General features: G+C 36.7%; 5 protein-coding genes across 14 annotated transcripts in view; 1 reads left to right on the top strand and 4 right to left on the bottom strand.

Moving 5' to 3' along the window:
• LOC306882291 (cartilage acidic protein 1-like) overlaps positions 1-7,838 on the bottom strand; it is a gene marked incomplete at both ends in the record, with an annotated part of 18,994 nt that extends 11,156 nt beyond the window's left edge. The window contains 6 exons of the mRNA XM_079436824.1: positions 1-132; positions 246-380; positions 2,020-2,176; positions 6,590-6,726; positions 6,819-7,015; positions 7,639-7,838. The exon at positions 1-132 is cut by the window's left edge and continues 14 nt beyond it. Of these exons, the coding sequence (XP_079292950.1) occupies positions 1-132; positions 246-380; positions 2,020-2,176; positions 6,590-6,726; positions 6,819-7,015; positions 7,639-7,838 (958 nt within the window). The remainder of the gene's footprint in view (positions 133-245; positions 381-2,019; positions 2,177-6,589; positions 6,727-6,818; positions 7,016-7,638) is intronic.
• A 31,819-nt stretch (positions 7,839-39,657) lies between these two features.
• On the bottom strand, positions 39,658-68,964 carry LOC306882010 (lysyl oxidase homolog 4-like; the record flags this gene model as incomplete). The annotated part of the gene is made up of 14 exons (XM_079436433.1): positions 39,658-42,397; positions 42,488-42,599; positions 44,262-44,398; positions 45,011-45,126; positions 47,427-47,670; positions 47,755-47,917; positions 50,902-51,069; positions 52,418-52,572; positions 57,999-58,179; positions 59,313-59,526; positions 59,636-59,674; positions 65,815-66,029; positions 66,477-66,802; positions 68,670-68,964. 14 exons carry the CDS (start codon positions 68,962-68,964, stop codon positions 42,327-42,329), a joined length of 2,436 nt encoding a protein of 811 aa, XP_079292559.1. The 3' UTR covers positions 39,658-42,326.
• Positions 68,965-75,193: 6,229 nt separating this feature from the next.
• Positions 75,194-88,469, bottom strand: LOC306882335 (uncharacterized protein). 5 transcript variants are annotated; one of them, XM_079436885.1, is made up of 16 exons: positions 88,240-88,469; positions 85,027-85,100; positions 83,235-83,315; positions 82,988-83,044; positions 81,838-82,029; positions 81,618-81,743; positions 80,406-80,454; positions 79,892-79,982; positions 79,659-79,800; positions 79,451-79,555; positions 78,799-78,877; positions 78,288-78,321; positions 78,101-78,175; positions 77,904-78,006; positions 77,719-77,822; positions 75,194-77,568 (listed from the first exon to the last, which is right to left on the bottom strand). In XM_079436885.1, exons 1-16 carry the CDS (start codon positions 88,292-88,294, stop codon positions 77,442-77,444), a joined length of 1,494 nt encoding a protein of 497 aa, XP_079293011.1. In that variant the 5' UTR covers positions 88,295-88,469; the 3' UTR covers positions 75,194-77,441. The 5 variants fall into 5 exon arrangements, 4 of the variants coding, with proteins under 4 accessions (XP_079293011.1, XP_079293013.1, XP_079293010.1 ...); XM_079436887.1 differs by having other exon boundaries at positions 75,556-77,568; positions 77,687-77,822; positions 88,240-88,447; XM_079436884.1 differs by having other exon boundaries at positions 75,562-77,568; positions 77,719-78,006; positions 88,240-88,428.
• Positions 88,470-89,608: 1,139 nt separating this feature from the next.
• Positions 89,609-98,533, bottom strand: pyroxd2 (pyridine nucleotide-disulphide oxidoreductase domain 2). 6 transcript variants are annotated; one of them, XM_079436956.1, is made up of 17 exons: positions 98,306-98,493; positions 97,620-97,639; positions 97,425-97,518; positions 97,126-97,199; positions 96,051-96,123; positions 95,822-95,977; positions 95,487-95,640; positions 95,275-95,336; positions 94,340-94,437; positions 94,111-94,252; positions 93,875-94,009; positions 93,399-93,471; positions 91,966-92,122; positions 91,589-91,743; positions 90,690-90,796; positions 90,403-90,523; positions 89,609-90,254 (listed from the first exon to the last, which is right to left on the bottom strand). In XM_079436956.1, exons 3-17 carry the CDS (start codon positions 97,464-97,466, stop codon positions 90,184-90,186), a joined length of 1,620 nt encoding a protein of 539 aa, XP_079293082.1. In that variant the 5' UTR covers positions 97,467-97,518; positions 97,620-97,639; positions 98,306-98,493; the 3' UTR covers positions 89,609-90,183. The 6 variants fall into 6 exon arrangements, with proteins under 6 accessions (XP_079293082.1, XP_079293080.1, XP_079293084.1 ...); XM_079436957.1 differs by having other exon boundaries at positions 89,611-90,254; positions 90,690-90,748; XM_079436954.1 differs by lacking the exon at positions 96,051-96,123 and having other exon boundaries at positions 98,306-98,533.
• Positions 98,534-102,697: 4,164 nt separating this feature from the next.
• LOC306882699 (mitoferrin-2-like) lies at positions 102,698-112,294 on the top strand. Its single transcript, XM_079437530.1, has 4 exons — positions 102,698-103,216; positions 107,571-107,799; positions 109,008-109,064; positions 110,547-112,294. Exons 1-4 carry the CDS (start codon positions 102,851-102,853, stop codon positions 111,083-111,085), a joined length of 1,191 nt encoding a protein of 396 aa, XP_079293656.1. The 5' UTR covers positions 102,698-102,850; the 3' UTR covers positions 111,086-112,294.
• Positions 112,295-121,896: the final 9,602 nt, after the last annotated feature.

Here is a 121,896-nt window from a genome sequence, read left to right on the forward strand (position 1 = left end):
TGCGATTATTGCTGAGTTGTAGGAATAAACGATGTGGTCCATTCCAGTTTCCATAGACAATGTCAGTCTTCCCATCCCGATTAAAATCTGCTAACGCCACTCCACGGCCATGTTGCATCGGGTCATCAACTCCTGTGACAACAAATACAAATATTTCATTGCATGTTTGCAGCGAAAGGCTAACAAACTGACCTTTCCAAAAATAAAAATCTGCAGAAGAAAGAAAGGCACCAGCTCTCACTTACCCGCTTGTGCTGCCACATCTGTAAATGTACCGTCTCCGTTGTTGCGAAACAGGAAGTTAGGGCTGTACTCATTGTCACAGAAAATATCAGGAAGGGTCTGACTGAGGATGGGACCGACCACGACCCCCCGTCCCCCTGTAACACACACCAGAGATGGCCATCATCACCTAACGCACAGCAGAAATCATTAGTGGCTTTCCAGCTCATTTCCCCAGCAGCGGCTCTCTGCTGATTTTGCTGACACAGACTCTGACTGCCCATAATCACATTACAGGGAGTGTGAACCTGTGCATTTAACCAGCTTTACATCCACACATCTTACTCGTCAATCACTATTCTACAGCTCTGACCTCTAGTTGAATTACTGCAGCAAGTAATTCTTTATTTTGTATAGCGCTTTTCATGATGAACAATGTTTTTCTTAAAGCCCAGCAGGACCAGGCTTTTCTTCATGCTAAATATTTGAACAGAAATTTGGGAGAGGGATCAACTTTAATTTGTTGGATTAAATTATTATAACCTTTTGTACTGCTATAGGCAGATTAAAATAAAATAAAATAAAGTGTTTGTGTCATTTAAACGTGTGATACTATGTGAATAATGTAAAAGAAATATGAAATATGTGAATAAAATAATATAAAATAAATAAAAAATATTTTAATATATGCATTTATAATATAAATGAAATTAAACATACTGTAGTTGAAACCATTCCAGGTTTTGTGCCATTTATATATGCAATAATAGGTGAATAATGTAAATGAAATGTGAAATATGAAATATGTGAAGTAAATTTATGTATAACATAAATCAAATAAAACATATTGTTGACATCATTCCATGATTGTGTCATTTAAACGTGATAATATGTGAATAAAACATGTGAAATGTGAAAAATAAAATAAAATATGCATTGGTTAAAAAGAAACAAAAATATTGTGTTTAAAATCATTGCATGTGTTGTATCATTCAAACAATAAAAAAGTTCATTAAATAAAAACAAAATAAAATATTAAATAAAATAAAATGTAAATGAAATTGAACATGTTGTTGAAACCACTCGATGTTTTGTCATTTAAATGTGCGATAATATGTGAATAATGTGAATGAAATATTAAATATGTGAATAAAATAAAAAAGTAAATAAAAAATTATTTAAAAATTACATTAAATTTAATTAAATTTTATTAACATATTGTGGTTGAAGCCGTTCCATGTTTTGTGTCATTCAAATGTGAAGTCTGTCAAGACTTTGACAGAATCCTCCATAGTGAGGCGAGAACATCACGAAAGCTTAATTTTGTTGCTTTCCCTTCTGAGACTGTCCTGCTCGAACCCTTCTCAAGAGCGCTCTCCAAAACTGCTCCGAACGGTGGTCCAAAGCCCTGCTCTCCCTGTAGTGATTAATGGAATGGCTGCTTCATTGAGTAAGTCAAAGCTGAAATACGGCTCACTTGTCCTTGTGCCTTCACATGACTTTCAGTGCAGTAAACAGCTGAGTGGGCCAAAACCTTGATCTCTTTATTCAGCGCTGCCTTCCAGGGCCCTGTTCTCTCTATAACTGGCTGCTTTAGCTGATAAACACTGTCTATAACTCAGTGATTCAAAGCTGATATGAGCACTGAGATCTACTGTAAATCAGCCACAAGGCAAAAAACCTGGAACCTACAGCTCATGGCCGTTAAAGAGTCTTGGGTAATATATTCACTGACATCATCGCACACTTACACACTCCCGCTCACGCTCACGCATTCACAAATAAGTGGACACGCACCTGTGAACTTGTTGACTCCGGCCTGCTCAGCCACGTTTGACAGTGCAATGATTCCCTTGGAAGGGTCACTTGAGCTTTCATCCATTTCAATCAGAGCATGTGGACCTACTGTTCCGCTGGCATAATTGGCAATGTAGATGGAATAGCGGCCTATTCCCTAAAAAAAAAAAAAAGATAAAAACATTGAGTGTATAGTGATAACTAATAATGTTTCATCTCATAAACATTTTTTTAAAAATAACTTTTTTAAAAATTCTCACAATTCTAAATAAAGTAAACACAAAATATAAAAAATTTTCTATGCTTCTACACTTCACACATTTATTTAGTATAAAATAAAATTAAATAAAAAAAAACTAACAAACGAAATAAAATATAAAATAAATGAAATGTCTTTCCAATGCTAATTTCATTTATACTACAAAAAGTATTAATATAGTAATAATAAAGTAAGAATATTTTCATACTTTTTGCATAAATTCACAGCTTGTTTTGATTTTGTTCATAGGTGGCACTTTGTTTTATCATGATTTACAAACACTAATATTTCATCTCAAAAATGCTCTTCTTCACTGAGACTGCTGTCTCCTTAGTAAACGAGTACACTAACTTTATTAGGGGTCATAAAGTATAAAACTCAATTAGGTGCAAAATCGTTAATTGCAGCGGCGTGTAATTTGTGGAAAATCTAATATCTTGTAAATCATTTTCTCACAGTAAAGATTTGTAAAACATAGCAACAAAAAATAATATAACATAACATAAGAGAAAAAAGTTGAAACACTGATCCACATACAGTTTCATGCACATGCACACATACTCTCACACACCATACACATATTTCAACTGCCTCCCCTTGGATATTAATTTCACACCCCATTATCAGAAAGATTCCCTGTGGACATGAAGTCAGTGAAGTAGCCAAGCAAATGAACTTACGCACACAGTTTCAATAAAGACACCCATGATCCAACAGCATGGAAATGGTCAAATAAAGAAATCTATACATAAGTATATAAATATCAGCAGCTCGTGACCAGAATCCTAATGAGGCACAACAATGAAAATGTCAAACGCTCTCTGGTTTCTACATAACCGCCACTTCAGGTCAGAAAACACAGATTAAAGCATAATGGAGTTAAAACAGATGCTGCCACAGAATGTATTAGCAGCTTAGGTTTTAATGTCATGATGTTCATGTTTTTCATGCTCTGTTTATCAATAAAGAATTAGATTTACAGAAATGTTGCCAGTAACAAGGACCAGCAAAGTATGCAAAACTAATACTTTCAAAGCATATTTTGTACCAAGTCTAGTTTCCTGCAAAAATGTTTTCGGTTGAAAATTATGGATTTAAAGTTGGTGTAAAATGTACAGACCTGCCACCCAATGAACATAAAAATAAATAAATAATAATTATTATTATTATGCAAATATTACCACACAACAATATTAACAATATTTAGTAATTTGTGCACAAATAAATAAATAATGTTTTGTTGTTGTTGTAGTTGTTGATGTTGTTATCATCATCATTATCATCATCAAGCAAATGTTACCACCCAACATTATTAACAATATTTAGTTGTTAGTCAGTATTTAGTAATTTGTGCACAAAATAAATAAATAAATACCTATTCATATGGGTTAAATATTAAATATGGGACACCACTGTTTTAGCTCTTTTAAACCAATTTTATAAAGAGACAACTATTTTGTTGCAGACTAAACAGTAAAATTTGGTCTTTTATGTATTATTGGGAGGGAAAGCTGCAATAAGCACATGATGCAGGTAATCACTAACCCATGAAGATGGGTGAATGTGAGGATCAATCCATCTCTTACAGAAACAGGCCCATGTGTCTTCCTGTCCACTTTGAAGTGACAAATGACAATGCTTTGGTTTCAAGGAGAGAAAAACTACACAGTGCATTTTAATATTAATGTCTCTGAAGCTGAAGGGAATATACAATATAATACAGAGGTCATTTTACAACTGTGGCAGCTGCTGTCACTCATTTTTAAACTTAAAAAGTCAATGTACATAGTTCCCAAGAGAAAACGTATATGTTTTAAGACTGTTTAACTGTATTATTTAAAACAAATTTTGTATTAAATCATTTATGTAAAACAATTATTAGTCATTGGGGAAACTCCATTATTTGAGGTTCCCATTGAAAGCAAACGGCGAATAGTTCAGTTTGTTTCTTTATAGAAAGAGATTGAGAAATTTAACATCACTTCCTCGCCCATGGGTCCTCTGCAGTGAATGGGTGCCATCTGAATGACAAACAGCTGATGAAAAAAATCTAAATCATAGAAAAGTAATCCACACCACTCCAGTCCATCAGTTAACATCTTGTGAAGCAAAAAGCTGTGCATTTCTAAGAAACAAATCCATAAGGCATTAAAGTGTTAAACAATTGCTTCTGGTCAAAATACGGGTCTAAAATCCATAATAATGTTTTCTCCAGTGAAAAAGTCCTTCCACTGTTGTCTTCTCACATCAAAATCCACCAAAATACTTGTTCAGAACAGTTTTGGACTGGATTCAGACATGATGACTTTTTCACTGGAGAAAGTGAAATTTTGCATATTGTATTTTAGCAGGGAGCAATGGTTTGAAATTATAAATGTCTTAAATACAGAGGATTCATAGTGAGCAAGTGATGTAATGCTAAATTTCTTCAAACCTTTTCCAATGAAGAAATATACTCATCCACATTTTGCCCTGAGGGTGAGTAAATTTTTAGTAAATGTTCATTTTTGGGTGAACTTTTCGAATAAAGAGCATGGCACCCATTGGTAAATTATTAGTTTTTTTTTTTTTAAATCACAATTATTTAGTGTTGCCTTGACTGAATAAAGAATGAAGATACGGTAATAGAAATATAATACAATGAATGTAATTATATGAATAAATATTTAACCCAGATTTCTGGATCTTAATGTTATGACTGTAGTTAGGAATAAATTAAGCAAACTCAACAGTTCATTTCAACTTGTGAAAGTTTCTTTGTGTATCAACATAGAATCAAATGACAGGGCGATTTTTTTGGTTCCCAACTGAACTCTAAGAAGACCAAACACATTTTGTTTTGTTTCTCTCCAAACCTATTATAAGCCTGATCCTAAATCATTTAAATCATAAAATCATTGATGAAGGATTTTTAAGCTGCACCGTCTCACTATCACCAGCCCAGTCAAATGACTGCGGGTGCAAAAAATCCATTTCAATCCCTTGCAGCTCTTCCCCAGGATTACTGAGCATCCTTCACCGCTGACTGCTCCACACAACAGCATGCAGTCCAGAAGTAATTGCAGAAATATGCCGTTCAGCTCATTGTGTTTTGGACTAAATACAAATCATTGACATGTTTGGCCATTTATCATGCCGTCTGGGATTATAGTTACCAGTGAAGCACGGTCAGACGGTGGGAGCTCTGATAACCTACATGCAGCGAGACAAATGAAGGCGGCACTTCCCACCTATTACGTCTCCTTACAAAAAGAAACAAATGAGGCCTTGCATTTTCTAATTATCACAGCACATGATTCAATGTCAGAGACAAATATTACAGAACGCTGGAAATGAACAATCATATTGGTTGGCTGAGGGGGGCAGGACTCAACGGTAATGGCAGACAGCAAATGATGGCCGTAGAGGATTTTGAGTCTGTCAGGGTTAAACGATCAGACAGTAACGAGATGTAAACAGTCACTCAACACCCTCAAGAACTCACTTTCCCTCAGATTCCACATGCTGATGTTCTGCAATTCTGTTCATGATCAATACATACCTCAGGCTGCAACTTACCATTCATATTTTGCTCTAACAGTCTTCCCAAATGCTTTGAGCAAGAAATTTCCATGATTTTCAGTCATTCGTGATTACTGGATGAGCATTTCTAAACATAATTTTATACAGACTGCACTCAAGAAGAGCAATTTCTAGTCTGTGCAATATTTTAGAGCTGAGAATAACCCAAAACAAACATGTTCTATAAGAACGTTATGCTAACGTTCCCATTAAGTTACGAAAACACTATTTTTGAATGTTCAAAATGTCAATGTAAGTATTATGAAATGATTATGAAAAAAAAAAATTTCTTGGTTATATGAATGTTAAGGGAATCATTTCATAATTTTGCAAACATTATGGAACGTTACTTTTGAATGTGCTCTGAAACTTCTAAAATAGTAATATTGCAAAAAGTTACACAACTGTCCAACTAAAATGTTTTAAAAAGAAAACATTCCATGAATGACGTATAAAATTTTTGTGCTAATGTTTTAAGAAGATTATTAAAGACCAGATAACTTTGAACGAACGTTCTATTAACATTACTGGAAAAAATGTTTGTTCATAACTTTAAGAGCCAAAGTTCTGAGAATGTTTTGAGAACAACAGCTGTGGTTCCCCATCTAAAAATGAAGGGACAAATCTAAAAGCAAATGTAAATGAAAACATTAAAATGCAGAGGTAGAACTGGTTGGTTTAGTGAGGAAAACTGAGCCACTGAGCTTTCCCAAAAGCTTTCAATTGAAGCAAACTTAGTAGAGGTGTTACCTTTCTGTCCACACATGCGACTGACCGGCCAGCCACACGATTGGCAACGTCTCTATGTTCATTTATGTCATCGTTCAGGAGATCCTCAAATCGTCCATTACGAAACTTAAAGAGCTTGTCAGTGTACGTTGCTCTCCCTGCATGAAACGACATGAACAATTTACATGAAACTAACATCCATTTACTGTAGCATCTCCTTCAGAGCCTCGTTTATGAAACCGTTTCATACCTGAGAAGGCGTTATTAGTGTTAAGGACGTAAATCTCCTCTCTGCCATCACCATCTATGTCACATGCTGTCACTCCGATGGCATTGCCCTGTCGATCTCTGAGTGCATAATATGGAGAACTACGGTTGTCAACCGCAATGTTATCAAGCCTCTTCTTTAACTTGTCGTACTTCAACACCAGATTTGGGCCATTGTAGCTAAAGAGAAAAAAGCCAGAGTTATATATTAAATTATATATTTCAAACAAAAAGGGCCACAGGTTAAAAATATTTGTACATTATTTTTTATTTTTTTACACTATCTGTGTCCTGTCCTGTCGCTGTCATTCTATCGCACTGTGGCACTTCTGTCACTATAACAAATTCCTCATATGTGTAAACATACCTGGCAATAAAGCTTATTCTGATTCTGATTCTGAATAGCTCATCATATCCCATCTGCTTTTTTTAAGCATGGTTGTTAGATTTACGCTTTAAAAATGCTTAAAACAAGAAAAAACAAAGCCAGTTGGGCAGGAGAAATAAATTTAATTCAAGATATATTCATTTCACAAATGGTTTACAAATAAACCCAATTAATTGCTTTGACATTTCTGTTTCCCCTAGAAAATATCACTTTCAAGCCACAAACTGAGGTAATGTTTTTGGCCAGTGCAACTGTTCTGTGTCAACATCGCAAAAATGTAAGCTCAGCACAAAAGCGCCATATAACTTCTAGACACTGATAAAAGTATTTTCTCTAGAGAAACATAATGTCATAAATGCTTCACTTCATTATTCTGCTGAAACAGTTCATGTGATCTGAAGACTAGTATACTCACCCTGTCACAAACATCTCCAGATCTCCGTCTCCATCCACGTCAGTGACAGCCACACCGTAGTTGAGCTGTGTAGGGTTATTCTCATAGTCCGGCGGGAAAACATTCTGAGTTACTGAGGCAAACATGGGTTCAGTCCGCTGACCCCAGGACAGTCCCAGGACAGACACACCCACAGTGAGCAGTAATATCCACGCTGACATTGTCACCTGTGAAATTCATCAAGTTTTTAAAGCAAAAAAAAACATTCTTAGGATTGTAAACTATGACAAGATCATAGTCATGCTCACCTCCTGAACTGTGAAAAATGCTTTCAAGGAGGTTATGACTTACTGAAGTGAGATGAACTGTAAAACATCCAGAACTGAGCCACACAATCGAGATATTCCACTTTCATTGAGTTTTAGGAGACTGAATTGCTTTCTACAGTGTTAAGAGGCAATTCCCTTCCCAGCATTACACTCACAGCACAGAGACATAAATACAGAGACTGCAGACATGTGACAGGTCATTTGCATGTAATTTGATACGCATGCGCTGATTTGTGACTGCGTGTTTTGAGTTTGAGATCCATCAAGTTGATTCTATTCGAGCTGCATTCGGTGCAGCTGGAGCTGGAGGCTGTGGAGAAGCAGATCCACGACTTGGTGGAGAAGCAGGCCCAGCTGAGAGAGCAGAGAGCCGCACTGGAAACATCCCGGGCTGATGCTCACAAGTCCGGGGTAAGTATACAGCACGCTGCTAACACTCCCACCAACTCTACTCCGTGTGTTTCTCTGCACAGATCCTGTGCACCCAGGACGCGATCTTCCCAGATGTCCTTCACTCCGGCGCCGGGATGCCACGGACCCTGGGTGCACCAGCAGCGGAAGACACGAGCCAGGCCCTGGGCGACGACCTCTCCCCCTCCGCCACCTGCGATCTTCGAGATCTTCACCCGGAACTGCTTGGCTCCCATCCGCGAGACGGAACGCGACGCTGTGATCGTCGGAGACTCCATCATCCGGCACGTCCGTGCTACATTAGCTGAAGGTAAAGTGCACACTCACTGTTTCCCCGGTGCTCGTGTTCTCGATGTTTCTGCGCAGGTACCCGCGATCCTGAAGGGCGACGAGAGCATCGGTGCTGTCGTGCTGCAAAGGGGGGTTAACGACACCAAGCTGCGGCAGACGGAGACACTGAAGAGGGACTTCAGGAGCCTGATCGAGACGGTACGAAGCACATCGCCCACGGCGACGATCATCGTGTCAGGACCGCTTCCCACGTATCGACGAGGACACGAAAGGTTCAGTAGACTTTTTGCTTTAAATGAATGGTTATTGTCATGGTGTAAAGAACAGAAACTGCTCTTTGTTAATAATTGGAATCTTTTCTGGGAGCGTCCTAGGTTTTTCCGTGCTGATGGCCTGCACCCCAGCAGAGTCGGAGTGGAACTCCTGTCGGACAACATCTCCAGGACGCTACGCTCCATCTGACTAGTAAGCCAATTCTCAAATAACTGCTATGATGACTTTTGTTCTACCCACTTAAAAGATAGAAGTACTTGCGTTGTCCAATCTATACAGACTGTGTCTGTTCCCTGAATAGCGAGGTCAAAATATAAATTTAATGCAGGATCTAGAAAAAATCTGATCGTGATTAAACCAGAAAAACGCAAAATAAATGAACAAAAACTATTTTTAAAGCTTAGGCTCCTAAATATTAGATCACTCGCACCCAAAGCAGTTATTGTAAATGAAATGATCATAGATAATAATTTTGAAGTACTCTGCCTGACTTAAACCTGGCTTAAACCAAATGAATATTTTGGTCTAAATGAGTCTACTCCACCAAGCTACTGTTATAAACATGAGCCCCGTCAGACTGGTCGTGGTGGCGGTGTGGCAACAATATATAGTGATATTCTTCTCAATGTTATTCAAAAAACAGGATACAGGAAGTTTAACTCATTCGAAATACTTCTGCTTAATGTTACACTGTTAGATATGCAAAAGAAATCTCTCCTATCTCTTGCTCTGGATACTGTGTATAGACCGCCAGGGCTATATACAGATTTCCTAAAAGAATTTGCAGATTTCCTCTCAGATCTATTAGTTAATGTCTATTAGATCTATTAGTTAATCTATCTCAATTAATGTTGAGAAAGTGCTAATTGTCAGAGATTTTAACATTCACATTGATAATACAAATGATGCGTTAGGACTTGCGTTTACTGACCTAATAAACTCTTTTGGAGTCAAGCAAAACGTCACCGGGCCCACTCATTGTTTTAATCATACGCTAGATTTAATTATATCGCATGGAATTGATCTTACCGATATAGATATCGTACCTCAAAGTGATGATGTTACTGATCATTTCCTTGTATCGTGCATGCTGCGTATTACTGATATTAATTATATGGCTCCGCGTTATCGTCCGGGCAGAACTATTGTTCCAGCCACCAAAGACAGATTCACAAATAACCTGCCTGATTTATCTCAACTGCTCTGTGTACCCAAAAATACACATGAACTAGACGAAATGACTAGCAACATGGGCACTATCTTCTCTAATACATTAGAAGCTGTTGCCCCCCTCAAATTGAAAGAGGTTAGAGAAAAACGTACTGCGCCATGGTACAACAGTTATACCCATTCTCTCAAGAAAGAAACTCGTAATCTTGAGCGCAAATGGAGAAAAACTAACTTGGAAGTTTTTAGAATTGCGTGGAAAAACAGTATGTCCAGCTATAGACAGGCTCTAAAAGATGCCAGGGCAGAGCATATCCTCAAAATCATAGGTAATAACCAAAATAATCCAAGGTTTTTATTTAGCACAGTGGCTAGATTAACAAATAAACAGACGCCACCCGATCTAAATATTCCCTCACAGTTTAATAGTAATGACTTTATGAATTTCTTTACAGATAAAATAGATAACATCGGAAATACAATATCAAATGTAGATTCTACTGCGTCTAGTATTTCAGCTTCATTCATCGCACCCAAAGAAAAACTGCAGTGCTTTACAGCTATAGGACAGGAAGAGCTAAATAAATTTATCAGTGCATCTAAACCAACAACATGTTTATTAGATCCTGTACCCACTAAACTACTGAAAGAGTTGTTACCTGTAGCAGAAGAACCGCTTCTCAATATTATTAACTCATCATTATCTTTAGGTTTTAGGTACCAAGAGCTGATAAAATGTAAAAACTGTAACTTGAATGCAATGTAAGTCGCTTTGGATAAAAGCGTCTGCTAAATGCATAAATGTAAATGAAAATGTAAATGTAGGTCACATCCCAAAACCATTCAAGCTGGCGGTTATTAAGCCTCTTATTAAGAAACCACAACTAGATTCTAATGAACTGGCAAATTACAGACCCATTTCAAATCTTCCGTTTATGTCTAAATTTTTTGAAAAAGTTGTGTCTGCTCAATTGTGCTCCTTCTTGCAAAAAAATTATCTCTATGAAGAATTTCAGTCAGGTTTTAGGCCTCACCATAGTACAGCAACTGCACTTGTTAAAATTACAAATTACTTGCTTCTTGCTTCAGACCAAGGCTGCATCTCATTTATTATTGATAAATGAGTATTACTTAATCTTAGTGCTGCGTTCGGCACTATAGACCATGACATACTCATAGATCGATTACAAAACTATACTGGTATTCAAGGGCAGGCTTTAAGATGGTTTAGATCCTACCTGTCTGATCGCTACCACTTTGTTCATTTAAATGGGGAGTCATCTCAGTTATCACCAGTAAAGTATGGAGTACCACAAGGATCAGTCCTAGGTCCTCTGCTATTTTCAATATACATGTTGCCTCTTGGTAATATTATAAGAAAATACAGGATTAGTTTTCATTGTTATGCTGATGATAATCAACTATATATCTCAACAAGACCAGATGAAACTTCTAAACTATCTAAGCTAATAGATTGTGTAAAAAATGTAAAAGATTGGATGACCAATAATTTCCTCCTATTAAATTCAGATAAGACAGAGATATTACTTATTGGACCAAAAAACATTACACAGAATCTCTTGGATTACAATTTACAACTAGACGGATGCACTGTTACGTTCTCTAAAGTCAAAAATCTGGGTGTTATATTAGACAGCAACTTGTCCTATGAAAATCATATTTCCCATGTTACAAAAACAGCATTCTTCCATCTTAGAAACATTGCCAAGCTTCGAAACATGCTAGTTCATGCATTCGTGACCTCTAGACTGGACTATTGTAATGCACTGCTAGCTGGTTGTCCTGCATCTTCAATAAACAAGCTACAGAGTGGCTAGAGTTCTTACCAGGTCAAGAAAATATGATCATATTACCCCAATTTTACAGTCTCTGCACTGGCTACCTATTAAGTTCCGTATCATTTACAAAATATTATTACTTGCCTATAAGGCCCTAAATGGTTTAGCTCCTGCGTACCTAACTTGTCTTCTACCACGCTACAATCCAACCCGCTCCCTAAGGTCGCAAAACTCTGGACTTTTGGTAGTACCTAGGATAGCAAAGTCCACTAAAGGAGGTAGAGCTTTTTCACATTTGGCTCCCAAACTCTGGAATAGCCTTCCCGATAACGTTCGGGGTTCAGACACACTCTATCTGTTTAAATCTAGATTAAAGACACATCTCTTTAGCCAAGCATTCACATAATGCATCGTATAATCTTGTACTGCAGTTATATCTGATCAAATGTACATTATCATTATTCTTTAGCTTGGGTTGAAGAAATAATTTTTGCTTAGATGGAACAGCAGCTACGCTAATTATGTCTCTATTTGTTTCTCTCTTTCTGACACAGGATTAACATCCCGTGGTAACTAGGAATTACAGAAGCTTCAGTCTGGATCCAACCCTTAAATGATCTGAGATGACCGAACACCTGAGGAAAGATAATGCCAACCCCTCAGAGGACCTCAGAGGATGCCAATGCTCAGACAACATACAGAATTACCAAATTTTGCCATAAGTTAAATATATTAAGGTTCTGCAATATATAAACATATTGTGGAAACTCAATTTCCTGTAGAGCTGCTTTGCAACGATTTGTATCGTAAAAAGCGCTATACAAATAAACTTGAACAGGTCGGAATGGACCAAATTAAGATCTGACAGTAGGAGCCATTTCACTGCACATGAGACAGACATTTAAGACAGCAAAATCCATATGTGACAAAGAGTATGAGGACGTGATCTTTCTATCGATATATCTGTCTGTCCGTCAGAACAGTATATCCATTTTTAAGTATCTGTCTGTCTGTCTGTCTGTCTGTCTGTCTGTCTATCTATTTATCATTGAATCAAATTTGTTAAGAGAATGTAGAACTCACTTGCACATTTACAATCTATCCATTCAGCCACCCATCCATCTATATATCTGTCTGTCTGTCTATCTATCTACATGTGAACATAATAAATGCAGGCACAGCCATAGACAACAAGGCCTTAATACTAATTGTAAAAGGATAAGTCCACCCACAAGTAAAAATTCTGCCTTAATTTACAAACCCTCATATCTTTTTAGTGGAACACAAAAGTAGTTATTTACAGCAGAATTTCCAAGCTGATTTCCCAGCAAACAGGGAATGTTCTCAGAATGTTCTGGAAAGGTTCTCTCAAACTTAAGAGCAAACATTCGTCCAGTTGTTATTAGAATATTCATTCAAATAAATGGGGTCTTTTTAATAATGTTCTAAAAAACGTAGAACAAAAACATTCTACATCGTTTATGGAATGCTTTTTAAGATTTTAGATGGACATTTGTCTATGAAGGTTTAGAGAACAATCAAAAGCAACATTCCTATAATGTTTGTTTGCACAATAATACAATGAAACATTTTCCTTATTGTTGTCTTTAATGTTCACATAATCAAGAAAAAAACATAATTTTTTCCATTTTTAATATTAACGTTCCCATAACTTAATGGGAATATCCATACCGTGAAAGTGGTAAAGGACCAAGATTTTCAAGTTGATAAGCAGCTTAAATTTAAGTCTGTTTCGTGCACAGAAATATCCTATGTCAGAGGAATATTTGTATGGGCTACTTTTATAGGGCTTTTAGTCATTTTGGGAGCTTGATAGTCTGGGTCCCCATTCAACAGCTTGGACATTCTGCTAAAGATCTTCTTTGGTGTTCCACGTAGGAAAGTCAGGTTTGAAAGGACATGAGGGTGAGTAAATAATGACAATAATAAAAACATAAAAAGTACTGGTAATTATCTGCCAGGACATTTCAGTTAATTTACAGACATTTAATTTAACCCTAAAACACAACTAAATGCAGCGCGTAATTCAAATTATAGGCAAACTGTGAAAATTAAATACGGATAATTCCTTTATGTTAACAATACATTGGGCCCTATTTTTTGCAAAGGCCCATTCACACCAGGGAAAATAACTATAATGATAACAATATAGTTTTATCGTTCTGAGTGTAAAAGAACAGCAGAGTCCAACCAGAACTATAACAATAATGGCACAGAGGAACTATATCATTGGAATCACTTTCAAAAAAATGTATCCCAGCCGATGAACGATGAAACACTGACAGCCAATCAGAGTCTACATTTAAAGAGCTTGAGCATTTAAAGTGGCAGAAAACAAAATTGCAGTGCTTATAATAAACAGAACATTACTATGCCTTGGTGTAGACAGTAATATAGATATAGTTATAGTTATCTATATAGTTTTCTTTCTCAGTTTAGAATGTAGGGGAAAGCCAAAATTTGTATTCCAACAAAGCCATATGTGCAGTATGTTGCAAAGAGAGATGACATGCTGGTGAGAAACACAAAGTGGAGAGAGATGAGTGTATGTGTTTGCAGCAACAATTTCAGGAATATGCATGTCTCTGCTCTACTAATCAACCCATTGAACTCTAACATCAAAGCCATGTAATTAATTTAGATTAAGGTTGTCTTAATATATGCTCTGCTGTTTGAGATGAAAGTATAATCAAAGCACTCAAATAAGCATTGTATTCGTCATATTTCTGGACCAAAGGTTTGAGCACAATGATAATTTGAGTGTTGATGACAGAATGTACATAGCCAGACTGATTAAAGGCCTAAGCAGAGGTTGTCACTTTGTTCTATCCTGTCCTATATTACTAGCATTACCTCTTTCATATTAATAACTCAGTGCAAAACAGCCAGGGCAAAAACAGTAAAAGCAGAGTAAACATGTCATTTTATTGTAATTTATTTAGTGTTTATAGCTTTAACATTCCAAACGGCTGGATAAGGGCAGTGGAACACCAGTGCTCGGAGAGTACTGTATGTACTGTCATCTGTCATCATAATATGATGATGTAAAAGCTTCTGGGGGAAGTCGTGGCCTAATGGTTAGAGAGTCGGACTCGTAATCGAAAGGTTGCGAGTTCGAGCCCCCGGCCGGCAGGAATTGTAGGTGGGAGGAGGGAATGTCCAGCGCTCTCTCCACCCTCAATACCACGACTGAGGTGCCCTTGAGCAAGGCACCGAACCCCCAATTGCTCCCCGGGCGCTGCAGCATGGCTGCCCACTGCTCCGGGTGTGTGTTCACGGATGTGTGTGGATTTGTTCACTACTCACTGCTGTGTGTGTGCACTTGGATGGGTTAAACGCAGAGCACCAATTTCGAGTATGGGTCACCATACTTGACAATACGTCACGACTTTACTTTACTTTACTTTACTTTCTCGGATGAGGTGAGAGCTGGACGTGTTCCAAACTAAAAAGTCTTCACAGCTACAGGGTCATAAATCCACACACAGACAGGCAGAGGAACCACAAGAAGAGGTGAATCTGTCCTTGCAGCAGCTCTGCATCCCGAGGAGGCAGTTTGACTAGAAATGATGCGATCAGCTTCATCTCACTGCAGCTATCATCACAAAACACTTACTGCAGTTACAATAGAGATGTTAGATGATATGCATTATGATCTCATATGAACATTTCTCCCTGTTTCATACTATTAATTAAAAGTTTGTAATGTCATATATAGCTATAAAAAAATCATATATATTATATAAATTTACAATGTTTAATGCTAAACTGTAAATTTTGCCTGTGACCTTCACCTCGTAAGTAATATTTACTCTCATCTTGAGTGTGTACTCATGCATTTCTGGTCTCTGATCGGACTGCGACAAACACCAGCACAGTCAGTCCCTCAAGCATATCTCATCTTACAACAAGACACTGCTTTAAAGTAAAGAAAATATACAGCTTCTCGTCTTTAAAATTAAGATAAAATTTGGGTCTAAATGAAGGTGATGGAGGTTTCCTTAACTAATGAACTGAATACTGAAGTTGAAATGAACTGAAGTTTCAAAATATGGTTAACAAAAAATAATTAAATACATTTGAAAATATAGTATCAATAGTACTACAACTACTAATACTAATTGTTATTATTAATAATAATAATAATAATAATAGTGAAGATGATATTACTATTATTATTATTATTATCATCATCATCATTAAAGCACGCATGCAATTCATACTTGAAACTTGATACTGAAAACAAATGAAAAATATTATTGTGATGTGTCGTATTTGTCTTAAGTCTTAAAATCCGATGAGCAGAACAAGTAAACAAAGTAAATAAAGAAAAATATGAAAGAGCAAATGGACCTGAAGCCGAGCATTCTCTTATGATCTCCCGACTATTTATCAATACAGTTGTCTCGTCTCATCTGATCGGCTGAGAACATTTAATTAGATGTGCAGTGAAAGATCAGATCAAAGGAGCCGCTTTAACTTCAAAGACGCTGCGGCAAACATAAAAGCACCGGTACTTACATGAATAAAAGTCCAGCGCCTCTCATAAATGACTTCCCTCCTCATAGAATAAGAGATTCCCTGTGGACCTTGAGTATGTCTCTTAGTGATTTTACACAACTTCCCAAGAATTTGCTTTATGAAATCAGCTGTGTAAGAATCCATCCAATTACAAGCCCCTGCGGTGAATATTTAAAATAGACAGCCAATGCCTGCGTTGGAAGGCGGAGCTATGATTGACTGAATGATGCTTACCTGAGGGTTCCTACTTAATAATTCATAAGCACTGGTTTAACGCACAGTAGAGGAACTTATTTTCATGAATTTAAATAATTTTAATATTCAAAATATTTTCAATTTGAATAACTAATAGCGTACACATAAAGAAAAAGAATAACTTAAATAATCTGTTACTTTGATAAATAAGCTATCTTACATTATGTGCATTCGACCATGTTCTTTAAAAAGAGCTCTTTTTAATTAAAGTAATGATTGCCACTCTGGTCATATAACCATTTTATGAGAACATTTTATGGATCCATGCCATTTATAGTAAAGTGACGGCTCATCTACTGTCTTGGACCTTGGCACAAGTCCATCTTCCCAATCCTTTTTCCCCACTGGTTTAACACATTAACAACACCTCATACTGCAACACAGAAACATCAGGCTCACATTTAAACTTACACTCTCACAAACAAGCTAGAAATACATCAAATCACATCAAAAGGAATCAAATGTTCGTTGATCTTTTGAGATAAAAGGAGTTTATTATGAAAAACATACTGCACCCTAGATCTCAAAACTTCCTCCTTGGTCCAAAAAAGTTCATTGTGGACAGCTGAAAAACTCTCACTCTGAAAACACTGGATTTCTGATGTTAGAAACCTGAAATATTAAGATGTGACCGCCCACATTTACAGTATGTCCATCTTCTCTACAGTAATAAATCAATGCAAAGGGGACTTATTTCACACTGAAGTGGTGATATTTTGTCCCTCTTTATCCCAAATAAATAATGCATGAGCATGAAATATTGATTTATGTTGAAATTACTTTAATCTTACTTATACAGATGATGGAGAGCATACAAGGACAGCTAGGAAACACTGGTTTCCTACAGTGCTGCCCTGGACAATATCTTTTTTCTTTTTTTTTCAGAAACATCTGACCAATGCAGCGATTCACCAATCACAATCAAGTATTCCAGAGAACTGTGTACAAAAATTAAACCTTAACACCAAAAGAACCAGTGAAAAATAATGGAACATTTATCAAACTGTTCCAAGATGTGTATAGCGCACGCAGCTCTGAATATCCTTCTGATAGATCCCAATGTTAGGAAAAAGAGGTTGAAGCTTGTTTTCAACAAGACCCACAATTATTTCACTCTAATCTTAACAGTTTGTGTGGCACATTTCACAATAACAATTGATCGATCAAACACATACCTGGCTTTATACACAAGCTCCACTCACCACAAAAGTCTAAAGTAATAGAAATGGTTTACACAACATTAAACACTAACAAGTCTTGCCCTTTTTAATCTCAAAAACACCTAAAATGGCATTACACATGATGGGAATTAATTCCACTTTACAGTTTCAGTTAGTACCAACACAAATGGTTTAGTAAAATTATATTTAAAATTCAGTGAGATGTATAGGTAAAATTATATAAGTCAAATTCAATTGATTTTTATTTTAAATTTGTTTTAGTTTTTATTTTCATTTTCTTTTTTAGTTTAAACGTTATTAGATCCAAGAGCAATTGCTTAGTTTTTCTCAAGAGGATATAATAGTCTTAACACTAAGTGTCAGAGAGAGAACATGGCTATGAAAAACTAAATTATGACCTTAAAATTACATTTTAACATTATATGTGGATGATATTTAATTTGTCCATATGAAAACAGCATTACTAAGCACAGAAAGGACTGCTAACACTAAATTATTCTCAGGTTTAGTATCTTGTTCTCTGAACAAAGCGAAATACTTTTCAAATCATTAAACTTCAATTAAGGCTCCATATGTCCAGTCTTCCTTTGCATTTCATTCTTCGTTTGTTACACTTCAGCATATACATATTGACCAGCACAGCATCATTTGACACTACAGGCACTGCATACATGTGGAGACATATTCTATCTCCAAGAAGAACTTCTAAACCCCCACAAGAAATGATCCACAATGGCGCAGCGATCCTTGAACGAAGCCAATTACTTTTCTGAAGACACCTGATGTGATCCCATCGTCAATGAAATTCAAAGTTAGCATGCCATCACCACTGCCTCACGTGCCCCATTTGACCCAGCTTTTGCGAACCAAGCAGGGTTACTTTGTGGTGTAAAGTGTCCTTTACTACTGTTCTAATTGTCTAATGCTGGGTTTCTGCTCCATTATAATTTGCTATCTGTAGATTTCCATAAATTTGGGATTTGAGAAGAGAAAAGCACCTGCTTGGATCGAGAATTTGGTTTAGCCTTTAGCAAATCCATGCATCACCTTCCTCTGACAGCACAATACAATGTCCTTGGCAGAATCTCATGGGCTTTCAGTGTACCAAACAGCTGATGGATGCCATCATGTGTCTCCTGCTCTCCCCAAACGCACCATCATCATTGGCTCCCACAACGCATGACATTAGAGGCCTAATCTATACAGATCCTATTAAGAATCACTGACAAAATGAGTCCCGCTGGGCTGAAACCAGGAAATGTGACAAAACACTTTGAGTTAATTAGTGCACTGTAAGCTGCAACTAAACTCTCTGCTAAAAGCAATTAATATATTTGTTTTGTTTGGATGAGATGCTGCTGATATTCAAAAGGTGATTGCAGTGATTTATATACATATGCACATATTCACAAGCTGTCTCATATAAACTGATCAATCAATCAATATATGCCAAGGATATGTAAATAAAAAGTATATAGAAAAAAAAGTATATTGTAAACCAAGAAACAAAAAAAACAACAAAAAAAATATATTGAAATCTTTTTTTTTTTTTTTTTGTGCCGTATGAACTCACAGATTTTCTATATATCTCCAAAAGACTTGAAATATAGCACATGTCATATGAATACTTTAATGATACTTTTATGGTGCTTTTTGTCACTAAAGGGTGGCCAGGATAGTCTTTAAAATATTATCTATAACACAATGTTACAAGGAAGACAGAAAGTCATATGGGTTTGGAGTGGCATAAGGATGTGTAAATGATGAAAGGATTTTCATTTTATGGTGAACAATCCCTTTAAGTATTTGGCTCACCTTGCTTGCCCTTTAGTCTACTAGATGTAAACACACTGATTAGATTCTTATTTTATAGGATTTCAGCAAGTAAAGCACTCTAAACTGGACCCTCCTCTCATATGAGAAATGCCCTTTAATTGCCAAAGAGAAAAAAACTCCAAAAATGGGATTAGACTGATTTTTAATACTCATTCATGTCTATTGCACTAATATTTAATCTGCTTGTATGCTCATTTTTTCCCTCTCTCTGTCTAAACACCATCATTCACTGTTTTAATTTAAAGTATGAATATGTGATTTATTTTCCGATGGCATGGAGCATAAATCTACTTTGCTGTGTGATAACAGAGGTGATGTCCCCTATATTGATCAGGAGCTTAATAGTGTTTGTTCTTTATAGCTGATCTCAGGAAATAAGGGGAATATACAGTTTTGAATGAGCTCTCTCATGGTATCCAGCAGAGGGATGGAGCTACACTGAAACAACACACACTTCCCCCGTACATTATTTTAATATATGACAGCGCTGCAAAAGAATATTCTCAGAGAAGTGAACTTTAGTTCAAAGTAGCAAATGCTGAAGAGTATTTTTCATAAATAAAAGAAAATAAATTAAGAGACTCGAATCACTAAAGTTTCAGAATCTCAACGACGTCTCAACTGTGCTTAGATTTGCAAAAATATTAGTCTTCAATCATAAGTCAGTAAAATTTCCCAACAAATGCTTACAAAACCAAATGATATGTCTTTTTTGCTATTCTCTGTACTCTTAATGTATCCCAACAAATTACAGCTTTTTTCAGTTGCTAACATCCCTTTGTCCAATCTGTAGTCACATTTTCAAAACTCTAAACACAATTAATGCATCCATCTGTTGTGACCATACCATTAACACAATTTGTGTTATTTTCACACAATATTCAATCAATTAACACATTTCTAAAATGCTTAAATGTTCTTTTCACACAAGCTTACCCCATACCAAAATTCATGGATCTTTCTTATATTTTTTACAAATGCTTAAACAGAGCATGACAGAAATGTAGACCTAATGTTCAAAACTTTAAATATAGTGTAAAGCCTCTACTTCTGTAACAAAAGCAGATTAAAAGAGCTGCTAAGAGTTATTTTAATTACTAATAATTTTGAATTAGCTGATTCCAATCTTGATGAATAATTCCAAGTCTTTCTATACATGGCCATACACAATAAAAAGGCACCCCACTACACCCTGCCCACTCTCTCTTTGAACTGTTGCCTTCTGCTCAGTGAGAACCAACCACCAGAACAGCCAGGCACAAGAACAGTTTCTTAACGCAGGCTATATTCAGCCTGAACAATTGTAAAACATTCATAATAATACATTGTCCATCACAACTGATACATTTATACAGAAAAAATCTAAAATTGTTCATTTGTGAACTGCACACTTGTAAATAACATATCTGTACATCTGTACATTCAAAGTTGTTGTTGTTTTTTTTTTTTTTTTAATGACTGCCAGCAATTTCATTTTGCCAGTAAAGCCTTTACTGCTGCAATTCTGTCGCTTTTCTTTTACATTCCATAAAGTACTGATGATCCTTCACTATGCTGTATACATACTATCTCAAATGAATCCACTCACACACACAAAAATGAAGTTGCTGGCTGAATTATTATTATTATTATTATTACTGTTGTTGTCGTTGTTGTTATATTTTTTAATGGATCTCATATAGTATGTTCTATACAGGTCGAACTGAGACATGATAAGTAATGCAGTTTTTGTAATGCATCATGCCCATTCAAATTGACAAGCTTCATGTGCCAGTGGCTTTTTAATGCAACTGTCAAAAAAAAAAATATATAGTATTTTTGAAAATTAAGTTATATGGATAAAAGTAACTGGTCTAAAATGTGGCAGGAAAAAAACAACTTTTCACATGTGTAAATTTAGTCAGCTCAATCATGTTTTTCTTTCTTATTTTTATACAGTACAGTACAATTGCATTTTGATCTCTCGTTGTCAAGTTCAGTTGCAATGTTTCTGATTTAGTTTTTTAAAGGATTTGAACCAGTGTTGTTTTATATCAAACTTTTTGTTAATATTTTGAATTAGATTTTTATTTTAGTCAAAATATTAGTAATTGTGTTTTGTTTGTGCATTTTTATTGTTTTTAGAGTTTTTAAGTTTTAGTTTTTAGTTTAAGTTGATTTAGTTTTAGTAATTTTTAGTACTTCAACTTAAACTAAACAAAAATGAAAAATGTTGCACATGCAACTAGCTGAAACTTAATACATTTAAAATTTTATTTTATTTCAAGTTATTAAAATATTTTTTTCAGTTGCAGTTTTTGGCTTTACTTGACAACAAAAACCTTGATTTGAACCTATGTGTTCTTTCACCTCAAAGGTGACTAATAACAAGAACAGGTGCATGTCGGTCCTGCTCTCCTGGAGCTGTAAAATATCAGCCTTTTCTGCGTGTTCCGTTAGTTATCTCTAAATCTGAAAAAATAGTCTATGACAAATACTTTATTTCAGGGGGGATATCTGCTCCACTGAACACTGTATCTATCATGGAAGTGCTATGCCATCATGCGCTTGATGAATGGATGGAGAAAGTTTTCTGCCATTGGCCTACAAGCTTCCAAAGTTTCCTAATTATTTTTCTCTGTGTTTGTTGCATTCACTTTACTGCCTGAAATCCTGCTTGCTGAGCAAATAAAACACATGAGGCCATCATTCTGCTTCTGCTCTCCATGCAAGAGCTTCATGGCCTGAGGATCTGTCAAATCAATAAGAGAAATCAAAGAGTGATTCCCACAGTCATGGCACAGACAAGCTGGTGACAAATAGAAATATTCCAGATGTCTCAGCACATCAGAATCACAGATAAACCCTGTGCCAAATGCCCTAAAGGTGATGTGTCATTTCTGCTATTAATATTCCAGCTTAATGCAGAGACTATAAGACAACCATTTGTAGATTAATTAGCCCAAAAACTTTGTGGTCTGACACAATAATACAAAACAATTTTAATATATAATAATGACAATAATAATAATTTGGGATGGGACTATACGTTTGCTGACCAATTAAAGGTTTGTTATTTTTGTACTTTGGTGGCACACAATCTAAATATGAATGTTGGCTTTAGCACAAGCGTACACACTATAAAGATCCAGGAGTGACAACTGCATTTAAATATGGGATTCCCTAAACCCCTGAGTGTCAGCATCCTGAATTTCCCTCTGTGGAGGGAGTAATTCAGCCTGCGCAGATCTAGTATAGGGCGCAAATCCCCATCCTTCTTCGGGACTAGAAAGTGCCGGCTGAAGAAGCCGCGGTTTAGGCCTGAAGAGGGGACCTATACGACATTTCCGGCAGATCCCTCCAGGTATGGAGGAAGGCCGACAGAGGTAGCGGAGTGGAACATATCAAGGAGGATACCAACACGGGGTCCCCGCTCTTAATGTCCCCTTGAAGGGAGGAACATGTATCCGGCCAAAGCAGAGGAGAGCTCACAGCGTCCTTGTGCATGGAGGCATGACCCAATGAGGCCGTAAAGGCAAGGGCAGGAGATACGGACGCGCTGGGGAAAGTGCTGGGCGTCCCTTACCGCGTGTACAATGTCTGCAACCTGCAGCAATTCTGAGGGGAGAAAACCTGAAGTGTCTCTTACCTTCAACGGTTGCTGAAGAGGGGAAGTGGCCTGCGCTCCTCGAGACATCCCTAGCGGTGAGGATGGCGCAGTTGGTGGAGGAGAGCATCTCAGAGATGGATAGATACGTTTTAGCGGTCCGTCGCGATCCAATGAGGCGGGGGAAGCTCTCCTCTTCCTGATATGCATATTTCCATATCAGGAGCAACCCGAAGCAGCCGCCATGGGGGGCTTGTTCGGGTGTCCTAAATCTACCCACTTGCAGGAGCACTGGCCCTCAGCCGCCACCAAACCTGCCATACTGCTCCCAACCGCCCGCACTGTATGCTTAGTAGCATGAAGGGCCAAGTTGGTAGCCCTGCAAAGCTCCATCCCCCTCATCCATCTCCTTCAGTACCTCCGCTTGGTAGGCCAGAAGTATGGCCATCGTGTGGAGAGCCGCACCTGCCTTTCCTGCTCCCATGTAGGACTTACCAATCAAAGCAGAGGTGGTTCTACACGGCTTGGACGGAAGGAGAGGGCAGCACTTCCACGAGGGGGCGGAAGTCGGCGAGAGGTGTGCAGCAAGCATTTCCTCGATCGCTGGGACAGTGGCATACCCCTGCTCCACAGAACCAACGAGGTTGGTGAAGTAAGCGGCCGCTGCATTAGTGAGGCGGGAGGAGAAAGGTTGCTTCCAAGACCTGGAAATCTCGTGATGCTGGTCAGAGAAGAAAGGCAGCTTTCTCCTCGCCGGGCACGAACCAGAGCCACTGAGGAAACACTCGTCGAGCTTAGATGACTGGGACTCGCGAGGCTCGTCTGGCCAATCTAAGCTCAACTTCTCAGTGGAACGCACCAAAACATCCACGAGTTCAGTATATGCCGGAGAAGGCCGCGTCTCAGAGGCCCTCAGAGTCAGAGGCCGCAGTATATAAAATATCCTCCAACCCGAAGGAAACGGCTTCCCGTGCCTCCGGGCTGGGTGTAAGACAGCCGCGAGAAAACTGGACCGTAGAATTTGCGCGGTGAAGCCCAGGCAATGGAGGGAGAGAAAGTGAAAACTGCTCACTCTCCATAGCCTTGAGCTCCACATCTGAACTCCAGGCCGCGGCTTCGCAGAGGGAAAAGGCCTCCGGAGCGGCGCGACGGGGGGAGAGCGAGTCTATTGCGCAAGGTTTTAAGAGTAAAATTCTTGCAGTACTTGCAGTTAGAAATGCCAAAGATAGAGTCTCGTGCATGGGCCAGAACCACACATCTGACGCACTTACCTTGCATGGCGGTTGGCACCGACTAAAGTCCATTCCACTCACGGACTTAGGGGCGGTATCTCATGCCATCAGCCATTGATTTGGCGTGATTCTATAAGGGCTTCAGACAATCGTCACACCTGGGGTGTTCCCATTGCGTAAAGCTACGCAGCGTTGAGTGAACCTATGAAAGAGAACTTACTTTCGAAATTGCCATTTTTGACACCGTGGTAATCATAGCAATGTTCTGGCATCTCAGGCATTTCTTATCCACTGTTTTTGAACTAAAGTAACATTACAGTGACCATAAGAGTCATCAGACTCATTTTAACTAAACCATTGTTGATAGATCCATTGTGTTTTGTTTATATTTGGAAGGCTGCTTCACAGAGCACGCTTTTGAAGTGTTGCCATGTCCACTTATTATGTCTTTGGGCTTGGCTCATAAAGCAATCCAGTTTATGGAGTTAAGGCAGGTGCACATCATGATTTCTTGGTTTGTGTCTTATTTCCAAAACTAGACGTTTGGATTTAATGTAATTATGGGCTTGTTCTTATTTACTTTACTACTTTTTGTAGCATGATCTGGCAACACCAATGAGCCAATAGCCTACTTCTTGCACTGTGTATACAAAAGAAAGACACACAACTGTGATACACATTTAAATATGCAACTACAGTCATTGTTTCCATATGCACTGTGTAGAATTTTTGTACACTGAAAAGTTCCAAGAGTGACAGCCACATTTAAATATGGGAGTAAATCCACTAAATTATCGTTTTGTGTGTGTACGGAACAGAACCAAAGACTTTAGATATACCAAGTTGGTGCCCTGCACTCCTATTACTTACAAATGGAAGAAAGTGTAATGTGCAATTATAATATGGCGGAATAGTCCTAAAAAATAAGCTTTTTAATGCTATTTGAGCACAACAAACAACATCAATGAGACAGTTTTTGTCCGATTTCATTGGTGATTTCAAATATGAAATTTAATCTTAAGCTCGGCCAATAGCTTTGGAGAATTTGATGTTTCCCCGTTGAAAGAGATGGGAGCTGACATTGCATGACTGAAATAGCTGCCCGAGAGGCATTTCAAAGATGGCCGCAGAGTGAAATGACTTGCCTTAAAGGGACTTTGACAGAACTCACTCTCGATATTGCAGTGAAAAACACCTTTGTAATCATTGCAACATTTTCTCATCCCGCATGTTTGATATCTGCTATTTTTGACCTAAGTAATATTACAGCGATCAAAGACTCATTACGTATGGTGATTTTAAATAAACTATCGTCAACAGAACCGTCATGTTTGTTAGGTTGCTTCGCAGAATGTGCTCTTGATGTGTCGCCATGCCCACTCATTATATGTCCACTCATGTCCTCCTATTGAATGATGTTTTATTAACAAAGTTCGGGTGGAGCACGTTCAGATTAATTAACCTAATTAACACGAGAGGAGAACAATCAGTAATCAACCCAGTTAACAAGATAAGAGGCATGTATATATACAGCAGACTTACCTTTGTTCATTGGCAGTTTTCCAGCATCCCTCTGCCACCCCTTCTCCTCACTTACAACTACTCCTGTCCTAACCTGTAGGGGGGGTACTCTGGGTTCGGGCCAAAATTCAGAGTTTGGAGCCCTCCCCTCGGACAGCACGCCAAATACGCATAAACTTTATTCTATTTATTATATGCAAGTGTGATCTCGTGAAGCATCTTTGGGCTTGTAGTTTGGGCTCAGCTCATAAAGTGATCCATTTTACTTTAATAAAGTAGACAGGTGCATGTCGCAATATTTTGGCATGCGGCTTATTTTGAAGACAACACGTTTGGATTTAAGTTTATTATGGGCTTGTTCTTATTTGCTGGGTTTTGTATAGCAAGATCTGGCAAGTCTAATGAGTCAAGAAGTACCAGTTGTTCTCTGCGATTTCTTGCATTGCAATTTTGATAGGCGTTTAGGTACGTCATTAACAACTAATTGTTCAGGGGTGCGCTTTCCAAAAGCACCAACTAACTATGGTCATTAGTTTCAATTAACTCTATTGGTAATGATGGAACTTGCGACCATAGTTGTTTTGGGGAAACGCACGCAGGTTGGTTTCATGCATTGAGTAGAATTTTTGTAACGTGGTTGCCATTGCCTGAATTTTTTGGGAGTTAATTCAATTGTAGAATGCGGTGGTCAATCTTGTAAATTACTAAACAGTGTGTGTAGCCTACAGAATAGAAAAAGGTGACTAAAAGGTGAACTGCCAACCAAATTTAGCTGTGTAAGTGGCCTATGTAATGCATTAGAAGAGTGAAAAATTAGCCTAAATAACATGTTTTTCTTTTCATATAGTGCACGTTGGAAAACTCACTCACGTGCAGGAGCGTGGGGTGGGTGGGTCAGAACAGATAAATCAGTGCAATTACTGACGGCCACTCATACCGATGGACCCGCCTTCAGCTAACCCAAACATAACTTGTTGTGTTTGGACAAAGCTGGCTGTCAGCATGAGGTAAAGAACTTTCTAGCGTGTCATCTCTCTACTGATGCCTGTAAATTAATTTTCCATCGATTCGCAGAGGTCTCGGAGAGGAAACGGGGGGATGATGTCCATCTCCGGGGAAAGGGGAGTGTGATGCAGTAGCAGGCTAGATATCCGTACGGATACCAAGGGATGTGAAGTCTGGAGGAGGGAATCCATGACATTGATGAATCATTGCAATCTCTGTCTTTCACAGAAGATGAGTAGAAAAGCAAGAATGTCTACAAAGACTTTTGCCTACCTTTTTAGATCAGCACAAGTTTGCATTGCAGACTACTCTTGTGGGAGGACATACAATTAATATGTTATATGTTAAATGTTGTCTCTAGAATGCGTATTATTCCGACTAACAAGAAATCAACTGATTTTCCTTTTAGAAATCTGTTTTGCATGCAGAAAATGTTCTGTTGTTTCCCAGGATTAGAGTGAAAGTGATTATAGATTAGAGATACGGTCTTTATTGCATTCACAATACATATGAAAACTTCAACATTTGCAAACTTTAACTTCAACTTTTCTTTTGGACAATGAATCAAAAAATAAACAGAACTATTCCTTTATTACTCTTACACAGAGTATTGAAGGAATTTAAGAAATTTGCTGAAAACTTATTCTCCCTTAGGATATCCAAGATGTAGATGAGTTTGTTTCTTAATCTAAACTGATTTGAAGAAATTTAGCATTACATCACTTGCTCACGAATGGATCCACTGCAGTGAATGGGTGCTATTGGAATGAGAGTCCAAACATCTGACTAAAACATCACAATAATCCACAAGACTCCAGTCCATCAATTAACATCTTGTGAAGTGAAAAACTGCATGTTTGTAATAAACACATCTATTGCTAAGACGTTTTTAACTTCAAAACTTTGCTTCCTAGTAAAATATGTCCTCTATCAATAATATTGCATTCTAGAGTGTAAAAGTCTGAATCAGTAGATACATATGCACAGATCAAGCTCAGTTTACAAATGAAAACAGTCCAAAACAGTTCTAAACAAATATGTTGGTGGATTTTGATGTGAGGAAAACAGGGGATCGACTTTTTCCACTGGAGAAAGCATTATAATGAGTTATGAACTGGCATTTTGGCCAGAAGCAACTAGGTAAAGTTCAACTGATTATTAAATAAATACAAATTATTCCCCTGACAAAACAGGATTTGAAATAAGGCCAGAACTGCCACATGCTCATGATGATTTATTCTTGTCATTTTTACTCTATATTCTGGAGCCACATCATGCAATACTTTGTATGTAGTTAATAAAATGTTAAATTAAATGCATTTTAAAAATGTAAAAATGGAGTAAAAGCATTGCTCTGTAAATAGCATACACACAGTGTATTGAACAAAATTGTTGAAAATATTAATGCTTACTATTGACTCCATAAAAAAGGCATAAACAATCACAAAATAATTTAGCATGATTAAATTAATTACAGACTGTCTTTTTTGGAAATTACTATGTCCTTTTACTTAAATGACAGTTGCATGATTTCAAAATGCTCCAGAGTTTATATGCATCACTGCAAGCAAGAACATCTGAACTTTAGTAGAAACGAGTGTTCAGTTTAACAATTGTAAAATTCACATGTGGATTCCATAGAATAGAATAGAATAGAATAGAATAGAATAGAATAGAATAGAATAGAATATAATAGAATCAGCAACATCGTAAAAACCCCAAAAGCATCACCACTACATGTCAGCAGTGCCAGACAGAACATTGTTATGGCTCTGATAATTATGTTCCACTAAAATGTTTACAAGTATGCATGCTTTGACTAAGGATGCCTCCGGGTTCCACCTGCCTGCAGGGACTTATCAGCTTTAGATGTGGATTTTGCTTCGCTTTGCTCTACGTGAATATTCATGCACCGTAACAGCAGCAGTGTGGCCTGCTGGGGAAATTCACTTTTGTTTTTAATTTCAGGATTATTGATCTCGACTCGCTTTATTGCTGTATGACATCCATAATCAGAACAACAGACCGACAGCGGAGATTAATAAGACAGCAGGAGGAAGCAAGGGGAGCGAGGGAGGGGAACTCGAGTCCATCTCTCATAACCTCGCTTTAATTACACATTTCCCTGATCTTGATGGATTCCACTCCATCAGCCATAAATTTGCCTTTTCCCTGCATGATATCTGTTTGTTTAAGAACACATTAGAGTGTGGAGATTCACCACGGTTTAAATTAATCAGATGGCTGCTTGTTAATTATGGTTGATATCATTAATATAATTATTCCTGAAGTCACGGTTAAAATGGGGGAATCAGTGGAAGTCATTGTGCCATAGGCACAGCATCTACAATCTGCAAAAATACAGATATAAATTGATATATTAGTCCTTACATGTGATTTTGTTTCAATGATAAAATAATTATATTTTCTTTTCTTTCTCTAGTTTATATAGAAATATAAAACTTCTGAACAAAATGTATTTGGCTGACCATTTCCTGCAGCCTTTCTCTTTGCATACAGGCAATGTCCAATCCAAATTAATATGCAGAGACAACTAATTCATAGTAGAAAATGTCAGAGATCTAGCTGCTAGATTTAGATCTAGATTTAGCTTCTGGAGAGGAACTTGTTCAATCTGTTTTCCACTCTCTGCTCACAGAGGGTTTCTGCAGAGGGTTTCTGCTCACTGTTTAGTTAGTATGCAGTAAATACAGGCTGTAGGAAGCCATGTGTCACTTTACTCAGTGTTTGCATACAGTTAAGCTTATCAGTGCTTAAGATGAATTGAGACACCGGGCTATGCTGCTTAATCTTGGTCAGGAAGGCATGCATATCCTTGGAAGACATAGCATCATCCTCATCTTAAACATTTAGCTTTCAAGAGCAGGTTCCTAGTGTTCTTAAAGCAATGAGGATGACTGCCTGAGCAATGGCTATTTTTAGTCTGGTAAAGCCATTTTAGGAAAATGCATAATAAATGTTAAATTTTTAATTTTGCAAATGTTAACATTTGTTGAGGTATTTAAAAAAATCAACACCGTAATTAACGGAATCTGTATAAATGATAAATTCATATAACATATAAATATTTTTATATTATATTATGTATTGCCATTGGGTTTCTAGTGTCTTTAAAGCAATGATGATGACTGCCTGAGCAATGGCTATTTTTAATCTACTAAAGTAATTTTATTAAAATGCATTATTTGGGATAGCCTTTATATATTTGCAAATGTTATTAAAAAAATAATAGCCTACTGTATTTTACAGAATCTGTATAAATATTACATTTATATATAATTATTATATTATTTTACGGTATATTATATTATATTATTCTTGGGTAATTGTTCAGACACAAAATCATTTTTAAAGAGTCAATGCCATTTGAAATTTCTGGTAAATCTAGTGATTTGTGTGCAATATGCATCAGATGGTCAGTGAACAGATTGTGGATGGTCTGTGGACTGTGATGGTCTGAGACTATAATAATGATGGCCCAAATTTTATCAGGCCTGAATGACCTTTGATATTGTGAGTTACAATGATGTTTGTAATCAGTGTAGTTATTGTATGTGTGGGCAGGTGGGCACATTGCAAGTTAATTGAAAGGAAGAGGAAACAGCAGGAGTGAACTGAGGCTGGTGGGGGAAGTGACATGATCCCACCAATAAAATATTGATATAAGCCATTTGGTAAGGATGGAGGGTTTTAAAGCTGTATGGAACAGAGTTTTATTTTTGTGTGGGAGAGGTCAGTACAGCAGCAGGGCAGAACACAACTGGATCTCACAACTCCTCCAAAGAGCAGGGGAGGGGCTAAGAAAACCCCGCCCTCTCATGGTTTAAGTGACAGCGCCATCACTCTGAATCATAAAATCACAGCTGGAAATTACGAGGCAATAACAATAAATCATATATTTCAGATGTCTGGCGACTGTGTAAACAGTTGTTAAGAAACTTCCTGGATTAATTTCCTGGCTTCAGCTGGCATCCTTGTTTGTTGTTTCCTTATAAATTATTATCTTTGATTAACATTTAGGATGTATTAAGCCCATGTCAAGCAGCACTTAAAAGTTTTGCCCCATTAACATCACCACATAGAATTGCAAAAAGTATTTTTTTCTAGCATGTTTCTAAAAACACTTTTCTAAAAACCACCACAAAAATAAATAAATAAATAAATAAATATCATTATTAAAAAGATAATTGCTACTTTCTAATTCCTAATTCTTTTTTTCTTGCAATGTTCAGTTTATATCTCATAATTCAGACATTTTTTTCTCACAATTATAAGAAAAAATTCAGAATTGTGAAATATAAATGCAGAATTGCGAGACATAACTCACAATTGTAAAAAATTAATTTATGAATAAATAAATAAATAAATAAATAAAGATACAATTATGTTTTTTATTATTATTTTTACATTTCAATGCATAAATACAAAACATAATTCTGACATTTTTTCCTCAAAGTTGGTAGAAAAAAAGTCTGAATTAGAGATATAAACTTAATTGGTGAGAAATAATACTTTTAAATATAATTTATTGTGTGGTGTAAAAACAATTCTGACTTTTTTTTCTAAAACGGAGAGAAAAAAGTCTGAATTGTTAGATATAAACTCAAAATTGCAAGAAGAAAACGTCTCAGGTTACGTATGTAACCATGGTTCCCCGAAGTGAATGAGACGCTGCGTCAGATACGCTTTGGGAATGCCTTCAGCGTCACGGGCGGGTGACGTCACGACCAGGAAGCTATAAAGGCACGTGAGGTGGAGCCGGCTTCAGCTTCTAGGAATGAAGCAAGCGCTGGCAGGGATACCAGAGGAATGGCCTCGAGACGCAGCGTCTCGTTCCCTTCGGGGAACCATGGTTACATGCGTAACCTGAGACGTTCCCCTTCAGGAACTCGAGCTGCGTTAGATATGCTTTGGGAACGAGATACCCACGCTGCCAGACTGACAAGTCCCTGCCTAGTGTGACTAGGACGAGAGGACAGAAGAGCCCGGAGCGGCTCAAATGTCGAGGTCATAAAACCTTACAAAAGTGAGGGGCGTGGACCACCCAGCAGCGTTGCAGATGTCCTGCATAGACACACCTGCTAGGAAGGCCTCGGAGGCCGCCACACCTCGGGTTGAGTGAGCTCTGACTCCCATCGGAGCTCTGAATCCCACACCACACCCAGATAAGTGGTCCTCTGTAATGGAGAAAGCATACTTTTCTTGGTGTTTATTCTTAACCCCAGGTCTTTCATGTGGGCGAGAATGACATCTCGATGTCGAGCTGCCATCTGCTCTGATTGAGCTAGAATCAACCAATCGTCGATATAATTTAGTATGCGGATGCCCTGAAGCCGCAACTGGGCCATCCACACACTTTGTGAAAGTCCGAGGTGAGAGTGCTAGGCCAAAGGGAAGAACTCGATATTGGTAAGCTTCGCCCCCGAAAGCGAACCTCAGGAACTTCCTGTGACTGGGAAGGATGGAGACATGAAAGTACGTGTCCTTTAGATCTATCGTGACAAACCAGTCCTCGGACCTGATTTGAGACACGACATGTTTGATAGTGAGCATCTTGAACTTCAGTCACATGACTGAGCGGTTCAGTTGACGCAGATCTAGAATGGGACCCAACCCTCCATCCCTCTTTGGAACTATGAAGTACCGGCTGTAAAAGCCTGACTGAGCTTCGTGAGGAGGGACCACCTCGATGGCCTCCTTCCTCAGTAAAGTCTCGACTTCATGTTCCATCACCAGAGCCTGCTCGGGGCCGACCTGAGTCAGAATAACCCCGTTGAATCGCGGCGAACTGAATACGATAGCCTTTCTCTATCGTATGCAGGACCCAACGAGATACATTTGGCAGTAGTTCCCACGCTACCAAATAATCTACTAAGGGAATCAGTCTCTCGAGACTGACCTCTGGTGTAAGAGGAGCGGCTCTAACTGCTGCAGAGACCTCCGAAGAGGTGGCGAGTTTTTCAGCTCCGCTACGTCTCCGGGCGGAAAGAACTGAAAGTAATACTCGCTGGGGACGGCTGCGCCCTGGCACAGCGGCAGGGTTGGCAGACCGATCCCCTGAGGGCACTGAGGCGAGACGGGCACTGAGTAATGCGGTGGGCACCGCTCCACCCCAGTAGGGGTCGCCCTCAGAAGTCCTGGACCACTTGCATCAGGACTTCTTCTCCGAGGACCTTCTAACCTGAATGACGGCCCGCAGATCCGTCTTAGACTTGGAGGTACCCGGCGCAGAGCGCTGTCCACCTCGGCCTCCCTGCGGGGGCGCACGAGAGGCGACGCTCTGTTTTTGTGTGTCCCGATATGAGGAGCTGGCATGCGGAGGTTCGAGAGCGGCGAGGGAGGAACCGCTGGAACGCCGCTGCTTGTGTACGAGCCTCCTGGTACCTGTCGATGACTGCATTGACAGCGTCACCGAACAGGTCAGAAGGCGCAAGCGGGGCATCCATGAGGCAGACCCGATCCTTATCTTTCATATCTGAAAGGGTCAGCCAGAGATGCCTCTCCACTGACACCATAGCTGTCATGGAGCGCCCAATAGCATGGGCGGTCTCCTTGGTGGCGCGGAGGGCTAAATCAGCGGTTCTCCTGAGTTCAGAAATATCTTCAGATTTAAACTCCTCGCCCTCATCTAACTCCTTCAGCAGTTCGGCTTGGTATGCCTGTAACACGGACATAGTGTGCAGACACGCACCAGCCTGACCTGCTGCCGCATACCCTTTGCTCACCAACGCAGATGTAGTTCGTAGCGGTTTGTTGGGCAAAGTTGGAGCCTTCAGAGACGATGCAACACCAGGCGAAAGATATCTCGCGAGCGTCCGTTCGACCCGTGGCATCGCTCTGTACCCGCACTCATTCAGTCCCGCCACATTACCGTAGTAATCAGATGCAAGGACGAAGAGGCGGGAAGAAAACGGTTTAACCCACGATTTCGACACCTCGGTGTGGAGATCGGGGGAAAACGGCAGGCTCCGGTGTGGAGGTGGTGGCCTCATACACAAAAAGCGTTCATCTAATCTGCTCCTTTGGGGCTCAGATGTTTTCTCGGCGGGCCAGTCAATGTCTAGCTTGGTCACCGCACGAGTAACCACCTCCAACAGCTCCTCATACTGGGGCGATTGAGGAGGCGAATCCTCATCGACGCTCGCAAGCTCAACCTCCTCGGAGGAAGAGAGACGAAGCGTCGAGCCCTCACCTTGGGGGGAAGAAACCGCAGAACGGGCTCCCTCGAGAGCCGACTCCGCATGCCTCGCACCCAGGCAGACCACGCACAAACTGTGTGTATCCCCGCTCGTGATGTAACGAGAGCAGGGAGGAACACACAGATTGAAGCGTGATCCGAGATCGCCCTTATGCTTGGACATAGTGCTTTATTTTGACACACAACACCAAATAAGACTCACAAACGAAAAATCGGACTGACAGACACACAGAGCGCTTGCTGAATGACAGAAAGCTGAAGCCGGCTCCACCTCAAGTGCCTTTATAGCTTCCTGGTCATGACGTCACCAGCCCGTGACGCCTCGCCCTTCCATTGGACTGATTGTACAGATAATTCAGAGCACGGTCACGCTGAAGACGTTCCAAAAGCGTATCTGACGCAGCTCGAGTTCCTGAAGGGGAACTGAATTGTGAGATAAATTGTGAGAATTATAGAAAATATTGATTTTTAAATTTGTATTTTCTGGTGTAAACAAAAAACTACAGAGCCCTTTATGGGACATGGTGGTGGGGAAAAAAAAATGGGGGTCGGAGGAAAAAATATTTTTCAAATGTTTTGTGTTCTCTCGCAAAACTTTGTGCGTTCCCTCGCAAAACATATTTGAGTTCTCTCGCAAAACTTTGCGTTCTCTTGCAAAGATGTTGAGTTCTCTCGCAAAACCAGTTGAGTTCGAACAAACTCTTCCTGTTTACTTTACAGCTTGGAGTGGTTACAGCTCTAATGTTCACAATGGTGCGGTTCATAGAGTTTTATTTTGAACTTGGACTGAATAAAGCAATACGTCAGTGCTTAGTTCAAGGTACTGTTTTGGGACATTCTAAAACGCTTAATGTGGCTTGTATTAAAAAATCGATAATAATAAATACTAATAAAATTATTAGGCTAATATTAATAACCTTATGAACAATATTACTATTAATAAAGCAGAATAACCCAGAATATGAATGCAATGATTTGGTATTTTTAAATCACCGTTTTCATTCATTAGGCTAGAGTATTATATGGGGAGAAAAAGCTTATGTGCAGGGCGTTGCGTTCATATTCAGGGCTATTCTGCTTAGTAATATTACTAATAAGGTTATTAATATTAGCCTAAAAAAATTCATCAGCTTTTATTATTATGAAATTTGGTCCTCCAGTGTCACTGTTTTAAAACATTAAGACGCATTAAGCGTAGAATGTCTCAAAGCGTGCCTTGAACTAAGCACTGACGTATTTCTTTATTTTGAGTCCAAGTTCAAAATATGAACCGCTCCATTTTGAATATAAGGAGCTGTATGAACCACTGCAAGCTGTAGAGTAAACAGGAAGAGTTTGTCCAAACTCAACTGGTTCTGCGAGAGAACAAAAGATTTGCAGGGGAACGCAAAACATTTGAAAAATATTTTTTCCTCCCACCCCAAATTTTTTCACTCACCCCGAATTTTTCCCACCACCATGTCTCATAAAGGGCTCCGTACAAAACACTATTCTGACTGTATATATCTTGCAATTAAGACTTTTTTCTCAAAATGACAAGAAAAAAAATTGAGAGATATAACCTAAGAATCTGAAAAAGTCACAATTGTATAAAATGCATAAATTAAATACAACAATAATAATAAATATAATATAAATATATATATATACACATAATAATTTTATATATATATTTTTTTTTCATGGTGGAAGTAAGCTTCCATATTCTGCCATTGGTGGACAGACACTACTGGTTCAAACTCATGCAGATTACTTTGTTGGGCTGGTCAGGATGTTTATTAACGGCTTCTTGAAAGTTGTCTTTTACATTAAACTAGGATAGGAAAAATCATTTTAATCCAAAATCAAAAAACACTTCACCTTTAACATCATGTGTTATATGAAAAGCCCTTTTCTAAGAAATCTGCCCTTGATATAATTTGCCATTGACATGCCATCTTGGCTATACCTTCATGCATAGGCACTTTCAATTATGCAGGCCAGTGGAGGGAGACAGAGTGTGACGTTTCCGAAGTAAAGCCCAGCCTATACAAAACGTGTTCCTACAGGACCCTAGAGGGAACAGTTTCACACTTTGAGAGATGGTTAAAGGGGAAATCTCTCCACTGCTGCGTTTCCATTAACTTTCACTGAGTGAGCTTCAGAGATGAAGCAGGGTTATGAGATAGGACTTTTGGAGGCCTGCATGAGAGAATATGTCATTTCATATTGTTGCAGTGACACATTTAAGGTGACAGAGCATGACTAAAGAAAAGACCACCAACTGTTCTCCTTAAACTTGTGTATTTGGGTATTTGGGGGAGATTTTTTTTTTTCTGTTTTCCAATAATGTCTCAAAATGTGTGGTAGTGGTAAAACTGTACATTTTTGGGAATCCTTTGTTTAGAAGTCCCAAGCAACCAAGCAGAACATCTGAGCAAATGCATAGCAATGCACCGGCAAATACCATAGCATTGTGGCAGTACAGTGTTTATTAGGATCACTCCCTGTTTATGTACATGGCATGTGCATCCAACACATCACATCTCAGCTTGCCCTCAGGTGCTGTCACAAAGCTTGAATTTTAAAACAACGACCACTAGGTGGAGACACAAATTTATAATATTCTTAAATTGAGTTTATCCCTCACTGTCAGATTACCAACAGTCTGGAGAGCAGAAATTGTTTAATGACATTTTGGTTTATGAAGTATTGACTCTCAAGATACAAACCAAGTGTGACAGCAGTGACTTAAAGGCAAATTACATTAAAAAAAAAAAAATGAACATTTTGTCATTATTTACTTACCTTCGTGTCGTCCCAAACCCGTATCACCTTCTTTGCACGAAAGAAGATGCCCAGACAGGTTTGTTTGCCATTGACTTGTAGGGTCAAAAATATATAATGGAAGTCAAAGGCAATCAAAACTGTTTGGTTTCCAACATTCTTCAGAACATCTTCGTTTGTGTTCCACTGAAGAAAGAAAGTGACACAGGTTTGGAATATAAATGCTCCCATAACATAGGATGCCTCCTGGCTCGTCTCTGTGGCATGGGCAGAAAAACGTCTCTGTCCCGATTCCACCCTATAATCAGCGCTTTTAACAGCTCTCATTTTCTGCTGTATATATAACTGTAATTGTCAGGCAATACTCCCATGGCAATGCATATGTTCTGCCGTTCGCAGTAATTGTCAGAGCAGAACTGTGAGGAACCAAAGATATTTACTCAAATGCCTATAATACAAAACCTGCACACAATATGACAATATGTCATCTGAATGTTTGCTAAGGAAAATCTCAAAAGCCAACATTTATTTTTATGAAATAGGAATGAGTAAACATAATTCAAAAAGACATTTATGTAATTCTAAATGTCAAACCATGTATATGAATATAAAATTACCCTAAAAGGCTTTCACAAACACATTTCTTGATGGTGCATTGATACCACCTAATTTTTTTATCATGTTTTTATAAATATGATTTGTTCAGAAGATTGATGGTTTAATGGGTAATGAGTGATAAGGTAATGTCACAATTTTGATAAAATTAAGTGGAAAAAAATATTCATTTCTACACTGTAAAAAATGCTACAGTAAAAACCTGTAAACGGTTTTTAATGGTAAATTCCTGTAAAATTTACAGGGAAAAACGTAAACTGACTCTCCCAGAATTCCCTGCGTTGCATTTCAAATTTTGTTTGAGTTTGATGTTTTTTTTTTTTTTATAACTATGTTTCTTCTTAGTTTTTTCTTATCAGTTATGTTTATTAGGGTTGTATGTTACATCTAATGTTGTTAAATTAATGTTTATTGCATATTTCAGTTTAATGATGGTGTTTAGTGCTTGTGTGAATGACACTGTGCACCTTCTATATATGTTATTATTTAAAAGCTGCTTGTGATGGGCTTTGGTTCATCTTGTGACTTTCCCATCACCACCTGCATTTGGTGGTTATCAGTGTATTTCAAAGATACAGAACAGATTTCAGTACTTCAATTGGTTGGTTTTTTAACATTATATCGGTTAATGAAATTACGGTATTTAACTGTAAATTTCAGTTAAAACCTAAAATGTTCTTGCCGTATGTTTTACGGTAGAATTCCGGCAACCACAGCTGCCGTTTTTTTACCGTAAATTTTACGGATTTGTTTTTACAGTGTAGCTTCAATGCTGCCATTTTCAAAAATAATGGCAGATAAAATTCCATCCCGTTTCTCAAAAGTCAGCGATCATTATTTGTTTTCCCTCTTTCATAAAGATTGTGATGCACAAAGTGTATTTACGAATGTATTTAAATGTGTATTTTTAATAGAGCTATAATTCTAATTGCATAATAATATAATTAGAATTATTTGATTAAGGCCTGCTTCTTAGGTTTCCCTGACACACTTTCATAATGATTGAGTTAAGATTTAACAAAATAACTAGGGCTTCATAAACAAGTCTGAAAGTGAATATATAACAGCTCGTAATGGATTCCTGACTTAAGCTTCACTTCTTTTATTGCTTTGCTCTGCAATACAACAGTTCCTTCCCAGTGAACATAACAAAGCCATACAACAATGACTGTAGAACTGCCATATACTCTCATAAAAGTGTCACACTTCTGTTGATCGAATATAATGTGCCACCTAATTGTGACATGTGCAGAATTGACAAATACATTGAAATGAGGGCTGAACTGTGATTTGTCTCATAAGTGTCCAATGCGTTTAGCTAGACAGGCATGCTGAATGTGCACAATCTCATCAGGCTGGCGGTTACAGCTTTCTCCAGAGATCTTAGTAGGACAGTAGGAACTAGATGACCTTTCAGGGAAAATTTTGAATGAAACCGATCACTATCATATATTTCTGTCAGGACCCACTATCGTCAAAATGATTGACACTTAACATACAGTTTGGTTTGACGGTATGGTTCGGTTCGGTTCTGGGCAAAAACTCCATGCCCATCCATGCCGCTTGTCATGAATGAGCAGTGAGAGCAGCAATAATAACCCCCAAGGGTAAACAGAACTGAACAAAGCAGATATAATTAATGTACTTAATGATATTTAAGTGTAACATTACTCAAGATAAAAGGAGTCTGATTCAACAAGGAATATCAGAAAGTCAAGTCCTGACTGTGGCGAAAGTTGGGGATCGAGGAGGGTAATTTGCTCCTGAGTGAGTGAAAATGAATAGAGCTTATATAAGACTTGCGTGATAGGTGTCATACTCCTATAGGTAAATGTGATCAGCTGAGAGTCAGCCGATGCAAGCTTGACTCATGTGTCCTGCCAGAACTAACGCTATACACTTATTGCGTTTATGTTGATTTATATTGTGCCTTTTTTGGCTTCAGTTGGTTTGTTTCTCATCTGAAGCATCCATTTAAATTTACAAAAACAGAAACCCAGAGAAAAGTCTTTAACAAACACACATTTATTGTTAATGGAGTCCCTGTGCAATGGATCATGGTACACAGTGAGCATAAAAACAGAGTACAGGTAGCTAAATGAGACCTGATGAGCAATATTTATTCACATTTGAGATTAGTTGTTTGCATAGACTTACTACCGTAACACCCATCACAAAACAGTAACAAGAGTTTACATCACGTTGCAGTTTCTGGAATGATTTTGGTATTACTTTCCCATTTATATCTGTCCTGGCTGATCTTAAAAATTATTTTGAACAAACTGGAAAAGACACGCATTTCATCCCTGAGAGTATTGCAAATTACATTAAGAGCTTAAACTCTCAACTGCTCCATGAAAACTCCCAGAAAAGTGCACAATTACCACCAGAAGATTGCTTTAAAAAAAGTTTGCTGTGAATTATGGACTGAAATCAATTAATGCACCACTAGTACTAAGAGCATACAGTAACGTGAATCATAAATAAAAGCATAGGTGAAATAAATCACATGGTGAAAGTAAAGTACACAATACAGGGACAGATGTCGTCATATTTATGATCTTACAAATGTTAAAAAACACTATATTGTGAAAATGGAAAGTACATAAGTTGATGTCCTTAAGATAAATAACACAAGGATTTAAGATACACAGTAGGTATGAAGTCAGTTCATCACATGCACAATAACTGTTGTTAAACAATGTCTTGTACTGTGCAAAAAATTACAAAAGTAAAGTACAGTACAGCCCAAAAGAGTTCACTACTTTAAAAATATATTTAAAGCTATGGGCCATAAATGTTCATTCCCAGCATCACTATGAATGCTTTTCAGGACTGTTTGCAACATTGTTACAATGTACTCTTTATACTCATGGATGTTAAAAAAGCTTCAAGTACATATTAAACAAATTCCAAACTTTGAACATGTTAAATACATTAAAGCAGTCAACCATTTAGCATGCATTTATTAATACAATGGATTATCAAACTAATAAAACTTTCATTCGGAAAATTTGTTTAACAATGTATTAAATAAATTAATCTTCAGCATATACAACAGCCATTTTTACCCTTTAGGATTCAGGAAAGTCACCGAAATATTATAAAAAGGTCTATTAAAAAAATGGAAAGAAGGCATAAATACTTCAACGTTAATAAACAAACAAACAGAAGTGTGTGTTGAAAAATGGTAGTGAATGTCCTATTTCTTCCAGAATACTGACGTCCATCAATAAAGTGCATAACTCAAACCAAAGAATTGAAATAGATTTTTGAACAGAAAAAGTGAACAAACTGCAATTTGATGTCAGGTAAAGTAGATCAGAAAAGGGCTTACTAAGATTTCTTTGTTTTTTATCTTTTTTTTGTTTATTGTTTTTTAGTAAAATGTAGTTAAAAATAGTTAAAAATGAAAAAAATTAAACATTGTACAAATATATTTATTCTATAATTCATCTATAACGTCAAGAAATAAATATATGGGTACATGAAAACCAAAAAAAAAATATTTTCTACTGCTAGTCTCATGATGCCAAGAACTACAGATTTTACATGATGTTTTATTTTCAACCAGATGATCAACGACAACTTAGTTATTAACCTAGTTATTCAATGGATAATAATTAAAGGAACAGTTCACACAAAAATACAGATTCTGGCTTTATTTACTGACTCCTGTGGCTCTGAACAAGGGCCTCTTCTGCACAGGGTTTCATTGGATGTCAAACTAACCGAGCCAGTAAAAGTTTGAAAAGGATTTCTAAGCACACCACTCATTCCAAAACTCTGGGCATTAATCCGATAAGAGTGTCTACTAGGAATACAGTGACCACTAAAGGCCAGTTCACACCACACTATCAGACATAGACCAGCGCTGACAGCCGACCAGTACGTTCTCAGATATTCCAAGAGCCGACAAAAGTAGATTCAATTGGCGAAAACAAGCACCAACCAATGCCAGCAGACGATGACACACTGATCAGACAAAACCTGACCAGCGTATCTGTTGCCATTTGTCACAATCTGTTGGTACAGTGTGAATTTGCCTTAAGAGTCACTCATATGATTCATATGACTCATATGATAGAATACAAAATGAGAATTTTTGAGGAATATAATATCCACTCTTTTCAATAAAATTAAAGTAAAAAGGACTGGAACTATCAAACTCCAAAATTACAAACAATGCACTATAAATATATAATAAAAGTATATACCAAATCTTCTGATACAAAAGCTTGTGTACCAGGCAGACTGACTGAATTTTTTTTTATTATTTACTAAAAATTTGACATTCGTAGTAGAGCTCAAGAGAGGAATACAGATATCCATTGTCTTAAATATAGTTCCTAAAAACCAGCTCCATTCATTGCAAATGGGTGGAAAATTACAACCAGTATGCTACTGTACTTAAAAACAAAAGTCAAATACAAAATACTAAGAAAAATCATAACAGAACCTAATTTTAGGTGAACTGAGCCTTTTGTTTGATTTCCAAACATCTGGAAGAGTTAATAGAGAAAATCGTTTAGCGATGTAGCGTCCACTCATTGGTACTACTGGTAGACTGTTCTGAGATCAGCTAAGATCTCCTTATCTTTCACCCAGTTTATAGTCCAATTAGCCGCATTTCTGGGAGCCTTTAATGAACATCCTCTCCTCTCACCTCTCTTTACCAGACTCAAATGAAGTTATTGCTGATCTGATGCTGATGTTCGAATAAATCCTCAGTTTCCGCACTGTAGGCATCACCTATGAAAGAACAGTGTATCAGAATTTAGATACGTGCTTGAGTATACATGCATATATGTCATGATTCATTCATTGTTACGGGGATTATACCTGCATGACAGCCATACATAAACACTCTATGTCCATCATATTTACATCGACAACGCATGACGTTGTTCATAAAGTCTGATTCAGCCATGTCCAGCGACGGATTTACTTCAACCTGACAAAACACACACAAGAATGAATAGAGCTGTTTAGTAATGAAGTCAATTTGTTGGGAAACCCAGAAGGATAATTTGCCCTGGGATCCCTAAGGAATTACTAATGGGTAAAAACAAATGTCTTGTTAAGATTACTATGAGACTTTCACTTTTTGTACACAAAAAATCAAACACAATCATACCTCAAACATGAACTTCGAAGCTGCTTAATTTTTTTAAATACATTAAGTTTGTTTTATATAGGTTTGCAAACAATTTGCTACATAAGGACCATCTAAATCAAATTAATTGAATATTAAAAATAATAATGATTATAATTTTAATAATAATAATAATAATAATATTATATATATATATATATATATATATATATATATATATATATATATATATACACAGACACACACACATACAGTATTACATTATTAAATACAAGCAGTTTTATTATGTCTGCCTGAAATAATATTTTGTCATTTAGTGTCATTTAATCGTAGCACTGTAAAAGTTTCACAGTTGCAGACATGCAGAACCAACAATGATATGGAGCTTGTAAGAAAATGTAATGCAATCAGATTGCTCATCAAACCACTTTACAAATTGGTTCCACCAAATCAGGCTCCCAAAATAGTTATATAGTCACAATATAAAAATTTATTAGTATGAAAACATGCCATTTAAGCAGGATATGGGGTCAAACCTGCAACTCTGAACTACATCATTCTATGGAAATTTTATGTGATTATGCCTACTAGGCTTAAGAACTTTTTAAATGCTGAAACAACTGTTCTTTTATTTTATTCTGGAAATATTTTTCTTGCCGAAGGTAATCATTTTGTGAGCAGTCTCACTTATCTTTTTTTCTTTGTGCTTTTAATGACAGTGTGCAACTTTTACTCTGGACTGAGGAGAGCTCTGGGTCTGTCTGACCATATGTTTGAGTGAGAATGTTCCTGTAAAGCAGGCGGGCGTAAATTCCTCTGAACCTAATTGACCATGTCTAATAGACGGGAATATAGCACGCCTTGCTCCTCAAGCAGGGAATGCTTACCATTGGGTTATTTTGGGTGCAGAATTAAAGACAAGCAACTCAAAGAAAAGCAACAGGTTTGCTTGGACCATCATGTATAGAAGCTTCATTTACGCAGCGTCTTTGCTCTGTTGGGCTGGCATGAGACAGTTGGCATTACTCTACATGGAGATGGGAGCTCTGACCTTTGAGTATCACCATGGCCCGCTGCTGTGCCATACATAGCAGCAGCCTGATGCCGGTTTGTAATTAGCATCTGCCAAACGTGCTTAAAATACATGCACATCTATCATGGCAACATTTCAAGCAAATAAATCTTCAAAATGGTCAAGGCAAAAAGGTACACTGTAATTAAAACAAAGCTTCACGTCAACCTATATTTTATGACTGGGATGCATAAAAGGCCTCTTGAATGGCCCCTAAAAGGGCCGCTTTGATTAGCTGGTTCTGCATGTGAAGCTCAGCTGTGGAAGTGCTCACAGTGCCCACAGTGATTTGGATGATTAACACATTCCAAAGTTAATGACAGAGAAAAAGTTGCTAAACTGCATCCTGAAAAGAGAATCTAGTGTGTAAAAAAGTTTTGTACTGTGACTGCCATCTTCCACAGTTCAGGTGTTCTGAATCATTTCACCTGCATGATGTAGTCTCCAGGTCTGACATCAGTGATGTCTATCCACTGGCAGTCGATATCGTGACGGTAAGTGTCCCAGCAACCCACTGAAATGCCTTGATCTCCGTAATTGTAACATGAAAAGCGCTTTTGAAGTCCTGAAGAAAACAAAAACAGTTATGTGTAGTTGCACTGGTAAACCTATGGAAGCTTGTTTCTACCACTGAATAAAAAACATTTAAAAAGGTAACTGCGACTTTTGAGCTCACAACTCTGCCTTTTTTTTTCTTGCAATTTTGATTTACACCTTGCAATTCTGAATTGTTTTCTCAGAAATGCATGATATAAACTCGCAATTCTGACTTTTTTCTCCTAATTGCGAGTTTATATCTTGCAATTTTGACTTTTTTCTCGCAATTGCAATTTTTCTCTCTCACAATTCTGACTTCTTTTCTCAGAATTGTGAGATATAAACTCAATTGAAAGTTACCAAGTCAAAACATGAACACGCAATTGTGAGAAATAAAGTTAGAATTGGAAGATATAAACTCACAATTCTGGCACACACAGAAAAAAAAAAAATCAGAATTGTGAGTTTATATCTTGTAATTCTAAGAAAAAAGTCAAGTTTCTTGCAACTGCAATAAAAAATTTCAAAATTGTGAAATAAAAAGTCACAGTTACCTTTTTATATTTATTAAGTGATAGAAATGAGCTTCTATATAAACCAAATGACATTCATGTAAGATTTAACTCAATTAGTCTTTTACCATCAGGGCAGTAGGTGTCTTCCAGACAGAAACTGGCTTTGTGTCCTTCGGCCACTCGGCTTCCGTTGAGTGTGAGGAGGTCATAATGCGTGAACACTTCAATGCTGTGATAATGCCTGAATCAAACATATTCATATCAGTGAATGTCTGCAGAATCAGAATAATTCAGTGGTGATTACCAAGATAAAAATCATTAATACAATTCCTTATAGTTTTTTTACAACAATAATCCCATTTAAATCTATAAACAAGTTAGCTCAAAAGTAAGGAGTGCACAATATTCGATTTTTGCCGCTATCTTTTTCAAATCTTTTTGGCCGATAGCCAATATATATTTCCGTTTGTTTTGAAACAACACCAAGTCTCTCCTGTGTAGAAATTATAAACAATTTAATTTTGGTTATTGTTTTTTAACAAAAACTTATTTGTTAGAACTAATAAACATTATTAAAGTTCTTTTTTAAAGAGTACACTATAAATACATTTTCATAATCCATTTGAAAAATATTTTATATATTAATGAATAAATGTATAATGTATATATTCAATTATGTAATTAACAAGTGTTTGTCATTTTTGTTCATGTAAACTATAGTCAAAACAGACTTTGATATTGCTTTATTTATTCAGAAACACAAGTATCTTAATGATATTTGTGTATTTTCAATTATTACAAGTAGGCCAACAGCGCCCCTAAGTAAATAAAATGCCTTGCGGACAGGCATTAGGACCCGGGGGAAGCTGCTACTGCACGTGCTAATGACTGTTGACTCTGTTGCACATCAGAGGTGTCATTCTCAATAAAAGTTTGGCGATCCTAAACATTGAATCATTCTGGCAAAAGTTTGCTTCAAGAATGATCACACTGCTAATGTGATCTTATCACTATCATAGGCAGTGCATATTGGCATAATTTATAATAATGGCAATGTTTAAATTTTAAGCCATTTATCGGCCGATTCCGATAACCTTCCGATAATATCGTGCATCCCTAGTCAAAAGTAAACTAAAAGTATTCCAAAATTAGCCAGAATACATTACCTAAACCGAGTAATCTAGATTACATTACAGGCTACAATTCTCATCATTTAATTTGTAATCAGTTAGGCCTACCTAATAATTATTCTACCCAGCACTGCTTGGAAGCAACCACAACACCCTAGAGTCATGTCAGCAGTTTTGCTGATTTTTTTTCCAGAATGTGAAAAATCTTACATTTCATGCTGGCTAGTGAACATGGGAAGAACAAAGGTTCACTATGGACCACTGCCTAATGACCTCACTGCTCCTACATGAAGGTGTTGGCCGCTACGGCAACACCCTTTACAGGAAGTTGTTGTTATGCTGACGGGGCTGTTTATTCAGCTCGTCTGAATAGATGGCTTTCAAATGCCAACTTCACTGGTGTTGTTTTAAAAGATTAATAAAACAGGTTTGGCCTGTGAACACGCAAAGCACACAACTCCTCCACAACACAGCGCCTTGTTCCCACAGAATGGGTTTGCAATTATTTTCAGAACACATGTTAAGGGAGTGGAGGTGCCCAACGCAGCTAATTAATCTGAAAGATGACGGCAAGCTTGCTGACCACCCGTGACCTGTTTTAGAAAGAAGTGGACATTCTTTTCATTGCAAGCTGAAATGACTGACTAAACTGAAAGGAAATGTAACCACAAATACTCTTCTAGAAAATAGAGTGTATACGTCAGAGTTATTCCTGAATTATTTAAATCCATGTGCTGTTCCCATTATTTAAGTACCCTATTAATTAAAAGAATATATGCAAAAGCTGATCCTGAGTGTTTTTTTTTTATTTAAATAAATATAAAAGAAAATGAAAAACAAATTATAATATTATAAAAATAACACAAACAATACAAGATAATAATAATAACCTGAATTGCGTCGCTTAATATATATCTATATATATATATATATATATATATATATATATATATATATATATATATATATATATATATATATATTATACACATACATACACACACACACACACACACACACATATATATATATATATATATATATATATATATATATATATATATATATATATATATAAATAACTACTACAACAACAATAATATTTTAACAATAACTAAATTTAAGTACTTACTGCACATCGCTATTTGAGTTCATTGAGCACCTGGTTAAACTGGATTTCAGGTAGCCAGTGGTAGCTAATGAATAAGATGCAGGTTTTGCACCAAAATGTGAATTCATTGTGGAATGACTATTTTTCTATTTTGCAGGTTCCTTTATGCATTGTGAACTCTACAAGGGGAACTTTTTATAAAATAAGATATTTATAAGATTAATATTTTTCTAGCAGCACTCAGGCTTCTGTTTCATTCTGTATAAACATTAAAACAGAAGGAAGAAGTAAAACCCTCACCTGTGGCACTGGTGCCAAGTCCAGGACTCTCTTGAGGCTCGCGGACGGAAGTCGGCTCTGCCCAAGTTCATGATACGGGAGGAGAAACGCAGAAGGCGGCGCTGACCGTATGGCCACTGCATACGGTTGGCAGAGGAGGAGAGACATTTCTCCTCATGCGCACAGGTGAGCAGGTGCAGAGGCCTGTCTTCCAGGTAAGCGCTCTCCTGCACGAGTTGTGCATCCAAAACCAGGTCAGGTGCCGCTAAAAAGTTGATTTATTCATTTGGATCATTTAGTGCAGATAAAATTGTCAAACACATCAGATTTTGTCATTCCAATGACTTACTTTCAGAACAGGTGACGCCCGCTGCTTTAGCTCCGCCTCCTCGAGGGCAGTGGACGTTACTGTTACGACGGCACTGCTGGATGGACATTTCTGTTCCCACACAGTGAGTCCCACTCAACAGTACTTCTTCAGCTGCAGGGTCTCCTTGCCAATAATATGTGTCCTAAACACAGGAGGGCTACATCTTATTTGTCTGCATATGAAGTAGTTATATATACATTTGTGCATATATAATGTATAGATTTTACAAGAAGGGTATTTGACATGAAATAGTCATGTCAAAGTTGATATGCCCTCTAGTTTCATATCTTTCAGGTATTTCACTTTTCATATATTTGTTGTACTGATTTAAATTTATGGATGGTTGCTAAAATGCTTAACTGTTATGGCTGCATTTTGTTTATTAAAAATATAAATTTTATTGTATTTTATTATATTTTTATTTTTTAAAAATGCTATGCATGAGTCATGATGTTAAGATTTTATGAATAGGGTATGAATAGGGTATATGACATTAAATACTTTTGGGAAGTTTGCTTGCTCTCTAGTTTTATGTTATAATATAAATAATCCAATTTACGGGTTCAGAGGATATTATCAGACATAAGGTAATATTATTATATATTACAGTATATACTTTTTTGCATTGTGACATTATTTATGACAATAAAGCACATTAATGTCTTTTTCTCATGATAAATTGCAAAAAAAAATACACATACAACCTGAATTCCAGAAGTGTTGGGATGTTTTTAAAATTTGAATCAGATGAAAACTAAAAGAATTTAAAATCACACAAGACAATATTTTATTCACAATAGAACATAGATAACATAACAAATGTTTTAACTGAGAAATTTTAAAATTTTATGCACAAAATTAGCTCATTTCAAATTTGATGCCTGCTACAGGTCTCAAAATAGTTGGGATGGGGGCATGTTTACCATGGTGTAACATTTCCTCTTCTTTTCACAACAGTTTGAAGATGTCTGGTCATCGAGGTTATGAGTTTCAGGAGTTTTGGTGTTGGAATTTGGTCTCATTCTTGCCTGATATAGGTTTCCAGTTGCTGAAGAGTTCTTGGTTGACTTTGACGTATTTTTCGTTTAATGATGCGCCGAATGTTCTCTATAGGTGACAGATCTGGACTGCAGGCAGACCAATTCAGCACCCGGACTCTTCTACTACGAAGCCATGCTGTTGTAATAGCTGCAGTATATGGTTTCGCATTGTCCTGTTGAAATACACGTCATCTGGAGGGGAGCATATGTTGCTCTAAAACCTTTATATACCTTTCAGCATTCATAGTGCCTTCCAAAACATGCAAGCTGCCCATACCGTATGCACTTATGCACCTCCATACCATCAGAGATGCTGGCTTTTGAACTGAACGCTGACAACACGCTGGACAGTCTCCCTCCTCTTTAGCCCGGAGGACATTTCCATCAAGAATGTCCAATTAGGACTCGTCTGACCATAGAACTCTTTTCCACTTTGAAACAGTGCATTTTAAATTAGCCTTGGCCCAAAGGACACGACGGCACTTCTGGACTATGTTCACATATGGCTTCCTTCTTGCAAGATAGAGCTTTGGTTGGCATCTGCAGATGGCACAGCGGATTGTGTTTACTGACAGTGGTTTCTGGAAGTATTCCTGGGCCCATTTAGTAGTGTCAATGACAGAATCATGCTGATGAGTGATGCAGTGTCGTCTGAGGGCCCGAAGACCACGGGCATCCAACAAAGGTCTTCGGGCTTTTCCCTTACGCACAGAGATTTCTCCAGTTTCTCTGAATCTTTTGATGATGTTATGCACTGTAGATGATGAGATTTGCAAAGCCTTTGCAATTTGACGTTGAGGAACGTTGTTTTTAAAGTATTCCACAATCTTTTTATGCACTCTTTCACAGATTGGAGAGCCTCTGCCCATTTTTACTTCTGAGAGACTCTGCCTCTCTAAGACATCCCTTTTATAGCTAATCATGTTACAAACCTGATGTCAATTAACTTAATTAGTTTCTAGATGTTCTCCCAGCTGAATATTTTCAAAATGTCTTGCTTTTTCAGCCCTTTGTTGCCCCCGTACCAACGTTTTTGAGACCTATAGCAGGCATCAAATTTCAAAATGAACTAATTTAGTGGATAAAAGTGTAAAATTTCTCCGTTTAAACATTTGTTATGTTCTATTGTGAATAAAGTATTGGCTCATGTGATTTTAAAGTATTTTAGTCTTCATTTTATTCAAATTTGAAAACGTCCCAACATTTCCGGAATTCGGGTTGTATATCATTTTCAATATTATTATGTGACAAAAATAACATTTAAATAATACTGAATTTAGAATAGAAATTGTAGCTTAATTTATATTTAATGCAGATTAAAAAATGACTTCCATTCCATTTTTATGACAATTGCTGTCCACATTAAGTTTAATTTAATAAATTGTGATGCATTGTTTTAATGAAAAGTATAAATTATTATTTACCTTATAAGCACTACTGTACTGCATATGTGGTAGACAGACAGTATTAAGGTAAACAATGTGCCCTTAAAGTATAACTGTCTAGATTCTCTGCCTAAATATTGATCGTATGGATTAGTGATGCATTGGTTATTTTGTTTGACTGTTGGATTAAGTATGTATCTGAATGATCTGGTATTGATTTGTTGGTACTAGGTATAGTATAATTTTTAAACAGATTTTAATTTGTGTAATTTTTATATGTATTTTGAAGTATGTATTGTTTTGTTTTGTTTAATTGTTTTATATTTTTAGGGTGACAATTTTACCATCAGTCCAGGGACTGCAGATGCAAAGTAGCCTTCTGGCTAATTCTGTTACATTGTACATTTATCGTTCTGTTACATTTACAACTATCGTTCTGTTACTACTGCTAACATTTGAAGTATGTGCAGGATGCATAGCAAATGTACCTGCCATTCTGTATGAAAATACACAGTTTACCGTTAACCTGTCCCACCTCTTCACCTCCACAAAACAACTACTGTATAACACTAATGTTGCCCAGGAAAACATGCACAGGAAGCTCTCAAATGCACACAGACTGAGGCAACCAAAGCAAACAAGACAAGAGAAATATTCAGAGTGATATTACTGGAAAACACAACATTCTTCAGCAGTCTCACCTGATGGGCACGTGCAGCGAAACCAAAGCCCAGCTGCCTGCATACCACCATGGCTTCATTTATTCCCCAGTTCTCACTGCAAATCGTCCCCCAGCGCTTTCTGCCCCCCACCTCCATGAGCACCTCCACACGACCCTCAGCCCGGTCCCTGCCACCCGCCAGCCGCACCTGAAACACAAACACACTCGCAGACATCAAAACTACACATACAGTGCCCTCAAGGAGTATTTCAACACTTTTAGACACTTAACTCACATTTAAAAATGCTAAAATGTCATGGCATATGCTAGAGCTTTTCTCAGCCATTTTTTAACAAACTAGTTTAAAGATGAGGTTTAATGGATTAAGTGTGTATATTTGAAATACAATTTACATATTGCATTTAAAGGTAGATATTTAAATGCATACATTTATGCATTTGGAAGACACTTTTATCGAAAACAACTTGCATTGCATTCAAGGTATATATTTTATCAGTCCATGCATTCCCTGGGAATTGAACCCATGACCTTGTCATTTGTAGTGCCATGAATGCCAGGAATGAATAATGCATTATACATTGCAAATAATGTTAAAATGCCTTAACATAGTACATTGCCTCTGCAGACTTAAAATTCCTTTGCATTGTGTAATGATTATAAATGCAAATGCATTTTAAGTCAGTACATTTATTTGAAATAAATGACATATGCATTAAACTATGCAAAGACATGCAGTATATAAAATAAAATATTTTAAATAAAAAATTTGGGGGGTTATATAATGCCTTATTTTAAGTTTGCATATTTATTTAAAATAAATGTCAAAAATGTATAATTGCCATATAATGCACTACATAATGCAAAGATATTTAAGTCTGTATATTTATTTTAAATAAATGCATTTGATGTAACACATTAAATTGTGTATATTTAAAACATAATATAATATATAAAATATAATAATGGTAACACAATGCATTATATAACACAAATACATTTTAGATCTGTACATTTATTTTAATGAAACGTCATTTAATGCAAAAATATTTATCTGTGTATATGTACAATAACTGCTATATAATGCATAACATAAACGCAAAGACATTTTAAGATTGTAGATTTATTTAAAATAAATACCATATAATGCATTATATAATGCAAAGATATTTTAAGTGTGCATATTTAAAATAAATGTCAAAAGGCATTATATAATCCAAAGACGTTTTAAATCTATATGTATATAAAATAAATACACTTTATTGCAAAAATATTACTGTATTTTTTAAATAATTACCCTATAACGTATAAAGACATTTTAGTCTGCATACTTATTAAAAAACAAATGCTATATAATACAAAGACACTTCCACTGTGCATATGTATTCTCAATACACCCAATATAATGCATTATATAATGTAAAAGTCTTAAATATCCAAGCATGTTTGGAGACTGTGCTAGCATGAATGACAGGAGTCCACATATTTTTCACAGCGTGTAGAATCATATCAGAGTAACCTGTGATCATTTTGCTTACCGTGGTCTCAAAGCCTGTCTTAGGAACATAACATTTAACAGAAGCATCCTGGCTATGTTTGAATGTCCAGGGAGGGACTTCCTGAAAGTAGCAATCCAAAATGGAGCGCTCTGTGCCAGTGCACTGCACTGAGTTCATGTGGATTGGCCCCGTCCCTGTAAAACAAACAAACAAACAGTAAATGTCACTGGTGCTTCACAAGTTAAAAGTCTCAAATATTAAACAAAATAACAAAAAATTGTAGTCTGCTACTGATTACAAATTGCATGGCGGAAATTATCATTTGAAACAATCTATTGGATTACATTTATTAAGTAATGTATTCGGACTACTTTTTGATTACTTTTAGATTACTTTTGACCTTAAATATATTCCATACTTTATCAACATCACAAAGTGCATTAAACATTGCATTATGCCAGGTCTTTCCCAAACTGGAGTTCATGAAGGAACTACAAGGGGTTTGTGGGTTGATGAAAAGCTGTAAGACTTTACAAATGTATGAAAGCAAATGTATAAAAATAAAAGTAACTGTAATCCGATTATGAGCATTTTAAAATGTAATATAATCCAATTACAAGTACATCATTTTTGTAATCTGATTACATAATCCAGACTACATGTAATAAAATTACAAGCACTGCTAATATTTTAAAGTACTTTTAAAATATTGTAGTGTGCCATTTAGGGTTAAATATGGTATGTATCTTTTAGCTTTTGTATAATAGAGTACCGCCACAATGACTGTTTTGTACTTTTTTTCTGAGAGAGTATTCTTAAAGCAGAATTCCTTTTTATACTCTAGAAGGCCACACATGAATTTGATCAGATGTGTTAATTCGTAAAATCATTATCATTGCATTCTTGAAGTTCTATGGATATAAAGAGCTTGACTGCATATCAGATGTCACAGTTAATTTTCCTCTTGTTTACTGTGACATAAAAACATTTGTTGTTTCAGCCTGAGATGTCCACTAAATCAGAGCCTAACGTGAGCATTGTGCTGAAACTTCAGATATAAATCTCACAAGGATGTGAAATCAACTACACAGCATAAATATACCACAGCAACATTGGCGTAAGAGTAATTATATAGCTTTTCCCAATCTCAGAAATACATGCTGGGGGAAATAAGGGTAAATGAAGTAGAAAGCTGAATGAACTGCTGTGGAAAAACTGTGGTTACGTGCTACTGCACAGCGCTCGGCTAAATTCAAAAAGTCCTATTTCTACCAGAGCAAAGAAATCATGACCAGCTGTTTAGTTTTGAAACAAAAATGATAGAGCTCAAAAGCAAACACAGCACCCTATTCAGCCTCGTTTCTGGGAAGCAAATTGCTAGAGACTGGCTAAAACCCTGAGGGTTAATATGGAAATGTTCCTTTACAGAGAATATTACATATAATCACGGATGAAATCAAAGATTAGGGGCTGAACAAGAAAGTTAAGAGTCACTGAAAAACCCATTGATCGAAAAATGCAAAAGACATTTAAATTTAGTTTACTGTCACTTTTGAATAACTGATGAGTCGTTGCTGAAAAAAAGTAATTTCTTTAAAGGAAAAACTTAAATATAAATCTCAGTATAAATAAAACAACAGTGTATGTACAAAAATGCAAATAAATAATAGGAAAATAGAAGAAAAGACTAAGTAGTCCAGAAGTGGCTGATGGAAAGGGAGTGGTTCTAAGACCAACTGCAGTGAAGAGTTTCACTAGAGTGTTGTTTTATGGAAAATGGACATTTTCTTCTCCCTAAAATAAAACAACATACAGGTACATCTCAAAAATTAGAATATCGTGAAAAAGGTCAATATTTTTTGTCACTCATTTCAGAAAGTAAATCCCATATATTATATAGATTCATTACACAGAGTGAAATATTTCAAGCCTTTTTTTCTTGAAATTTTGATGATTATGGCTTACAGATAATGAAAACCCAAAATTCAGTGTCTCAGAAAATTTTAATATTACATAAGATCAATAAAAAAAAGGATATTTTAAACAGAAATGTCAGGCTTCTGAAAAGTATGTTCATTTCTTACATTTACATTTTACATTTAGTCATTTGGCAGACGTTTTTATCCAAAGCGACTTACAATTGGGGAATACAAAAAGCGATTAATCATGGGATCAATCAGACAGAGGAAGTGCTCGTAACACCAAGTCTCAGTCATTGTTCAAATAAGTACAAGCTAGTAAGTGGAGAGAAAGAGAGGGAATTATTTATTTTTTTTTTCCAGCCTCTCTGTGATGGTAATGCACTATGCACTCAATACTTGGTTGGGCCTCCTTTTGCATGAATTACTGCATCAATGCGGTGTGGCATGGAGGCAATCAGCCTGTGGCACTGCTCAGGTGTAATGGAAGCCCAGGTTGCTTTGATAGCAGCCTTCAGGTCATCTGCATTGTTGGGTCTGGTGTCTCTCACACCAGATGGTCTCTGGTGTCATAGATTATCTATGAGGTTCAGGTCAGGCGAGTTTGCTGGCCAATCAAACACAGTAACACCATGGTCATTGAACCAGCTTTTGGTACCTTTGGCAGTGTGGGCAGGTCCCAAATCCTGCTGGAAAATGAAATCAGCATCTCCATAAAGCTTGTCAGCAGAAGGAAGCATGAAGTGCTCTAAAATTTCCTGGTAGATGGCTGCATTGACTGTGGACTTCAGAAAACACAGTGGACCAACACCAGCAGATGACATGGCAGCCCAAATCATCACTGACTGTGGAAACTTCACACTGGACTTCAAGCAACATGGATTCTGTGCCTCTCCACTCTTCCTCCAGACTCTGGGACCTTGATTTCCAAATGAAATGCAAGATTTACTTTCATCTGAAAAGAGGATTTTGGACCACTGAGCAACAGTCCAGTTCTTTTTCTCCACAGCCCAGGTAAGACGCTTCTGACGTTGTCTCTGGTTCAGAAGTGGCTTGGTAGCCCTTTTCCTGAAGACGTCTGAGCGTGGCGACTCTTGATGCACTGACTCCAGCTTCAGTCCACTCCTTGTGAAGCTCTCCCAAGTGTTTGAATCAGCTTTGCTTGACAGTATTCTCAAGCTTGCGGTCATCCCTGCTGCTTGTGCACCTTTTCCTATCCAAATTCTTCCTTCCAGTCAACTTTGCATTTAATATGCTTTGATACAGCACTCTGTAAACAGCCACACCTTTCAGTAATGACCCTCTGTTACTTACCCTCTTTGTGGAGGGCGTCAATGTTCGTCTTCTGGATCATTGCCAAGTCAGCAGTCTTCTCCATTATTGTGGTTTCAAAGAACAAGAGATACCATGAATTTATACTGTAGGGATGGTCATTAATTGAAACTCAAATGTAAATATTCTAATATTTTAAGATACTGATTTTTGACTTTTATTAGCTGTAAGCTCTAATCATCAAAATTAAAACAAAAAAACTTTTGAAATGTTTTACTTTACATGTAATGAATCTAAAATATATGAAAGTTTCACTTTTTGAAATAAGTTACAAAAACAATTAATGGGAAAAAATTAATACTTCCATGGGATGACTATAATCCCTATTTTAGGAGCAGATTAAATAAGAAATATTTATCTCAGCCAAGTGCAATGTCAGCATCAGTTCGAAGCCAGAGGAAAAAACTCAGTGTGTGCTGCATACAGAAAAAAGTCTATATGCTTATACGTTTTGCCTGTAAATTGTGAACATGACTTGAAATTCCTCATCTATAGTGTCTAACTGAAGTAAAACCGGCTGATACAGCTTTCAACAAATGCTAAAACATGAAGTCAACTATAGGTTTACTTTCTAAAGATAGGTTTACTTTCATCTTACTGGGAGGTCGGGCTTAGAGAACGTCTCAACAGAATGTGTTGTTTCACGCTGCATTGGCCTTAAAAAATCTACATGGTCATACAGAGTTCATGCCAACTCCATGATTAAACTCGATAAAAAAAACACAATACAGCCACAATGACAACACATCTTCAAGCATATTAAAGGGATATTTCACCCAAAAATAAGAGTAAACATTTTTAAAACTGTATGGCTCTTTCTTCTTTGGAACATAAAATAAGATATTTTGAAAAACATTTGTCTATAAAATGAAAGTCCATTGGTGTCCATGTTGTTTGCACCCCAACTTTCTTCATGTTCCACAGAAGAAAAAAGCAGGGTTTGGAAGGACATAAGGGTTGAGTAAATGACAATTCTTTTCAGTTTTGGATGAATTTTCCCTTTATGTTACATTAAATGTCTGGAAAATCAAGCAGTGCAATGAACACTGTACCAACACCATTATTCAGGATCTTTTCTAAATGTGGTAACCACAGTCTGGTGCGTGTAGCCCATCTCAACAGATTTCCTATTTTTACCACTTGTCCCAAACAGTCCAGTTCTGTTCTGTCATTGAAAAGCTAATTTGTGTCTCTCTTCACTCACTATATGTTTTTGTGGCCTCGGCTGTACTAGGAAAATTATACACGACAATAAATATACCTAAAGACCTCAACGATACGGGCTTGCAGAAATCATAAGCTTTGATCTCTATTCCTGCTTCTTCATCCAAATGGCTAAATTAAAAAATCAGCAAGTGACTTTCTAAAAATATTTTTCCATCTCACCTGCCCATGCTAGTTGAATTGAGATTTTTTTCTTTTTCTTCATCAGCGATAAATTGTAATTTGCATTATTTGTTTCATTTAAAATGTTTATATTTTTGTCTCAATGAAAGTTATTCAGTTGTTATAGCACTCACATGATCTACCTGATATACAAAATACAAGACAGCCAAGTGCACTTACAGTATTTGGCACTTGACAAGTTAAACTGAGACCTTGACTGGAGTATTTTCAAAACATGAAAGCATTAACACAATTTCATGTGTCTGGACTCTCATATGTGTCACTATGGGCCACAAATATAAGTATTACAGCTAATATTTCAAAATAACAGACCCCTAAAATCATCATTATCCATAAATCAACATTTCCTTCTTTCACTTCTTTGAACGGTGGCACCTGATAAAACATCATTTATGAGTCAAAACCCTTTTCACTACTTTTCTTTAAATAAAAACGGTGAAACATTGCAGCTGTGTTTTTCATCAGAGTGATATTGGGAAGTCTTCAATAAATAGCTACTGTCATTGCTTCTCTTTGGCAGAACAATTATCCCGTCTTGTCAGATTGGACTGGTTCCTCTTGGAATACAAACTCACATGCAGTGTGGATCTGTGCCACAGAAAGTTTAGGGAAAGTTCCTTGCTTTAAAGCTTTATTACTGATGTGGAATTCATGTTTTGCAGCTGGAGAGTGTGATATCGCATAATGTATAACATCCTCTCTGACCGCTTTCATATTCAGCTGCAGACAGGCGTATCCCATAGATAAGTAGTGTTTACAAATTAAGTTCAGACTCAGACTACTGTGGAATCACGTGCCAAACTCAGTATGATCATAATCACGTTCGTAGTTATGAATCACCTTCTTCCTATAAACACCATTTTGCGGATTAAGGAACAGATCATCAAAAAATTTAAATTCCATCTTTTACTCACCCTCAAGTTGATCCAACTGGGATCCTTCAAGCTTAAATTAATTCTCACCTTGACCCATGTATGCTCCGGTAAGAGCCTCTTTGGCAGTGCCGAAGCCCAGCTCTCTGCACACCACGCTGGCTGAGATCCGGTCCCACCGGTGGTCAACCACGGTTCCCCACTTTCCCTCACGGAGAACCTCGACTCTTCCTTCTCCCAGACGTGGTCCTGCCTTCAGACGCACTGACAGCTATGAGAAGGGAAGAAATATTGACAAGGTTACATTTTAAGTACTAGGGTTTTAACCACAACAGACATTTGGGGAGCACCAGTGGGGTACATGGCTTCACCAATCTGCAGATTAGCGGTCGACAAATAAGGGTTCTTCATAGACTGATTCTAACATAATATTAGTCCCAACCCTAAATATGTGGTTATAGCTTTGCAAACTGCTAAGCCTAACTCTAAAGCACTACATTATTTAAACCCCTTAACAGTAAGTTTCACCCCAAAGGTGATAAAGTTGCATAAAATTAAATACTTTCTGGTAGCATCGCTCAGTTTCAGTGTCTAACTTAACTAAACTAAGTAAACTAAACTTAAAAACCACTAAATGTAACTGAAAAATAAATAAATAAAATGTAACCCATGACATTTGCAATAAAAATGTTGTGAAATATTACAATTTAAAACAACTGTTTTCTATTTGCATCACATGAAATAATTCTTATATGAGGGTTTGGTGCTAATTAAACAATTCTTATTATTATCAATGCTGAACTTTGTGGAAACCATGATACATTTTTTTCAGGATTCTTTGATGAATAGAAAGTTAAAAAGCACAACATTTATTTGAAATAGAAATATTTTGTAACAATCTCACAATCTGTGAACAGTCTTTACTGTCACTTTTGATCAAATTAATGCATCTTTCCTGAATAATAGTAATTATTAAAACATTTGAACAATGGTGTACATGCCTATTCTATTTCTAATTCTATTATATTCAAGACATCAGGGTTTAACAGTGTTGAAGATCAGTGCAAAAAGTCAAAAGTCATAACACCTCACCATATTATTTACATCCTTTATGTTTTGAGCCAAAAACAGTATTTTACTTTAAAGCTTTTTTAAAAGTATTTTTTCATTTCAATAACAGCATAATGAGGGTCAAATTTAATTCTAGTAATTATTTGTGGGGTTTTTAGTGATTGATTGATTTTTTTTTTTGTAATTTTTTTTTTTTTTATTTGTTATAACCCATTAAAATGTAATTATGATGACTGATAAAAAAAAATTTAAATTAAAAAATATAAATATTAAATTTTTTCCAGTCATTAAAGCCAGTCATTAACTGGATAACCAAAATAGATTTAGGATTACCTCTGCAGGGTGAGGTGCCTGGGGTCTGCCAGAGGACATACGAGCAAACTGTGGTCCTGGGACACAGCGGGCCACAGCATGGCGACCATTCTTACAGGGGCTGGGGCTTCGAGGGATTGACAGCTGGGCATGACACTCCGCCAGACTGGGCTCTGTGCCCAGACAATGTACTTTCTCAACCCAGAATCCCTTCTTCTTGGTCATCTGACTCAATCTAGGAGACAAGAGCAGTAGTACATTAAGAGTTAAATTAAGAGTACAAGCAGATGCTCAGATGTGTGGTAAAGAAATATGTTTTAGTATAAGTGCCGAAGAAGATTCACCTGGTTGTTGAATCCTTGACTTTCTTATCCCATATTTTTCTGTAAATGAAAAAAAAAAAAAAAAGAAAATGTTAAAAGTTGAATAGAGCTGAGAAAGAATGTGCAATTTATGGTGCTGTTCCTCCAGACTGACCAGCAAAAATAACAATATTGCACTGGCAATAAAACCATATAAATGGACAGAAAGCCATAGGCCACATGAGGTTTTATCATTAGCAGGCAGTTAAAACTCACTGTTCCAGATCTTCATTACCATTTATGTCTTTATTCAAGATAATGCAACAGTCAGCACTCCAAACTAAAGTTTCATCTATTTACATTGCTTTTTTTTATAATGTATGGCCCGCAGACTAAGACATCAAAGAACATACACATATGTTTTAACTTAATCTACCACTAAACTGGCTTTCAAATATGTACATTCTATAAACAGATATTTCCACTGGCATGTTGGTATCCCGGAATGGGCACAGCAAGACTTCCCATAAAACACACTGAGACAAACTTATACTCAGAATGACAGAGAGACAGAGAAAGAGAGAGATCCACCCAAGAACACCTGCCCTCTATAACACACCTGTCATCACAGTGACACATGATATCATCACTGTCATCATCACCGTCATCATCACCGTCTGTCCAGCTAAATGTGGTAGTTATGAAGGATTTAGCCTGCTAACCCCTTAGATGTATGTTTAACACACTGCTCTTATTTTGCTGAATCTGTTTTTCTGACTGCACTCCCAAAATAGTTTATCAAATGGACTTTTCAAATAGGAAAATTAAATAAAAATTGAATACAATCATTCTCGTGATGGAGCTGTCTTAATTAATTAATTTCAAATGAGAATATCAATCAACAGAAAGAAACTACATTTAAATGCTGTGGAATCTCCAGTTTAATGATCTCATACAATATTCTGGATGTTTCTACCATATGACACTCTGTAGCACAGTAACATTATAGTAAGTCTAAAGCTGCAAAAATGATCGTTTACAGCTATCATGCCAGTAATAAACTTATTTGATGCATATAATTTAAGTTTTTTTATTCTTATTTTATTTACCAAGTTGCTCTTTTATATATCAAATGTGCTGCTCTGAATGTGAAGAGATACTTCAGACAATACAAGTCTGTTTTTTTTTTTTTTTCATTTGTTCTTACAGTTGCTGAAATACCCACCTGCTCATGTAATTAGTCCAAGAGTTCCACCCTTGGTTTACTGCTGAACCAAGAAAACTTAATGATAGATAGGGCTGGTCTGTTTGGAGACAACAATCATGCCACTGTTTTAAGCATTAGTCTATACACACACACATTTTTCTCTCTCACTATGTCTTACAAAACATGCTGTTTAAGCATTTATTAAGCAATAGGGCACTCTAATCTGTGATGCAGTGTGAATATATATTCTAAATATCTCTGACCAATCTCTGTAGTCATTACACAATATAGCTATTAAGGATGCAAGTTTTCATTTAAGCGTTTCAAGCACTTTTATGTTTTTTTAATAATAAATATATATATATTAAACATGCACATTTTATCAAAAGTTAGTGGACTTGAGACAACAGTGTTAGTATGGAAGGCATTTTTGTGAAATTATGTTACAAAAAAAAGTTGGAAAAGTTATATAGCCTTTATGCCTATATATTTCCTGTTTTGTGCTGGTCATATATTTAGCCACTGCCTTTGATTAAGAAACATTATTTATTTTTTTCTCATCCTGTTCAATATACGTGATATGATAAAATAATCAATCACCACACCACTGAATGCCAACACCCTGAACTTGATCACATTTTGCCGATTATAGTGTTCGACCCTCAAAGGGGATATTCAATGGACTGAAAATATAAAGCGTAAAGCCTGCCATTAAATTACACTGAGCCAATTATCATAATTCAAACTCCATAAACCCAGAAGGTGATTTTTCTTTCTGTACACAGTCTGACTGAGGCACTGCTTTCGACTGAAAGGACAAAATCACTCGTTAAAACATTATATTTAATTTCATTAGATGTTCATCTAAGGATATCCGAGCCTAAATTGTGGCTAAAGTCTTTCAATTTCCCCCGTAACACAGACAGAATGTGTCCTGCTGACACAGCAGCCAAAGGGCGCTGCTATAATTGTAATATGCCTTTCCCTTACTCGCCAGAAACGTGGAAATCTTCTGAGTGACCCAACAGTTAATTACAGCATCTTCAGCGGAGAATCCAGAAGAGGCAGTGTCAGGGCGGGCCGGCTCGCGATCCCTGAGACGCTATTGCCAAGTCTGCTGCTCTGCGGAGACTTAACAAAATGCACGTACAACATGGTGAGGTCAAGTGATGGTCATGCTCACAGACGGGAAGGAGCCAAATGGAGATTCCCTAGGATGTAAGCCACGAAAGCCACAGCTAGCTCTATAAACTCTAATTTGATTTCAAACAGCATCTTTGAGTTTCTGTTTGCGGCATGTCTTTGAATCATGCATAAGCAAAAGCTCGCTTAGGTGTTCCTGTGACCTCAAGATCAGAATTCTAAAGGAAAAGGACATTAATTTTAAAAAGAGATAACATTAACCTGTCAACAGTCTTATCTGCTAGGTAAGAATCTTTTTTAAGAGCACAAAAACGTGGAAATTGCTCAACACTCAAGCACATTTATCAGGACATATTGTTCTACAGCGGACACAAATCTTAGAGGAATCATCAGCAGAAAGCGCATACAACACTTACAACACCCCAGCACAAACCTTAGACTAAAAAAATCTTAGGGACCGCAGACCCAGAAGATTAAGGTGGTGCTTTTTATAACGAGCACATGGGTCAACTTGCCAGCATGGCCAAAGCCCATTCAGACGATGGGAATGAAATAGTTGTGCTGTGAGTGTGGTTATTCAAAAAATGCCTCTGAACCAAAGCAGCCTATAAGAGAAGTAAAAAATGAGGTAACAATGAAAAGGAAATAACAAAGGAAAGAGAAATGCATGTAGTAAGCCTGTTCCATTAGGCAAACAATTTCAAAGCAAACTAACTAACCTTAGAGAACCTCCTCAGAGTTGGTCTCACTACTCAGCGTGTTCATGAAATCAAAATGTGCTACAGACAGGTGTGTAAAGTAGGTAAATAAACAGCTCAGGTATTAAGGTAGTTAGAAATAAACATAGGTAGGTAAGTAGTTAACTAGATATGTGATTAAAAAGGTGGGGAGGTACATAGATAAGAACAGTGGGGAAAAAATATTTGATCCCCTGTTGATTTTGTACGTTTGTCCACTGACAAAGAAATTATCAGTCTATAATTTTAATGGTAGGTTTATTTGAACAGTGAGAGACAGAATAACAACAAAACCAATCCAGTAAATGCATTTCAAAAAAGTTATAAATTGATTTGCATTTTAATAAGTATTTGATCCCCTATCAATCAGCAAGATTTCTGGCTCCCAGATGTCTTTTATACAGGTAACTGTATAAAAGGGAGTGCTCCTAATCTCAGCTTGTTACCTGTATAAAAGACACCTGTCTATAGAAGCAATCAATCAATCAGATTCCAAACTCTCCATCATGGCCAAGACCAAAGAGCTGTCCAAGGATGTCAGGGACAAGATTGTAGACCTAGACAAGGCTGGAATGGGCTACAAGACCATCGCCAAGCAGCTTGGTGAGAAGGTGACAATAGTTGGTGCGATTATTCGCAAATGGAAGAAACATAAAATAACTTTCAATCTTCGTTGGACTGGGGCTCCATGCAAGATCTCACCTCGTGGACTTTCAATGATCATGAGAACGGTGAGGAATCAGCCCAGAACTATACGGGAGGATCTTGTCAATGATCTCAAGGCAGCTGGGACCGTAGTCACCAAGAAAGCAATTGGTGACACACTACGCCATGAAGGACTGAAATCCTGCAGCGCCCACAAGGTCCCCCTGCTCAAGAAAGCACATATACAGGCCCGTCTGAAGTTTGCCAATGAACATCTGAATGATTCAGAGGAGAACAGGGTGAAAGTGTTGTGGTCAGATGAGACCAAAATCAAGCTCTTTGGCATCAACTCAACTCTCCGTGTTTGGAGGAGGTGGAATGCTGCCTATGACCCCAAGAACACCATCCCCACCATCAAACATGGAGGTGGAAACATTATGCTTTGGGGGTGTTTTTCTGTTAAGGGGACAGGACAACTGACACGCATCACAGGGACGATGGACGGGGCCATGTACCGTCAGGGCATTGAAGCCAACCAGGGCATTGAAAATGGGTCGTGGATGGGTATTCCAGCATGACAATGACCCAAAACACACGGCCAAGGCAACAAAGGAGTGGCTCAAGAAGAAGCACATTAAAGTTCTGGAGTGGCCTAGCCAGTCTCCAGACCTTAATCCCATAGAAAATCTGTGGAGGGAGCTGAAGGTTCGAGTTGCCAAACGTCAGCCTCGAAACCTTAAAGACTTGGAGAGGATCTGCAAAGAGGAGTGGGAGAAAATCCCTCCTGAGATGTGTGCAAACCTGGTGGCCAACTACAAGAAACTTCTGACCTCTGTGATTGCCAACAACGGTTTTGCCACCAAGTACCAAGTCATGTTTTGCGATGGGGTCAAATTATTATCTGACTCATTAAAATGCAAATCAATTTATAACTTTTTTTGAAATGCGTTTTCTGGATTTAAAAAAAAAAAAAAGGAACAGTAGGTACTGTATGCAAATGGGTTGATGCTGTACATAGGTAGGTAAAGATGACAAACATGAGCACAAAATTGCTCTAAGAAAATAACTTTTCTAAAAAGAGCAGGACTGGACCTTGTCATCTCTGATCCTGTATTTATGCTCTAGAATAGATTTCTAAATACACATATCCTGACCTGTATCCTGTCTAAGCCACACTGGAAGAAGAATCTGTAGGCATCAAACTCCACAGCACAATAACAGCTATATGCATAAACCCATTGAAAAAATCTGAGGATGAAGCACACAACCTGCATAAATGCCTTTTTAGAATAATAGCCAAAGTCCAGAACCCCCAACAATAAACTGATTTTTACATTATTAAAAGAACTGACCAAGTGAGACAACAACGACAGTACAGCTCAGTTGGGAACACTGCTCAGGGAAACATTCTGTGAGGAGGCAGGAGAAAGTCAAGGGTGACAATGTCAATAAAATCATTAAACAAACCTGAAACTCTTCCTCCAACAACAGACACTTGGAAGGCTTTAAAACTGATGTCCCTTTCCAGTAACAATCAGCAGGGATATTAGACTTCTCACTTAGACCTAAGCGTTCTGAGCAGGCTGTTCATTTCAGTAACGCTGAGATCCAGATAACATCAAAAGGTTTGAAAGATCTTTTAATCATTGGTTATGTGTTTAGGTTTGTGAAAGGTGCTTGGAGAACAAAGATAAGGAAAACAGATGTGCAATTCCAGCCAAAAGAGGTGGTGAATCTTTCACTTTCCGCTATATGCAGAGACAAACATCTTCCAGTGCTTAGACATGAACTTTGTCTACATAGAATATCATCATCACTACACCCTGTGTGGTCCAACAAACAGAAAATGCAAAACAAACAAACAAAAAGAAGATTTAAAAAAAAAAAGACAGGATTCTGAAGGATCATGTAACACTAAAGACTGGATTATATGTCTGCTGAAAATTCAACTTTGCCATCACAGGCATATATTACTTTTTTATATTAAAATAGAAAATAAATTGTAATAATGTTTTTACAATATTGCTGTTTTACTGTTTTTTTTATTAAATAAATATAGCTTTAGTAGTAAGTGTAAGCATGATTGTTCAAAAAAAGGTTTTTTTTTTTTTTTTTAAACGATCCCACATTTTTTAACAGTAGCATTTAAACTAGTTTCACCTGTATTTACCCTTACATAAACAGGACGTAAAAATAAAACTGTAGCTGGTTGATACAGTTCTGCTACATGTCAGCCAGACAGTCATTTCCTGTACAAGTGGGCAGTTTTTGGCCAGAATCAGCTGCAGTCTGCACTGGATATTATGTTGTTAGTTAAAACTCTGGGAGGCCCTGTACTAACGCAATGAAATTTAACAAAACTAACATCAGCCAATAACAGCGAATTAGTGCAAAATGTTGGGTTTTAATATGATACTAATTCTCTCCAAAACCTCAGAGACCCATGCCAGTGCTCATGTTGTATATTTCATTAGAAGCACAGGACTCACTTGTAGATGTTCATGTTGGGCTGCTCCGCGTCAGGAAAGCCAAGCATCCCACACACAACTCTGCTGCTGTTCAGACTCCAGCCTTTATCACACACCTGTCTCCATCTCCCAGCATGCTTTACTTCCACCACACCCTCCGTGACAAGGACACGCTTCTTTGTAACCGTCAAGACTGGCTTGAGGCGGACTTCCTCGATCTTCACCCTACTGGCAGACTAGAGGAAGATTGAAAACATTTTCTCATGAGCATAACCTGAAATTGGAATTGTTCACACAAAAATGAAAAAAAAATCACATTGTATGTTATTGTTCCAATTTTATTGTTCCTCATATTGTTCCAAACCCTGAGTTCTTTGCATATGTCATGAAATGGCATGTATATGTCATGTAAATGTTATTAAAATGGCAAAAATTTCAATAAGAGCGTGACAAAAGTGGTCAATTGCAGTTTATGCACTATATTTCAAGTCTTCAATGAATATTCTTTTAAAAAATCTTATATGTTCCACAGAAGAAAGAAAGTCATACAAGTTTGGAAGGACATTAAGATGAGTAAACTCTTTATTTAAATGTTCAACTAAAACTACTTTTAAAGAAAATGCAGATTAGATTAATTATGTATGTATTAAAAGAATTTCAGATCTACTGCAATCTCTATTTACCGGATTATGAAACTGCTGTCTGGAGAATTGATCCCATCTGGTATGATCTTGGGAATGTCCGTTCCCTTGTCTGAGATGTGCAGGTGTCCTTGAACTGGAGTAAATGTCCTGCCAGCGGTTCGAGGTGACTGCGTTTGGCCTGAGAGAGATGGTGTGCCCTCTTCTGGTGACTCCAGGATGCACTTGGTCCAGCCTTCTCTCTGGACTGCAGACCACCCCGAGATCCTCAGAGTGCTTGCAGTCATGAACACCCCATCCGTTCGACTTGCAGTCTTTCAGAGTTTTCTCCGTTCCTTCACACCTCACATTATCCATCCAAATGGGGCCTGTGACAGATGTTAGAGGTTACAAAAGCACTGGAACAAAAAAAAAAAACATCAGTTGTGTCTTAAAGGGAAAATTCAGTCATCATTTACTCACCCTCATTTCAAACCGCAATAACCTTTACACTTTTCAGACTGATTCGGTTCTCAAGTTGGCTATAGAATTGTTCACCCAAAAATTTAAATTTGCTGAAAATGTATTCATGCTCAGGTCATCCAAGATGTAAATGAATTAGCTTCTTCATTTGAACAGATTTGGAGAAATTTGGCATTACATCACTTGCTCACCAATTGATCTTCTGCAGTGAATGGGTGCCGTCAGAATGAGAGTCTACACAGCTGATAAACACATCACAATAATCCACATGTAATCCACATGACTCCAGTGCATCAATTAACATCTTGTGAAGTGTAAAGCTACATGTTTGTGAGAAACAAATCATTAAGGCGTTAATCCATAATTATAATGCTTCCAAAATTCCTCCAGCGAAAAATCCATCCCCCATTGCCCTTTCAAATCAAAATCAAAGCCCAAATCAAAACATATTTGTTTACAGTTTAGTTTTGGACTGTTTTTACTTGTAAACAATGTGTGATCTGTGTATATTTCTCTCCTGATTCAGACAAGATGACTTTTTCAATAGAGAAAGCAATATTATGGATAGAGGACTTCGATTTTTTTTGGTTACCAGCATCTTAATGACTGATTTGTTTATTACAAACATGCAGGTTTTCACCTCACAAGACGTTAATTGATGGACTGGGGAAGTGTGGTGGATTATTTTGATTTCTTTATCAGCTGTTTGGACTCTCATTCTGACGGCACCCATTCACTGATCCGTTGGTGAGCAACTGATGTAATGCTAAATTTCTCCAAATCTTGAACTATTCTTTTAACATTCAATGAAAAGATTATCAATGAATAATAACTCACAGTTTGGTCTATTCATCACATAGAGTTATTGTATGGGTTTGAAACACTTGGAATGCAACAGACAAGTTACATGGACCACTTTTTTCATATTTATATGGTACTTTTTGTCATTTTTTAAGTTTAAAAGTTTCAGTCTCAACTGTAATTGAATTTTTTAAAAGCTATCAGTATTAAAAGTTATTTTGTGTTCCACAGAAGAACAACGAGAGGATGAGTAAAAATTACAGAGTTTTTAGATGAACTGTTACTTTGAACAAGCCACTACTAGCTGCTCCATTAAAAACTGTCTTTTAAAGAATGGTACATAATACATATGTATAAAGTTGAAGTCTGCAGACTTCATGTACAATTACTTGTTAATATGGGACAGAAGCGTCTCCATCAAAAGCATTACAAAAGAGCTCTGGTGAAGCTGTCTGAAGGGTTTGTTTTAGTTTTAATGACAGTGTTGTCTTGCCAACTAAGTGTTATACATGCTTTGGGTTACTGGCTGCCTTTATAGCTGCCTTAAAGTGAAATTATAGGGAGCGATTTGGGTGATGTAAAGAACAGTAGCTCTGTGCACTTGCACTAGTGAGAAACGGCTATTTAAAACAGCAATGTGCCGCCTTACACAACTGTGCTCAAGTCTTTCACGTAATCCAGTTAAATGTGAAAATAACAGAGATTAAATTTCCTAAACCTCAGCTATTCAGACAGCAACTCTTTAAAATACTTAAAGGAATAGTTCACCCAAAAACATTTTTGGAGCTTGATGGCCCTCGCTTCAATTTCATTTATCAAAAAGAGCAGCACAGACATTCTGCTAAACAGCTCCCAAAGAAAGTAAGTCACAGAGGTTTGGAACAACATGAAGGAAAGTAAATGAGGATAGATGAGGGTGATAAAAGATTCCTAAGTCACAGTTCATGTATTTTAACAGAGAAATTCATTCACCTTCTCCCTCTCCGTACTTGGCACTGTGCGCCCATGTTATGCCACTTTGGAAACCCAGTTCCCTGCAAACCACATTAGCGAGTTTAATGTCGACCTCATCGTCGCATACGGTGCCCCACGTCCCATTGTGCAGGATTTCAACTCGTCCCTCGTTTTCTCTGTGGCCCATACCTGCCAGTCGCACTTTGGCAGCAGGAGCACGCCTTGAGCGGCCTGGCGATTCGGGACGTGCGTCCGTGCACACAAAGAGGAGCGCAAAGAGAAGAACACAAATGGGACAGATAGCCCGAATCATGATTGCACAGAGCTGAGGCTTCTGTAATACAAAACAAAAAGTGACAATGTTACAAAATGGACTACAAAATGGAATTATTTTTACCAGTATTTTTTTTTAAGTTCCATTGAGTAGGTTATAGAGATAAATTAAGCAGGTCATGTGATCTCAAAATGTCAGCCTCCATGAGGTGACCCACTACATGTGAAATAAAATAGCCGCTTTATCTGTTTATCTGGACATACTTAGCAAAAATTATTTTTAAAGAAAAGGTTAAAAAAAAACTATTCTAATTATAGTTATTATAGTATGCAGAACATTAAATAGCTCCATTAAAAAGATAAAGTGGAAAGACAGTTTTTTTTTTTTTCAAATCTAACAGGGTCCCACATTTCACTTAAAAATCAAAAGAAAATGTAACAAATATTACACAATATTTATACTATAATATTTATAATACAATAACATTTATAATACCATTATTTAGCATAAAGACAATTAAGTCTCTTTAAAGATCATTGGGCTTTTTGCATTATGACTTGCATTATGAATTAAATTAAATTAAATTAAATTAAAATAAGTCAAGTTTCACTCACCTGGCAGCCACACGTAAGTCACTTCAGTCACGGACTGAAAGAAAATGAATGAAGGAGAGAGTTGAACATACACTCTGTCCCTCTCCTCCCCCTCACTCTCCCTCCCTCCATCACTTCTACATCCCTCCCACAGATCTCTCCATCTTTATCTCAACACGTTTCACATCAATGCAGATGCACATTCCAGCAGAACTGACTTTTTTTCTAGTTGTTAGTATAGTATAGTATAGATTTTGACTTTTTTTTATAAACAATGCTAATTTGTATATACATATGTGTGTTTGACATATGAGGACACACATTTGTATAATGACTTGGGTATGACATAGGTATTACAAGGAGAAGGTGACTTATGAGGACATTGCCACATGTCCCCATTTTTTAAAAGGCTTATAAATCATACAGAATTAGTTTTTTTTTAAGAAAGTAAAAATTCACAGATTTAGGGGTAGGTTTAGGTGTAGAGTACAGTATAAAAACTATTATACCTGTGGAATGTCCCCACAATTCACAAAAATAAATGTGTGTGTGTGTGTATATATATATATATTCTATACTTCTATACATGAGTAGAGAAGACTCATCTGAAGTTCAGTCTAGTAGTATCCAACATATAACAAAATACAATTCACTAATCATACATCATAAACTCAAAGTTGCTATTATCATTTAACAGTGGATTTCAAATTTTGATTTGTTCATACACACACTTAAACGTCTTATGGCCAGCTTTGTAACACAAAGCCATAGGAAGATCTCAAGTCCTGAATAACTCCATATGTCAAAATTCCAAGCAACTAAAAGAAGCTGCATAACCACATGTTTCTTCAGTGAGGAGACCACAAACCTCACTCCCAAAAAAGCAAGACATCCTTCTCTTTAAACCACAGTAAGGATTGTCTTAAATATCTCAAGACTCATTTTCACATCCATCCATAGTGCTTTTCTCTATAGATAAAACAAACAGCAACTTGTTTTTATTTGTACATACTTTAAATGTTTGCAAGTCTGTGAGTTTGTGACTGAATTAGCACGTTCTGTTGATATTCAGTGTATTTCAGTTTTAGCAAACCTCAGAAGGACTGTTTTAGATTCACAGGAATATTTCTAGCAAATCACATCCATAACCGTGTGCAAGGTGGGCTGCACCTCAGCAACATTTACCGTAACGTCCATGTACAGATTTAGAAACAAACAAGAGAAAAATGCAAAGGGGAAAAAATGCCCTACCATCTTACCAAAATATTTAACAGTTTCCTCAATTACCTAACCTCTGTTCACGTATTCGCTGTCAATTGAAAACTAGCAATTAAGTTGTTTTTGTGCCAAAGTTGGTGGGACCGTATTTGAATGAGGTCCCTCCCACTGGGTAAACCAAGACAGGAAGGGGGATCCTGTTAGAGCAGCTAATCAAAGAGAAATCTTGCAAAATGACTGAAAGAGAGAGGAAAAAGTTATATACATACTGCACCTCAAAAAGACTGCTATTACTACCTATATACATTATATCTGACTCATGGGTGGCATATGTGACATACACTACCAGACAAACAATTTGGACACATCTTCTCATTCCTTATTGCTACAGTCTTTCCACATTTTATAATAATGGAAAAGTCATCAAAGCTATGAGATAACACTAACTGAATTGTGTAATGACAAAAACACTATATTTTAACTTCGACACCCTTTATCTAGAGCTTCTACATCTTTACTCAAGTCAGCATTCACTTAACCAACTTGAGAATTTATGAGATTACAGTGACAGATTGTGAGTTATAAAATTGTACCTAAAATTTATTCTCATTTTGAGATACAGAGTTGAGTTTAGGAGGGAAAAGTTGCATTTGTCAAGTCAAGTCAAGTCACCTTTATTTATATAGTGCTTTTAACAATGTAAATTGTGTCAAAGCAACTGCACAATATCAAAAAAGGAAAATAGTGTGTCAATAATGTAAATGTTCAGTTAAAGGCATTTCATTATTGAATTCAGTGATGTCATCATCCAGCTCAGTTCAGTTTAAATAGTGTCTTTGCAATCAGGTCGACGATATCGCTGGAAATGAAGTGTCCCCAATTAAGCAAACCAGAGGCCAAAACTCCATCGGTGACAGAATGGAGAAAAAAACCTTGGGAGAAACCAGGCTCAGTCGGGGGGCCAGTTCTCCTCTGGCCAAACGAACCAGCAGTTCAATTCCAACTGCAGCAAAGTCAGATTGTAAGGGCTCAACTGGTTCCAGTGGTCTTTCCCGATGGCTGTCTAAGTGGCGAGGTCCTCACTGGGGATCTGTCTCTGGCGCTCATCTAGCTCATCTCCGCTGACGTTCAGGGCTGTAGAGGTCGTCTCTGGGTGCTGATCCACCATCTGATCTGGATACGGACTGGATCTGGTGACTGCAGTGACCATCTGGGCTGGATACTGGATTTGTGAAGTATAAAAACACATTAGGAAATATATAGTCAGAACTTGGAGATATAAAAAGTCGCAACTACACAGAATAAAGTCACAATCATGAGATATAAAGTTGCAGTGAGATATAAACTATAATTAGATAAAATAATGTTAAAACATACTTTTTAAGGAATTAACATTAAGTTTGGGGTAACATGTTTATTTATTTATATATATTTATATATGTTTATTTATTTATATTTATTTTTGAGAAATTAATACTTTTATTCAGCAAGCATACATTAAACTAACCAAATGTGACCAAATATTTATATTAATAATGCTGATATTTTGATATTTCAATTAATCAAAGAATCTACAAAAGTATAACTATTTCTGAAAAAAAAAATTATAGCAATAAATGTTTCTTAAGCAGCAAATAAGCATATTAGAATGACTTCTAAAAGACACCATATGACACTAAACGCTGGAGTAATGACTGCTCACAGAAATAAATTACATCTTAAAATATACTAAAAGTAGAAAGTAGTAGTAATTTTAAATTGTAAAAATATTTCACAACATTACTGCTTTTACTGTATTTTTAAATAAATGCAGCCTTGGTGAACATTAAAAAACTAAATCAAAAACAAAAATAGTTTATATTTGTCTGCTAAGTAATGTCAAGCATTTAAGCACAAACCTTTAGCTCAAAATGTTTCTAAGAACTCTGGAAAGAAATTTAGACAAGTGCAAAAGTCCAAGTCCAAACATTTGACTGGTACAATGCTAATTCACCTATCAATCAGATACAGTACAGTGAAGTCTAGAAGCATCATTAGTGAAGAACACAGGTGATGATGTTCCTCAGCAAGTACATGCAGTGTGTCTAATGGAAGTAGATGGCAAGTTCTCATTGACTGTATGTGTGTGTGTGTGTGTGTGTGTGTGTGTGTGTGTGTGTGTGTGTAGGGAAGGCACAGGCTCTTAAGAGACACTGCTGTGGTGGGGCGCTGCCTCAAGCTCTGTAATTACCCACCGAGACCCGTCTCTGCCCTTAGCCACAATTTGCGCTGCCATGAAATAAATACATGCTCTTCAACAATAAACAACTGCCTTTTCAAATTATAGCACCTCCTCCGGTTTACCCCCACCATCACCTCCTGTTTTCGCTCTCTTTGCATGAGTCGCAAGTTTCATAACGCAGGCCGTTATAGAACAACTTCGCACGTTCATGAAGGGCACCACATTCTGAGAAAATACTGCCATGGATTCCACAAAACGCAGCATAAAGCACTTGATTTTTTTTTTTTAAATGTACTGCCACATATCAGAGCAAAGCGGTGAATTACAATTTTGCCATTTTACTTGCATAATCCTTGCATAAGTTTAACAAGAAAAAGTTGTGGAAGGACTTTCTTTTACATTTATTGCATTTATTAATTTATTTGAAATATATTTAACAGCAAAAGATTGTTAAAAAAAAATAGCGTAATAACAAATTGCTGAAAATGTACTCACACTCTGGCCATTAAAGACATATAGGAGCTTGTTTCTTCATGGGAACAAATTTGGAGAAATTTAGCATTACTTGTTCACCAATGGATCCTCTGTAGTGAATGGGTGCCGTCAGAATAAGAGTCCAAACAGTTGATAAAAGCATCACAGTAATCCGCAATAATCCACACAACTACAAGCCATCAATTAACTTCTCGTAAAAACAAAAATCTCTGCTTTTGTAATAAACAAATCCAACATTAAGGCATTTTGACCTTAAAGTGTTGATTCCTCCATGTCCATCCCCTGTTGTCCTCTCACAAAAAAATCCACATTTGTTTATGGGTAGAGGACACATTTTTAGCAAAAGCATCATACAAACTGGATTTGTTTCTTGCAAACACACAGTTTTTTGCTTCACTAGATGTTAATTAATGGACTGGAGTTGTGTGGATTACTCGTGGATTATTGTGATTTTTTTATCAGCTGTTTAGACTCTCATTCTAATGGCACCCATTCACTGCAGATGATCCATTGGTGAGCAAGTGATATAATGCTAGATTTCTCCAAATCGGTTATGGTGATAAAACTCATCTATTTTTTGCATGGACTGAGGGTAAGAACATTTCAGCAAATTATCAATGTTGGGTGAACTATTCCATTAAATGCTTTATACATAATGTTCAGTAAAATGTCAAATGCCAATTCAGTGTAAGAAACACATTTACTGGAAAGGTCTTAAATCTCAAAGGCCAACAGCTGTGTTATCAATAGACTTTTCCTAAACAATACATACAGGCCACAAACCACTGGCTCCAGGCCACAATAGCAGGCTGGTGGCCAAATGTGCTGTAGGTCGCAGAAGTCATTTTTCCCTGATATAGCGGAGGCTTGCTTTTAGATACAGCAGACTCTCATACTGTGTGTGCCATGTGCTCTTCATATGGGATGCCTGTGATCGCACAAACCACAGGTCACTTTCAAGAGCTGCTGATGAAAGAGGAGGATTATTTTGGATGTCTATACCCTGATGAGCTCAAGACAAACTAGATATTTGTATGAATTATAGAAACAGTAATATCCAGTAACATTATATTAAGTTTGTTTTATGCCATTAAGGAGTTTATTTTATTAAGCATACTTAAGAGTTTCCTGTGAATCATGTGCAAGAACTCCATCTAGTGTCAGTTGGTATGTACACTTGAATTTAGAGTTTATTCAAGGAAAAGAGTATCACTTTACAATAAGGTCTCATTCGTTAAAATCATCTAATGCATCAGCTAACATGAAATAATAATTCGTAATATACACTACCATTCAAAAGTTCCTGGTCAGTATGTTTTTTTTTTATGTATTGTAAGAAGTACTCATCAAGGCTGCATTTATTGGATCAAAAATACAATAAAAATTAATAATGTTAAACATGATTACAATTTAAAATAATGGTTTTCAATTTGAATGCATTTAAAAAATAATCATGTATTCCTGTGACCGTAAAACAGAATTTAAATAATTAAAAACATTATTATATTATTCAGTGTCACATCTTCAGAAATCATTCTCATACGCTGATTTGCTGCTCAAGAATGTATTATCATTAATGTTAAAAAACATTTGTCATGCTTTTTTTTTTCAACCATGATACAGGATTATTCTATTAAATTCAAAACTTTTTTTTTTTTTTTAATCTTTGTAACTTAATGTCTGTATTGCCACTTTGGATCAACTTAATGCACACTTGCTAAATAAGTCTTTTTTTTTTTTCAATATAAATAAAATCTTACGGACCCCAAACATTTGAATAGTAGTGTATATTGTAAGGGCATTCATTTTGTCATCAGAATGTCAAAAGTCCAATGCTAAATAACTGCATTTTCAAGACAATTAGACGGCAAGCTAGTATTCCAATACAAACTCTGCCTTATAGTGAATAGCACCCAAAAAAAAAAAAAAAAAAAAAAAAAGTATGATGACTTTTTTTCCATTGCTGTGCTAAATAAGGGTAAAAATACATTTTTAAAAGAAAATGGAGCACGAATGTGACAAAAGTGGGAAAGACCACAAACGAAAAATAAAATAGATACAGAGAAAGTGGAGAAAAAAAAATGTACAGAGACAGAAAATCCTCCATTTGAGTGATAAATATCCTTTAATGCATGACTGAACTCTATTAAGGGCTCTTTGAGCAGCACAACAGTGAAAAATTGTTGTTTTCATACTTCTCAAAAAAAAAAAAACCTACAAATAAGTTACTTGAACATACAGGCGTTAAAAAAAAAAAAAAAAAAAACTAAAATTGTTGAGAACCACAAGTGTATGCCTGTCCCAAATCAACAAAATTGACATTTCTCTGGACACACAACTCTTCTGTATCATTCCATTCACAGCCTAATGTAAAAGTCATTTCCCCGTTGTTCATGGGGGACTTCAGCTTAAATATTAATGCTAAAAGAACTCATCTGATAGGAAACCAACCATTTTGAAGGCACTCTGGACTGTCACAGAGTCAAAAGAAGCCCAACTAAACTAAAAGCACTAGTGTGACTACAGCCTGCATAAAAAACCATGCAGTCATATCTAAAAACTGAGGAAAAGTCATTAACTGACACGTCGTAAATAGTGTATCGTACAAAAATAGCAATGTGTTTGTCTGTGGTACACTAGGTAAACATTAGTGTTTCTTTGGTTAAGTGTGTCAGAACAGCACAAAGAGGTTATGAGGGTTTTCAAATGCATTGAAACAAGATCATTATCATACCAATAATAACTTTAAAAAAATGTGCATACTGTTCTACAAGATGATGTCATGAGGTGGAAGACGAGGAAATCTCTCAATCAGCCAACTTCCTTCTCATCCACTAAACCCAGAGGCAAGAACGTTAAATAAGAGGAAATGATGAAAATCACATGATCAACTTTGCGCTGATGGTATGAAAAGTGCCAAAGCAAGAGTTTCCATGCGTCTCAGAGCTCTTGCATAAGAAAACCACAAGATTTTCTGCATTTCGTAGAGCAGCGTGACATGATCTACGACTGAAAACTGTGTTTGTGATCACATTACGTGAAATCATTATTCCATATTCATATTTATAGATAAATGTAAATAATATCTAAATGGCAACGACATGCCGATTGGAAAATACCATGAAAAAAAATACCACCGATGACCACAGATCATCAATACCTTTAGCAACACGATTCTAAACAAACACCTACTCGTCTTGAGTGAAGACCACCATGTTTTTCGCTTGAGGAACAACCCATAGATCATCTGATATGGTAAAGTGCAAGACTGCGAGAAAAATCAAAAAGGAGAATTGAAAATAATTTATCAAGAGACGTAATTTCTTTGAACGATTCAAATAATTGCTTTAACCCTTCGCAATACTGACATGCCCTCAAACGTCTTAAAATTGGGGCCTTTTGAGAGAATTAGTGGGGAAAGTCCACTTAGAAATATGGATGAATGAAGAGCTGGAGTGTGTTTGAGGCGGTGGAAACAAATCAAAACAAGCAAAACTAATAAGCTAATTTTCCCTGAAAGCCTTTTTCTCTCTCAACGTAAAATCCACATATGGCGTAGTATTATTCTTTGGTACGTTTCTCCCATCCTCAAATACAGAATCAAAGGCATTCTCTCGGGATGAATTCAAATGTCAGACCAGATCTACGGCTCTTCTTTGGGTTGGTGGAGTTGGCAAAGGAAGAGAGAAGACAGCATACGATATGAGAGGCCGTGTAAACCTCAGCAGGCGGCGATGCGGTGCAGCGATACTCTGGCACTCTGCACCACCCAAACCTCACCTCAAAAGAGACACTTTTCCCAGAGTCTGCTTTGAAACCCCGTGAGGTTCGGAGTCTGACAGTGAAGCACTCAAGAGAGCCATCGTAAGACTCTGATCCACAATACTGGTCTTGACCTACAGATAATCAAAGTGAAGTTTACAGTCCCTACAGTCATGCAGTCATCTCCCAGAGTTCTTAGGGGAGAGGAGGAGAGGCTTAGTGTTGACTCAAGGTTGCCAGTCTTTGCCTCGATGATCCGGAATGTGCTTATAGCGACACCTATCTCCAAAATGACAACCGGTGGTCCTCCAGAAGTAACACTCATCTCCGTTGACAGGACCTCTGCGTCTTGGCCTGGAAGGACGACAAATTTGTTTGGACATTCTTTCAAAGAACATTTGCTTGAACGTACAGTTTTTAAGGAAGACAATAATTTCCATTAAAAAAAACCATCAAAAGCAAGCGCCATTACTTTTCTCATTAACAGCACAGAGTCTGAATTACCCAGCAACCCCTGTAGGTTGTTGAATGGCAGGTGTCGGCAGGACTCTCTGAATCCGTCGATCTGGATATCGAACCACTAGTCGGGTATTCTCAATAAAATGTCCCTGAGGAGAGCGTTTTACAAAGGTTTTACACACAAATATATAAAAATATGTATATTGGAAGATCATTAGGGTTTGACTCACATGGAGTTTCTCCATCGCACGGGAGGCCATGTTGGCATTCTTAAAGTTAACAAACGCACAGAAACGTTCATGCAGAACCCGAATGCTGTCAATTTCTCCGTAACTGGTGAACATCATCAAAAATTAAAAGAAAAATCATTGGAAATCATTTTTGAACTAAAACAAATGTAAAAAGCCAATGTCAAATGAGATCTCACATTTTGAACAGGTCTCGCAAATGTTTCTCGGTCAGTTCTGTGGTCACGTTGCCCACCCACAGGGAACTGCAAGGACTGGTGAAGAAAATGACCGAAAGAGAAATACAGATAAAGATACAGAATTAAAGGGAGAGAAAAAGAAATACATGCATAGATTTAAACTGAGATCAATTATATGATGGCTTACCCCGGTTGGAGGAGAGCACAGTCCTGATTTAAAGCTGTAAAATAAATATTTTTATATTACAAATTAGCCAGGAGAAATTAATTGAGTTTGGTGAATTATCAAAAAAGTTTAGTTATTTGTATTTGTTCTCAAGATGCACAAAATGAAACTTATTTTGAACTAATGCCATATTTATTCATTTGTTATATTCAACAAAATTAGAAAATAAATTAGACAAAGTACATTAGAGCTGCGGCTCTAATGCATTGGTCTCAAACTCCTGGAGGGCCACAGATCTGCACAGTTTATCTCCAACCCTAATCAAACACACCTGATCCAGATAATCAACGTCTTCAGGATCACTAGAAACGTCCAAGCAGGTATGATTTGGAGCTGGTTGCATCTAAACTCTGCAGGGCTCTGGCCCTCCAGGAACTGAGTTTGACACCCCTGCTCTAATATAGATCAGTGTAGCAATAGCACCCTCATGTGGTTCAATAAAACATTTGGCAAAATGAAAAAGAGCACTTACCCTTGGCTGCTGCAACAGCCTGCACCGTGTTGTATTTCTCCAGCAATTGAATACTCTGTTCCTCATCATAGCCAAGATCCTAACAAAGAGAACAACTTTATTCATTGCAGGCCACAAATTATATATAATTTGAGTATACTTTTCAATGGATTGCAATACATTTGCTTCCAAATAAGTATTTTTAAAGCTGACCCCATTCTAAACCGAAACATTTCACTCAAACATGAAAATCATTTACTCATCCTATTGTTATTCGAAACTTGTTTGACTTTCTTCTGTGGAACAAAAAAAAAAAGGAGATGCTTAGCATGTCTGAGCTGCTTTTATTCCAACCAAAGTTATGTAGCTCCAAAAATATGGGTGAGTCATATGGACTCAGTGGTTGAAATGTCACTTTTTCCATTGGTCTTTCACTGAGAAGAAAACAACAAAGATTTGGAACAAAAAAAAAATGAGTTAATGATGTATTCGTAATTATCTTGGGGTTTTTGCTTTCTTCTGATATTGACATGTCATTGTAGAAGCTTTGTACAAAGCAACTTTGGGCATTTGAACGTATACAATTTATGAGCATGTTCTCTGGTACTAGAACCCACAACCTTTGTTCTTTATGCTCTATTAACTGAACTACAATGAGAAGTCCTGTCCTTACCAAAAGTTGTTGCACTTTACAGTATAAGAGGTCATTGACCGCTTCTTCGCAATCTTGGTCCAGTTTTAGCACCTGTTCCATGGCTTTCTCAGCTTCACTGTACCTCTATTACAAACAAACCCACATACAGATTCATTGATGCACAGCTAAATAGAGATTCCCTACATATACAGGAAGAAAAACCAACAAATACGCCAATAGGTCATACCTTAAGCCCCATAAGTGCACTTCCCCTGCGGTAATAGCCTTTGGGCCAATCAGGAGCCATTTGGATGGACTTCTCAGCATCTGCGAGGGCCAGAGAATACTGCTCCAGACAACAGTAGCAGTAGGAGCGATTTCCAAAAAACCTGTTATCCAAAAATCAAAGTGAGTCAATAAAACAACAAAGAAGCAAAGACAGTATATGTGGATATGATTTCATTTATATCAATGCATTACCTGTAGTCTTTCGGGTCACATTTGATGGCCTCTGTAAACAGACTAACAGCTTGTGTGTACTGACCCTCCTGAACAAATCGAATCCCTTTTTCTGGAGAGAAGAGAAAGAATGAATCATATGAAGAGGTTGATATGAAGGAACGTGCGAGTAAAGAATAACAGCAAACATTTTGACAATGATAATACTGTTTAGAAACTGTGTGAAACTTAAGCATGTGATTTACTGTGAAGCATTTGAAATACTGTGAAAGAACAGTTCACCTAAAAATTAGGTCAGTTCCAAAATGACAAAAAAAAAAAAAAAGTATCATAAAAGTCGTTAATCAGTCTTCTGAAGCCATTGAGATTTAATTTGTTTTCCAAAGAGAGATTTTTTTCCTTCCAGTTTTACCTTTTATGCTCCATGGAAGGCAGAAATCATAGAAAGTTGGAACAACATAACAGTATAATGATCATTTCTGGGGTAAAGTACAAAAAATTTAAAAAAGTGTCAGAAGGAAAGATTTTTACACACCTACTAGTAAGGCACTTCTTTTAGTTTTAGCATCTGATAAACCTATGACCTGTTTAAAAAAACAAAACAAATTTATATTAAAGCAATATTACGGGTTATTTTCAACATACAGTCAAAAGCAAAACACATTTGAAGCTGCATAAAAAAAACAACATTCAAAATACAGTATGTAACTACTATGAATGATGATTGAATAGTTCAGGAAGGATGTGACATGATCATCTGAAAGCATTGTCTACATCTCAATTCTATTACTATTAATCTCAAATTATATTTCTGTGTATGCTTTATTGAATTACATTACTTTTGCTTCAAGAGAAATATTTTTAAAGCAGGAAAAAAAGAGACACAAAAACTGGACGTTCCTCTGTTGACTATAAATGTGTCAGAAATACATTTTTACAAATCTACTAATAAGGCATTTCTTTTAATTTCCTTAATCTAGTCACTGTATGCAACATTATAATTAGCACATCCCAAATCAGTTCACGGTCATAGTACACCGTTTTTGAAAGTTTCTTATGTTCACCAAGGCTGCATTTATTTGATCAAAGATACTGTGAAAACATTACAATTGTTAAACATTAATCCAAATTAAAACAATTGTTTTCTATTATAATCTATTTTAAAATTTTATTTCCTTCTGTGATGCAAAGCTAGCCACAGTGTCACATGAGCCTTCACAAATCATTCTAATATGCTGATTTGCTGCTTAAGAAACATTTTGTATTATATATATTGAAAACAATTATGCTGCTTAATATTTTTATGGAAGTAATAATTTTAGGAAATATAAATCATTTGTAATATTAGAAATGTCTTTACTGTCAGTTTTGATCAATAAAATGCATCCTTGATGACAGCTTCTATGTAGGAGTCTGGTCTCACTACACATTTTTATAATACTATTTTAAGCTCAATATGTTATAAAAGCACAACACACTTGGGCTTGCTAGGTAAAAGCAAAATCTACAGTACCAAGAAACATGTAATCTGTCAGGACAGTGGCAGTACAGCCAGCTAAAAAAATAAAGGCTGTCATTTAAGACCAAAGTGACAGCACCTATAGATTTACAAACTATGTTAATACCCAAGATTCCCAACGCCCAGGTTCAGCATTTATGGGCTTCACCCTTTACGACAAAAGAGTCTGGGCAGCCCACAGATGGCAACAAAACACAGGACACTAAACAAACAATTACAACAACTCACTTCTCCTGTTCTGCTCTCATTTTCCTTGTTCTCTTTAGACTTGTGAGCTCCTTTACTTTTAGCTTTGGGTCGAATGTGACTGACGGCATTGGCAACAAAAGCACTGTTCACATCCCAGCCAGGGTCCTAAAAATGAAGAGAGTGTCAAAGTAAGCAACTGAAACATTTTAACATTCAAATAGCAAACTATGATGTCCATCAGCAGGAACAGTTTTCATACCTCCTCACCAGAACGGGCCGCCGGCTGCCGGTTGTTTTTGTTCCCCGACGCCAGTGGAGGTCCAGAAGGACTTTTACTTTGAGGAGCAACTGGCTTCTCTTCCACCTCTGGAAGGTCAATACATTCCACCTCCTCTGGCTCAGACTCCTCAGACTCATCGAGTTCAGAATCAGCTCCGGCATTCTCCTCCCCCTGAAAAAATAAATAAATAAATCACATTTTAAAAACAATTGTTTGTTTTTAATCGCAATACCAGCATTGATGGCTATTTTCATGGACAGATCAATGTATTTTAAAAGAAATAAATAGCATTGACATACAGTAGCAATGAAAAACAACAACTGACAACCAACAAGAACTATGAGAGACACTTACATTGTTACAAATAAATTATATTTATAATAAATGCTGAACATTCTGTACATAAAAGAATAATGAAAATCAGGGTTTCCACAAACACAAAGCTGCACTTATGTTTTTTCTTTATATATATTAAAAAACAAAAAAGTATATATATTTTTTTTTTTTTTTTTTTTTTTTTTTTTTTGGAGCATCAAATCAGCACATTAGAATGATTTCTGAAGGATCATGTGATTTTGAAGACTGGAGAAATGGCAGCTGAAAATGACCATCACAGGAATAAATTACATTTTAGAAAATATTAAAGTAGAAAACAGTTTTTACTTTAAATCATTTGTCTCAAACTCAATTCCTGGAGGGCCACAGCTCTGCAGAGTTTAGCTCCAACCCTAATCAAACACACCTGATCCAGATAATCAAGGTCTCCAGGATCACTAGAAACTTCCAAGCAGGTGTGATTTGGAGGTGGTTGGAGCTAAACTCTGCAGAGCTGTGGCCCTCAAGGAGTTCGAGTTTGAGACCACCGCTTTAAATGGTAATACAGATTACTGTTTTACTCTTTTTAATGTCAAATAAATGCAGCCTTGGTGAGCACTAGAAACTTTTAGTGGCTTCAAACTTTTAGACAGTAGCTTTTGTGTTTAACAAATACATAACTATTTTAACATGCTTTATTAAATACCCAATAATCGTGGCTGAAAGTGAGATATCTAAACATGATGCACTGATCTGCCACAACGTAAAAAAGTGCTGTCACAGCATCCTCAGCCTTAAACTAGTTTAATTTTACCTGTTCAGTACTTTCATTCTTTTTACCCCGCTCTAGTTTCTTCCGCTGACGTTGACGCTAAAAAAACAAAAAAGACAAATGAAAACATATTTTTGGCAGCAATACAATGCATGTAATTAAGTCTATTTAGGGCTCTGTTAACAATAAGAAAAAAAAACAATGCTCAATAGATCTGCCCTGACAGTCAACTCTAGGTTAAAGTGGATTCATTCTTGTACTTAGTGTGTTAAAGTTAATTTCCTCTCACCTTCCTTTTGGCTTTGCGTCTCTCCGCTTTCCGTCTGGCCTTCTCCTCCTCACTAAGACCCTCCTCACCATTTAAGACATCCTGTAAAACACACAAACATAAATGTATTAGTGTATCAGGAACATACATATATGTAGATACTTTGTTTCGGAAGAGAAAAACTGTGCAATATAGCAACATAGAGCATGTCCTTCATTAAAGATGTTTAAGAAGGTAATCCAACCTTATTTGAGAGGATTATTTAGTTACATTTTCTACAACAAGGTTGAAATGGTTACAAAACCACTGTGGAGGACGTTGGCCTCCATAAATCCATATTCAGATTGATAATGTACAAATTAATGAAAGTGAATGAAAGCAGTGTTGGTCACTATGAGTGCTTAACCAACTAAAATGCAAAACAAAACTTAAATTCTTAAAGACGACCGAAGAGGAAAAGCCATGAGCCAGAAGACAACGGTTACACTCTCTAATGTTACAGTCAGTGAAGCATGCACACTATCATGGACTGATAAGACACAATTTGAAAGTTCCAGCATGAATGCGGAACATTCACCAAAATAAAACATGGTGTTCCTTGGAACAAAAGAGCCTCAAAGCAGCTGCACAGTATATGCTGGGAGTATGTCTGTTTGGAGCATACTGACCTGACCTTAACCCAACTGATATGTTGAGGCCTGACTAGAAGATAAAGTTCATGCACTAACAAAAACATCAAGGACCCGAGGTTCAGCCAAGACACCTACAATGGCCCAAAAATGTTTGGACACCTAAAGCCATACCTAAACGTATCAGTGCCTTTGCACTAAACAAATATCAAGTCATTTATTTGATGATTTATTTGGTGATGCAAAGCAGAATTTTCAGTATCATTACTCCAGTCTTCAGTGTCACATGATCCTTCAGAAATATAATAAAAATAATAATAATAATAATATGCTGATCTGGTGCTCAAGAAACATTTCTTATAATTTTCAGTGTTCAAAACAGCTGTGCTATTATAGTTTTTGTGGAAAGTGTCATACATTTTTTTTCTTCCATTAATAAAAAGAACAGCATGTAGTAGAAATAGAATTTTTCTGTAACATTATAAATGTTTTTACTGTTACTTTTGATCGATTTAATCAGTCCTTGCCATGTAAAAGTAAAAAAAGAAATATCATACTGACCTTAAACATCTGAACTGTAGTTACACTGATCTAAGATTTTAGTATTAATGTGTATAAATAAACTTAAAGGGTCAGTTCACACAAAAATGCACGTTAATTACTGATGTCGTTCCAAACCCATAAGACCTGGGTGTCATTGATGTCCCTTTCTGGGCTGCTTGAACGTGTTAGTTCCTTTGCTGTCTATGCAGGATCAGAAAGCTCTCGAATTTCATCAAAAATATCTTAATTTGTGTTCCGAAGACGAAGGAAGGTCTTACGTGTTTGGAACTAAATGAGGGTGAGCAATTAATATAATTTTAATTATATTAATAATTATATTTAATTATTACTAATAATTGCCATTTTGTGTGAACTATCCCTTTAAACTTTATACATACACTCTTAAGGTTATTGTGCTGAAATCGTGCAGGAATAGTTGCCATAGTAGTTAAAAGATCTGAATTAAATGAATTACTATTCAGATTTAATTTCAGACTTTTCTGACTAAACTATCAGTCAAAAACCGTCTGCGAACAGTTTGTTCAAAAACAGCAGGGAAACATGCAGGTCTTTTGACCTCTCATTACTAATTTAACTTACATCTTAGGCTAATTCATGAAAAAAGCCCATAGTTCTTGTACCTGTGAGAGTGTGTGGTCATTCTGCTCGGGGAGGGCACCTGTGTCCATCTCCTCTGGCCTCTCATCACTGGAGCCTGTCGAAAGATGTGATAGTGAAAACAATCTATAAAGTCCAGTTCAAGCCAACAGAATCAGTCAAGCATTAGCCAACGTCATACTTTCTGAGGCAAAACGTTAAATACAGAAATGAAAATTATTTTGTATTAGAACATAGTCAAATCCCAACAGCATTTACCATTTCCTATAGTTCATGTGAAACTCAAAATAAAACAAATACCATACATTTGTGACCACTTCTCATTCACTGCAAAACTACCAGACCGTCATTTTAATCAGAGTGCTACAAACCCAAGAAAACGTCACAATCAAGTATTGGTTTTACTTCTATAACTGCATTAGTTACTCTACAATACCTACATAAATTCAAGGTCTACGTTACAAAATTGTAACCTTGACTGCTGATGATTTTGCATTTTAACATGTGCAGGGTCCAGCTGTGCAAAGATTATAATTTCACATCATCTTTGCTACATACAAGCCAACCAAATCCAGGGCAAAATGAGTTATCAAGAAGAAAAATGCACTCACTCATTCAACAAACATGGGACCTAAAAAGCCCTGCAGGAGTGCAATTCAACTGTCAGCCAGCCTAAAGTTTCCTTGCAATGGTAAAATTAGACCTTGCAGTCATTTCTCCAAGCTACACGGCCTCACATAAACTACACAGCTCAAAACATTCCTCAAGAAAGCCATTTACACTGCACAATACTTTCTCTGAACATCATCCAAGGGCTGTGTTTTGGATTTTGCCATCAACTAATGAAAGCAGATGGTTTTCAGACTAATTTTTCAGTTTTTGTTTTCTTTTATGGGATTCCTGACAGTTCAGTGATAGTTTTATTCTTGATTCAGCCCAGGGCTTTGATACATTACAATAAGCAAGCATCTGCAAAATGTCCGAAATATCAATTTTAGTTTGACATATGGCCAAGTCCCACTTTTTTTGCATTTGTTAACCAAACACTAACATTCCTGGTTCAGAAAGAGATGTGGCTTATAGTCTTTATATGCTTGTTAACAAGAAGCAACGACACATTAGAAGCTCTGTATCCTCAATCACTCCCATTAGCCATTACCACACTCTTAATATCCCACATACAAAAAAGAGATGCAGACAGATTGCCTTCGATTATAAATCACAGCCAAACCAACACCACAAATCTCAAACAAATGCAGATGTACGCTAGAAGCAGGCGGTGATATGAGGTGTGATGCATTGGCTAACACACTTCCCTTACAGTGACTCATCTCACACTGACGGCCAGTGCGAAAAAAAACTATTTGGTAAGACAAACCATGTGGCCCCCAGCTAGTCATACCTTGCTTGGATCATGCAAAATGTTTCATGCAAATGATCCCAACTGATACTGTTTTCACTGTTGTGAGTCAATATGTGGAATCCATTTAATTAAACCAGCAGCTGAGAATCATGATTCATACTACAAATAATTAAATGCATACATCAGCAGAAAAGACCAGCAAGGATTGTAAGAAGGTGCTACAATGTTAACAAAGATGTTCATTTCAAAACGTGAACCAGGAATGACTACGTGACAAAACATCTCTGAACATTTTACTATGAATGCAACAGACAGGCAAATGGCAGTGTACAGCAACAACCCTGGAGAGGGGAAAAAAACTACGTACACTAGCATTTTCTGGTGATCGATCTCGTTCTTATGCATATTTACATTTCTACAAACATTAAGTACAGCCCAATATTAGACAGTACTTCATGTACACACACAAAACTCACAATTAAAAATAAAGCTAAAGGGGTTTTACAGCCTGATGTCATAGGAGAACCTTTTCAAGTTCCTCAAAGAATTTTCATTTGTAAAACCCTCCATGCAACTGTGTTTTGGAGGGGGGGGGGGGGGGGGGGGGGGGGGGGGCACTGTACACAGATCATGCTCTAATGCATATTTACATATTTAAATTGCATATATATTTATTAGACAACACAAACTAGCAGTACTTCATGTAATGAAGATTGCAACATTACAACAAATACAAAAAATTTAAACAAAAAACATGGTAACAAAACACACATTTACTCTCTCACACACACACACACCCTCAAAATTAAAAATAAAGCTAAACGGGATTACAGCCTGATTTCAAAGGGGAAACTTTTCAAATTCCTCGAATAATTTTCATTCCATAGCTCTTTAGAAAATAATTCCTGCAATGGTGCTTTAAACAGACAAGACAACAAAACCCTGGTCTGAAGAATCCAGTTTAAACTGGTAGCTGGAACATTAAGAGGTTTCTATATGACTATTGGCTGGTCAACTAGCTACACGTTTCATAAACCATATTGCCCAACTTATGCAAGATGGTTTACCAGCTTAGACCAGATAAAAACCAACAGCCATGTTCCAAAAAAAATTTAAACCGCTACAATCTTGTATTTTCAAGATTAAGAACTTTTGTTAAATTTCCAAAGAGCCATAGGGGTAACTTGATAAGAAGGTTTGTTGCTTGTTAAGAAACACTGAAAAACCTGTGTTTATAATTGTAAAAAGTCTTGTTAGCCTTTAGACTTGAGGCACCCTTTAATCCCCAAACTGCACTTTTAATTTACAATCCTACAGAAATGATTACAAATCATCACTAAATTAGGATACATCTGAATTGGTTTGTCTAAAAATGTTTATAAAAATACATGCATACAGGAAATGATCTGTTGAAATCGGATTTAGTGTGATTCACAGGCCTGTTGCATCAGATTTAAAATAGTCTTCAATAATACACTAAAACTGTTAAAACAAAAAGCCTGTAATAAGCGTATAGCCTACATTGCTTTTCTTTGTAAAACTTCATTAAATTAATTTAGAATCTAGGAGACTTTAACAAGCCACTTGAGTTCATTATTCATCGTATTCATTATTCATAACATTAAATATGGATTTGACCGAAAGTAAGGTTTGGAAACAATTACAATCCACAAATAAAAACTAACCGCAGTTACGTGTAGTTAAACAATATTTGCATAATTAATTAATTTTGATATTTCTTTGATACACTAAAAACTGACGCGCTTTAAGGCGAGATAAGCGGATCGTGTCGTGTTTTACGGCTCTGGTTCATGGAAAACTAACTTTATAACTCGGACAGACAGAAACAAAGTTTCCATGCAGAGAAACTCACCGCTGAGCCCCAGTAGCCGGCAGAAATCCAAACTGAACTTCATTAGTCCAACCATCCAGCATTATTACCCGCAATAGCACTACAGGGACGTAAACACGACAGAATACACGTCAAAACAGCAAATGAATCGTCATATTTAAACTTGAGGCGATAGATGTGGTGTTTCTCTTCCTGGGCGTCGAGCAAAGCGTCAGGCGGGTGTTGAACTGAACTCAAGCGCCTCCCAGAACGAGTCTTAAAGGGCCGCAGGGGCCACAGTGTTCTAGAGCCACACTTCTCACTATGGCATAAAGCTGTTCCAAAAATATCAAAAGTAATCCACAAGACTCCAGTCCATCAATAAATGTCTTGTGAAGCAAAATCCTGGGTGTTTGTAATAAACATATCCATCATTAAATTTGAATTGCATTTTTTGTAATATTGCTTACTGCAGTGAAAAAGTCATCTAGTATGAATCAGGAGAGAAATATGCAGATCAAGCACCATTTACAACGGAAAACAGTACAAAACAGTTCTAGAGGATGGATTTCTTCCACTGGAGGAAGCCTTATTATTGATTATAGACTTGTATTTTGGCTGGAAGCAACAGTTTAAAGTTAAAATGCCTTTAATGATAGATTAGTTTTTTATATACACACAGCTTTTCTCTTCACAAGACATTAACTGATGGATTGGATTACTTGTGATGTTTTTATGAGCTGTCTGGACTCTCATTCTGACGGTACTCATTCACTGCACTTCATTTTTTTAATGCTAAATTTCTCCAAATCTGTTCTGATGAAGGAACAAACTCACCTACATCTTTGATGGCCTGGCGGTTAATACATTTTCAGCAAATTCTCATTTTTGGGGAGAACTATTCCTTTAAATTGCATCTTAATCCTCAATAAAATCCATTTTTGTTTATTCGCTGTATTGTAGCTTTCAGCAATTCAATGAAAACAAGAGTTAATCAATAATTGTTAAAAATCATAGCTATACTTTTCTTCACAATGGAAATGGAAAATGGAGTGCTTTGTTGTATACTGCACATTTGGCATCTGTACTGTGGTAGTTTTCCCGGTTTTCAATTTATACAGAAAATGTGCGTACTGTGCAGCGTTTACATGCTACTGTATATAATGCAGAAATTGTATGAGTTGTACATGGGTTAGCATGCTATAACTAACATAGTCTTGAATTGTTTCTAGAGTGTATGTGAGTGCTGTAATTTCTGTAAATTTAAGAATTATTTGCATTATAGAAATCCTTCTGATGTTTATGTAATATATTTATCAAATGTGAATTCTGCATCAGCATCAGCACAGAGAAAAGCTAAAAAGTATTTAGAAAAAATAAAACTTTAAAGCTTCAAACACCAACCCCTACTATCATAGCACCAAATGAGTTATTTATTCTCAAAACAATGTCACAGTTTTTTGTGAGAACATTCAGTGTGGTTTCTAGTCACATGGTTCATCAAAAGTTAAAGAAACCCTGCAAAAGTAGCCTATTCCTTAATCTGGTTAGACACCATATTGAATTTAACACATAAAAACGAGGCTGTGAGGGATTGATTTACAGTCTTTACAATGGCACACACTGTATTAAGATCAACTATCAAGCAATTATTACAACTCACAGCTTTCAAATTTGTTTTTGAAGTTTGTATCTATTTTTTTCGGAAAGGCATTTCTACAGCTGAACAATCGCTAAGTTGTTATACAACAGCTGAATCTCCGTAACTCATTTTCATTCCTGTCAAAAAGCAAATATAGTGCTACCCTGACTAAGGTATATTTACTATAACTGATTTCATAAAACATTTCACTGAAAAATACATGGAACATTTTAGAACATGAACATTTGGGAGTGTTAAAAAAAACAACACTTCTTATTTGTCTTCATCTCTCTTTGCATTAAAACATCCCATTGGAAAAAGATATTCCCCATCGAAGGCCAAGATCACAGTCGCTTGAAATCTGCTAGAACTTTGAGAGCTGAATTCCAGCCAGCTGCACCCATAACACCTCCACCTGAATGAGACAAACTTACATAAATGCTAGATAACACAGGGGAGGTCAGCTCTGACACATCATACCTGACCTGAAACGTGATATCACACTGATGACATTTCTAAACCCAATACATACTGTTTTAGCTTTTATTTATTCAGGCACAGACCTGGATGGCTGCCACTGCCACATAAGTACAGCCCTTTGACTGGTGAGCGGTAGTCTGCGACAGAGGGCAAAGGTCTCGCCAGGTAAAGCTGATCCAAAGACATTGAGCCATGAAATATATTCTGTGGCATAAAAATACATGTAATGAATGTTTGGAATGGTATGACGTGCAAATTAACTTCCAAATAAAATATTTAGAGACAAAATCATTCTGTATGTCTGGGAAAATTACTAACCAAGTTATGAATTTAGGAAAAGCCCAAGTTTATTCAATTTAAATATTCATACCCCTCCAGTGAGACCAAAGACCCTCTCCAGATCAGCAGGGGTTAAAATGTCTTTGCCAACTATAGACTTTTTAAATCCAGGTGCGTAACGCTCAACCCAGTCGAATGCTGTGAAACGGGAAACAACGGACCAGTAACAACAAAGATCTTATTACTTTGAGGCAAGTGATATCACTGCGGTGTGACCGTGTTTAAAAGCAGCTAGTTCATGACGTTCCCATTTATCAGAGTGTGAATTTCTGGATGATAACAAAGGAAGAAGTGTCTGGCTCATCTAATGTTTTGAAATATTATTGCAATGATTTATCCTTCACAAATCAATTTTATTATACTGATTTGGTGCTCCATTATTATTGGTGTTCAAATATTATGAATGGTTTTCATCTTTATTAATGTTAAAAACTGTTTTTGGTGGTTAATATTTTTGTGGAAACCATGATACATTTTTGTTCAGGATTATTTGATGAACAGAAAAAACTACTTTCCCACTTTTTAAAGGTAGTTCATCATGGTTTGCGCAAAATATTAAACAGCAAAAACTGTTTTCGACATTGATAATATTAAAAAATGCTTCCTAAGCACAAAGATTTTCAAGGATCATGTGACACTGAAAATTCAGTGGAATAAATGGCCATTTACAATGCAATTTTTTAAATTGTATGTTAAAATGTATAACAGTTATTTATAATTGTCATAGGAGTTCACAGTATTGCTGTTTTTTTAATATATTATTGATGAAATAAATGCAGCCTTTGTGAGCATAAGAGACTTCTTTCAAAAACTCAACAAACCTGTTTAGGTTACACTTTGAAAGACCTCCGAGACCTTTTACAAACACAAGGCTTATAATGCCTGTGACCGCAAACGGCACAAAAAAAATGCAAATAGGGCATTAGGTACCTGTGTCAGCAAATCTCTCCCTGTCCTCGTCAGTCCAAGCGCGGCGACCCTCCAGCAAATATGGAGTAAACTGGATGAAGAGAGACACCACATGACAGCCGGGGGGTGCTAGAGTCGGATCCAGCACTGAGGGAATGGTCATTTCTATCATAGGCCTACACAAAAACATCAGAAGATGAATTGGGATATCATGTAAATCGCTGTGGTTCGGTGCATTGAATGGAAAACCATCACCATAAACCCCGTCCATGAGCAACAGATGTGTTGTCTGTGAAACTCTGGTCATGACTTGCAAATTCAGATGTCCCATGCCTTCATGTGTGTAATGTGCAAATATTAGTTGTTCCATTATAAGCAGCACTGCAGGTTTTGCCAACCTGGAGGATGGGCGTCCCTGCAGGCCCTCCCTGTAGGCCTCCTCCAGCACCTCCACACTCTCACAGTTCAGGTGGATTGAACACTGATGATGGGGACCTGGTTTTCCATCCGCACTATTCGGAGCAGCCAAGAAATTGGGCAGCTTGTCTACAGCCACTGTTCATTTGCAAAGGACAGAGATTACAGAATATTCTAATCAACAATTATACAGGAAAAAGACAAACTGAACTCTATTATTTACAGTTCGTGCAAGACAGCACCCTATAGCTAACAAAAGTATGTTCCAAGAATGTTTTGCTAACGTTCCCAACGTTATTTCAGTTTTATAAATGTTTTAAAATGAAGCATTCAAGAAACGTTTTCATTTCGCAAACATTATTGGGTCGTTACATTTCTGAATGTTCTCTCAATGTTCTGATAAGTAGTAACATTTAAAAAACATCAGCTGAATGTCCGAATAAGATGTTCCCCGAACGATGTTTAAATACGATTTTGTGCTAATGTTATGAGAACATCAGATAACTTTGAACAAACTTTCTATTAACATTACTGAAAGAAGTTAGTTTATAACTTTGGAAGAGTCTTGCCAAACCGTTAGCCAAAGCCAAATGTTCTCTGTTAGCTGCGATTGTTTATATTCCTCAAATATTCTGCTAAGGAATTTGTTCAACGAATAATATTATTATTATTTGCAGTTTGATAAGTTCAAACTGCAAAGAATTGTTTTCTTGGGACTTTTGTCATGTTTTGCAATACAAATATCTAAACACTCTTAAATCAAGAAACATTTACTTGCAAAGCCTAATTTAGATATTAAGCCTTGTTTTATGAACAATTATCAAAATTAATCGACTTTAAGCTAGCAAGAAAAAAATATCTGCCAATGCAGTAAGAAAAATAAATTGATTTTAAAAGGAAAAAGACATTTTTGACATTTTGCTTCTTAAGTTATGTATTTTGATATTTGTACGGGGGAAAAAATGCTGAGGAACAAAATCACTTTTTTATCTACTTTAGACCAAAATGCTTAACATGCAGACTCATTCAAACTTTGTTTTGTAGATCAGTTTTTTTGGGGGGGGGGTTTGTATTATTATTTATTATTTTAAATTATATTAATAATTGTTTTAAACTAATTTATTTTATTATTAATTATTTAATTTCAAATATAAATTTTTTTAAATTACTGACTGATTCCACATAAATACAATTTTGGACTGTGAATACCAGCTGGTATTCTTGGATGTCACTATTAGCATAAATGATTATCTTCGGTCTTGTCTTGCTTGCTTAGTGTCAAGACAACAATAGAGGTCCCTTACACAGAACCTAAGCCTGAAATATGAACACTCTTCTTTTGCCAGCACTGTTTTTCTCTTGAAATGCATATTTAGTCTGATGAAATGAAGCGTTAAATTCTCTGTAATCTTACCATTTATCTTGGTAACGGGAGAGGTGTAGTCAATCTGATCTACAGCCGTGATGAATGCCTCTGGCAGGGCATCCTTTACCGGGACAACCACAGACATCAATTATTCAGACTTGTCATTAACATTTAAGTAAAACGGTTGTTCATTTTTCCACATTACTATTATTAATTTTCACATTTGATTACTAAAAATAAGTTAAATGGGATTCTTAATGTTTTTCTGTATATTTAGATAAATAATCCTACTCTAAACTGAACTAACTCACAGGTGGACAGTGCTGCCATTCAAAGAATGACCCTCACTCCTTGAGTAAACATAGATAAAGTGACTCTAGCTCAAGGCCACAACAAAGTGTTGACAGAATAGGATGACATTAACCGTGAACGAATGACCTAGACATAAAAGCAAAATCTCTTCATTACTTTTAAACATCTAAAAACGAGCAGAACTGGCACGGTCTCGGACTTCAGGTCTGTACCGGTGGTGTGAGCTGTTTGAAGGTGATGTAGGGAGTGGCGTTGGATAGAACCGCTTTACTGTGGACTTCAGTTCCATCTGTCAGCACAACGCCCTTGACAGAACCATCCTGACCAATAAGGACCTGTTCAACGTCCTACAGGCCCCAAGGAAGGCAACAGATTAAAATCCGTGAGACAACCATGCACAGAAACAATGGCTTGAGAAAACGGTTACACCTACTTCCTGAATACTAACCCTGTTTGTAAAAATATCTGCTCCGAGAGACCGGGCAGAGCAGGCGATCGATTGAGACACTCCACCCATTCCTCCCTCCACGTAACCCCAGGCACCTTTCTCTTTCTCCAGCTCACCCATGACATGGTGCAGTAGGACGTATCTACGAGATTAAGCACACAGTATCCACAACAACAAGCACAACATATTCTGAATCTGTTCAAACACATAAATGTCAAACTATCCTCACCCACTTCCAGGATTATTTGGGCTTGTGTTTGCACCAATCACAGAGTCAGTGGCTAATGTGGCTCTCAACGGCTCTGATTCAAACCAGCGATTGAGCACCTACAGAAAAGCTAGACTTTAAATATGAAATTTTTAGGCCAAAAAAGCTTCTAATGCTATGTTCATGTCACAAATCACATCCTCGAGCCCACAAACAGTTAATTTCTTAGGCAATGCTCATAAAGCGAAAATTGAATGTTTCATATTTTTTTTTTGTATTTTACGCATTTTTCAGATGAAACTTTAAATATACAGTATTGATAAAAATTTTGGAATAATTAAGATTTTTTAAAAGACATCTCTTATGCTTACCAAGGCTGCATTTATTTGATCAAAAATATAGTAAAAGCAGTAATATTGTGAAATATTATTATGATTTAAAATAACTGTTTTCTATTTTAATACATTTTAAAATATAATGTATTCCTGTGAAGGCAAAGCTGACTCTTCAGCAGCTATTTCAGTCTTCGTGAGCATAAGAGATTTCCTTTAAGAACATTTTTAAACATCTAAATTATCCAAAATTTTAACCATAAGTGTAGATGCAGGCAACAATAAAGTTGTCATTCTACAGTGGCAGATGTGTTTTAACTTGAGCACAGTCCAAAAAAAATCAGAGAACAATACCATTATACTGATAATCTGATATATGAGCAAATGTACATTAGCATTGCAAATAATTTACAATGTTTGACCCCTAGGGGGCAGAGTCTCAAACTTTTATGAAGACCCTAAGGTCTATATTAGTTTTACTTATTTTTGGCTATCAAATTTGATCAGAAATGATCAAGAAATAGTTTTTAGATTGACCTTCATGGGGTCTGCTAGTTATTCAGTCAAATACATTAAAAAATGTCATGTGTATCTTTTCTGTTAAGGGCAGGAGGCATCACCCACCTTCATAACTGGAGCTGTAACAAGTTCATAGAAATCTGGTATATTCTTTCCCAACTTCAACCCTATAAGCATGGGAGAACATGGATTTTTCTTTAATATATTAGTTTTAAAAGCAGTTGGCTTATAAGACTCTCTGGCTTAAGTGAGCAACAGCAGAACAATTGAGGAAAATCTGGTTTATCATGTGTAATATAAGCATGAAGCATCATTACCAGACTTCACCAAAGGTTTCAAGCTCCTCAAGGCAGATATTTTCTTTCTCAAAGAGCCCTGAGTCAGTCCTGGTATGTCAACAGGTGGAGCATCTAAAAGAGGGTGGATGGCACAGGCCAGTCTTTCCAAATACGATAAAAAATCAGAATAGACCTATAGTTATAGCACAGAGACAAAAATCATATTAAATCATATAAATTATGTACATTTAGTTCATTATTTGAGCTACGAGTGCGTGTAGGCAGTTTTTACAGAATTTTGTTTTTAGTGTCACATGCAAGTTCATGAAAGTGCTCTTGCAAAAATCTAATTCCTCTTGTCAGTGACAATGAACCTTGGCATCTTTCTCTGAGAATTTTCCAATCTCTTGCTGGGTCTTTGCCAGGTCAGCTCCAAGCGTTAAAGACCGCGGTGGACGCCCTCTTACACCATCCTCCAACATGGGGGTAAATGAAAAGGGGTCCCTCACGTACACCTTGAGGCCATGTTTCTGCACAGAAAGACACACTGTGGAGAACTGCTGTCATTTTAGCTTGAAAGGGAAAGAGTAATTAATCATCTACCACTTGTTTCTTCTCCTTGTGAAAAAGAAGTGTGCTTCTTGTACTGAAAGTGCACTTGTAGTGTTCTTCAAATCTTAAAAGTATATATAAAAAATGACACTTGCAGATAATGAAATGAAAGCTAACACTCAAGTACACTCAGAAAATATGTAATAATATAAGATTACTTTAAATTACATTTTAAATCAGTTTTAATAATCTTCTGTCATGCTTTTAAAGAAGTACATTACATAGAAATGACATTAAAAAGTATATTTTAGTTTGCCATAAATGCTTGTCAGCACACTTCGCAATATAAACATATTCCAAAGACAACACAAGTAATTATGAAATTACACTACAGTCCAAAAGAAAGATTTTTATTGCCTTTTATTATCATCAAGGCTGCATTTATCTGATCAAAAATACACCAAACACAGTAATATTGTCAAATATTATTACAATTTTCTCTGTTTTAATATACTTTAAAATCTAATTTATTTCTGTGTGAATTTTCATCAGCCATTACTAGTCTTCACTGTCACCTGATCCTTCAGAAATCATTCTAATATGCTGATTTATTATAATTGGTGGAAGCAGTTGTGCTGTTTGCTTGGTTGTTTATTTACTGGTTGGAACCTGTAAAATATTTTCTAACAATATAAGTCTACTTACTTTCACTTTTAATCCGTTTAACAATAAAGTAAATTAAAGCTGAGTAAAGTATTAATTTCTTTCAAAAAAAGAGCGAGATAAAAAACTGACCCCAAACTTTTGAATGGTAGATTGTTACAAAACATGTCCATTGATATCTGAAAACATTCAAAATCTTACTGCTCCCAAACGAACAGTAGTGTGCATATAAAGATGCCCTCCTTATGTAAAAAAAAAATGCATTTAATATTACATTTAAACAATTATTTGTGATTTATCGTAAAAACCATGCAATTAAAAAGTATTCTAAAGTGTACTTCTTTTTCACAAGGTTTGTCAGGTCCGTCTGAGGCACAACACCATTGGAGATAGGGGGGAGCCGATCAGTTTTAAACAAGAACGAAAGAGAGAATCAGGGATGTAACATCAATATGACCATCACCTTGAGCTCCAGGTCCTGGTAGATGTGTGGGCGCAGTAAACTGAGCAGATAGGAGGCCCTGGAAAAGTGGAACCCTGAAATAAACAGCCGAAGTCATGCAAACTACACTGATTCACAGCTGAAAGTGAATTATCTTCAGGGTCAATCTGCAATCTAGACTTAAAATGCTGAGACTACGTAATATATCAGTTCTGAATTTCTAATTATTGATGATAACCGAGAGCTTGAGAAACTGATCTTTGGCCAGACTGTAGGGGATTTAGGTAAGCATGGTCTGGCTGATAAACCTGAACTGGCACCTGGAACAATCTCTTCAGATACGGCTGCTCCTCCAAGCACATGTCTGCGTTCCAGGACTGCTGTTTTCAGGCCTCCCTTCTGCAGATATGCTGACTGGGTAAATCACAACAGAAGGATTCTTGAGATGAAACTGTTGCGCAACTGGTGTGGTCAGACACATGAGATGAGATACATCAGATTTGGTGTGTACTTACAGCAATAAGCCCATTGTGACCTACAAAGAAAGAAAAGGATTGTAGGTTTGTTCAAAGGAGTCTAAATTCTACAATCATTTACTAGATGTTGAATAATAGCAGATGATGAATGTAACATTATCTCCTGAAACATGGAGGTCATGAAACAAAGTATGCAGGAGTTAGCAACAACATATAATAAAAAGGGATTAAAAAAAAAGTGGAACACTCTGCATGGTTTTTACAGTACAGAAACTTTTACTCCTGCAGGGGAAGCATGGAGGCTCATAAAAGCGGAGCCGCATTAAACCTTTGGACGTTTTTGATCTCACTGGGACATGTGTGAACAGAAAATACTATCAATTCCAATGATTAGTATCTGGTTCGCAAATACACTATTTTAACAAAAACAACCCTCACTACGACGCAAACACGACTGTGACTGGTCCCTCCTGCCCAGCGTTGAGAAAAGTAACAGGCGTCACGTGACCACGTTGTCTGTGCGCAGTTTTAAAAGTGGTCTCAATAATAATTTCTAGCTATACAACGACACTGATAAATTGTAATTAAAAAAATAAAGTTAAAATACACACTCATGAGGTCACGTAAAATAATTATCCTTTTTCATAATCGAAGAAAAGCCCCGCCCAGCCATGTTACAATTTTGTTCTGTTTCTTTAGGCCGTGCATGTATGTCTGTAACCTACCTGCACCGATAATAACAGCGTCATATTGAGGTTTGAGGGCAGTGCTGTGCCGTGTCACTGATATAACCCCTCTGTGAGCGCCACCTGCCCTGACAGCCGCAGCCATGTCCCGTCCTGACAGCCCTCAAACCTAAAGCTCAAACTCCACAGCTTCGCCCCTTCTTCTACACAGTATACTGCTCTGGGGGAAAACTCCAAGTACAAGGTACTTTTCTCTTCTTGAAACACTCCTCCCCCACATGCAAAAAAAATTGGAAAAGATTAGAGAAAACATGGGGGAAAATGCACAAATAAAAGAAATAATACATTAAATTATAAAACTAACTAAAATATTTAAAAGCGGATTCAAATGATAAATTAATAATAGCAACAATAGGCATACAGTAATATATTGAGTACAAAAAAGACATAATAATGTAAAGTAATAGAAATAATATTTTACACATTTAAAATATTAATCTGTAACAGCATAAAGTGGCTATATACTAGCTGATGCTATGATAGCTTGGGTGAAAGTGGTTAGAATGTAGGCTAATAACAAAACATGCCATATAGGATTACCGTGTCTTTTGAACCAGGACTGTCATTTACATTCACAGCAGCCACAGTGTGACACCACTAATGTAAAAATACTTTAATAAAAGTATTATGGTTATGTCTATAACCATAATACTTTTATTATGGTTATAGACATAACCATAATATTTTTTTAAGCAAAATCAGACTTTTCTTTGCACTGATTCTGCCGGAAAGCATTTCTTTTATTGGTTTTATTGCTGTTTTGCAGTGACTTGGTTCAGTCAGTATTCATCAGGCTAAAAAATTTGCAGAATAGAGCCTTTTTGTGCATTTACTAATAACTGGTATTGAGGCAAGAGTAGCTATAGAGAAGCGGCTGAAGAAAGCTCAGTTAGAATCATTGTGATATCAACAAACGCTTGGTAAATGTTTATACATGGTTAACTGTCTGTTGTTTTGCGTGTCTATTCAAAGTCACATAGAACATCTTGAGAACATTTTCAGTGTTAGACCAAGGTCCAAGGTTGAGTAAAAAGTTTGATGGTCAAAGGGTTGTTTAAATAAACCAAGTCTTTACATTCACCTATGAGACATTAACCTTGTTTTATAATCTACTTGAAAGTAGGATAGCTAGCTAAACCAGCTAGGCCTCAATATAAACAATTAACAGAGCAAGAGTGTTCCACTTCCTTAAAAGTGTGCAGTGAAAGCACATATCAAGACAAGGTTTGAACTTTGTCTATTAATACCCTGGCACAAGGAAAAATCACAAGACAGAGGCAAATGATCTCACATCAGAGCCACAGTAGCTCCATTGTATTGAGCTGCTTCTTAAAGCGACTGTACTGAGACCAGTGTGAAATCTGATTATGTATAAGATAAACAGATATCACCTGTTTGTGGCATGCCTGCTATCTCAGAGTTTGTGAACATGTGATCAACAAAATAAGACTGTGGACAAAATTATAAGTAGCCTACAAGTTGTATACTATATCTTCATCATTTCTGTATCCTACTACAGTGTGAGAAGTCTAGTATTCTGAAAGAAAGAAAGAAAGAAAGAAAGAAAGAAAGAAAGAAAGAAAGAAAGAAAGAAAGAAAGAAAGAAAGAAAGAAAGAAAGAAAGAAAGCACCAGAACAAAGCCACATTTTATTCCAGTAGGTGGCAGCAAAGACTTTGGGTTGTCATAATACAGAGGTAGCACTCAATTAGCCTAAAAAATGAAATAATAGCTAAGAATATAGACTATTTATTATTATAGGTAGGCTTGATCATCTGAGCCTTTTTTAATTCATGTATGATTTATTAACACTTTGTTTAATTTGTTAACATTAGCTGAAATGAACATTATAACATGTAGTCATACAACATTTATTATACGTTTATTATCCTAATGTTATTTTTCAGCTTTTACCAACCAATACAGCTGCACAGGGGCCTAACACAAACAATCATATTTTTATAAGATTACCAAAGATTAATAAATGCTGTAAAAAAATATATTGTTCTTTGTTAGTTCATGTTAGTGAATGCATTAACTAATGTTAACAAAAGAAAGCATATGGTGTTGAGATTTCTGTATCGGCCTTTTACATCAATTAATATCTTGTTAACACGAATCATTGACTATTTAAGATGGGGACGTCATAGTTAATTCAAAGCCTTTTGAATATTGTCTCTTTCCATTATAAGACACGTCAAATAAAGTTGCTTCAAAGCCTTGCCGTACTTAAGAAATGTTCTCTTTAGCTAAGAGAAATCATCTTGACTGAAGAGCTCATCTGAAGAGATCATAAGTGGTTCTCTCTCTGTGATAAATATGATAAGAGATGATGCAACGTCAACGTCATGCTGATGGGACTGCAGACAGCTTTTAGAGACACATTTGAAAAACAGGAGGTTTGTGGCTTTGTGCATTTCACTCAAGTAACCGAAGATAACCAAAGCTTAGGCCTTAAATGAATTAGAAACTCAATTTGAGTCTATATGATGTGTAATTGCCGTGACGCAGTATACAATATCCTTTAACTCCTATTTGTTTTGCTTATGCTGTGAAAAACAACTCCTATTGATTCAGGTTCTCAGAAGGAAAAGAAATAAAGTAGCCTGCTATTAGACAAGCTAGGGTTTCCCGACACCTCTATCAGAGCATGTCGTCAGGGAATTATGGTCAAGACAGAGAGATACTCTACAGGCACGCCAGCTTGGCTTTCCTTGAAGGAACACATCTGGACAACACACAGTCAACGTTAATTTGATCAAGGCCAGGGAATTTTCTTCTTGTAAGCGAAAATTATCACTTCATTCCCTTTGTCGGCAGAAATTCTACACCGTGGGCTCATGGCCAAAATGAAATTAGCTGAAAATGGTCCTGCTTTAAAGTATAATTAGCTCATTGTTGAGCAGCCTAATTAATTTTCTTCCAGAGAGATGATTTTAAACTTTGGGTGAAGATGATGATAGTGTTGTTGATGTTTACTTTTGTTATTTTTCAGGCCTACACAACATTTTGATAATGAGAGTGGTGCAAAGAAGCTGGCAGACAAAATCTCACTATACAATTGGCAGTCCTATTGCTAGTATATTGAAATTGTGTAATTATAATGGAACAGCACAAAGCTAGGCCTACATGAAGTTTGCTGATATATGTAAAATTAAAAATAACATATTTGCTGGTTTGTTGGCCTGAGTTGATTTAAGCTGGTCGTCACCACAGACCGGCCCGATGAGGGTAAGAGACCAGTTAGGACAAGCAAATCATCTTAGGCTCGTTTCTGTTGATATTAGGATTTGACCTTCAATCCTAAAGTAAACACTGTTTAACTAGGTAATGCATCCATATCCCTCAGTTTTTAATTTATAACTTCTTGTTTTTGACGTTGGGTGCAGCTGATGTGAGACGAATCTTTTCAAGTCAACCAGTCCGGACAATAAATTAGACTGAATCAGTCCGAGCAGTTATAAAGAAACCGATGAAGTACCAGTAAGTGATGTTAAGTAAAAAAAAATTGCAATGAACTTGATTGCATCACAGTTTTATTCATTTCATATTTTATTAAAACATGCAAAAACCTTTTCAGTCAAAAGATGTAAATCAATTTTGGTGCTGTTTACTATAAATGCAAATTACATTTAGGGACTCACTGACTTTGAAGAAATGAATCAGGGCTGCAATACAATAAACACAGTTTTAATAATAATAATAAATTAATAGAAAACCTACTCAACAATGTTACACAAAGCACTTTTTTAATTGCAGAACAAGAATAGTTTAATATAGGCTACAGAGGATTTAACAGAGTATATGATCATATATAAATATAAATAAATAATACACAGTAAAAATTTAAATAAACAACAACAGTAATAATCATAATAATAAAATAATAAAAATGAGGATTATTATTATTTCACCAAAATAGCCGAAATTGAGAATTTGTTAAATTGGATGAATTAACAAGAGAAACATTTTCAAGTTTTCTATACATTCTATTATAACATATGATGATATTAGGTTCATTTGTCTGCCCATTTTTGGTCGTGTATATGGTAGCCGTACATAAGTTAAAAAATTAAGCATGTTTTTGTTCCATATATATAAAAAGTTATATATATACATATATATATATACATATATATATATATATATAGCAAGAAATACGCCACGCCAGACTGACGTATTTTTTGTATATATATATATATATATATAAATAAATAACCTATTTTGTTTTTGAATGCTTCTTTGAAACAAACTGTTCAAAAGAACCGAACTGCGAAAAAGAGTTGGGCAACATGTTATGTCACTGTATCAGAGAAATAACAACTGCGCGCGTTCTGATTTGAATGACATCGGCTTCCTCCAATCAAAGCGCAGACGCAGCGAGAGGACGTTTCCGGTTCCCCTCGCGGCCTGTTCTGTCGGTAAACGCCTGCTGCGTAGTTGTAGCTGAACGGGACGCGTCCTCTCCCCGGTGCGCAGGCGGGAGAGGCCTGAGCTGAACGTGTAAACATCAGGTGTGGGACGCATGATTTTAAAGGACTGGGTGCTGCAAATGGAAGCGGATGGTTTTGTGCGCAGGCGGCGGATGACAGCGGACACATCGGGCGGCGATGCCGCGGTGGCCGGAGCTTCCGCGGGCGCGGAGATACACTGGCTCGGCGGCAGGTTCTGGGGTGTTTCCGAGAGTCTCGTCGGCAATTTGACCCCTCGGATAGCAGGAGAAACGGAGCTTCATGTTGGACATTTCTATGGCTCCCAGGAGGCCAGTGATTGCTCGGAACCGGACTATGAGGGTTTGCCCCAGGGCGCCTCCACCAGCACGCACATGTTGGCAGGGGCAGTGGCAGGAATCATGGAGCATTGCCTGATGTTCCCTATTGATTGTGTGAAGGTAAATGAACGCAGTTGCAAAACATCGACTTTTATAAGAGTTAATGTGACGAGCAGGCCCTTGAAAGATCCGACATGCTGGCAAGGTCGAGTAGTTCTCCTGTGTGCTTTCCAGACTATTTATTTATTTTATAGATATAGTTTCCCTCAGCTCCGTTCTCAGATTTTAGTTGTCTACATGCAGAATTGATTATTGTACATCATATTTATTGCACTTATTAATGTTAAGAATCATTTTTAGTCATGTAGTCTCTCCAGTGTTTAATTCTGTCTAGACTGATCTAGTTATAACTAACTAAAGTCCCAAGCATGTAATTCCACCAGCAAAAGCTTGCCTCGTTTTTTGTTTGTGGATTGGGATATGATTGTATCCTGTGGTTTTGAGTGATTGTACTACCTGTGTGTCTGTGAGGTGTCATTATGAAACATGAGCGTGAGATAGGAAGGTCACACGTGGCTTCTGCGCTCCTAAACCACGTGACCTTGTTGACGCTGCTTTGGGATACTGCGCATGCGCATTGAGTCTGTAGTTCAAATGCAGTTTATTGAGAATTAGGTTTTGTTTAAGTCGAAGGTTACCGTAGAGGCAGTACACTAACGTTAACTGAAAGGTTATCATGTTTTTTGACATGCACCATAGCACGTCTGTGATATGCCGCTAGTTGTGTAACTACTAGACAGATCCTCAGACTGCATATTTATCACTATTGTTTCCCTAAACAGGACACAGCTGTTTTGCATTAGAAGTGTTTGCTGGATGTACTGATCAAGATGCCATGTGTTCAGCTGCTCTTGTCAGGATCAAGTGAAGGGTTCTTTAGAGACAAAGACACTTGTTTTATGTCTCTTACAGCTGTTCCCTCTCAAATGGGCCTGTCCAGACTGTGATCCAAGAAAACACTGATCTCTTGTGCATTTTAACAGTGTTTTATTACTCTTTAAATACATGCTATAAAAATTAGTAGTGGTGTGTATGTAGGGCTGTTTGCCTCAGCTTTTCATATTCTTAGAATGCCACACATTTGAAATATGTGCTTCTGCACTGATTTCAATCCACCTCTTCATTTACCTGTCAGAGACCTCAGTTTTTAATGTATCAAATCAAGCTCAGCCCACATTTATTCTTATTTAATGTCTTGTTTGATTTGGAAATATGTTAGTGGTAAAGCTGGTTGGAAGTACGTATTGTTGACTTTTAGATTTTTGTAATCTGTCTCTTTGTGAAATATGGAAATTCCATGCTGAGGTTGATTCACAGTAATATGAGTCATGAGGAAAGGTAAAGCTAACAGTAGATTTTATTTACATTTAAGTCAAAGGTCAAGTTAAAATGTCTGAACACACAGTGTGGCACACTGAACGTTGCCCCTGTTTAGAGAAGAGAGTCCGAAAGAAGTGAAGAAGTAACTACAGCATCTACACCATCCATAATTCAACTGTTTGTATATCCTCCTGAGACCCAGCTATGGAGTTTTTGCCTCTGTAGTGGACATTCTATTTCAGTGAATTTCTCTGAGACCTCACATGTCACAGTTGTAAGTCTGGATGTCCTGTACAGAGCACATTCAGGGCTTTACAGAGATACTAAATGATTGGACGTTTCACCATGACCACACCCTCTCCTCGGTCTTTAAACATGGCTGAATTTAATTTAGTGAAACATTTTACATCCTTACGGAAATATGATTATATTTTGTAATTGTCATTTAAATCTGAATAATTTTCTAATTGTTTGTCATAAAGCAACATCTCAGGAAAATGTTATGGGTTTTCAAATTCAAATATGACGTCCTGTTATGAAACAGGACATCATTTCATACATGTCCACTGTAGAGGACACCGGGACTAAAATGATGTTTATTATGCATTTTGGGAGACATTACAATTGAATAGGAAAATAAATTATATATCTATTTTGTTATGAAATATTAGATATTATTATGAAAATCTGGCCAATTATTACTCCCATTATGACAATTCTTTTTTCAACATGCTGTCCCAACAGCAACCCATTAATATGCAAATTAGATACAGTATAAATACACTGTGTTTAATGGGAAAACCAGTTTATGGAAATTTGTACAGACATATTGCATAAAACAAAATGGTATATCAAATCATTTTGTTATATATTGTATAACATAGTTGAGAATCATCCTTAAAGTTTAGAAGAAAAAAAAACTAAAAAAATGTATTGGTGATTTAAAAAGAAATCCCATTGTTTTAGCCTTTTTGATGTCTATTCATGCCATTTTATTTTTAGGAAAACTTAGTCCTAGTGTCCTCTACAGAGGACATAGAAAAAAATATTAATAAAATATAATTTTTCAAAAATGTTAATTTTTTTTTCTAATGCTCTAAACAATGTAATGACATGAAAAAATATGAAATTCACAAAGCTTTGTTTGGGGGGGGGGTCTCAGGAGGATATGGACAAAAACCTTGATTTCAGTCCTTCAAAACATAAAATAAATAAACAATGCATTGTACATACAGTATAGATTATAGCATATACTAAGTTGCATCTTTGATCCCTTGATAGTCTTTTCTCTAAAAGGAAAACACATGAAATATAATTCAAATGAAAAGTGCAGATGTAATTGGTAAATTACTAAAATGAGTACAATTCTGCTTTGGTTTAAACCAGCTCCTCACAAGTATTCACATACGGTTTATGTTAATTTTACTTCATTTGATAACATATTCCAAAGTTGAGAAACCTTTACAGAGGTTGCCATTGATGATGCCATTGATTTGTTTTATTATCCATCATTGTTAATGTGACATTATATAAAGTGACATTATATGATTAATTGTGGATTATTTTGTTTGGGTCTAAACTGTGGCGCAATTGCTGCATGTTGGCCTATAAAACGTGAATTGTGAATCTAAATAATTAAATAAGGGAGCTGCTTTTATGTCTTCCTTACCTCATTCATTCATCCATTCATTCATTTTGGCTATTAAAAATTTTGCATTAATTCTAAATATTTTTTATCCAGTAGGCTAATCACTAATGACAAAAAAAAAGAAAGAAATTGAGATCATATAATTGGTCAAAAAGGATGGGAACTCTTTGTACTCCAGTGTTTTTGTTCAGGCCCCAGCACATTTTGCTCTTGTACTTTGTTTTCTTGGTGGTAAATGTTCAAAGTACAATTTTTGTGAACTATACATACTTTAATCTCAGTAGGCTGCTTCCTGATAGAAATGAAGTAAATTAACTCAATGCTATAAAAGACTAGTTCTCTGTTTTGTAAAAGATTCTGTTCCCTGACCCATTTTGCAATCCTAAACCTTTCAAGAGCAATCTTGAGACTTCCTGTTGGAGGTTGTAGTTCCTCACTCCCCTGTCATGAGGAACTGGCTTCAGATATGATTTACACACATTTATTGGCAAATATGATTATTTCCCAGGCCTTTTATGGAAGTATTGTTTTCTTACAGGAATAATGTTACTCGTGCAGCCACAGCAGGCATCTTAAATTTCACCACATTGCAGCTGTCGTTCTGAACTAACGTTTTCAGCCACGCTGACCATGTCAGTTCAAACATGACTTTTGTGGTAGGTTCAAGGCCACAATATAAATCTACAAAACATGTTGGCCATCTAAGTACATTACTAAGAACTAAGTACATACATTTTTCCACTGTTGAGTTAGTACCAGTACCAAGCTAGCACTGAATTGCATCCATGTTTCTCATATATGTCAGGTGATACCGTAGATCCGCAGGAAAAGCAGATTAGGTGGTTAGATTATGTCCCTGTGTGACCTTATTGCTGCAAACTTTAGTTCTGAGATCCAATGACTTGGCTATGTGATGCATTGTCTTTCATGTTTGCGTTTTTTTATGGTGTGTTTTAAGTTGATTTACTTTCAATGTAAAATTATTATTATTTTTTTTATAATTTTTTTTGTTGTTGTTGCAGGCTTGAGAACTGAAAATTGATAAATAAATAAATAGGAGGACACTTGCCATACTGTATGTTTGCTCATTATATTTATTTATTTATTTTTATTGCGCACAAACTTCTGCAACACTTTTTTTCATAATAGTATTTATGAAAAAAATACTGAAAAATGGAGTATACAAAAAAAAATATTTTCTAGCTGTCTAAAATATGTTATTGAATAGTTTTCCAGCAAATGCGGGATTGTGAATTTGTAGATGTATAGTGTGTAATGTATTAATTTGTTGTGGCTCGTTTTTATGAAAATAAGTTGTTAAAATAATGATTTATTTATTTTAAATCTTTGAGTCCAAGAACAAGAAATCCCTGTTTTTAATACCTGTATTTATACTAATAATTTAATCTTACATAGTAGGGTTTAAACAGTTGTTCTTTGTTGCAGACGCGCATGCAGAGCCTTCAGCCAGAGCCAGCTGCCCGCTACCGGAATGTGATGGACGCTTTGTGGCGAATCGTGAGGACGGAGGGAATCTGGAGGCCAATCAGGGGTCTGAATATTACAGCTGTAGGGGCGGGGCCTGCCCATGCACTCTACTTCGCCTGTTACGAAAGGTTGAAAAAGGTCCTCGGTGATATCATCCATCCGGGAGCGAACAGTCATTTGGCGAACGGTACCAGTTTCCTGCCCATCATTACTACTAATTCCTCTCAGCAGCTCATCCACAATTCTAATGCAGAATAGATTGTGTTTTTAAATTTTAAAGTCTTTTTTGCTTTTTCAGAAGGCCTTTTAACTTTATTAACATATTAGTTGCAATGACTGTCAATATTAAGTGAAATCCGGCAGTGGTTTAAAACCATCAACAGTCTGGAACTAGTTATTTGGCAGTGGCTGTGTTATCTGTATGAATCATGCATTACTCAAACATCTGCCCATGTCTTCTCAGTTGACCTCTTTAAATGTCCTCCTAGTATGAGGTCAAAGGGTCTAAAAATACCCCTCCAATATCATGACCGCAGCTATAAATATAGAAGATCATCACGTGGGTAGTAAATCCTTGAACGTGCAATGAATAATCCAAGATTTAATGGTTTTCCTTCAGGGTGTATGTTTCTGGCAAAGAAATCAGTACAAAACTTTGATAAACTGAATTGAATTGCATCGCTAACTTTGTTGGAATACCTTAAAAGCTAAACCTAATGTAATGTTACTACACAAACTTAACTGTCCGGCTATATGTCCATATAATCTAATGTAAGCAGATTGAAACTCTTTTAATTTTCTATAGAGAAATTGAAAATTTGGTTGATTTACATTGTATTATTGCATTTGTCAGATTGTGGTGTAATAGTATTTAGGCTTAGCTTCAGAGCTCATAGTGGAAGTCGTTGTTGGTGTATCTGTGTAGTGTCTCTTTTCTTTCTCTTTCCTCCAGGTCAGAGTGAAAGGGTGGTAAGTAACTGTTGGCATGTTACCATTTACCAGTAGATTTCACTGAAAAGGAATGGAAATGATTAGACACCATGATAATTCAATGTGCTACTATAGGTTTTTTGAGTTGTAGCTTGTCCTGGTATTAAGATTGTAGACTCAGCTGTAGCAGTTCTTGCTTCTTATCATAAAACAGAGACACAATGAGTGAAGTAAATGCCAGTATCCTGAACAAAAGACTCTTTCTCTACTGACTTTACATTCCCCAGAGTTTATCTAGTCAATCCCTAATCTCTGTTAAATCATAGGGGGTATTTGGTGGCTGTTTTTGTCTGACTGTGATCTGATCTGTCTGTATAACTGATTGTTGTATTTTAAGTCCAGTGACTATCCACTCTGTATGCATGCTCTAATTGTGGTGCTAATGTCTGAGGGTGTGTGTTACAGGGACCGCTGGATGTGTTGCCACATTGCTTCATGATGCTGCAATGAATCCAACTGAAGGTATATTTACTTTAATCTCTAATTCCTATAAAAAATAAAATACAATTTTAATATACCATTCACTAATATTCAAAGGTTTGGGGTTAAATACTTTTTTTTTTTAAGAAATTAATACTTTTATTCAGCAAAGGTGTATTAATTTGATCAAAAGTAACAGCAGAGACATTTTATAATGTTACAAAAGATTTTCATTTCAAATAAATGCTGCTCTTTTTAACTTTCTATTCATCAAGGAATCCTGGAAAAATGTATCACAATCTGCATCACAACTGTTTTTATCATTGATAATAATACATGTTTCTTGAGCAGCGAATCGCATATTAGAATGATTTCTAAACGATCATGTGAAACTGAGGTTGGAGTAATGTTGACAATTCAGCTTTGCGTCACAGGAATAAATTATATTAAAATAAAAAAGGTTATTAATTTTTTTTTTTTTAATATTACAAATTTACAGTATTTTTTCTGTATTATTGGTGAGCAGAAGAGACATTTATCACCCCACACTTTTGAACAGTAGTGTATGTTTATTGTTCTACTTATGTAGTTTACATGGATACTTTAATTATTTCAAGTTTTATTTTTATTTGGATATTGTGGATTTGTTTTTGAACTTGGACAATTAATTAGTCATGACAGTAGCATTATTGGGCCCATATCATGGTATTCTTGGAAATATCTTTGTGTAACATGATGAGAGATTTTATATATATATCTATCATACCATCAGATACATCACTGTACCATGGTACCACTGTAGTACTTTTGTTGTTTGTTAAATTTCATCAAATTACACAGCTACTTTTAAATAAAAGGTAAATAAAAGTCAGAAAGATGTTGTTAATTGACAATGCCAATTACTGGGGCTGCAATGACGAATATTGTTGTATTTATTTTATTTAATTTCTCTGTTTTATTTAATTTCTTCATATCCTGCCCAATATTCCTCCCCAAATAATAACACATTGAGTTGTTGCAGCCCCACTAACCAGAAAACCTTAACTCTTTTGGTCTGGAAGTTGACTGCGCTCCCAGCCAGGAGATGGCAGAAAAGATCTAATTTCCTAGCAAAACAAAAAAAAACACATTTCCAAAAGACAGCCTTATGGGAGCAGACTGTCCTTGCTCTAATTAGCAGCTGTGCGATGTTGAAACAGTAGCATTAGCCGAAATTCCCCAGTGGGCCAAATCTCAGTCTGACAGCAGTGTCTGTTTCTGCACTCTTGAGGCTCAAGGTTAATCAGCGCAGGTGGCAGACTGAGACCTTGCATAGACACCTGCTCTCATTCGCCTCGTCCATTCCCCGCAGACCGCTTGACTGTAGGTCAGGAGACAGGAGGCGTGTTTGATCCGCTCATGTCCGGACGTTTCTGCTTTGATGGGCCTACTGTATTTCAGTCATGACCTGACTTCTTGTACTTGCCTAATGTTCCCCTTCCTGTCCTCTTTTTTTTTTGTTTCCTGTCTGACTGGCTTGTTCAGTGGTGAAGCAGAGGATGCAGATGTATAACTCGCCATACCGTGGCGTTCTGGACTGTATGCGCTGCGTGTGGCAGCAGGAGGGGTCGCTGGCGTTTTATCGCAGCTACACCACACAGCTCACCATGAACATCCCATTCCAGGCGTTGCACTTCATGACCTACGAATATCTGCAAGAGCTGCTGAACCCCCAAAGACATTACAACCCCTCCTCCCACATGGTGTCGGGCGCGCTGGCGGGCGCCATCGCCGCTGCCGCCACCACACCACTGGACGTTTGCAAGACGCTGCTGAACACGCAAGAGTCTCTCGCTCTGGCTGACGGAATCGAGCGCCAAAGACAGATCACGGGCCTCGGCCATGCCTTCCGGACTGTCTACAGGCTTGGCGGCCTTCGCGCTTACTTCAAAGGCGTTCAGGCCAGGGTCATATACCAGATGCCCTCGACTGCCATCAGCTGGTCCGTCTACGAGTTCTTCAAATACGTTATCACTAAACACCAGCACGAGAAGCGCAGGATCCAAAGGGACGGAGAGAAGTAAGCGCTCACAGCTGGCCTGACCTTGGCTTTCTCTCGCTTAACCAACCAGATAAGCACTCGAGCTGCAAAAGAACTGATTTAATAAATGATACGCACATATAGAGTCCAAACACTCATGTCTGTTTACTTCCTTTCAGGCGGCATTTAATACTGAAACTTTCCTGTATAATTCAACTAATAATCATGACCTAAGGCTCAAGGTTTTGTTCGCACCATCCTACTTTGCGCTTAACCCAAATTACACCTCCCACAAGAGGGCGTCAGAGGCCTCTTTAGACGTTATATGCTAATGAGTGGGTGGTCCTTCAAGTTTGTGGGTGGGATTTAGAGCCTCTAGACTTCTCCAATTCCTAAACAGTACCTAGAACAGCAAACCTGACCCCTAGTTTTTTTTGTTTTTGTTTTTTATATATTTTTACAGCCAAAACCAATATGCACAAGTGAAGACACAGCTGTACATTCGAATTGGGATTTAAAACATCATTAAAATCATTGTTTATGGCAGAATGTAGACCTGTACAGTAATTTATTGCCTTCTCTGGCTGAATAGCACTCAGAGATAATGAAAGATATGTATGTTAGAGGTATTTTTGTAGTATTTGGCGGTGGCTTTTCGTCAGCACTTGTAGGAAATGTTCCTGCAGTTGATCCAAAGTTCTGAGATGGTTGCCCCTTCATAACTTCCAGAAATGGGTTTAAGGTCTCTAGGGGACACCGCATATAGATATGTATAACAGCTTTAGGAAGACACACTCCTTTCTGACAACATTAGTATTATTCAGTCAACAATGCCTTAGACATGCAGATCACATGACCTGAGTGTCATTTAAAATTTAGATTCAGATTTAATCTGTTGAGGTCCTTCTGAGTAATTCAGTTAATATGAATTGGTAATTTGGAATCATTTCTAGATGCACACTGGAATTAATTTTGGTTTGCTCCTAACGGAATTTGAGCTCAGCTGAAATGCGCCTGGCAGTTGAACATATGAAGAGTTTTGATGGAAATCTGACTGCCCCATTCCTTTTTGTTCCTCAGCTATCAATAAATTAGCAGTGCAGGGATTTCCCTGGCTTGCAATCGGTGTGAGTTTATTTATTCATACACTAGATTTGCTCATGTACTATAATTCAGGTTTGGAGTTAAAGGAATGTTCTGGATTGACATTAATTTGGACTGGTTTGTTAAAATAAATGGCTGCAGTATAATGCACTAAGTGTGGAAGTTGTTTTTTTTTTTTTTTTTTTTGTGAAGACATTCTAACACAGGCTTCATTTGATCAAAAATGCAATAAAACAGTAAAATTGTGTAATTTACAATTTAAAATAACTGTTTTCAATTTGAATATGTTTTAAATTTTAATTTGTTCCTGTGGTGGCAAAACAGCAGCATTAATCAGGTCTTCAGTGTCAAGTGAACCTTTATAAATCATTCTAATATGAGCTCTAGAAACATGTCGATTGATTGTAAACCTTGCCATGTAAAGCCAGGTAAATGTTAAATCGACATTCTTCCTTACATTCATACTTACAGCCCAAATAACACATTTTTGTATTGCATAACTGAAAATTGATATAACTGATATAAAATATAACTAATTTATATAATGGAATGTTTAAAAATTGATATAACTGCTTTAGCAATATACATTTTTGCTGAAATTACTTGCTTAGATTTCCATTTAAAGTGTTACTGTACATGGCTATCCTCTATTTTTGTTTGTTTTACTAGTTCAGAAAAATGAATCAATATCTCAAAAGCTATGTAGTACATACTTTTTTAAATAAAAAATTACTGGAGTACATTTCACAAGAAAATATTCTTTCTAGTTAAAAAGTTTGCATTGTTACTTGCCGTTTCTTCGTAATTATTTGTTGAAAGTAAATGCTACACCAGGTTTTTTCCAGTGTATGACTTTGAGTAATTCCTCTGTGGACTGTGGAATTCCTCTGCTGGTGTCCTCGGGAATGAAGGAGCAGCTCCTCTAAGCCGTCAGAGCTGAAAGATCTCTGTTGGTGGCAAGTTCAGTGTTTGGTCTAAGACGCAGGTGCACATGTGACCTTTGACTTCAAGTTTCCGAACAATTGCCAGGAGTGTGGAGGAGGTCTCACTTTACCTGCCTGCTAACAAGAGGGTTAATGTTTCTTCTTTTTTATGTCCGCAGTCTCTAATGTGTCCTTGCAAGTATTTGGACACTCTAACCACACTGTTTCTCAAAACCAACTTCACTTTTTTGTTTTGCTTTCATGCAACTGGTGTCAAGGTCATATTTTGTAGATGTATGAAGTCAGTTGCCCGCAAATTCACACTGGTGTAATTTATCATATGAACTATATAGTAACCATTAACTTAGTGTAGAGAGAGAGTGAATACAGTAAGGGTGCATTAAATTGAGTAAAAGTAAAGACATTTATAATGTTACCAAAGATTTCTCTTCTAATGTAATGCAGTTCATTGAACTTTCTATTCATCAAAGAATCTTGAAATAATCACCGTTTCCACCAACATACAAAAAGTCGTTTGCAACATAGATAAGAACCATTAATAATTAGAACACCAGCCTATTAGAGTGACACTGAAGACTGGAGTAATGATGCTGAAAATTCACATTTGCCATCACAGGAATAAACAGCTTTTTAAAATATATTCAAACAAAAAATAAAAACAGCCATTTTAAATTGAAATAAAAGTTCACTATATTTTTGACCAAATAAATGCAGCCAAAAACATAAAAAAAAACTTGGAAGACTTTTGACCAGTAATGCACTGGAATTTGTATTAATTTTTTTAAGTTGAAAGTTGCAATTACAATTACTGGAGATGAATATCAAACAAGCACACATTTATTTTAAACCTATTCAAGGAAAATGTTTAATGTTTAAAATAAATGTGTGCCGGTTGGATATTTTACAATGCAGTAACATTCATGTGTTTTTAAGTGTGTCTTAAATGATCAAACTCTTTAGGGGTGCAAGTTGTTGTTGTTGTAAAAACCTAGCTTTCACAATAATGTCCTAATGATGTAACGGGTAAGTAACAGCATGCCGCTGATGATAGGGTTCAGAAATTCCTCCTTTTTCTCTAAAGGTATGAGAGAGAGCAGATGACAGACGAAGAACCATCAGCCGCAGGCTCAGCAGCTGAACGTGAACTTGACAGTCAATCTTCCAGGTGGACTGTAATGGAGCTGCACATGGGCATCACTGCAAGTCAGACCTGATTCAAATGCTCAAGACGTGGAGATCTCAATGCAATTTCATACTTGCCAGTCGGTGACTGATCAGAATGCTCTTAAACTTCATTCACAGCGTAATTTATTGTTTTGGATTATCCTTAACCTTAGAATGTCAAGGTGGTGTTGTCTTTAGTTTGTCATTTCTGAGCACTTATTCGATTTGAATACAAACCTGACATGGAAATCAGGTCTGGAGTAAACCTTTCTATCCTTAGATAGCTCAGTGGATACACAGGTCTAACGTCAGTCCTACCTCATGGCTTCATGTCCTTCAACTGACTTTCTATTATCCTGTTTGCAAGAAAAAAAAACACACATTGGAGGACACCGAGTCATTTGCTTTTGGCAATTATCTGTATCGACTTTAAAGCAATGCAGGATTTTACGCTTCTTGCAACCTTAGAGTCAATGAGAACATTGGGTACCATTGTAAACACGTACAAAATGGGACCCAAAATACAAATCTGGGTGGTTTTGCTACTTGTTTCGTTTGCAGGTGCAAGATGATTTTTTAATACAGTCTTTATGCACTCTTCCAGACATATACTCTTGTCAGGCAGACATCTGTTCAAACAGGGAGTGTTAATGAACACTCTTTGAATGTCTGAGAGTGTGTGATGGTGTGTTTCACCCCACCCTAGCGTTCGTTTATGCCTCTCCTCCCATCCGTGTCGCGGGTGGCCCGCATGAGCTTGCCCACAATGGTGCTGATGAGCCTCCTCGGTAGACTCTGTAGGGGATTGAGGAGGTGTTTATGGTTCCTGATCCATCCAGTGATCGGCCCTGCACAGTTCTTTAAGGAGTCAGAGATGGTAAATGAGGTATTTGTAGGGAATTAGGTGATGTTATTGTTGTTTTAGAACATGTGCCTGGGCTGATGTTTGATCAGCTGAGTCAGAGAGGGACTTGGAGTAGTTTCCTAAGGGGGAAAATGTGAGAAAGTGTGTGTTGTTTTAGTCGCTGGACTTCTGACAGACAGTGTTTGCTTTTTCTTCGAACGCTAATAAAGAGCCCTCGCAGTCTGCTAGAGGATGTGTCTCGTGAGACACTTGTTTGTTTGGGTTTTTTCTATCGCTTTGCCACACACACATGCCGTTTTTGCATCCACTGAATCAAACCCATGACCTTGGTGCCATGCTTTACCAGCTGAGCCATGGGAACCTGGTCCAAAACTGTACATCACCCTGGTTCTTTACGTTCTGTAAAAGTCTCTATGCAGTAAAGCTTCTCATTGTTGTGTTCTTCCCCGCAGTGAGGGACTGTAAATTTCACAGAAGACTTCAAGCTGTCATTGATGCTTGAGATCAAGCATAATTATATTATGAGATGCATTGAGGCAACTCATAATATAACTTTTTGGGAAGTGGTGGATGAAATGCACAAGTAATTTACATGACTTAAAGTACAAATACTGCAATATAATATTAAAAACAGACATGCTCCTTTTTATTTCTGTTTGAGTAAAAATTGGTGACAGTTTAATAGGAATTCAGTTGAAAGCATCCAGTCATTCCATACAATATAGTGAATGTTAAATGTATCAGTATATTGTAAATATTTGAGAAATAGGCTTATTGTTGTATCTGATTGTATTAGTCTATTCAGAGTGATTGGGAGAAACAGATAAACGTATTCAAGATTTTATTTGTCACAAGTTACATAAATATACTCAACAAGCGGTGAAATAATGGTCTGGCTCAGTAGACTGCAATAAAAGAGGTAATACAAAAGAAAATAATACTTTTTTTATTGGAGTGGCGCTCAGTCAAGTTCTAAATAACAAAGAATAGCATGTTTTACTTAAATGTAGCACACACTGAAAAAGATTATACTATTTTTTTTAAGGTAAGTGGTTGCAAACAATTTATTTTAGCTACATTTAAAAAAGTTGAAAGTTTTAAATTCTAAATTTGTTTGTTTAACTGTAGCTAAAATAAATTGATTTCAGCCACTTACCTTAAAATATTTTAGTAAACTCAATTAATAATTTGCAGCAGTGCAGCTAAAAAAATAAAAAAGTAAGATATGCTTTGGAATGAAGGAAAACAATACTTGAGATTGGCTACGGCCGAATTACAGTCGAATTCACAAATGTGATAACGTGCCATTTGAAACATTTGAACTGATCAAGAATCTGCGTTAATAATGATTCGTTCATGTATCATGTCTTGAAGGGCTCTCAGTTTTTCAGTTCTAAATGATAAAAAAAAAATAATTCTGGTAAGAAACATTGTCTACATGTAAGATATTAGAACTACATTTTGGAATGTAGTAAAGGAATGCTTAAGATCATTGATAATTGAATCAGTGAGTTGCTCACGAATTAATCATTTAACGTGACTTTTCAACTGTTTCAAATGAGTTCTTGAAAAAAAACTGTCTCAAAACAATGATTCATATAGGCTACGTATCGTGTCTTGGAGCGACTCACATTTTTTCACTTCTAAAGAATGGCATGTTTTTCTGGGATGTAGTAAAACATATAAAGTATGCTTTGGAATAAGATATACTCTGATCAAAAAGTGAAATACTTCCTCACTGTTCACCAACTACTGATTGTTTGAGATGAGAGCCGTTCACCTGTGTTCACTCATCTTATGCAGGAGTGATATGAAACGTGCTCTCCCTGAGGCGGACTTTTCAAATGTAGTTGACACCTTGTCATTTCATTTGAATTGACAGCTGCCTAACATTAACCAGAGCCTTCTGTGCTATTTAAATGATCTGCAACAGACACTTATTGCAAGGAACAGGTTTTCCAGTTGTGATTTATACTAGTTGGTCTTGTGCTTTGCCATTACAGATGTGTTTGTGTGTTGGTTGACCCCAGGGGCCTGATTGTGACTGCAAGACCACTTGACTGTGAACTTTGACGTGGTGGTCATCTTCTTGTGGCCTTTTACAGAGGTCTCCACTTGTGTGTGTCTTTAAAAGCACACAGTCCTTCCTAATCTAAACTATTTAGTCTGGCTGTAAATTCCTCTCAGCATCAGTGCTATAATGCAAATAATGACTTTTTTTGGAGGCTAGATATATTTTATGCAAGATAATTCTATGACTGTCAAATTAACTTAATTTGGTGTCATACTGTTCCAAAGTTTGGGGTCGGTATGATTTGTTTTTTTAAGAAATTGTTTTCTTTAATTCAGCAAGGACACATTTAATAGACCAAAGTAACAGTGAAGACATTCATAATATTACAAATTAATATTACTCTTTATTAATTGAGGAATCCTGAAAGAAATTAGTTTCCACAAAGCAATTTGGCGGCACAACTGTTTTCAACACTGATAATAATAAGAAATGCCAAAATCGGCATATAAGAATGATTCTTAAGGATCATGTGACACTGAAGATTTATTATTTTAAATATTCATTTTGTCTTCAAAAACATTTAAAATTTCTGTCAACCCCAAAATTTGGAACATTAGTGTATATCTGATTTATTTAATTTTCCATTATTTATAATGATTTCTTTTTGGGGGGTGAATGCTGGATGATGTTTCTACTAGGACGCTCAGGTAGGTATAGGATAAATGTACTTTTACTTTTTTGGCATTAACCAACCACAAAAGCCTCTGATCTTGTTTTTCATTATAGCACCACTTAGCAGTAATGGTGAAAGGCATATGATTAATCAGAGAAATGCACTCTTAGTTTTGACAGCAGTAACTGGCAGGCCTGCAGGCTTTGAGGAAGCTCTTGTGTTTACCCAGTTTTCCATCACAGATCTGCTTTCAGACCCACATACAACTGCATTTGTTTTCATTTCCTACAGCTGACACCTCACCTCTCCAGTCCATCTCTCTTTTCTGATGAACACGTATGAGGTCTCTTCTTTGTTTTTTGCTGGAGTTATGAAAGTCCTTATTCCTTGTGAACTTGACTGACTTGTGTCATAGAGCCTGGAGACTTGATACAAAGCTGACAACCCTGCAGTGCTTGCGGCGGTCTGACGATCCCCCCTCCCAACTCATGCCCCTTCAAAAATAATGAGTGCATGACGCCCCTGGTCCCAATGATTTACTATTGACATAACAGAATCAGAATATCAGCCAATTTGTATGTCTATATTCATTAGGAGTACATTTAATGAGTTACATAGAATAAAAAATTAAGTTCTAAATGAATTTTGACTTTGTTCAACTGTTTGTTCCTCCTGTAAAAAATAATGGATAGAAGTCTACTTGTCCACATGAGTCTCTTGCCGTCTTTATCAATATTGCACTGTAATCTACATATTCATCTGTTTCAGTCACATGACTTTTTCTGCTCATCTATCATATTTGTATCTGTCAGCAGGGCAATATAATGGCAGTGACTACAAAAACACATGAACAGAGATACCAAGCCAAAACGCTTATTTTGGCTTGGTATCACCTGGCAAACAATACATTCCATTTATACATAATTAAAGCTGCAGTCCGTAAATTTAGCCTCTTTGTCGCCATCTATGTTTGAAAGTGCTGTATTTTAAAGAAAACAGACCTGGAAAACCTGGAATTGCAGTTACTTGTGGAATTGTCGTGCATGGGTTGTGAGTCAGCACGGCTCCAGCGAGATAAATCTAAGGTTTTAGGAGTCTGTATGTCAGTCTGTCAGTCACCACACAGGTGTGGATGTTTACTGTACTTCGCAATCACAGATTCTAGCCTATGTCTTGGAATATATGACCCAAATAAGAATTTTCACCTTATATTGCCATCTGAACAAGTAACAAGTCTGCAATGCTTGTTCTGACCAACTGAGGAAAAAGGCATTACAATAAATCCTGCTACCAACAGTGATTAATAACAATCAAGTTAATCAAACCGTGCAAATTATTATTGTATTGTTATACTTTATTCTCAAATTATTAAAGGTGCCATAGAATGCATTGATACAGTATTTTAAATTGTTCACTGATATCTACACAGAAGGTATGTGGCTTAGGTAAGGGCAAAACATCTCCAGAAACGATTTTACATGTCCATTTACAACCCTAGGATTTCTCCCTAGAATGAAACGGTCTGTTATTGGCTTATTTGGCAGGGTCATGAATAATAATGAGCTCTGCTCTGATTGGCTGTTTCACAGTGCTGCTCAATGTTGAGCTCTGCTCTGATTGGCTGTTTCACAGTACGGCTCATCAGCAAGAAGGAAGAACAGGGAGGAAAATATATATTTAAATACTTTCTCTCGCAGTTATATCGTCGGGTAATTATGCTGTATATAAAACGCGGGCATCAGGGAGCCGTTATTAATATGCGAGGCATTGAAACTGCTTTTGAACGATCCATCGATATAGTTTCACTTTCAAGAGACGAGATCACACAAACTATGTTTACATTATGGAGCAACAGTACTTACCACACATTTCACAAGATCAGATGCTTGTCAGTGGTGCTCAGGATCTGTAAGTCATTCGCCATCATCCTCATCTCTCCTTACTGAGAGTGAAATCTTATGTACTGTAACAGGCTACCGCTAGCAAGGAGCTAACCATGTCCCTTTAGTGGCTCGCGTTATTTGCTTTCTGTGCCTTTCTGAATACAGACACCAACCCATCCCTGCACTTCACACCCCCTGCACGGCCTGGAACATAACATTTATTTAGTTATTTTCGCTGTTGTCCGCGCTTGTTTATTTACAATACCTGCAGAGCTTCTGATGGTTCGGCCGTCTTAGAACAAGGGCGGGTTTATGCAAATGTTGGGGGTGTAGTGATCCCGACTGTTGCGTCACAGTCGGTGTTATGTTCTGATTCGCCTGTTTTTCAGTGGTCTTTTTTAATCACGAGATTTACATATGAAGGAGGAAACTATGGTGTTTGAGGCTCACTGTATGTCATTTCCATGTACAGAACTGTTATTATTTAAATATGCCAGGGTAAAGACAGTTTTTCATTCTATGGCACCTTTAATGTTAACAACTGCAGCATTGACTATGAGTATAGTGTGTATTAGCGTGTAGATTTCAATTTCTGTACAGTCTAATCTCTAGTCATGCCATTCGAATTTCATATTAATAAATTCTTCTAACCCAAAAAGCAAACTATGCTCCCTTCGAACTGGTTTTCTTTAAAATACAGATCTTGTGTAATCCCAGGCTAATCTGTAATCAGAAACACAATTAAAACTGGAATATAATTTAATTTCATTCACATGTGTTTCATAAACACATAATCCATTCTGGATTACAATCCGCCATCAAAATGATACGTCTAATTATTCCAGCTGCTGTGAGAAAAGGCTATAAAGGATCTGCCACCTGCAGGATCCTCACGTGCAATAGCCTACTAGCCGGGACAACTTCTTTCTGTTTACAGACATGACTTAATGATGCAGTGCCATGCTCGAATTTCCCACATAAACCTACCCATACCACTCAAATTAGAAAACATTATTATAAGATAACTGTTGTGAATCAGGCTAAAGTAAGGCGATAGTTTTGAACACTGGCTGGTTATGTACTTTCTCAAATATTGATTTCAGATCATTTTTAACCAAAAAAATATACGGACTGCAGCTTTAGGTGCTTTTAAACAAAAAAACTCCCCCTAACCCACCCAAACGTGTCTGGCACAATTATATGTAGATTGCTATCATAAATCCAATAAACACAAATAAATGAAATAAGCTTAAAGTAATAATAATAATAATAATAATAATAATCATCTCTTTACGCCAGCACTTCACCGTTCACCAGTGTTATATGGATTGTGGAACAAATATTTGGTGGCATATGTGCTAAATGTTTTCTGAGAACTGATATGAAACAAATTGAATGATCTTTTTTTCAGTTTTTCTTGGTATCTCTGTTCATGTGTTTTTGTATTCACCACTATTCACTTTGCCCCACTGGTGGTCATAAATATAGTGGATGAGCATAAAAAGTCATGTGACTAAAACTATTATTATTATTATTATTATTACTTGTTGCAAAGTAAATATATATATATATATATATATATGCTGTATATATATATATATATATATATATATATATATATATATATATATATATATATTGACTACGGATAAATGTTGTTGGCACACAATTTATTTTGAAGATTTTTTTTAATTTAATTTAAATTTTTATTAATTTTATTTGTATTATATTTTATTACAAAGGGAAAACCAAAACTGATCGACAGAACACAGAAAATTACTCAATTATCTATTATTATTCAATTATTAAACTTCTTTATTATTATAAAATATTTTAATTCCACATTTACCAGGTTGAAACAATGTGCTTTCAGGTTAAATGTTAGTAATGAAAAATAACTATTTTTACTTTGCAAGGCTGTAACCATACAAGGCTAATACTTCGAAAATAATCCATATTCGTTGACCACTGGCTGAAGTGGGCTAATAAGATTTTTTAGAGTAGTTGCTGGATAATGTTTAGCTCTCATGTTGAATGTGATGGGTGAGAGGCAGTCTTTCCTTTGGCAAGGTTTTTGATCATATCTTCCTTCTCTCACAGAGAGCGTGTTTTGGATAGACAGTATGGCGCCCGGTTGCTTCTGTGTACATTACGGACAGACGTAAAGCTCTCAGCTGAGAGGGGAGACCTCCGCTGGATCTGGATTC

The sequence above is a fragment of the Barbus barbus genome, assembly GCF_936440315.1.
Source record: "Barbus barbus genome assembly, chromosome: 16".
NCBI lineage: Eukaryota > Metazoa > Chordata > Actinopteri > Cypriniformes > Cyprinidae > Barbus > Barbus barbus.

Bases quoted from the DNA above. Each gene is read 5' to 3' on its own strand.
- LOC306882335 (XM_079436884.1), bottom strand. From the start codon at position 88,294: ATGGTTGGACTAATGAAGTTCAGTTTGGATTTCTGCCGGCTACTGGGG. The intron at 83,316-85,026 runs GTACAAGAACTA...TGTGTTTTACAG, and splicing joins ATGACCACACACTCTCACAG to GATGTCTTAAATGGTGAGGA. The intron at 80,455-81,617 runs GTGAGTTGTTGT...TTTTTTAAACAG, and splicing joins ATGAGAGCAGAACAGGAGAA to GTCATAGGTTTATCAGATGC.
- pyroxd2 (XM_079436953.1), bottom strand. From the start codon at position 98,411: ATGGCTGCGGCTGTCAGGGCAGGTGGCGCTCACAGAGGGGTTATATCA. The intron at 94,438-95,274 runs GTGGGTGATGCC...GCTTTTCTGTAG, and splicing joins TTACAGCTCCAGTTATGAAG to GTGCTCAATCGCTGGTTTGA. The intron at 93,472-93,874 runs GTACAGACCTGA...GTCCCGGTAAAG, and splicing joins TCAAACAGCTCACACCACCG to GATGCCCTGCCAGAGGCATT.
- LOC306882699 (XM_079437530.1), top strand. From the start codon at position 102,851: ATGATTTTAAAGGACTGGGTGCTGCAAATGGAAGCGGATGGTTTTGTG. The intron at 107,800-109,007 runs GTACCAGTTTCC...TGTGTGTTACAG, and splicing joins GAACAGTCATTTGGCGAACG to GGACCGCTGGATGTGTTGCC. The intron at 109,065-110,546 runs GTATATTTACTT...TGGCTTGTTCAG, and splicing joins TGCAATGAATCCAACTGAAG to TGGTGAAGCAGAGGATGCAG.